The sequence below is a fragment of the Mirounga angustirostris genome, unplaced genomic scaffold (assembly GCF_029215605.1).
Source record: "Mirounga angustirostris isolate CCGP_5_RB_7025 unplaced genomic scaffold, mMirAng1.0.hap1 SCAF_1, whole genome shotgun sequence".
NCBI lineage: Eukaryota > Metazoa > Chordata > Mammalia > Carnivora > Phocidae > Mirounga > Mirounga angustirostris.
In genome coordinates, this window is record NW_026991709.1 from 56,155,424 (window position 1) to 56,299,602 (window position 144,179).

A 144,179-nucleotide genomic window follows, 5' to 3' on the forward strand; every position below is an offset into this window, starting at 1 on the left:
GTCTTGAGTTTATGAAATCTTTCTATTTCCCCTTGGTCCACAGTGCAGTGACATTGCCTGTTTACAACCTTCTAGAATATTTTCCATCCTCTGAAGAACGCTTCCAATTCCAAGCCAAGCCAGTAGCCTTAAATTTATGTAAAGGGCCCAAAGGCTCTCGAATTTTTTGGGGGGGTGAGGGGGACTTCAGTTTCCTTTCACTAATACTACTTCATATATTTTTTTATTCTGTATAAAATCCAATTTGGAATTCATATTTAATCAATCAAAATCATGAACGTCATTGTTATAATTTATACTCTTACAAAATGAATCCTTGATTTAAAATTTTTTAAAGTGAAGTAATTTTTCCAGAATTAATAAATATGAAGTCTTTGCATATTAGTATCTTGAAAAACAAAAGAAATTTGGCAAGGAAATCTATCAATTAATTCCTGATAAATATTGACCAGAAATAATTAAATGATAATAGTAATCAGAATCACTAAAGTAACCAAGTCTGGTTTCTCTTCTCACATTTAAATGCTCTCAACTGTAAAATTCATTATGGACTGTGAAATTACAGTCGTTTCCTAGCAGAAGTGATCATTTGTGCTTGTGACCAATTTCTAATTTAAATACGATTTTAAAGATCTGCCTCTGATTCATGGTATATGGAGAAAAACAGACACACAAAACTGGGATTTTATAATATGCTTTTTTCTGTCTCGCAAACACTAGGTTTTTCTCAAACAAGTTATTTAACATGTCAACATTGTCTAGTAAGTATCAACCATTTTATTGCCCAGAGGTCATAAAGGGGCTTGTTTGACATTAGCTCCATTTGCCCTCATGATTCCAAAGACTTTTTCAAAGGAGATAATCAGCATAGAGATGTTAGAAAGGAGCATGCAATGCAGAGGTGAATATGAGGTCACACTAATGACTTTCTGAAAAAAATAGTAAAAGCAAAAGGAAAAAAAAGATGACAAAAATTTTTTAAATGTTCTTTTAATACAGACTAAAAAAAAAAAAAAAATTCCCTTCCAAAGCCATGCTGCTTAACACTGCCTCACTGGGAAGATCAAATACCTAAATCCCGGTCCATAAATCATAGTACATACATCCTTATCATTTAAATATATAGTCCAGTGAGTTCTGAAACACAAATATGTAAAATTCCCTCAGAACAGGCCTAAAGAGTAAATTCTTTTGCTGACCGTGAAAAGAGCCCTGAGGGGTTTCTGTGAGCTGCAGAACTATACATCTTACTTTTATTTCCACACCAGGCAAGCCAGTAGAGTCCATAACAAAGAAAACATTCTCAAAGCAACCAAACAAATATGGGTTTAATAGGATCACAATGCTATCATTTGTTCAGTCCTTTGAGGGATTTTGCATAAAATTATAACCAGTTGGGGTTATGGGTTACTATAATTTCCTATTTTAAACTTTTCTCTATTCTCCTAACTTCTCACAATTTTGATGTATTATGTTTGCAAATGTAAAAACAACAACAATATTTTGCTGTGAGTGTTGAGGATGGGATAACACAGCTAGGCTGGGGTATAAAACGTCTGGATTAAGTTACAAAATATTGTTCAAAAATTGAGTCACAAGGAGATTGGAGAAAGAGAAATGTCATTGGTCAGGAAAAAAAGTGGCTTTTTTTTTTCTAAATGTGGGTTTTATTTTTTTATTTTATTTTAAAGATTTTATTTATTTATTTGACAATGAGAGACACAGTGAGAGAAGGGAACACAAGCAGGGGAGTGGGAGAGGGGGAAGCAGGCTTCCCGCGGAGCAGGGAGCTCGACGCTGGGCTCAATCCCAGGACCCTGGGATCAGGACCTGAGCTGAAGGCAGACGCTTAACAACCGAGCCGCCCAGGCGCCCCTAAACGTGGCTTCTGAAAAGCAAATTACTGGTTGGGATAATTGACTACTTCTAAGTGTGGCAAAGGTAAAGTGTCGGCTTCTTCATGAATAATTCTGGGATCATTTTTATCTAACATCTTAAAAATGATCTGAAACAGAAGTGCAGAGTAAAATCTCACAGTATGGAGCACACAGGTCTTTTTTTTAAGGAACCTCTACACCCAACAGGGGGCTCAAACCCATGACCCCAACTTCAAGAGTCACATGCTCTACCTACTGAGCCAGCCAGGTGCCCCAAGGAGCACACAAGTCTTACAGAGCGTGAAGTGACTAGTGAATGAAGATAAGCAGTGGTAGGTTCTTCAGAATCTATGCAAGCGGATAGAGAGCCCCTTGAAGGTGAGATTGTAACTTCATGCATCTCTGTATCTACAGCCCCAGTCATAAGGTATGGGCCATATATTTTTTTGTAAAAAGAAGAAGAAAAGTTTGTAAGGTGGACAACTAAAAAGTTAAGAAGTCAAATAGAACAAATCTAACAGGCATGTAAACTATAAAATCAGCTGCTACTCACGACCCCGCAAAGGGATGTGGGAACGGGTGGAAGAAGTTGGCTCAATAAGCCCCTGGCAAGAGAATCAATTCAGCTCAATTCCGCAAACATTATGGAACACATAAAAAGAGCCAGGCACACGTAGACTGAAGTAAAAGGAGGCAAAGAGGCCTGGATTAAATCATTCTACTCCTGATTTGAGCATAATTTAATTCATTACAACTTTAATTTTAGTTAGCCATTGGCTCTCGTGTATAATCTGATAACTCCCTGTACTTGTAGTAAAGCAACTTTACTCAAGACCATAACCTAGATATGCGTTGCTGCAGAGACATTAGAACAAGAGATAACGTTGAAAGAATACAATTTCCAAGAAGGAAGTCCTGGAGGATTTGGGTGGTGCCAACAGAAGGGACAGCAGGAACAGACAGCTACTGTGTCTCTGTCAGAAAGTGTTTGGCTGGTATTTATTAAGTCTCTATCTCATGCCCAGCACTGAAGATATGGAGGTAGAGGTAATAAAGGATTACCGAAAATTCATCTAGTTAAAAATGCATGCGAAGTTTACGTACAAACACATTTAATCCAATCCAAATGAGTCACCTGTGATGTGGGTGGAAAGGGTAAAGGGAAAGAGAGGTCCCAAGCAGGAGAGTAGAGGCTGGGACATATTCAGGGCTGCTTCTAATGCAGAGGGTTTTTTTTTTACAATTCCCTTTGGAAACTGCCTTCTGAGGTGGTAGGCATTGTATTGAGTATTTTCAATTATGGCACGCTCCCTTCATTTGAGGACATATATTTATTATTTAAACTTTTCATGGAAAATTTCAAACATACACAAAAGACAAGAGAATCACACAATAAATCACCATGTACCCATCTGTCAGCCACAGCAGTTATAAATCCATAGGTCATCTTGCTTGGTTTGCCCTTCACCTGTTTCTTCAACTTCAGATTACTTTGAACCCAATCCCATGCATCATATCATTTCACTTTTAATTTTTGCAGTTCTTTTGAATCACTAAAACATAAAGATTCTTTATAAAAATGTAACCACAATCCCATGTTAATGGCTTAAATACTATAATAATTTCTTAATTAACTATTAACTATTTAATTATTTAATCAGTGGTCAAATGCCTCTGTTGCCTCATTTTTTTTTTTAATATACTTGAATAAACTTGCTTATTCAAATCAGGAATCCAAAAGATCTATGCTTTGGAAATAGTTGATATGTTTCCTAAGATTTTAAAAAGTTCTTTGATTTATAGGCTATATCACCATCACCTTTTATTTTTCCTTGCAAATTATTTTTTGAGGAGTTCAGATTTGTGAGATTTTCAGGCTGGATTTTGGGGCTTGCATTCCCATGGCAACATTTAACACATTTCTCTATCCCCTTGATTTCCTGTAGGGTGAAAGAGGCTTCAGCAGATACTGGTTCAACTTTTAGAAAGGACAGTATTTGAAGATATATTTATTTTTAATAAACACTCAAATGTCTTTCAGAGTCTAGTGTGATGAGAAAGATGGGGTGCTGAATAATATAATTTTAGGAGTGTATCTTAGAAGAAATGTGACTCAAGAGTAAAAAAATTTGTTTACTCAGAAACAGACCCATAAATACAAAGAACAAACTGGTGATTGAAGAAGGGAGAAGATGGGGAGATGGACAAAATGGGTGAAGGGGAGTGACAGGTATAGGCTACCAGTTACGGACTGAATAAATCATGGGGGTGAAAGGCACAATATCAGGAATCTAGTCAATGACACTACAATAGTGTTGTATGGAGATTGATGGTAGCTATACTTGTGGCATAACCTATAGAGTTGTCAAATCACTATGTTGTACACCTGAAACTACTGTAACATTGTGTCAATTATACTTCAATTAAAAAAGATTTCTTTACTCGTTTTACTTAAAAATATTCTCTCCAAGCAATTCTGAGAATAGTTGCAAAGACTTTTTTTCTAAGCAATAGCCGTATCATTTGAAATAAATGTAAAATGGTCCCAAGATAATGTTATCTTTTTGTGAGGTATGAAGCTCCCTGTATGTTTGAAAAATAGTTCTTGTTGCTATTGCTTTAATATATTTTATTACCCTGACTCTCAAGAACTTAAAACCTAGTTCGCAACACATTGTAGATACAATAAAACAATCAAAGAACACAAACTAATGCATGAGAAATTATTATAAAATGTATTTGGAGGAGAGGATTTTCACTTCTCCCCCCAAAAAAGTATTTTCTATATTTGGGAAATATAAAATACTATAAAGAGCTTGATAATGAAGCCAAATTGGGAAACATATAGTCAGGGGCAGGAAGTGGTATTTAAAGATAGAGTCATTTGATGACTTTTGATAGAAACAGAATGATAGGGGAAAAAACTGTTGGAATAATTTGATTTCCCAAAATTCAAATGTTTAAACAAGTTACACCTGTGCTTGATTTTAGATTTCTATAGGACAGACTTCAGACAGGTGCAATCCTGTTCTGTTCTGTTGAATGTAGCAAAATTATTAGCAAATAAGATTGCATAGGCCGTGGATACACAAATTGGTTGTGATTTTAATAACTTAGGAAAATAGGTTAGGAAGTAATTGGTTAGGAAACATCATTGTATGTTCACAGAATAATAGAGTCATTTCCATTTATAGAATCAGAGTGTGTGAAAATGTGTTTATAGGAAGTTATCGGTGGATTAAGCTGATCAAAAAAAGTCAACAGAACTTCTCATCTAAAGACCTTTTCTATTGAGATTTCTATTTCGGAATTTTCACATAACACATTCTGAAAATAACAAAATATGCCTTAACAAGACATGTTGATCAATGGAATCCCAAATGTATCATATGGTAAAATATCAGGTGATTCTACAGTAAGACTCAGCTTGATGAGATGAGATGTATCAATGAATACAACTTAACTTGAAAATTGCCTAAAAGAGTTTTGTGTGGATAAAATACAAACCATGTTTGTGTTACCCCATTTCCCTCTCTCATCATGGATACCATGAAACGTCCCTGCATTTTGCCCACACGACATCACCTTATATTGTGGAGCAATAAGAGTTCTGAGTATCAACCCACGGTAATCATGACATAAGAAGAAAGCATATGCATCTGTTTATGTGTGTATATTTGTATAATTATTTGAGATGTAACTGTGACTATTAAATCTTATGCCCACTGAGAATTTACCTAAACTTTTCTTTCTGACATGTCATGTGGCAAAAAGAGAGCAGGTGTTTAATTTACCCTCCTGACATTTGCTCAAACATATTTTCCAATGATCATGGCAATGTATTTTAGCTAATGCATTTTGACCTACCAGCAGCTTTTAATACAGTTAATTTGACACTCTTATTTATTGAAATTCTTCTATCCTGACTCCCAGGATGCCACTTCTCACCTCCCTTTACATTCTCTTTTTCCTGACTTCTCCTCATCCCTCTGACTTCAAAATATCAAAGTGCCCCGGGGATTGAACAACCCTCAGATTTTTTCTTTATCTCCAGTCATGCCATTGGTTACCAATCTAGTAACTTTATTTTTTTTAATGATTTTTTTTTTTTTAATGTTGAGAGAGAGAGTGCATGAGAGCAGGGATAGGGAGGAAGGGCAGAGAGAATCTTAAGCAGACTCCAAGCCTAGCAAAAGCCTGAGCTGAGGCTTATCATGGGGGTTCTTCATCATGGGGGCTCATTGCAGGGGGCTCATCCAGGGACTCAAGAGGAAGGGACCTCGTCACAGAGGCTCCACCCAGGGCTCAATCTCAGGACCCTGAGATCATGACCTGAGCTGAAATCAAAAGTCAGAGGCTTAAGCACCTGAGCCACCCAAGTGCCCCATCAATCCAGCAACTTTCGATACCATTTGTATCCAAAGACTCTCAAGTTCAGACATCCAACCCAGATGCTCCTCATAGTGCCTCTTTGGCTCCTTTACTTGGTGCACCTGTATTCCTGGTTTCCAGCCCCCACCTGTCCCCCCTGCATTGTTCTCCATCTATTAAGTGTGGCACCATCTTTCCAATTGCTCAAAGGACCACTAGAGTCAGCCTTGGCTCTTCTTTTCCTCCCAAACCCTAAATCCAATCTCTCAGCAAATCCTTTTGGTTCTAGTTTCAAAGTATGTCTAGAACTATTTCTCTCCACTTCCTAGGCCCTAGTTTGGAACCATCCATGTCCAAACCATGGTCGTCTCTCACCTGGATTAATTCAGGAGCCTTCTAACTCGTATCCCTGGTTCACATTTTGGCTACCTGTCCTCTCACCCCATCCCAGTCTGTCCCCAGTTCAGGGGCCAGAGAGACCCTTTTAAGCCTATATCCTGGCATGAAACTTGTCTGCTCACTTTTTTTTTTTTTACTATGTTATGTTAATCACCATATATTACATCATTAGTTTTTGATTTAGTGTTCCATGATTCATTGTTTGTGTGTAACACCCAGTGCTCCATGCAGTATGTGCCCTCTTTAATATCCATCACCAGGCTAACCCATCCCCCACCCCCTCCCCTCTAGAACCCTCAGTTTGTTTCTCAGAGTCCGTAGTCTCTCATGGTTTGTCTCCCCCTCTGATTTCCCCCCCTTCATTCTTCCCTTCCTGCTATCTTCTTCTTCTTCTTCTTCTTCTTCTTCTTCTTCTTCTTCTTCTTCTTCTTCTTCTTCTTTTAACATATAATGTATTATTTGTTTCAGAGGTACAGGTCTGTGATTCAACAGTCTTACACAATTCACAGCGCTCACCATAGCACATACCCTCCCCAATGTCTATCACCCAGCCACCCCATCCCTCCCAGCCCCAACCACTCCAGCAACCCTCAGTTTGTTTCCTGAGATTAAGAATTCCTCATATCAGTGAGGTCATATGATACATGTCTTTCTCTGATTGACTTATTTCACTCAGCATAATACCCTCCAGTTCCATCCACATTGTTGCAAATGGCAAGATTTCAATCCTTTTGATGGCTGCATAATATTCCATTGCATATATATACCACATCTTCTTTATCCATTCATCTGTCGATGGACATCTTGGCTCTTTCCACAGTTTGGCTATTGTGGACATTGCTGCTGTAAACATCGGGGTGCATGTACCCCTTCAGATCCCTATATTTGTATCCTTGGGGTAAATACCCAGTAGTGCAATTGCTGGGTCGTATGGTAGCTCTATTTTCAACTTTTTGAGGAACCTCCATACTGTTTTCCAGAGTGGCTACACCAGCTTGCATTCCCACCAACAGTGTAGGAGGGTTCTCCTTTCTCTGCCTCCCCGCCAACATCTGTCGTTTCCTGACTTGTTAATTTTAGCCATTCTGACTGGTGTGAGGTGGTATCTCATTGAGGTTTTGATTTGGTTTTCCCAGATGCCGAGTGATATTGAGCACTTTTTCATGAGTTTGTTGGCCATTTGGATGTCTTCTTTGGATCTTACCCAGAGTAACATCATTCTGGAGGAGTGAGGAAAGAGATGAGCAGTGAGAAAATGGATTTGGGAGCAGATGATGGGGCTTCGAAGGCCTTGGTGAGAGCTTGGGATTTCACTGTGGGGGAGAGGGGGAGCTTCACGGTGTTTGAGTGGACGATACATTGTATTTCGGATAATGATAGCAGGTCTAAGAAAATCTAAAGTAAGGAAGTGGGGAGGAGGGAGTGCTGGAGAGAGACCAGTCATAACATGATGCTGGCTGTATCAAGAACGTCTGAAAACTCATGACGGAGCAAGCTGTGTGGGTGTCTGGGGGATTGTTCCAAGCAGAAAAAATAAGTATAAAGGCCCTGATTTATGAACATGGCTTACTTAGTCAAAGGAATTTTAAGGACAATGTTTCTTCAAACCAACCGGAAATCCAATCTTTTACCCCCGTAGAATGTAGGTTTCATTAGGTTACAGATTTTTTAAAAAAAATGTTCCCACTTCTGTATCCTTAGGTTCTAGAAAAATACCTCACATGATACACATGTAATAACAAATTGTTGAATAAATGAGCAGATGGCTCTAAAGTAAGGTGTAATTACATATACTAACCCAAACTTGAAAATTATATTCAGTGGTCTGATTCCATAATTAATGAAATCCCAGTCCATAGCCCAGAATGCCCGGGCTTTCCCATGGCACTAGCTAAAGAGAACAGAGAATTGTCTGAGGACACATAACAAAATGCTTTCCTGCCCACTCCTGTCCTCCCAGCCTGGATAAAGTACCCTTTCTGTGCCATTACTCTACTCTCTATTACACTTAATCTTAGCACTCATTATATTGAATGTACTTGTGCCTATTCCTGCTACTGAGATTTTAGGATTTAATAAATAAATTCTTCTTTGCCCAAGAAAGAAAGATAGACACAGGAATCAAACAGGTGAAGATTTTAAAATGTCAGTTTTATTACTGACTTTAAAAAACAAAACAAAACACTGGAATGAAGGATATGGCTAATGTATTGGAACAAATGGTCATGATATAATTCACCACTGAGTTAGATATATGGCACTCACTCTACTAGTTGTCACAGCTGGACAGTTATTGGCTCCTGCCTATGTGGAAAATGTCCCTTTTACCACATAACAGAGAGAAGATCTGTGTTCTTGCTTTTTCTAAGCAGAAAGATTATAATCTGGTGGTTCCAGAAGGGTAAATCCATGCATGCCCAGTACCCAATCCTAAGCCCTCCATCAGATAAACCATTTACCTCCTCTGGGGAAGATTGGTAAAAGGGTAGAATATATTCAAGGTTGATCATTTTTTTTCTACTTGAAAATATGAAAACTAGAAGAAAATTGGCCCATCTAACCTCTGATACCCACTGAACTATAAATCATAGATGCTTGTCTGTCCTGTTCTCCATTTAATCCTCGGTGCTTAAGACAGAGCCTGGTATATAGAAAGTGGAAAAAAATAATTAGATAAACTAAATTGTTGAAAGATCATGTTCAAGAATTTGATATTATAGCCCTCCAAAAAATAAAATAAAATAAATAAATCAACCAAAATCATCCAGAGGAGGCAGGGAGATAGGATATATACTTAAACTTCTTGCTTGGTTTCCGTTGGGCTCAGGAAAAATTGCCAGAACTTACTTTTATGTCTAGTTCAAAATTAATCACTAGTATAGAATTTCTTATCCATGCAGAATAACCACACACTGAAGACAATATCAGGACATATTCTCCTGCTTTGGACAAGTAGGAGCCAAAAACCGGCCAGAGGGTGTGGAATGGGCCATCAGGGTGATCCAATACAGCATAGACAAAAGAGATGTAGCATCCAACTGTGGGGCCATTCTAAAGAAACCAGGCAGAGGCACAAATCCAATTTTAAGACAACAATTTAAAAGCTAGGAACACTAGAACACAGCACAAGAGAGGAGGCAGGAAGAATAGGAGATGATGTCTGAAGAGAATCCCACTCAGATAATTCAGGAATGTATTGTTTGTGCCCTCATCCCTCCAGATCCTTAAATTGTAATTAGCAAAGATTTAAATCCATAGTCACTTGCTTCTCCACAAGGAGGAAAAGATCCAAGAAAAAGATTTTTCTTCAACAGGTCTTTCTCTTCTTTCTTCAAGAAAAAGATCCACAAAGAAGGACGTGTTGTTTCAATTGAATGATTACTGACACACTGGGAATCATTTTACATGTTTATGTGTGACCTCCTTTCTACCATATGGGGTCTTATTTATGACAGCATGGCAGGGGTTGAGCTCTTAGCTTTTTTTCAGTTTTATTTTTGGTCTCCAGCATTCTGCAACTAAGCATGTTAAGGAGTAATTAAGTAATAATCTCCTGGCATTCTTATCATTGCTATCCTCTGTGTAACGTAGATTCTGCTTTCCTCTCTCAGCGATTTTGAGTTTTTCTTTCCTTTTTTCATAATCTTGACTATGATGCATTTCGGTGTGGCTTTCCTTGTATTTATTCTGCTTGGGGTCTCCGAGCTTCGGGGGTAAGTGGGTCGATATTTTCTGTCAAAGATGGAAAAACTTTAGCTCAATATTCCTTTAAGCTATGTTTCACCCCATTGTATCACTCCTCTTCTGAAACTCAAATTACAGAACTGTTTCAACTCTTAAAACTGTCTCACAAATCACTGAGGTTCTGTTTACTTTTTTCAGTCTTTCCCCCCATCTGTGTTTTAGTTTTAATAAATGCTACTTCCTGTTTTCAAGTTTATTGATTCTTTCATCTGCTGTGTTCAATCTGCTTCTAATATCATTCAGTATACTTTAAGAGTTCCAATGGTACATTTTTAGATCTTTGATTTCAGTTGATTTTTTTTAACGTTTTAAAAATATCTCCTGGACTGTCCCCTCAATTCATTCATTCTACAAGTCTTAGTTTAACATACTTCTGACAGCTGTTTCAAATTCCTTGGTTGATCATTTCACCATCTGGGTTATCTCTCAGTCTGTTTCCATTGACATTTTTCTGATTTTTGCATTTTTTTTATTTGGTGCTTAGTAGTGTATCTAAAATAACAAAAAGGTCTGGGCTATGACACACAGACTTCTAAGGTGGTCCCCAATTATGTCTAATTTCTGGCATCCTTGCCCTTGTATAATGATCTCCTGTTGAGTGTGGGCTTGACTTTGTGACTTGCTTCTAACCAGCAGAATTTCTGAAGGTAATGGGGTAGCACTTCCAGGAGAGGAGTGTGACTTCCATCTAGATAACTGAATTTATCTATTGACTTCTTGTCTTGCACACTTTAATGAAGCAAGCTGTCATTTAGAAAAGGCTGTTTGAAAAAGGTGCATGCAAGTGACAATGAACTGAAGATTATTTTGGTGTTTGGCAATATTCTAGACTCACATTCAATATTCAGCACACAGGTTCATCAACAGTTTGGGTGGTTTCTCCTTCTCTGAGCAGACAGTCCTTCTCCTATTTTCCCTGGTCGCCCTCCTCCAACATGAAAAACTGGATGCAAATATAAAACTATCCAATGTTGCTTACCTATTTAGGAAAGACTTGTCCCTATTGGAGTTTTGCTACTTTAGATTTATTTGTGCACGGAATTCTTTTTTTTGGCTTCTCTTTTGATTTTCATTGTGTCCGCAAGAATGAAGGTCTTTCATGTCCTTCTCCATTATATCCAAAAGCAAAACACTCTTGTATTCATTTCTGAAATTATAAATTTATTAAAGTAAGTTGATTCTCTTTTATCTATATTAGCTATCTACCTATACAATCACTAATTGAAGTAGATATTCAGAACGCTACGTTAAAATCTTAAAATTAACATATTTTGTTTGCTGGAATAGATTTGCTACTTTAGATTTATTTGTGCACGGAATTCTTCAGTGAGATTTTTAAATGTAATTTTTTTTTGGCTTCTCCTTTGATTTTCATTGTGTCTGCAAGAATGAAGGTCTTTCATGTCCTTCTCCATTATATCCAAAAGCAAAACACTCTTGTATTCATTTCTGAAATTATAAATTTATTAAAGTAAGTTGATTCTCTTTTATCTATATTAGCTATCTACCTATACAATCACTAATTGAAGTAGATATTCAGAACGCTACGTTAAAATCTTAAAATTAACATATTTTGTTTGCTGGAATATGTGTTAGGTATAATGATCTATTCTAGCTCAGACTTTGTACTATTTTAGCCTAAATAAGGATTGAATGAAATTTATTTTTTCATTCTTTTAAAAAGCTCTAGAGAATCCAGCAGAGGCTTGTGACTGGGCTTTAAACATGGAAAATGGTCATAAAATATCTTTTGTCTGATTAATTAATCTCACCTTCTATTTGTGTAACAGGAATGAATCAAACATAAAATAAACTGAACTACTATAATTTAGTTTCAGAGTTTTTAAGTACATTACATTCTCAAATCAAATTGATAAAATCCATTTCTAAAATTTCTCTGTGGAATCATGAAATTATTGTGAAATCAACTTAAGATTATGTTTTAAAGGATTTTCTCAGTTTCAGATATATATATTTATAAACAAGGAATAAGTTTTACATTTATTTATTGAGAGGCAAAGAAGTTGATTACCATTTTAGATGAAATATATATTTTCTTTCTTTAGTATAATATCTTAATACCCTTTGATCTGATGTAATTATGGTGAACTTTCTTCTAGAAAGTAGTTTCATTGTAATTTTTTTTCTTCAAAGAACATGGTAAAAAGGTAGGGAAAGGTCATAATTATGTAACTTAAATTGGAAACTTTTATTTTTAAATTAAATAATTATATTCTAACAGTGGTCAGCGTTCACAATAAAAACATTTCTGATAAAATATCACAATATGACATTGCTTTTTTCCCTGTATTTGAAATCATAAAAAGTACAGAAAATGAATAGCTATTTTGAAGGTTCTAAACAAGAGAGGAATACCCTCCTACAAATTATCAGATAATTTTACTTATTTTTCAATTGCAAATTAGAACTGAAGTCCTTATTAAGAAGCAGCAAAACAAACCAAAAAAAGATACTCAGATTTGTCAATTTATAATTTTAAAAAATAGTGATAGAGTTTATAATACATGTTTGCAAAACTTACATCAAAAAATCTATTCAAAAGATCAGTTAAATGGTATCATAAAACATGGAAGAAATTTGAGAAAGAGCAAAGAACTCTTGGAGAACAGATATTTTGGTTTCTTATGAATTCTGGAAGATTTACCAATAAAATTATTGGGGTCCATTTTATTATGATGTACATTTGAACTAAGCTAACAATAACAGGGAAACATTCACAACATTTCAAAGGTCTTTGGCTGTTAAGTGATTGATTTATTTCTTTTTCATTATAATTTTTCACCAAGTGAAATAATTTATTAGGATTTTGTATGTATCAGAAAGCTCATAAGTAGAGAATACAAATATTGTTATCTTCTTATATGCATCATTCCCATAATGAAACTCAAAATGAATGCACCACACTTTTCACTTAGTTATGTAAGTATTACGGAAAGGGAAAATCGCTATGCTGGTCTAAAGTTGATACTCTGAGTTGAGCTCAGTTCAGAGTTGGCCCATTTGGCAACTTCATAAAATGGTCTGTAAGGCTTTAAACTAGGCAAGAATGGTTCATTATTTCTGGACCTCAGGTTGATAGCAAACTTTCCAGTCTTAGCCTTTTAACTTTCTCCACATTTTAAAGGATATAATCACACTTCAATTTTTCTATACTCAAAAAGCACTCTAAATTCACATACCAAGATTCAATACCTGGATAATTTTAGCCTTCCAGCTGCTATTATTTGTGGGTCAAAGAGCCTTTTACTCTCATTGTCTTCTTTTTTTTAATTCTAAAACTTCCCCTTCCACTTCCAAATAAAGACTATCCCCAGATTGACTTTGCAAAGGCTTCCGGCTTTTTTTTTTTTTTTTTTAAAGATTTTATTTATTTGACAGAGAGAGACACAGCGAGAGAAAGAACACAAGCAGGGGGAGTGGGAGAGGGAGAAGCAGGCTTCCCGCCGAGCAGGGAGCCCAATGCGGGGCTGGAGCCCAATGCGGGGCTCGATCCCAGGACCCCGGGATCATGACCTGAGCCACAGGCAGACACTTAACAACTGAGCCACCCAGGTGCCCTGGCTTCCAACTTTTTAAAAGATGAATAAACATTACCTTTGATCACAAAACATCTGGATCACAAAACATCTGGGCAGTTTTAGATCAATGATTTAACTTCTAATACATCCAAAACGTCTGCCTTCCTTAAAAAGTTAACCAGTGAAAAGAAAATGAGAAGCCAGAATACACATTTGCATGTCACAATAATAAAAGCAATAAAATGTTTTCAAATGTCTCAGCATGCATCCCTCCTGTATTTAAAATGAAGGCCTATAACAGAGCAGAAAACCTAAATTTTGGGGCCCCTGAGTGGCTCAGTTGGTTAAGCGGCTGCTTTCGGCTCAGGTCATGATCCCAGAGTCCTGGAATCGAGCCCCGCGTGCTGGGATAGAGCCCTGTGTCGGGCTCCCTGCTCAGCGGGAGAGTCTGCTTCTCCCACTCCCTCTGCCTGCCCTGCCTACTTGTGCTCTCTCTCTCTGTCAAATAAATAAATAAAATCTTAAAAAAAAAAAAAAAGAAAGAAAACCTAATTTTGCCACCGCGTATTAATAACGAGGTAGAAAGCTACAATTCTTCTTAATGGCCCCAAATTCTGATTTCATGTGTCCCACACATCAACAATAACATAATATGCATTGATGAACTCAGAGGGCAATTTTCCTTCTAAATCAGTGGTGCCCTTGGATGAATTGTCTCTCTGTTTTTGGTTCACATGGGCTACCTTTATCTTGTCCCATCGGCTTCCAATTGTAAAGACTCTCAAACTCCTAAAAAAATTATATGCTTCATTTTCTATCAATATCGTTTTAAAAAGATGAAATCATATTCAATAAAAAGGACAGCCACTAAGGGATCCAAAATTTACAAATCGGTCATCTAAGAGGATTTTGTACTGATAAGACTTATGCATAAGTTTAATGCCTCAATTAGCAAGTTTGAAGTTTCTCCTGTTTGTCTTTTCTCTAGCTGGTAGATCTTTTCTCTATTACATACATTTAAGTCAGTGTGGTTTAATTTCAGCTAAAGCCAACAGAAATATATTGAACATGCAATGCATGCCACAGCTGCAGGTAAGCCTGGTACTGTTGTTGTTTCAAAATTGCTTAGTATTTAGCAAGACACAAAATATGTATAAGGGAGATGTCAAGACTGACTTAAAAACTGTGGCAATTCATCAGCAAGAGAGAGCCTCTTCTCTGTACAGGTTGACAAGCTAAGACCCTAATGGATTAATTCCCTGCCAAAAACCACCATAAAACTTGGACATGATGCAAAAAGCAGCTCAGTACCTCTGAAGGTACTAGAGAGCAAACAAACAGATTCCCTCAGAAGTGCATAATAACTTGAGGAAGAAAGAAACTGTACTGGCAAGTATGTCTACAAGGCTTTTCACCTTGAACTAAATTCAGTCCACACTGCTTACACAGTGGCAACCAACACATATACATTAAGACCCACGGTCTTCCTAACCTGAGGAACCAAAATACTGAAGCCAGAAAACCGTAAATGCTGAAGGGGGTTGATGGAGGATCCCAAAAGGGGAGATGATGTGAATTTTTAGTATTCTAAAACTCCTTTCTTGGATATCTATCTATCACTTGACTTCTCAACATTCCATTTTTATGAACACCTTATGGATGAAAGTAGGGGAGGAACTGTATTTAAAGCTGGTTTGCTATATCACACTTTACAACTGGGGGCTGACGTCTCATATTCCAAGCAGTAATTTTCTTAAACATCAGGCTTCTGATATCAAAATTTAAGACTACCCTAGGAAAGATACAATTTTGTGAAGCATTGGGATATAAAGTTTAAGATAAACATGTTGGACGGGATGACTAAGAGTTTTACAATGCTACATAAACAGTCACTGACCAGTTCTGATCCCGTTTTCCTAATTTCTCCAGAATCTTGACAAAATACAATCGGAGACAAAAAGGAATCATTTCTCAGCTGGTTCCCTGGTGATGTCTTGTCTGTCATGAATTGCTTTATTAAAATTACACCATTCATTGTTATGAGGATTAAGATGACTTGAAATTAAAATTAACCTCCAAGAATCTGCTATTACTTATATTTTTAGGCACTGGAAGTCCTAGGAGCTGGTAAACCCACACAATAATGCAGGATTTAAACCAACAAACATATCTCTGAAGTTACGACTCAGATTTAAAGCTCCGTGGCTGACAGAAAATGTAATAGAATTGGTTTTTTGTAATCCATTACAGGCGAGGAGCATGGGCCCAGAGCCTACTCTCTGCCCAAACACACCTGGTTCTGTAGCTCACAAGAGCTATACATCCTCATTTGTACAGGAGGCGAAATGTACAAGACATGCCAGAACTAGAAGGTAATTTTCCAAACCATGATGGGAGTTTTGTGAGTCAAATATCTGTGTTTTAAGATTAAAGTTTGGCATCTAGGAACTTCCTAGGATGTGAATGATCTCCCTCAGGTGAGAGAACATACAGGTATAGATGGGAGCAGACGCTATTGCAAAAGGGCTAAGTGGACACATAACAGGTATTCAGTAACTTTTTTATTATTGATCTACTCGTTGCACAAAAAGCATTCAAAGGAAAATGGGAAAGATACAATTGCACATCTTGAAACAAACTCACCTTACCTTTATATTTGCAAATAACTATAAGTGGTGTATATAATATGGGAACCTTAGCTGCAGATTAGAATCTTTATAAAATAATCCTTTTATTAATTCTTTGTATAACTCTTCTGTGGCTTTTTTAAAATTTGCATTTATATTTGCACATGAGGACATTCCCTGTCACTACAGATTGTAGAACATTTTAGATAGAGACAGGTAAGGGGTTTAGTTTTAGAAGGAAAAAAAAAACCCACATTACTTCAAATACCAATCAATTATATTTTGAAATAATTTGTTTTAAAGGTAAGTTAGTTTCCCCTTGTGCCCTCTGTAAATGTTAGCAAAATAAATTAATTTTTTAAAATGAGAAACCCACTCCTCCACTTCTTGACATCATTGCTACCCCAACCATACTGAAGAATATAATTTTCAGCGTATTTTGAAGTGCCTATTTATGTGAATTGATGCACTTAATCCTTCCATGCATAGTATTGAGCGCCTGCTCTGTGCCCGGTACCATATTAGGGTGTAAGAAATATGACATTAATTATAAACCATTTTTAACTATGAATTAGAAGATATGCCCAAGTGATTTTTAGGTAGCACTTCGTTAACCAATTATGAGAAAGCAATGTGCTGATAATAAGTTGCAATTTATTTTGTACTAGTTTAAAATTCTTACAGGCCTGGCACCTACCAGGCTGAAATGCTAAATGTATCTGACACTTCCCGTCCTTCTCAGAGTCAGGTCTTCTCGGCCCACCTTCAAGTCCAGTTTTCCAGGGCATCGCCTTTGACAAAGTGTAACCTGATAACCTCTTCTCAGCTCTACCTGAATTTCTCACACCCGTTCTTGGGCTTCTCTGACTCAGCAGCAAGCACTCACACAAATGCAAGGGACTTCATACCCCAAGGAGCAGGTTGTGAAGCAGTGTGCACCTCTTGTGTCCCTTGGGTGAGCATTTGGTGAGACGGCTCCTCAGAAGCTCCAAGCCTGACCCGTCCCTGCTGCCTTCATGGGGCCTGCTTGTCCCATACCCTGCACTGGCTGGTCCTTCTTTCCTATTTCCCCTCATCCCACTTCCCCCTCCTGGTTCCTAGGGTGACTTCTCCACATAAACTACTTCCCTGCAAACCATTGTCTCAGTCTCTGCTTTCCTAGGGGAACGAGGCTAGGACAGTGTGGTTTCACTAAAGTCACAACATCCAGTGAGGGTCGGAGCTGCAAATCCATACACTGCTGCAAAACTTCACCTCTCCTCCCAAAGTTTTCATCAATGTAGTCTTCTATTCACAACTTACCCAATAAAAGCCTAAACTTCCTGCCTCATGTTAAAGGTACCTGATAATCTGCACCTTCACCCCAGCCCCCTCCACTCCCAATATCCAAGCTTATTTCTACCTTTTTGTTCAGCTAGAACTTTCTTCTAAATATATTCCCACCACTAGTCAAGCATATCCTGCCTTGACCTAGTCTCTAAACTCCCATGGCTTTCATAGCCTATATACCAAGTTTAAAACAATGGCATTGGCTCAAAATCTTATTATTTGGGGACTTTTTTTTTTTACTCTCTCCAATTACATTTTAGCAACTTGAGGGTAGACACTAGTTATATTCTGCTTTTACATTTCACAGCACTGAGCAAAATGTCCTTAATAAATGTATACTGTTGATTGATTCACCTTCCAGCATACTTGACAGGATACTAAAAGCTATTCCAATATCAAGTGGCCAAGAAAGATAGCCTAGGTTTTCCCCAAGGTAAGACTCATCACTCTGCTTTTGGGAAAGATCAAGGATATGACCAAGTCTGATAGAAATTAGCATGCACACACTCATGCACACAGGCAAAAATAACTACGAAGCTTCTGCTTCAGGTTAAAACGTCCTTATTTTTTCACAAGAAGTTTTTAATCTGTGTCAATAACTCAAATTGTTAGGGGGATATAACTTTTTAACTTTCTTGGGGAGTTCAGAGTACAAAGAAAACTGTATCTGTAAGGAATCACCACCCGTGGGTCACGCCCAGCCTCTAGTTAGAGTGCCATTGCTGAACCCCCCTTGGGCAGGAGCTAGAACTTAGTAGTATATCATGTAGTTTGGGGAATGACAGTTTCTAAAGTGCTGGAAGTTTCTGACAGGCTCAGACAACAAGGTCAGGATGGGTTTGCTTGCCGTAGCCTTATAGTCATTGCCTTAGGCCAAGCCCTTACTACTCATTTCCTGGATTAGTATGTAAAACCACTTGGGGACTGTCCCTTGGATAAAATCTAGTCTCCTTATTATGACCTCCAAGGTCCTTCCGTGTTTGTTCTCTGTATACTTCTCCAATCCGATCCTTCACATGCCTCCACCCCTCCAGAACCTAAATTCCAATCATTCAGAATTCATTGCAGTTTTCTCTTCTTTGCCTGTATACATTCTATTTCCCCATTCTGAAATGCACCACCTTTCTTCACTTGATTAACTCATTTTTGGTGTTCAATGCTCAACTAAGTCACTATTTCCTCTAGGGAGAGATCGCTGATGATTCTATCTTAGTTTAACAATTTATCAATATGTGTCCATTATAATTTTGCATATCACACTGAATTGGATTTGGCTGTTTTTAAACGGATTTTTTTTTAAGATTTTATTTATTTGAGAGAGAATGAGAGACAGCGAGCACGAGAGGGAGGAGGGTCAGAGGGAGAAGCAGACCCCCCGCCAAGCAGGGAGCCCGATGCGGGACCCGATCCCGGGACTCCAGGATCATGACCTGAGCCGAAGGCAGTCGCTTAACCAACTGAGCCACCCAGGCGCCCCAAGGATTTGGCTGTTTTTATGTAGCTAAGTTTCCTGAAAGTTTGGACTAGTTCATATTTATATTGGTTTCCTCAACATATAAAAAGCCCTCAATAACTTTTTAAAGAATAAATAAATTGACATTAAAAGATACTGAAATAAGAGCTAGTATGTCATTACTGTTAAAAAGAAAATTATAAAGCAAAGTTCTTAATTATAAAGAGAAATTTGGAAGAAAAAAAAAACGGGACTAAATGAAGTGAAAAAAAAATACAGAGCAACAATGTGGGACTGAGGTGGCCACATGAATCCATGACTGGTGATCCCCCAATTGGGCTGACCAGGATGTCCCATGGAGGGACAAAAGAGATTAAGATAAAAAGCTCCATACCTGTGGCTTGCTGTATGATTTACCCAACTGAAATTCCTTACACTGAGAAGCACCTCGTACATATTAATTGACTCAGTGATGACTGAACTTGGGTATTTGAATGACATTGACAGGTACACATTATGGATCCGGCATTTACTTGCTGTATATGCTTAACTTTTCTGAATCTGTTTCCTCACCTTTAATGTAGGGTGACCTGCATATGTGGGTTGTAGTGAGGGTTAAGAATGATGTATACAGGGCGCCTGGGTGGCTCAGTTGGTTAAGCGACTGCCTTCGGCTCAGGTCATGATCCTGGAGTCCCGGGATCGAGTCCCGCATCGGGCTCCCGGCTCGGCGGGGGGTCTGCTTCTCCCTCTGACCCTCCTCCCTCTCGTGCTCTTTGTCTCTCATTCTCTCTCTCAAATAAATAAATAAAAAATAAAATCTTTAAAAAAAAAAAAGAATGATGTATACAAAGAATGTAATGCAGATCCTAACAGAGTATTTATTGAACAAATGGCAGCTGTGTGTTCTCCAGAGAAGCAGAACCAATAGGATATATACAAACACACATACACTATACATAAGCGTATATATACATATATGTACATACATACATATACAAATACACTAAACACACACACACACTACCAGCTGGAGACTCTGAGAAACCAGTGGTGTAGTCTGAAGGCCTGAGAACCAGGAGCACCAAGGCCAGGAGAAGATCAATTTCCCAGCTCAAGCAGTGGGTCAGAGAGACAAGTCAATGTTTCTTTCCCTTTTTGTTCTCTTCAGGCCCTCAGTGGTTTGCATCATGCCCACCCACACTGAGGAGGCCCGCTCCACAACTTCAATTCTAATGTCTTCTAGAAACACCATCTTGGACACACCCCAAAATAACCTTTAAGCAGCTCTCTGGGCATCCCCTAGCCCTGTCAAGTTGATACATAAAATTAACCAGAACTATTAGCAGCAGTCATAGTGGTGGTTATTGTTTTCACTTTAGTAGTAATAATAATAATCTTATCTAAAGAGAAAGTCCTTGATTCGTTGGGTGTCTGTAGCGGAACCAGCTGGAGGTAAAGGGGAGCAAGAACTCTTCTACTGAGGAGTCTACTGCATTTTCATCATTGGATCTGGGTCATTTTCTCCTTTCCCAAACGGTCTGGGCTAGCTGAAGGATACCAAACTGTTGTATTACAGATGAAGGCAGAGAGAGTCTGGCTACCCTGAGTTCTCCATTACCATATGACTAAGGAGATGCTTGAGTAATCCTCCTTCATGATGAGCATTCCAGTAATTGAGCATCTTCTCACCCCTCTATTTTGAGACCACTCTAAGACCACCAGAAAAAGAAAGAGAAAGAGAAGTTACAGTAGACTGGAGTTAGAACTACTTGTTCATTTTTCTTCTACCATGTTTTACCTTCTCTCTCAGCCAGCCTTCTTGCTGGCAGCCCCGGACACCTCTAAATCCCTGAGGCTGAGCAAGTGTATTTTCTAAATTGCCTGAAGAGCAAATTATTTTTAACAGCACTTCCCATCTTTTCTTCCAAGCAGAGCATATGACTTAGAAACCACCCTCCCTCCTGCTGACTGCCATCCCTCCCTCATCTCAGGATAAATTGGCCACTTTAGTGTTGATCACCACTCCATTTATGTTGGGACTGCCAAATTAAAGGAACACACTTGATGTTTGTGGGGGTCCAATTAGCTATTACTAACAAACACGAGATTCTTTTTGAGTTTGATGTGCTCTAAGAGTTTATACAAAGCTTTGACAGGATCCTTCTTGTAACTCTCCTTTAATCCAAGTTTGAAGCAAAATATAATAATGAGACATGAGGCTACTGAACAACATTCACTGTCTGATGGCAAAACTCATGAAAAGCCACAGAACTCTTATGATGAACGAGTACTTTCTTTGACACCAAGGCAATATGGGCATGACCTTCTCAAAGAACCAGTTGGAAATATACCTTATCAAAAAGCAGGATCAGATTATGCATCTGCCCACAGAGTATACACAAAATTCATTAGCATTGTGGGAGAGCCAAGAAACACCAAACCAACTGCCTACGCTAGCATCCATTTAACTATTAAAAACACTGCATTTCGGTGGTAATCCATCCTTATAGCTTTTCCAGCTACCTAATCCTAAACTAACAGCTATCAAATTCCAAAAATATAAAAGAAATAAATTTCATCTTTAAATTTATGTAGGAGATCTTTTCCATTTTACTATGTTACCTTAGTAAACAGTAGAGATATTTAAAAATAAATATAAAAAGGATATCTTCCCAATGATGCATTTGAATGTAGTATGCCTATTCACATAGAGAGGGTACTTTATGCAATTACACTCACTGCTGTACAAATTAAAGCCCAAAATAGGACAACATATTATCAAAGACCTATACTTATTACTCTATGTAATTCATAATATAGCAGCTTTCAGGAAAATTACATGTTTCTATAAAAAGCCTACCCACAGTCTTTGCCTGAGATTATTCCTTTGCCGCTGCATGTTCTTAAACTGAGGAATTTGGACCTTTAGAATTCTATACCTGTAAACTCTGTTTTTAATTAAATTAATTTATTTAAATTTATTTATTTATTTATTTATTTAAATTTATTCAATTAAATACTGTTCTTGACGCTACTGCCCGGCCAGGATCTTGAATAATCTTCTGATCCCCAATTCCATTTATAGCAATAATGTATATTGCAGCACATTTTTCCCCTCATTAAGTATAATCATGATTATAATAACACTGACAAAAATATATACTTTTTTCTCACAAGGACATTGAGACATTTACAGATGCATGTATTATCCCATGGTCTTGGTAAAATAGGTTGAAGCAAATTATTTATACTTTTCCCCTAGAGAAATGGAGGTAAAAGGATTATCCTAAGGTTGGCCTTAGTATGACTACATCACGGGTTTTTATTTATCCACAGGTTAAATACTTATCATTTAGCTATCTGTTCCTCTCTCTATAGTGTTAACATCCAATCAGAAATAGTTTTTCATACGCATAATAACTCTACTTGTAATTTCTGTGGTTCTTACCCATGGTTCCAAAACACCCTCAAATTACAATGAGCTTTTCTGACTTAATATCTACTAGGTTTTTCCCAACCACTTTATAGCGCCCACTACTTTCATTTATCACGTTTTTTTTCAAGCCATAGCCGTGAAGTTTGAGAGGCTCTCTGAGAGGGCTCTGCTATGAAGAGCAACTAAAAAGGGATGCTTAGAAAACCAGGGGAGTCTCCTTCCAGATACTAAGTATGGAAATACACACAGTCACACGTTGGTGAAGGTAGCACACTGCTGCTATCACAGCAAGGGATAGTCTTTGGATTACATTGTGAGGAAAGCATTTTTAATTATACGACTAGCTAGGGGCGCCTGGGTGGCTCAGTTGGTTAGGCGACTGCCTTCGGCTCAGGTCATGATCCTAGAGTCCCAGGATCGAGTCCTGCATCGGGCTCCCTGCTCGGCAGGGAGTCTGCTTCTCCCTCTGACCCTCCCCCATCTCGTGCTCTCTCTCTCTGTCTCATTCTCTCTCTCAAATAAATAAATAAAATCTTTAAAAAAAAAAATTATACGACTAGCTAACACATGGCAGCTGGAAGCACTCGCTGTGGTTTACAGATAAAAAGTTTACTGTGCCTTTACCTAATTTTTTCTCCCCATCCTCTGACAACCTTTTTAATGGAATGTTGAGAATAGCAGGCTTCAGAAGTGAGTGAGCACATAGCAGGCTTAACTTTTCCTAATGACCTTTCAGTGCAAAGCAAAAGGTCGACAGTTAGTGTTACTCACAGCAAGGCTGACAAAACCTAAATGACAAAGCCTTACTGTTGGAGGTCACTCCTTAATTGACTTTCCTGGAGTTAATGTTTGTGATAACCAGGCAACTAGTTTTAAAGTTGCAGTTCTCTCTTCAAAGCCCTTCTTATTATAGGTATTTGTCAAAGACACAGGTCACTGCTTACTCAGTTACATGGATAGTCTATAGAAATAAACCTCCGAATGTTGCTCATTCTTTCATATTTTGGTACACTTAAACTAAATGGGAGTTTCAAGCTACATCACTAGAACTTTAGGTCCTTGACCTCCCTCAATGTATCAGTTCTGTTAATGCCCTGGGTGTGCTCGCAGGGCCTTCTTGGTTCCTGGGCTTTTTCAGGAGGGGTGCCATGATGCTGTGGAATATGGACTGGGCACTCAGCTGACCAGTGCCCCCCCAACACTCACCATCTTAAAAACTGGCTTTCTTTGAGAAGCTGCTTTTAAACTCCAGGGCTGCCTAAAACTCTATATGGGAGTCCAATAGACAAGGGTCCTGTCACTCACACTGTTGGGGTCTCAAGTCATCTAATTTATACATTTGGGATTTGTCTCAATGATCTGTAATTGCAGCTGCACTGGGATTGGAGTTCCAACATGTTGGTCCTCTGTCACCTTCAGATGAATTATAACAACTCGAACATTCAGTAGCCACTGGATGTTCATATTAGATTGAACACTTTGCTCTCCACCACTCTTTCCAATTTGGCACACATTTTTAAAGTACTTTGGACAATCCAGGGCATGCTCATCAGGCTTTCCCAATCAGGGCATCTTTCTTTCTTATGCCCCACAGAAGAAAGAACTATCCCATAAGTTCAAGTTCAAAGAATCATACAACCTTAGGCTAGGTAACACAGTCACATACTTCAACTGTTACTCACTGACGCTTCAGATCAACTGTGCCCCTGCCAAGGGGTCTGCTAGACCTGGACTGCCCAATAAGGAGTCACTAGCCACATGTAGATGTTTACATTTAAATTAATGAAAATAAATAAAATAAAATAAAATAAAATAAAATAAAATAAAATAAAATAAAATAAAATACCTGTCCAGTTCTTCGGTTGTATTAGCCATATTTCAAGTGCTCACAAGCTGCTCCACATGGCTGGTGGCTCCCATACTGGACAGTAAAAAAGAGTATAGTGCATTTCTGTCATTATGGAAAATTCTATTAAACAGTGCCAATGTAAACTAAGCTTTATCTTTATAGTAAACTCACTACCTCTTAAGAGTATCTATGATATTTTTAGAATACTATTTCATTAAGAATTTTTTCCATATGTATAATCCAACCTCTTCCCATTTCTCTGAGCTTCATTCCCTAACATGAGTCTGCAAATCATGTGCCCTTCTACATGGTGTTCTTGCAAATATTTCAAGAAAGTTGTCATGGGTCTCCTCTTCCATTGTGTGTCCTCCCACATGGCTATCTCCTGTATTTTAGGTACATGATAAAATTTGATGACTTGGCCCTAAAATTTGATGATCTGAGTCAAGTTTGCAAACCTAGGCAACAAATACATAAAGGCATAAATATTTTACATGAAAAGATACAATTATGTGCCCTCCAAATCCTCCCTCCCCCATCCTCTTTGCCAGGCATAAAATGGGTAATCAATACATATTGGTTAAATTAATAAATGAATAAACTTAACCAGGGCATGTTGTTCAAGGCCTGCTTTTCATGTGAAATCTTCTTCATGGAGTAAATTCGAAAATCTGGTTATAAAATAATAATATGCATTATAGATATTATAACCTTGAATATATCCAAGGAAAAACAACCAAGATGCTACCATTTAGAAATAACTATTCATCTTTCTGTTGCTTAGGTTTTGTAAACAAAGGTGGAGTGTATTTTCATATTTGATATATTTCCATATATTGTGGGCATTGTTCCATGTCATCGAGGAAACTTCTAATGTCTTCTATTTCTTTATTAGCTGTATTGTATTAGATTATTTTATATTACTTCATTTTGGATGATTTAATATTTACTTTCTGGACTGAATTGTGTCCCTTCCAAATTCAGATGTTGAATGCCTAACCCCCAGTACCTCAGAATGGGACTGTATTTGGAGATAGGGCCTTTAAAAGGGTAATTAAGTTAAAATGGGATCCTTGGGGTGGACCCTAAACAATATGACTTGTGTTCTTATAAGAAGTGGAGATTGGGATACAGACCATGCAGTGGAGGGCTAATCCTTGAGGACACAGTGAGGAGGCAGCATCTGCAAATCTGCAAGTCAATGAGATGGACCTCAGAAAAACTAAACCTACTAATACCTTGATTTTGAACTAGCTTCTAGAATTTTGAGAAAATTTCTATTTTTTAAGCCACCCAATCTGATAATTTCTTATGGCAACCCTAGTAAACTAATATACTTTATTTCCAATTTTTCATTCTATAAATAAATTTCAAAAAAGTTGTGCACATGTCTGATTAATTTCTCACACAAACTTTTTACAAAAAATTGTTTTGAAAATCCATGAAAAAATCTTTAATATATATTTTTCAATTGTCTTATTAAAAGCTATACTTTGCAAACATGCAGAATTTGTCCCAATGCAGTAAGTGAAGAAAAAATGTATATTTCTTTATGTATTTAATTTTGCATTTAAAAAAATTCAAGTGAAGTAGAACTTTTTTTCCAAGTAGTTATTGGCCATCGTCCTCTGTGGCAGTGTGATGTGCAAACTTTATAGTCTTTTTGGGTGGGGGGAGGGGCAGCGAGAGAGGGAGATAGAGAATCTTAATCTCACAACCCTGAGATCATGACGTGAACTGAAATCAAGAGTCAGATGCATAACTGACTGAGCACCCAGGCGCCCCTCAAACTTTATGGTCCTTAATGCACGTGTAAATACATACTGATTAGTTCTGTGTGTATTTGAACATATATATTTATATATGATATATGTTCTCTGTCCTTGCTTTTATCACAACACTATTTTGTTATTGATTTGTATGGTACATTTAGTTCATTTTCACTATTTTATACTATTATTTTGTATGACTATATCTCAATTATTCATCCATTCTCTTATCAATGGATTTTTAGGTTATTTGTTTTTAATTTTTTTTATTATCAATGTAATTGTTATAAGCATACTCATCTCTTTACACCATGGGCAAAATTTCACCATGGGATATGTCAATAAGTGAAATTACTGGATTTACTAGTTGGAAGGGTCAACATAATATAACGGTTAAGAGGCTGAACTCTGAAGCCAGACTGCCTGAATTCAGTGCTGGTTGTACCAGTTAGGTGTTTTTTGATCTTGGCCAAGGTACCCAACCTCTTTGTGTCAGTTCCTTCATATATAAAATGATTAAAATTACAGTACAAACTTGACAATTTTAAACATAAAATTAGTATTTGCACAGTTAGGAAAATAACGGGGACATAGTAAGCACTCCACAGTGTTTATTATATTTCCAAAAATATGAGATAATAATAAACTATTTTCTAAAGTGGTCATATGAATTGATACTTCCACAGTGGTACATACGAGTTCATGCATGATACTGTTGGATGTATGTCCGAGATAAATGCAGATGGTAAGAGTTTTCACTATTGCTGTTGCGTAGTACTCAATTGTATCCATTTGTCTCGGTTTCATCATTCTCCTTTCAAAGGCCTTTTAGACTGATCTCAATCTAATGTTGCTATCATAAATACATCACTGCTGTGAACATTCCTGTGTGTCATTCCTGGTGTTCATTGGCAAAAGTTTCCCCCCAGTGTATGCAAAATACAAATATCTCAAAGACAAGAATGTACCTGAAATTTCAGAGCAAATCATTTACCAAAACCTAGATGATGTAGCTATATGTAAGGTTTAGACTCTAATACCAATTCCTAAAGATTTCTAGAATTTCACCACCCTCCACCAAAAAATCAGGCTTGATACATACAATATTCCCAAGACATAAAAACCGATTAGTTTTCTCTCCTTAGAAGGGATTCAGTTGTGGCTGAATTCTGGAAAGGGATAAAGGGTTTGAGAAGAACTTCAGAAATGGAGTAATAAGTGCCACAGCATGCCCATAATAGATAAATGAGAGATAGATGATAGATAGATAGATAGATAGATAGATAGATAGATAGATAGATAGATAGATGATAGATAGATAGGCACCTGGATGGCTCAGTCGGTTAAGCCTTAGGTTCAGGTTATGATCCCAGGATCCTGGGATCGAGCCCCACATTGGGCTCCCTGCTCTACGGGGAGCCTGCTTCTCCCTCTTCCTCTGCCTGCTTCTCCCTCTGTTTGTGCTCTCTCCCTCTCTCTCTCTGTCAAATAAATAAATAAAATCTTTTTAAAAAGATAGATGATAGATAGATAGATAGATAGATAGATAGATAGATCGATCCTGTATAGATAAATATGTTCAGTAACCTCAGGATTGCAGAGCTGCATTTGCCCTCCACCAGCCATAGCTTCTGATCATTGGACAGCAGCACAAAAGCACTACGGAATAAAGCAAATATTCTAAGCTTATTCCAGAAGGTGTGGGTAAGGTACGTGCAGCATCTGAGACTGATAATAAAAAAGATATTGTTGTCTGCCTTCCCTCCCTGCTGGGATGACACCAATCATCCTCAATATCTTGCCCTTTTATTTAGTCACTTCTTTAGTATTCATCTCTAATAATATGTAACCACAACCTGTCATTACAATCAAAGGACAAAATCAAACAAAAATGTGAATAGAGGTTACATAAAAAAAGAATTCATTTGCTCATCACAGAACCCCTGGCAGCTGCCTTAGTTCACATTTGGCTCCATCATCCCATTGGCTCTTCCTCAGCCTGAGGCTCTCATCCTTTCTTCTGCAATGACCAGCAGCACTGGTTTCTTCCACCTTGTCACCTGCAAGGTGGGAAAAGAATATTCATAGGTACCAATGACCTTTTGAGTAATCACTAACTCGAAAAAAACCAAGATGATAATAATCTCCACTGGATTAGAGACTAAAATATGTCTTGCAAATTAATTCAGACCTAGGCAGAAACAAAGCCAGATTAAAAATGTCAATGTTCCGTTCTTACAAATATGATGAAACTGTAACACAAAGTTAGTCCTCCTTTACAAAGTGCTTAAACTCACTGCTTTCAAATTTCCCATAGTTATAATGCTAGAAGTTTTTTTATCATTATTATGTTCAGTTAGCCACTGTATAGTACATCATTAGAAGTTGTTTTAAGAGATAAGCCACTCGGTTCATGTTAACATGGCTTAAAGCAGTATGGAAAAGTGGAACGAGCAGTAGAATGGAAATCAGGAGGCATGACTCATCTTTTCTAGGCTGTGTTACTTTGTCACTAAATTCTCTGATTTTATATTCTCACTTTGGTAATAATAAGCATGCAACCCAATAATTATTTTCACTCCATAACCTGAACACTTGCCTCCTTGATCCCTGTAGGAGGGCAAACGGACAGTAGGCGGGAATGCTCCTCTCCACATTAACGAGAGCTAGTTTGATCTGTTCCATCTATTGGATTAGATGATCTCTAAGGTGTTTTGCATGGTCTCTAAATCACCTCAGAAAACATAGCTATTGTTCTCCACCCTGGCAGCAAATTGGAATCTTCTTGGGAGCTAAAGCAATCCCAGTGCCCAGAACACATCCTCAGAGATTGTGACTTAATTGGCCATGGTGGGGCCATGCCAGCAATATTTAAAATCTCCCCAGGGGATTCTTTGCAACTAGGGTCAAGAAACACTGCTCCCAGGGTTTATGAACACATGACTGGATTGGGACTGCTCCTGCTTTGTCCCTTTACATTAGTCCTCATGCCAAACACCCAAAATTATTCAGTCGGCAAGAAATGAGGCAGCAGACTTGAAAGAAATTGAATAAATATTTCCTCTATTTTTTAATCTCTCTGGCTAGACATTTCATGGACATAGATTGTTATAAAGTGAGTCTGAGCAACAGCAGATGCTGGTGTATTCCACGCCACTGAGATGGTGAACAAGGGACTGACTGTCTGGGAAAAGCTAGACTAGGATGAATAGATTCAATGAACTTCAGTGCACTTGCTGGAAATTTGGTGAGCCCTTCAGAAAACCGCAGACTTCTTAAATCAATACCCCAGAGCAGGTTTCAGCAATAACCATGCCAATTCTTCCCACTATGTGTGGGTGAAGCATCAAGAATCCATGTATTTGTGGCAGTTCCATTCTCATGCAATATACACCTAGTCTGCCCCTGGTTCAACAGGTATGGCCACTCAGCTGACTCCTGTTGGCTATTTTCACCTCCAAACTTTGTGACCTTGAAAATCTGTCTTCGGTAGGTACACAGCAGCCTGTTCATTAGCTCTTCTACCACTCTTCCCAAAGTATGGGATCCAAGGCATGAATATATATTCATATTTTACAAAGATGCTCTTTGCAAAATTTGCATCAGAGAGCTGAGTTAATTCTATTTCTGTTGCCAAAAATGCAAAAAATTTATTAATCTGTTTTAGACAAAAGTGAGAAAAAACATGAAAATTTCTTTGTAATATGAATGTACCTATTATTAAAACAAACTTGATTAAATGAAAAGTTGGGTTTTTATTACAGTATGACAGCATACTGTTAAGTGATGAATGGGAATAATAATTTATTATTATTAATATATATGACAATATATTAATTATGCATAACCTTATGTATCTAATCTGAAAAATAACTTAATAAAAGTAGATCGATGATAGCTAAAGATCGATAGATATTCATAAATGGGGTGAAATGGCAGATAATATTAAAATTGAATAGTTTGGCAATGGCAAAAACCAGAATTATATCAGACATCAATGCAAACATCATTACTTTAAATCAGGAGTTACTTTGGGGCGGTGATTTGGCCTGGTTCAAAGCTGCTAAATACAATGTCAATTTTTTTACTTAACATCTACGTGCTCAAATTTCAGGGTAAATTGTTGAGGGTGGAGGAAAAGGTGGTTTGTCCTGTTTATTTGAGAATATAAGTAGGAGAAAAAAAGCATTAAAATGTAACAACTAAATACAACAATAATAATGGTTATTATCTCAAACCACTATGTGTCAGGCATTAATAGATGCTTCATATACTTGATCTCATTGAATCATGGAAGATGTATATTATTATCCTTGTGTTACAGGTGAAGAAACTGCCTGAAGAAACTAGTTCAAGAGCATAGGATTCCTAAATGACAGAGATAAATTCAATGACATAATTATTAGAATGCATTGCAACTGATATACAAAGCCAGGAACTGTTCTCCACAAATGACACCAATGTCCACCCAGCTAGATACCTGGAAGCCATCCTGGCCTCACACCCATAGCTAATTAGGCCATCAAGTCCAACCATTTCCCTTCTAAATAGTTCTCATATCTATCTCTTAATTTCTATCTCACTTACATGCGTAAGTTCAAGCCCTTATCAATTCTCACCTAGATTATTCTCACCATTCTTTTATCCATTCTTTTCATTGCTATGAGAAAGATCTATCTAAAAGGCTAGTTTGATCAGTTACATTCCTGTGATTCTACAGGATATATACTATATACTATAATCCAGCAACTCCATTCCTGTGGATATACCCAACAGAAAAGCATACATGTGTTCACCAAATGACATATACTAGAATGCGTGTAACAACTCTATACAAAATAGCTAAAAATTAGAGACTATCTAAATGTCTACCTTTAGGATGGATGAAAACATTGTGGCATATTCACACAAAGCAATATTATATACCAATGTAAAAAAACAAACTGAACTATCTAGCAATAAAATGTTTATATGTATAAACATCTGAATGAAATTCAAAACATGTAAAACCACTAATGATATGTTGGCTAATTGGATTTAAATTAATAAGAAACATGTAAAACTAAGCTACACTTTTGGAAGTCAACTGTGATTACTCATGGGAATTGGGGGTGGTGTGAGGGAGAGAGTGATGGTAATGTCCCATTTTTCTATCTAGGTCTTGATTACATGTATGTGTTCATGTGAATTCCTACAAAGAGAATTAACACTTATAAATGTTTACTTTTCTTTATGTGTGTTATATGTCAGTAAAAAATAAAAAGATTTAAAGAACAAATTAATAAGCATTAATCATGCTCCATTGCCTTTCATCTTTTGCTTCTCTCCTATATATATCTATATTAGTCAAATAATCTGTTTCTCCAGAGAAATAGAACCAATAGGGATGTATAGAGAAAAAGAGATTTATTTCAAAGAATTGACTCATGCAATTATGGAGCCTTGGCAAATCCCAAATCTGCAGAGTAGGCTGGCAGGCAGGAGACCAGGAAAGAGTTGCCATTCAAGTCCAAAGATGGTTTGTGGTAGAATTCCCTCTTCTTCAAGGGAGGTCAGTCTTTCTTTCTTTCTTTTTTTTTTAATTAAGGCCTTCAACTGATTGGACAAGGCCCACCCACATTGTGGAGAGTAATCTGCTTTGCTCAGTCTGCTGGTTTAAATGTTAATCATATCTCAAAAGTACCTCCAAAGAAACATCTAGAATAATGTCTTGCCAAAAATCTGGGTACTGTGGCTTAGTCAAGTTGACACATCAAATTAACTATCTCAGTACCTACTCTCCTCTAAGCCATATGGAATTCCTTGGAATTCCTCAAATGTATCCATCTCTGCAATATCTTTTCATTAGCACATTTTTCCTCCCTAGGACTTTCTCCTAAAGCCTTTGCTTTATCGCTTTCTTATTGCCTTTCTCCATTTCATTTATTTCCACTCATTCTTCAAGTCATTGTTCAGGCATTACTGACAGCCTTCCTTACCAACCACCTTTTGTTTAGTCTTACCTCTGCCATAAAACACAGAGCAATAGTCCATTGGTTGGTTCAGTTCTCTCTTTCTCCCTCTAGAACACTGAGTTTTGTAGATACCAAGATAACGCATCCATCCTTAAGTAAAATTAGAGTCACCTAGGGAGAGTTACCTTGGGCTCCAGCATGCTATGCAGACATGGAAGATGACTAGATCTGATTAAATGAAGGTGAAGGGATATATAAAATAGAATTTGTACCTTGTAATACAGAATCTAGGCACTATTACTGCTGTACAGAGTTTGGACTCGCCACCACCTAGGACTTGCCTTTGCCATTTCTAGTTCACAATACAGCCAATATCTGAGGCTATCCTCATACAATACCAAAACCATCGCTGGATTCAGTCATCAGTAAAATCAAACACGAATATCCCGATCACTTGTTTGGAAGATGATCATATGAATTGTTACTCAAAATAATTGATTACACCATTGAAGTTTCAAATTAAATTTCCTGTTACTCCAGCACATGTCACCCAGTTAAGCTGGGAAGTAATTGGCATAAATTCGTATTACTGGAATTTTTATATCCAAGATGAAATTATGTCACAGGTTAAGAATAGATGGAACAACCACTCTCTCGAGGATATTTTTTTCCCCAAACGGTGGTAACTACTCGTTTGTACCCCATTCATTCCTCACAATTTCTAAGCAAATTAAGGTGTCTTAGGTCTTCCTGTCCCTCTCCTAGAACCTTGTTAATGATATCTTTGTTTTTATATTTAATATAAAATGTAGTCCATAAGCATTAATGAGGAATTTGTTCAAAAAGTCAAAAGGTCATATTTAATAGCAATATTGCTTTTGTAAATTACTGCTTCATGCAAATTATGCTCTGCTCTGAAAATGCCTAAACTGAAGAAAATATTCATTTGCTTGCTGAATAAAATCTAATATTTCACTGCTTAAAAATTCAGCTTGTTAACAGTTTTTAAATCCATTTACTTATATAAATTAATTTAAACTTTTCAAAGTCCAAGAAGGTGTTTACCAAAAAAGAATTCTGTACTCAAACACCCTTAATGAATGCTACCTGCCACCACATATCAACTCGATGAAATACACAGCACATATTTCTTCTTAAAATCTTTGATAAGTCCTGGTGTAACGAAATCTGTTTAACCTGCTATTTTCTAAACTTATCCTCACCACAGAATACCCCAATTTTTAGTCCAAATAAACCATTATATTCATTTATTCACTTTTAAAATTCTATCACTGTTAAGTAGCACTAATTTCCACTAATTTTTATTAACTGCTATAATGGACTTCCTCTATGCAGAGCATTCACCTAAGCTGGACAATATGGAGAGGGATAAAGCATGAATCCTAAACACAGGTGCAATAAATAGTACGAGGGAGAGAGAAGATGCATGATAATACGGCAAACTGCAGAGTCAAACAGACTTGAGTTTATACTTCAACTCTGCCACTTAAGAATTTTGCAACCTTGGGCACAATTCTTAAACTATTTTTATCATCTGTAAAATGAGGATAATAATGTGTACTTCACATCATTGTAGTAGGGATTAGGTATCGGGTATCACATATTTAATACAGTACATGGTACATAGTAAGTGCTCAATAAATGACACTGATAATGATAGTAATGATAATGGTAGTAAAATGGAGGAGGAGGACAGGAGAAAGAGGGCAATTGGATGGAGGCAAAGGATAACATAAGAGATTTTGTTAAAGATCAAATTAATTATGTAATTATTCTGATCAACTGTGGAAAAGATCAACTAAGATGAATGAAATAAACTAACCAAAAGAGCAAAGTTAGAAGTTATGCAGAGATTTGTGGTTCTATTCACATTCTGCCATATATATCTTTTCCTATTTGAATGCAGTGTTAATGCTAATAATTTTCAATTACTACAATTTTTACTTTTATTACCATTATATAATTTGTGACATGATGTGAGCCTTGAAATAAACAGGTAGTGCAATTTTATTTCTGTTTTATAGATGAAGAAGCTCCAGAGAAGAAAATAGCCAGTCAAAAACACAGAATCTCCTAGTCCCTGACAAGTGCTCATCTATTAGACTTCACTAATTCCAGGATCTAGTTCTAGCCCTAGAACACAGCTATGTTATTATACCTGATTCTCCTATCTATGGACGAAATGGCATGACTTTCAAATCATTTGATGACAAAATTTGCTTTAAAGCATTATAGCTAATTAGCTTTGTAAATAGTAAGAATATCCACAGGGGTCAGCAAATGTTTTCTAAAAAGAGCTAGATAGTAAATATTTTAAGCTTTGCAGGCCATATGGTTTCTGTCACAAATACTGAACTCTGCCATTTTAGCAAAAGAGCAGACACACACACGCACACTCGCACACACACACACACACACACACACCCCACAGGCTGTTGTTGTTATCATCTTAAGCTTTTAAAAAAATGATTTAACTGCACAATGCCTTTATTTCTTTCGAGGAATATGTTGCTGTATATTGTTGCTTTTTTAAAATTTAGTGAGTATTCACTATCCCTATCACTACATGAATGATTTTCCCTTGTTTTAGTTTCAGTTGTTTTATTATAATACATCTGGAGGTGCTTTTTATATTAGTCCTTCCTGGGATTTGCCAAACTTCTTATATTGTGGGTTGATGTCTTTTGTTAGTTTTGGAAAATTCTTGAGCATTCTTTCTTCAAAAATAACTTCTCACAATTTTCTTTTTATCTCTTCTCCATCTAGTATTCTACTTTCTCATATGTTGGACCTTTTCACGTATTCTATAGTATCTTATCTTCTCTTGTTTTTTTTTTTCCTACCTTTTAATCCCTCTTTAAGTTTGATACTTTCTCTGTCCTGTATTTCTGTTTTCCCATATTCTCTTATATCAAATGTGCAGTTACATCAGTTTTTTAAAATCAGTGCCTAATAATAACAATAAACTGATAATCTGTGGATCTGTTTATATTGTCTGTTTTTCTCTCTTGGTTTTCAGTCTATTTTGTCTTCCTTCCTGGAATGCGTGGCTACTTTGAATAAATGATAAAAGGAGAAGAGAGAAAATGGAATGAGGAACAGTAGGGACTTTGGGTTTTTTTATTTTCTTTCAAAGGGAATTTAATTTTGTTCTGGAAGGCACATTGAGTATGATCTGAAACTATGGAAAATATAGATTAAGACTCAGAGATACCAAACAAAAAACAAAGTTAATTATTCACTAACTCCCTAGCCATCACTAGATGAGGTTGTTTTGGGAGAGTTGAATATTCAGAGCTCACAGTTTTCCCACACATGAGACAAATGCATTCCCTTAGGAAGACAAAAACTCTCAGGCAGGAAGCCCCCTATATTTTCAACATGTAAAAGTGAGTGTCACACCAAAGTTGTATGTTATGACTTCTCTCCAAGATCTTGGGTCCTCGAGTTCTTTCTGTTTGGAATCTATTTCCTTCCTGGATCTTCAAAAGCTTATTGTTTTCTTATGCCTTATAATATCTATTTCATGTATTTATTCCAACTTTAATAATTTTCTTGGTAGGAAAGAAAAATTGCAGCCAGAATAACCAGAAATAGAAGCCAGCTACTCCTTTTGTTTTTAATTTAAAACATAAACAGTGAATCAGAAGCTTCAGAACACCAAATATTTTGAAATCAGATAGCACACTTCTAGGTAACACATGGATTAGAGAAGGAATCAAAAGGAAAATTAGAAAGTGTTTTGAGTCGAATGAGAATGAAAATGAATTGAAATTTGTAGAATGCAGTTAAAGCATTGCTTAGAGGGAAAATTATAGCACCAAATGATGATATGACAGAAGAAGAAACATTTCAAATCAATCCTTAAAATTAGAAAATTAAAGCTTAAGAAAAAAGCAAAAGAAACATCAGAAGATAAATTAATGAAATAGCAGAAAAACAATAGAGAATACAATAAAACAAAGAAATAAACAAAAAACTGGTTCTTTGAGAAGATCAGTAAAACTGATAAATATCCAGGCTGAGCAAATAGAAAAAATAAAAAATACATATTACAAATATCAGGAATGAGAGAGGTGAGACATCACTACAGATTCTACATATATTGAAAAGAAAATCAGGAGATTTCACATAAAGCACAACTTTATGCTCATAAATTTAACAACTTACAAGAAATGGAAAAATTCTTTTAAATACAAAATCAAAAAATAAACCAAATAGCCTCCTATCTACTAAACAGATTTATTTTACAGCAAAAAAAAAAACAAAAAACAAAAAACTTGTCCACAAAGAAAACTCTGGGCTCAGACGACCTTATTAATGAATTCTATTAAATAGTTAAGAAGGAAACAATAGAAATTCTACAATGAGAACAGCAACCTCTGATACCCAAAGCAGACAGAGACAGTAAGAAGAAGGAAAACTGTAAGACCAGTATTTTTAATGTGTATAAGTATTTAAATTATTTTTTTAAGTTTAGTAAATCAAATCCTGCAATATATAAATCATGTCCAAGTGGGGGTTATTCTGAGAATGAAAACTTGGTTTAACATTTAAAAATTAGTCAATAATTAACTCATCATATTTACAAACCAACAACAAAAAAAAACCCATTTGATCTCTCATGAAATACAGAAAAAGCATTTGACAAAGTCCAACATCCATTCCTGATAAAAACTCTCAGCAAAAGGGAATACAAGGAACCCTCCCCAACTTAGTAAGGATATCCTCAAAAAACATGCAGCTAGGGGCAACCAGTTGGTTAAGCATCCGCCTTTGGCTAAGGCTCTGATCTCAGGGTCCTGGGGTGGAGCCTGGTCAGGGCTCCTTGCTCAGCGGGGAGCCTGCTTCTCCCTCTCCCTCTGCCCCTCTCCCCCACTCGTACTCGCTCTCTCTCTCTCAGATAAATAAAATATTTAAAACCAAAAACCATGCAACTAATACCATACTTAATCCTGAAACATTGAATACTTTCCCCCTAGGATGAGGAAAAATAAAAGAATATTTTTTCTTACCATTCTATTCAGCACGGTCCTAGCCAGTGCAATAAGGCAGAGACAGAAAGACAAACAGACAGATGAACAGACATAGATAAATGGCATCCAGGTTGGAAAGAAAAAATAAAATTGTCTTTATTCACAGACAAGATGATTGTCTATGTAGAAAATTCTATGGAATGTACAAAAATACTACTAGAACTAATAAGTGAGTTTATCAAGTTTGCAGAATAAAATGTTATTGTAAGAAATCAATTATTTTTCTACATATTAGTAAAAAATTGGAAATTTCAATTTTAAATATCATTTACAACAGCATCAAAAATCTATGAAATACTTAAGGATAAATCAAACAAGATATGTTTAAGACCTGTACACTGTAAACTATAATATATGGCTGAGAGAAATTAAAGAAATAAAGAGATCTATACCATGTTCATGTGTCAGAAAATTCAATATTTTTATAACCAATTTTTTACAAATTGATCTATAGATGCAACACAATTCCTTCCCAAACCACAGCATTTTCTATGAAATTGGCAAGCTAGTTTTAAAATTCATGTGGCAATGCAAAAGGCAGAGAATAATTAAAACAACTTTAAAAGGATTTTCTGGTGTAAGACTTCTTCAAGTTATATAATCAAGACAGTGTAGAATTGGCATAAAAATAGACAAATTGATCAGTGTAACAAAATAGAGTCCAGAAATAGTCACAGATCCTATATAGAAAACTGATTCTTGACAAAGGCAAGTTCAATTCAGTGGAGAATGAATAACCTTTCAACAAACAGTGCTTGAACTACTGGATATGCTTATGCCAAAATGAAAACAAACAAGCAAAACAAGATTAAAACCAAACAACAGAAAAAACTTTAATCTATACCTATACATAAAAAATAAACTCAAAAATAAACCTAAATGTAAAACTTAAAACTATAAAACTTCTGAAAGAAGACACAGATGAAAATTTCTATGAATTTGGATTAGGCTCAGATTTTTTCCGAATGACATCAAAAGTATCATTGACAGAAGACAATAATACCTAAATTAGATTTCTTCAAAATGAAAACTTCTGTTTTCTGAAAGGCACAGTTAACAGAATAAAAATGGAAGCCACAGACTGGGAGAAAGTATTTGCAAATCATATATTTGCTAAAGGACTTGTGTCCAGAATATATTTATGAAATCTCCAAACTTAATAATAAGAAAACAGATGTCTCAATAAAAAATGAATCAAAGATTTGAACAGACACTTCACCAAAGAAGATATGTGGATCGCAAAAAGCACATGAAAAGATGTTCATTTCTCATTAAGGAAATGCAAATTAAAGCCAAAGTAATATACCACTGCACACCTATTAGAATGGCTAAAATTAAAACACTGATCATACCAAGTATTGGCAAGAATGTGGAGGAACTGGAGCTACTATATATTACTGGTAGGGCTATAAAATGGTTTTATCACTTTGGGAAACAGTTTGACAGTTCCTTAAAAAGTTAGGCATACATTTAGCATATGATCTTGGCATTCCAACTCTAGATCTTTATCCAAGAGAAATAAAGGAATATCCATACAGCCTTAAAAATGAATGCTCATAGCATTCACGTATCTGTAATTGTAGTTGTAATACTTATGTATGTATAATTTATAAAAACTAGAAATAACTCAAATATCTGTCACAGGTGAATAGATGAACAAAGTGTTGTATATTGGTACTATGAAATACTAATCAGTGATGAACAGAATGAACTGTTTATATATGCAATAACATAGATGAGTCTCAAAATAATTACACTGAATGACAGAAAAAATTCTAAAATATGCAAATGTTCGATCAGTTGTTGCCAGAAGACAGAGAGATAAGAAGATCAGAAGGGGAGATGACAAAAGGGCATGAGGGAACGTTTGCAGGTGACGGATAGGTTGACTATCTTGATTGTACTGGTGGTTTCATGGGTGTCTAAACTTATAAAATTGAATGTTTTAAATGTGTGAAGTTCATTTTGTATCTATTATTCCTCAATAAAACTGCTTTATGAATGGATTAACAAAATGTGGCGTATATATATATTATACATACAAACACACATGCACACACAATAGAGTATTATTCAGCCTTGAAAAGGAAGGACATTTTGACACACGCTACACCATGGATGAATCTTGAGGACATTATGCTAAGAAATATAGGCCAGTCACAAAAAGATAAATACTGTATCATTTTCCTTATATGCAGTATTTAGAGTCGTCAAATTCATAGAAAGAGAAAGTAGAATGGTGGTTGCCAGGGCTGAGGAGAGGGGGGAAATGGAGAGTTATTGTTTTATGGGTACAGAGTTTCAGTTTTGTAAGATGAGGAAGTTCTGGAGACTGGTTGTACAACAATGTGAATATACTTAACATTACTGAACTACACACTTAGAAATGGCTAAGGTAATAAATTTTATGTTATGTGGTATTTTGTACCAAAATTTTAAAAAACTGCCTTAAGAACAGTTGAGGGAGCTCAGGGCATCCATTCACTCATCCTTGGGGACAGATGTGAGGCTCTGCCTGCCACACTCACCATGGGTCTGTAGTGACCACCCGTGGAGGCATGATGGGAAGTAACCTCATTTGAGGCAGTTGCCGTGGGATAGACTTTTTCTAGTCTTTAATATAAGCATTTACAAATAAAGGAAGAACCATTTCTGTGCAAAGAAAACCTTTGCACAAATGTTGCTAGGATGACTTATATTTTGTACAAAGCCCCGTGCCATCCACCTCATTGTCACATTTATTCGTTCTGTCTTTCCCAAGAAAGAGAAAAAGTAAGTGCATAGTGAAAGTCAAGAGAGGGATATTTAGACTCAAAATGAGGGCTTTTACCCAAGATCAGATCAAGAGCCAAGGTGTATTATGATCTGGACCATAAATGCCAAAATTTGAGAAGGGAGAGGATATTGTAGGTGTAGGAAACAGAATGGTCAAATCAGTTTTAAAATAAGAATAACAAAAAATACAATATTTTTTTTCAAATATTTACATTATTAGTTTTCCAGGTTTTCAGATCTCTGCTGAAATGTCATCTCATCAGGCAGGACTCCTGATGCCACACTGCATGATGTTACCCCTCAACCCTCTTGTCCTATCGCCTTACCCAACTTTATTTTTTTCCTTGGAGCATTGTCAGTACCTGACATTACATTATACAATAATGGAGTGTTTATTTATTTACTCTGTTGCCCATAGTAAAATAATATCCATGAGCACAGAGACATCGTCCAAATGTCTTATTCATACCATGTCCTCAGAGCCTGAAACAATGCCTGGCATATAGAACAGACTGGGAAAAAAAGTATATATTTGTTGAATGACTGAAGTAGCAACAAGCCATTGGATTTGTGTATCTCTCTTGCTACCACTGTGCTGTGATGAGGGGCTTAGGAGCCAATCAGTGAACTAAATTCTATCCTGCCATTTCTCACCCCAAACCCAGAGCATCTCTTGGGTCACAAACACTATCTAACATGATCATTCGGAGTCAAGACCATACCTCATTTTTGTTCTTTTTTATGTGCTCTATATCCCAGGCAGGTGAAAAAGTCCCTTAAAACTCACATCTTAGGAAGATTCCCCATGATAGGCTCTCTGGATATTCTTGTAAAGAAGAAAGGAAATCAGTGGAAAATAATTAAATTTGCATCTCTGGACCAGCAGACTTGCTTTATTTTCTATCATAAATGTAGCTCCTGGAAAAAAAAAAATACCAAGAAACTTCACACTGAGTAAAATTCTTAGATAAAATAAAAAAAGTCTTCATTAGTATAGCCAGGGAGCTGACAACGCTCTACAGAACTTGGGTATAGATAGACATACGGTATCTGCTGGGTGGATTTGATGAATCTCTGCACAAACAAGCACCAGGCACCCTCTCCTTGGCTTTCCTGTGTCCCATCCCTGGGGTCTCTCCTCTACTCTGGACCAGCAGGGGTGATTGTCCCAGCCCCAAGACTTCCAGGTAGATCTGGAGGTGAAAAACTTATGTGGGTCCTGTTATCATGAGTCCAATAGTGATATCTTGGTCCCATATAATTTTAATATTATCTGTGGTCACCTCTATAAACTGCAGAGGAGGAAAGTTCTGGAACAAATGTTCCTAACTCAGCTGAGTAGAAAGCAATTAGAACGAACACACCTCAAAATGCAGCTAACCTGTAACTAACCACAACTCACCATGCTCAGTCATCCCCTAATAATACCGGTGCCAGAGATTTAAAATGCCTTAAGAGACAACAACTAAAAGGAGGAATGATAAAAATCAATTTATGCTGCAAAATGCATCCCCTTGTGCAGGTATCATAGAATGCAGGAGCCGGAAGGAATCTAATTAATGAGATGCTTAGATCCTGATCCAACTGACAAGAAGAAAGGGAGGTTCTGGAGGCTAAATGGTTCCCCCCTTTCTGGAAGGAGACAGAGCTACAATAAACCTGTGTCTCCAAACCCCCATTTCAGTACTTTTTCTACAAGTACCAAGAGCATTCTGGATTTGTGGTGTTTAAACATTTTTATCTTTTGCAGCAGAACCCCTTCCTCAAGCAAATTCCAACACGAGGCCTGACATTGGCAACAGAGGGTAGAGTAGATGACCCAGTGAGTGAATTGGGGAGCTATACCTCCAGGGCCCCAGTTTTGCTTTTCCTATCCACAGTTGAAGATTGGGAGGAATGTCTAAGAAAGAATTGTGAAGTTGTTGAAATCTGTCTTGAGTGCCCACAACATCACTGTTGTACTTCCCTTTCCTCTCTCTAGGAGTCTGGCCTGTCCCAGTTCTAATGACCTGAGTCCCTCAGCACACTCATACTCTCTTTCCTTTGCAGCTGAAAGTAGTCACTGAAACATTTGACTTAAAACTTTTCACACCAATATTTATCCAGTCACAGTTCAATTGGCTTCATTTTCTCTTTAATTGTGAGATATAAGCCCCCCTCCCATTGAACCTTTGCAACAATTAGGAACAGGTTGGGGTAATCATTTAGGCAACAGAGGTCTGGGCTGCTGGGTGAAGCAGAGCTGTCTAACTAGCTTCAGTTATTGTAGACATCCTGGGTAACATTCAAGAGATACTCTATAGTATTTTTTCAGCTCTCCATGCCTGGGTTGTAAAGCTCACTCTACTAGTTACTTACCATGCAGCTTAAGTAAATTGCTTAACTTTTCTTAGTATCAATATTGTAATCTGCCAAGTAGGTTTAAGAATTCTACTTCAGGGGCCCCTGACTGGCTCAGTCGGTAGAGCATGTGACTCTTGATCTCCGCGTCGTGAGTTCAAGCCCTGCGTTGGGTATAGAGTTTACTACAAATAAAATAAGATAAAATTACATACAAAAAAAAAAAAGAGAGAGAGAGAGAGAGAGAGATTCTACCTCAGGATCCTGTTAAGAAACATTAAAAGTGATAAAGATTATGGTATATCTTGCAATTCTTAGGGCAGCAAACATTGATTCCATTCTCAACTCTGTTCTCCCCTTTAGAGGAGGTTGATCAAGGTGTAATAAGGCTGTGACTTCTGATGATCTAGTCCCAGCAGCTGGTGGGAGGGAAGGTGCCATCGGCTTTCGGCACTGGAACCTATTCTTCCCAAACAGAAGTTCATCCACCCTTCCTGGCCCTTCCCAGACCTTCCCAGACTTTGTTCCTGCTCCTGCTTTGCCATCTAGCGCAGAGTGGTTCATTCATTCAACAAATGCATGGTTCTAGTCGTGGTTACACCCCCCCCAACACACACACACACGTATACAAATAAAACACAGGTTCATCCCCCAAGAAATCTACAGTTCAGTTATGATTCTGAACAGGAAAAAGCTCTACACTTTTCCCTTAACCACATCTATGTAAGGGTTTCATAAATACAGAGGGGGCCAGGGGGTCGTTGATTAGTAGGAGGTCACAGTATTAGAGTAGAATTATATCAATAATCACAGAGTTGTCTATAAAAGAGGTGGGTGCATATCACGCTCGTCTTAGTTTAATGAACAGCAGCATACAGATCATTCTGTAAAGAGGACATTCATTCTTATCTTTTTGTGGTCTAAAATAACTTTGCAGAAACTGAAAAGAAAAAACTACAGTAGATGGAAGCCCTTGACAAAGGCAGTAGGATTTCGGCGTCCAGAGCAGATAAATAAAGCTATGAGTTTTCCTGTCTCAGTCATACATCACCTGAAAAAAGGGGTGCCTATCAGTCTCCTACCTGGTACCTTCTCCCCTTCCCCGGCTCTGCTTTGTTCCATGGGAAACATTTCCAAGGTGCTTCTGCCCCCAAGCTTCTGGGTAAACGTAGCCAGTTGGAAGGCAGTGGCCAAGGACTGAAGGACAGGAGAAGAGGGTAAGCTGAGGTATTTCTCCCCCTTCTCCACGTCTCGCGGTGTCTTTGGCAGTGGCTATGGCTCCTCCTTGACAGCATCATTCCTGTTGTACCGGCCAACTGTGTTCCAGTTGCTGTGGGACCACAGTCCGCCTCCTCCTCCTCCTCTCGCTAGCAGGTGCTAGGAGCTTCCTGCAGCTGCTAAGCCCCTCGGTTATCTTGCCGTCTGCTCTTTGGCTTCCTCGAGATTCCATCATCTGTATCACCAGTTCCTGATATTAAATTTCTTCAGTTTTAAATGTTTACAGTGATAGCTGTGTTCCTGTTTTGACTTTGCCTTATTCGTAGGGCTCGTCCTAATGCAAATATACCATCCATTCAGATGCGCATTGTGTGTGTCTAGATCTGTAGAAACAAAAACTAACTTATACATGACATCCAACATTAACTGGCATGCAGTAGCTGTTAATGTGCATTGCTTGTAAATTAACTGGTCATGGTATTAGGGGAAATAACATAAAAGGTACTTCAAATATGGAAAATTCATAGTAATTATACACATTTTATGACTTAAAAACCATTTATATCCTTCACTGTTTTTGACAGTAAGACACATTATACATGCATTGGAATGTTCAAAGTTCAAAGTTTCATTTGACAAAGTATATGAACTAAACATAGATACTCCCCCTCACTCTTTATGAGTTATACTGTGTAATTGCCCGCTTGTCCCTCTCCCTGCTCCTCCCACTGCTCGCACTCTCTCTCTCTCTAAAATAAATTAAAACAAATCCTTAAAGTTTCTCTTTCCCTCTCTCTCTGCTCCTCCCCATGCTCGCTCACTCTCTCTGAAATAAACAAATAAATCTTAAAAAAAAAGAACACAAATAATGCTAACATATACCAATGTTTTAAAAGAAAAGAAGGCTACCACAATGACTTCAAGGTTTCCATCCAGTCAGGATGCCTAGAGAAATAGTCATACCACTTACAGAAATAGTTAAGGCACATAGAGTCTGAGATAACAGCAAATGACTCCAATGAAATACCCAGGAAGATGGGAAATTTCAAGCCTATAAAACCTCCAGACTGGATTGAGGATTTGCCAAAGGTACATTAAACTTAATTACAGGTGTATCACATTCTCATCCAGCAAATTAGTTTGTCAAATACCTTAGATGGAAGAAAAAAAATTCACATAAAAATGTCCATTAAAAATGGTTTCTAGGGACGCCTGGATGGCTCAGTCAGTTAAGCGTCTGCCTTCAGCTCAGGTCATGATCCCAGGGTCCTGGGATCGAGTCCCGCATCGGGCTCCCTGCTCCGTGGGGAGCCTGCTTCTCCCTCTGCCTCTGCCTCTCTCTCTCTCTCTCTCATGAATAAATAAATAAAAAAAAAAATGGTTTCTAATGCACCAGTGAGGGGAAAGCTCAATATTTTTATTTGTTCATCTAATTGACAGTAATGAATACTGATTTTGCTCAGATAAGGTGAAGAAATTTAGGATTTCCAGAGCAGTAGCCAAGTAAGATTTGTTGGCTTCATCCATAATCTTCTACACGAGAGTCTCTTTTGGAGGAAATTTACACTTTTTCCTCTTCATGCCTTTATAAAAGACTGGAGTGCATTTCACTACTTCCCCTTTGGCAGATTTAATTTTATTTTGTAATTAACAATAACTAGTTTGGGAATTATACTGTGGTGTCTTTTAGTTTTGAATTTTCATTGAGTCTTTTTATGAAAAATGACAAACTCCTCAGAGGGACCACTGTGGTTTGTTGCCATGGATAATTGTCTCTAAATAAACTCAGGGTAGTTAAGTGGATATGAACAGATGGAAATAAGTTGGTGGAAGTTGACTATTGTGCCTCTTGGCTCCTGTTTATTTGTCACCAGCAGCACATCTTTTTGTCTTATCATGCCTGGCATTTTACACCCTTGAACTTTAACAATGTCATCTGGATTCCTCCTCAGAACCTGCATAAAAGTGAGCTCCAGGGTAGAGCCCTCTACCCACCTGACCAGAGCCACAGTAGGGACCAGTGGCCTAATCACAGTTCTCGAAGCCCTGTATTGGTACAGCTGCCTAACCCTGTCCATGTTCAACTAACCTCAGTTGGAAATGCAAGCCAGCTCTGTTTAGCACCACCGTTCCTCTGCCTTGATTTTACACATGGGGAAAATAAAGCCAGGGCAAGGAGATGACTCAGCTTAGCGTCCAGGCGCTCACTGAACTAATTCCACAATTAGTTACTGAGTGCCAGCCACAGGCTAGCCACTGTTCTGGACCCTGGGAAGACCATAGTGACAAGGCACAGGCTCTGCACTGGTGGAGCTCACAACTCAGTAGGGGAGAGAGACAAGTCATCAGGAAATTAAAATGCAGCATGATAAGCATAAGGTCAGAGTAACACAGGAGCTCGTAGGAGGGGCACTTAATGCAGTCTTGACGAGTGGCAATATAGTTTCCTAGAGAAGGAACACTTTCATTTTAACTTGAAAGATGAGTAAGTGGTTGGTCAGGAAAATAACTCTCTGCCAAACTTAATGGCTATCCAATTAAGCTTGGTCCTTGGGTATTTCAGTTTAAACCAATCAATGTTTCTAACACTGTGATAGAACTTTCAGGAGGATACCAGAGAAATAAAAATACCAAGATGCCTGCCCTGAAAAGATTGCAGTTTTGTTGGAGAAAATGGAATCAAACCAATCAAAACCAAAGAGGGGATAATACAGAAGAATATTTTAATGCAAAGACACCTGGTACAAATAATATTGTTGTGGGAGAAATCCTCAGAGCTGTTCAACAGCCTTCAGTAAGAAGGTGGAACTAAGCTGAGGCTTGAAAGATGGGTGGGCAAGACAGCTGAGAATCTGCATCTTCTTCTGATATCACAAATCTCATCTCAAGTTCTGGATAGGTTCGACTATAACGTTAATTCTGAATAATTTCTTTTTTTTGCATTGGTTCTTTGGAAAGCTATTTTTTTCCTCAAATCAATGTTTATGCATTGAATTGTGTTTCTTAAAAAGATAAGTTGAAGCCCAACCCTTGGTACTTGTGAACATGACCTTATTTATAACAGGGTCTGTGCTGATGTAATTAGGTTAAGATAAGATCGTACTGAATTCGAGTACGTCCTAATTCAATGTGACTGGTGTCCTTGTAAGAAGAGACACAGAGACATGCACAGAGGAAGAGGATATGAAGACACACAGGGAGAACGTCGTGTGACAGCAGAGGCAGATGTTAGAATGGTGTGTCTACAAGCCAAGGAACACCAAGGATTGCCTGCAGGACCAGAAGCTAAGAAAAAAGCATGGAACAGACTCTCCCTTAGAGCCATCAGAAAGAGCATGGTCCTACTGACGTTTTGATTTCAGACTTCTAGCTTCCAGAATTGTGAGAGAATAAATTTCTGTTGTTTTAAGCCACCCAGTTTGTGGTACTTGTTTATGGCAGCATGGAGAAACTCATACAGAAACTAAACATGGCCCCTGAATGGAATTTGGCATTTGTGAACACTATCCATGAAAAGTATCTTTAGGATTGTTTGAAATATCAAATGACGTGGGAAGACAAAGAATTCAGCAGTAGGATTCGGTTGAAGATCACCTAGAGCGGCCGCTGCAGACGGTGAGCTTCGGCAGGCAGGGTCAGGCCCCCCATGGAACCGGGCTCACACATGAGGACGGAACCAAAGACCACCAGCCACTGCCATTGCTGCTTGCTTCTCGGGGGTTCTGCCCCTCCTCTCCTGGGAATATCATTTTAGAATAAAAAACCATAATATTTAAGATGTTAATATTTTGCTCAATGCCTACCAAAACTGAAATAGTATTTTGTGCAGTTTTGGTTAGTTGACCCATTTTACAACATCACATGGTTATTTTGCAGCATATTTTGAAAATGAGAAACGAAGAGCTGGCGTGGACAGGTATTATATAATGCATGATGTGTGTAAGTACTGTCAGTAAAGTATGGTTCATTATTTTCATGAAGATCTCCTGGGCCTGGGAGAGTGGCAGCAGCCGGGCCGCCCAAGAGGAAGGTCTGCTCCGCCGTGGAGGCCGTGAAGGAGGAGGCCAGCAGGGGACCCACGAGGTTGCCTTCGCCTGCTTCTGCAAAAGTGGAAATGAAGCCAAAAAAGGCAGCAGGCAAGGATGAATCTTCAGACAAAAAAGTGCAAACAGCAGGGAAAAGGGGAGCAGAGGGAAAACAGGCAGAGTGGCTAACCAAAAAACTAAAAAAGACTTATCTGCAGAAGATGGAGAAGCTAAGGAGAGTCCAGTCTCTGATGAAGCGGGAAGGAAGAAGCCAAATCTGATTAATGTCATACACCATGACTTACCAGTGGTCCCTGGCTCAGGAATATTTTTATCAACTGTTTTGTAAATGCAAGCTTTTAGTAGCTCTAGAAACATTTTTAAGAAGTAGAGAATCCTGTCTCATCCCATATTTTAGTGTAAATGCTTTTTTTTTTTTTTCTTTTTTTAAGAGGTGAGATCATTGGCTGGTTGTTTATTTTGCAATACAACCAGAAAGTTGTAAGATATGGAATACCAGAAGTTTTTATTGTCTTGGGTGTCAGCTCAACATTCCAGAGGAGGGGGTAGTTTTTTATCCTGTCCTATAAAGCATACTAAACGGCAATTCAGAGACAGTCATGCATGTAATATGTCTTGAATATTTTAAATTACTTTTATTCCTGTGTTGTTTTTGGTAGATTATTTTCTAAAGAAAACCACTCCTTGATCTTGGCTCTCCCTGTGAGAATTTTGTGCACTCTGTAACATCTTTGGGCGGTGGCCTGCTTTTCCTAGTAACTTTGTTAATGTGCTGGAAAAGGTTGAAAATTTGAATATGTAGTGTACATGATATTAAACTGTGAATTAGTGGGACTTACAACAGCGTATCAACACTTGAAGGTATTCATACTTGATATCCTGGTAAGGAAGATTTGCCTCCAGATTTTAAGTTAAAAAGTCACCGGAATAACTGGAAAAGAATCACAGCTACATGGTTTTTCAGATGTTCAGCACATATGTTAAAAATTGTGCACAAATTGAAATATCTGTGTACCTATCCTCAGAATGACCAGTAACATCTCAATTATGAAAGAAAACAAAACAAAAAAAAGATCTGAAATTTATTTCAATGCCTGTGAAATTAGCTACATGAGCCAAGTAAGATGGAAGAGACCATTAATACAAGAGGTAATATTAATAAATATGTGGGAGAATATTCAGATTTGTTATTTCATGAAAGTAAAAGTAAACTTTGGAATAATTTTAAAGTATTAGCAATTTTTTTGAAAAAATATATAACACTACATGTTTAGGAAGTGTACATTTGTATTGATGAAGGCATTGTAAACACCTTTCCAGCTCTACTTTAAACATACATGTGGAATCTGACCACTTTCCATAAACATCTCAGCTACCACCATGGTCCAAGGCACTGCCATCTCTTACCTGCATTATTGTAACACTTCCTAACTGGTCTCCCTGCCTGTATTCTTACCCCATCAGAGTCAACACAGTAGCAAGACTAAATCGGCTAACAAGTCAATCCATTATCATTTCTCCATTTAAAACTCTCCAGTAGGGGTGCCTAACCTCAGTTGGTTAAGCAGTTGCCTTCAGCTTAGGTCATGATCCCAGCGTCCTGGGATTGAACCCCACATCGGGCTTCCTGCTCAGCGGGGCTCTGCTTCTCCCTCTCCCTCTGCCCCTCCCCTGCCCATGCTCTGTCTCTCTCTCAAATAAATAAAATCTCTTAAAAAAATAAAAAATAAAACTCTCCAATATCTCCCTATTTCATCTAGAGTGAAAGAAACTCAGAGGCCTTACCCAATTTGTCAAAGCCATATAAGATCCCAGACTCTGTTACCTGTCTGATCTCCTCTCGCACTGTTCCATTCATATGGACTGCTCGCTCTTCCTAAGACCACAACTGTGCTGGGCATGTTTCTGCCCCAAGGCCAGATATTCCAGACTTTTCCCTCACCTTTTCAAGTCTTTGTTCAAATGTCACCTTCTTATAGGGCTCTTAGACCATCCTGTTGTGACATCTGCCAACCTCTACATTCTCCAGGCTCTTCCCTGCTTAATTTTTCTCCAATGCACTCATCACTTTCAAGCATACAACATAATTTGCTCATTTAATTTATTTCCTGTATTCTTTCTTGTGGATATAAGGTCCATGAGGGCAGGACTTTCCATCTATTGATGCCTATATTTTATTGCCTAGAATACTGCCTGGGATATAGTAGGCACTCAATAAATATTTATTCAGTGATGGGACAAGCTATTTATCTTAGCATTACTTGAAAGAGCAAAATATTAAACAACCTACTGTTTCAACAAAAGAATAGCTAAATGAATAATGATATTTTTCAATAGAATATCAAATATCCATTACAATAATTATATTAACTGCATCCTTTGTATAAATGTTTACAATAAGGGGGAGGGTAGCACCTGGGTGGCTCAGTTGGTTAAGCCTCTGACTCTTGATTTAGACTCAGGTCATGATCTCAGGGTCTGCACTGTGCATGAAGCCTGCTTAAGATTCTCTCTCTCTCTCCCTCTGCCCCACCCCCCCCCGCATGTGTGCATATGCATACTCTCAAAAAAAAAAAGAGAGAGATAAATGTTTATAATAATTTTAAAAGTAGAAAACAAAACAATCAGGGCAACTACATCAAACTGCCTGTGAATATGTTAGTATGATGGGTACGTTTTGCGTTTTTAAGTAATAATGGTACATTTTGGGTTTTTAAATAATAATGTTTAATGTCTTGGTGACCATAAAATGTTTTAAAGTGAAATTGAGCTGTATTGGAATACTGAAAACAGAGCTAGAGTTGTATTTTTAGCTAGTTGGATTCATTGTCACTTTTTGGAATTTAAAATAATAAAAAAATTCCAACTTTATTCTGATGATTAAAACTAACAGCTTCATTTTTGAAAGCAGAAAATTAATTGATTTATTCAAAATACATTGATGAAATAAAACTTCTTTGTCCTGGGATACGGAGTTAAACTACTATAAAGTTTAATTTTACTCTGTAAATGATGAACATAGAGTTTTCCTATTGATACAAAAGTAGGAAGGTGTCATTACATTGATAGTCTATTTACATTCTTTGAATTTAAATTAGCTTAGGGAAATTTAGGACTTTAAAATATCTTGATGTAGAACCATATATCATAAAGCCTGAACAGTAACAAGGGAGCTCAGGGCTTTACAAGAAACACTGCTCATGAGGACGAAGTTTCCCATGATGGAGAGAGGCTGATCCATTTGGTAAATTATAAATTGATGTAAATTGATGTCTCATACGCAGGTGGATGTATTTTTAGGCTTTGCTACAATTACTGCCAGATCCTCAATCTTCTCCAAAAGCCAGCCACACCACCAGTCTTGTAGTAATGGCGTTGCAGAACCAGGGGCATCCTTGGAGCAACATAGGGCAGAGAACGGAAAACAATCATGGGAGGCACACTGGACCTATTGCTGTGCATACTACTGCACATCTGAGGAAGGTGACCCTGGGACAGGGAAGAACTGGGGACCCTGGAACTCCCTCCCTTGTGGGAAGAGATGATGGGACACTTCAATCGTACACAGCTCCTTTCTGATCTTTAAGGTTATATCTTATTATGGCTAACACAAATTCATGGGACAGCACACGGCAGTTAGTTTTTTATACACATACAAAATGAGTAAAAAGAAGTGAGTAATTGGGGTGCCTGGGTGACTCAGTGGTTGAGTGTCAGACTTGATTTCGGCTCAGGTCACGATCTCAGGATTGTGAGATCGAGCCCTACGTCAGAGTTTGTGCTGGGTGTGGAACCTGCTTGGGATTCTCCCTCTCCCTCTGCCCCTCCCCCACCTCTCCTTCTCTAAAAAAAATTTTAAAAAATAAGTGAGTAATTAATATAATTAAATGAGTGAAAGAATAAATGAGAAAATGAGAAAGAAAAGAGGGAACAAAAAGCAAAGAACATGAAAATCAATAAAAAGAAAAGAATAAGAAATGACTGTAGAATATTGGAATGAAATAGTGTTAGATAAAAAAGAATTAGGAAGAGGGAAGAAAATTGAACTAAGCTGGTTATCTGGGAATGGAAGCCAAAGGGGACAAAAGAAAAGCCCAGGGGTGCCCGGCTGGCTCGGTAGATAAAGAATACGACTCTTGATCTCAGGGTTATGAGTTCAAGTCCCACATTGGGCATAGAGCTTACTTAAAAAAAAAAAAAAAGTCCAGTTGTTGGAAGATACCTAGTTCCCCAAATAGCACATCCAGGTTTCCTCAAAGTTCTGGAGGAGTCACACATGCAGAGGGAAGGATGTCTTCAGCCTGGAGGAGATTGGAGACGCCAATGAGAAGATAAACAAAAACATTGCTTTTAAAGGTATCCAGTGATATTTGTTCTCTTGACACTTTGTATATTTGGAATCAATCTTGCTGAAAAGACATTTCACTAATATTATGTTATGCACTGTGCAATAAAACACTACTTCATATTTCAAAAATCACATTTCATCCTGTGGCAAATATCAAAGAATTCATCAACTCTTTTATGAAGGGCATTATTATTTTTGCATTTAAAGGCTAACTAATACTTAAACTGGCTCATTTTAGGGGCACCTGGGTGGCTCAGGCAGTTGAGCGCTCAGGTCATGATCTGAGGGTCCTAAGATTGAGCCCTATGTTGGGCTCTGTGCTCAGCGGGGGATCTGCTAGAGATTCTCTCCCTCCCTCTCCCTCTGCCCCTCCCCCTAAAATAAATAAATAAATCTTTAAAAATAAGTAAATAAATAAACTGACTTGTTTTAAAGAGTTTACATCCTTTGATGGAGGTTAAAAGTCTTGTCCTAAAAAAAATTCTTGGGGCCCCTGGGTGGCTCAGTCGGTTAGGCATCTGCCTCAGTTCATGATCCCAGGATCCTGGGATTGAGCCCCACCTTGGGCTCTCTGCTCAGTGGGAAGCCTGCTTCTCCTTCTCCCTCTGCAGCTCCCCCTGCTTGTGCTCTCTCTCTCTGTCAAATAAATAAATAAAATCTTCAAAAAAAAATTCTTGAGATTGGTTGCATAACATTGTGATCGCACTTAATCCCAATGAACTGTATAGTTTATTATGTAAATTTTTTTTAAAGATTTTATTTATTTATTTAACAGAGAGAGAGCACAAGCAGGGGAGGGGCAGAGGGAGAGGGAGAAGCAGACTCCCCGCTGAGCAGGGAGCCCAATGCTGGACTCCATCCCAGGACCCTGGAATCATGGCCTGAACCAAAGGCAGACGCTTAACAGACTGAGCCACTCAGGTGCCCTGAACTGTACATTTTAAAATGTCTGAGATGGTGCATTCTGTTATGTATATTTTATTAAAAATTTTTCAAGTTAAAAAAAATAAAGTATCTTAGATCATAGGCCAAGATGGTAATGGTTCAGGGAGCAAGCACTCGCTTATATTATAATAAACTTGATATAAATTTAAATTGCAAAATCTAAACACCTATCCTAAAGCAATGCTTTTACATTTGTAAATACCTTAAAATTAGGCAATGTGGGGAATTGTGAATGTAATAAGATAGTTGCCTAGGAGATTAAATTCTGTAAACTAACACAGAGCCCGCATCTAGAAGTCACTAACTTCTGGCAGCTTGATAAATAAGTGTCCATGAGACTCCAAACCTTAAAAATTCTTGATTTTTGCTGTTCATCTCTGATATCCAAATGCTGCAAATCATTGCATGCATATTTTATTTTATTTTTTATTTTTTTTATTTTTTTAAGATTTTATTTATTTATTTGAGAGACAGAATGAGAGAGAGAGCACATGAGAGGGGGGAGGGTCAGAGGGAGAAGCAGACTCCCTGCTGAGCAGGGAGCACGATGTGGGACTCAATCCCGGGACTCCAGGATCATGACCTGAGCTGAAGGCAGTCACTCAACCAACTGAGCCACCCAGGCGCCCTGCATGCATATTTTATATTCTGCTATCTATCCCCAGCTCCTTTTATTCCCTTTTTGCTAACCTATAACATCCATGCATCTCCTACTTCTCTTCTCAAGGGCACAGGCAAGTACCTGTGGTTCTTTGCTTCTCTCTGCCTTCATCAATAGTTGGGTCTCAGTCTCACTTCTCTGTTGTTTAAAAAAATGTCAGCAGTCAAATACTTAATTGGCAAAATGCAGCAGAAGCTCAATTGTGGAGAAAAAAAATGATATGCTGAACTTCAGAGCAAATCAGTACATTATGTGGACTGAGAACATAGGGAAATTCTCCTTTATAGAGTCCCCCCAGGACAACTGAGGTTTTTTTAAAGATTTTATTTATTTATTTGACAGAGAGAGACACAGCGAGAGAGGGAACACAGGTAGGGGCAGAGGGAGAGGGAGAAGCAGGCTCCCCATGGAGCAGGGAGCCTGCGGGGCTCAATCCCAGGACCCTGGGATCATGACCTGAGCCGAAGGCAGACAACCAAGGGAGCCACCCAGGCGCCCCAGGACAATTGAGATCTTGATGCTACGTATCCATAAGGGCACGAAGGGAGAATTTCACATCATGAGACAGCGTGTTGGGACAGATTTATATAGAAAAGGGGCACTTGTCAGCCCTGCCTCTCTCCCTTTCAGGGAACCCTGCCCTAACTAGCCCAGGGAGCAGTAATAGATGCACCCATCTGAGAAAGGTCAGAGGCCTGAGCACCTCCGGCCTCCGCTATCACATAAAGGGCAGACACTTGCACTTTTTGCTGGTTTTTATGTGATGGGAACATTGAAATTTTAAGTACTTACGTTTGCCCTCTCTCAGCCTTTTAAGAAATGTAGGCCCACGAGGGTCTCATTTATATTTAGCCGAGTGAGGTGGTTGCAAGTACAAGCTAAGTCCAGCCTGGTCCTCTTCACTGCAAAAGCTGCCAATCCCAGTGTCGACGAAGGGGCTAAATGGGGACCACTAACTGTTGGAAAGCACGGAGCGAGAAGTGCCATATGGGAAGAAAGTCTAGGGTCACCAGATTTTCTGGTTTGCCAAGGGAAACAGGGATATCTGGATTTTAACATGACATATTCTGACTTTCACAGGCTGGCAACTAATTCGGATTTTTCAGCACTCTGTGAAGGCCAAACTCCACATACCCACGGGCTATATTCAGCCTGCAGGTCCTCCAGGGGTGACCTCACTTTACATACCAAAGACTGAGCAACCAGAGGAGGGGCCGGGAGGGAAAGATAAGAAAGGGCTTTAGGTATCTGTTCTAGGGAATGGAAATTTGGAAAGAGAGAGAGGCTTAAGGAGAAATTTTAGGAATGTTTTCAGGGCCATGAGTGGCATAACTGCATTTGTAAACCGAAACACCTCCAGTGCTTTTAAAATTGGACTTGTATTTTTTTTGTTTTCCTTCTGGATGTGGTAACACGCAAATGTTGGCTATAACGTAAAAGGAAACCAGCCTGGCTCTATAGGCTTACATTTATAAATGATTAATGTTGTATAGCCAAGTTTTTGTGAAAAGATCATATTGGATTCGTGTCAGAATTTATGATAAAACCACAGCTCTCTGGGATTTAGTAAGGCCTTCAAAGCCATTCAAATACAGCATAAAGGTGTAATGCATCGCCAGGTGATTACCATTTCCAGCCAGCGGATCAACCCAATACAGCGGTAAGTGCAAAAAGATGGACTAAAATGATTGCAAGACACCTGCCTCTTTCTGATCTCCACCAGACACGCGTGTGTGTGCACACACATGTATGTACACGTGTATCCCTGAAAAGGTGTTTGCAAAAGATTCTTCCACGGAGACTTCAATCTACCTCCGTACAGGGGCAGAAACCTTTATGGTCTAATCGACCGACTGGAATAGATTTTAAAAGCAGTCCTTAAATAGAGTGTCGTCATAGAAGACCACAACCGACGCTGTCAGCTATTTTATTCATTTAAATGCGGTTTTTAAATTTAGTTCTAGCAGGCTCCATAACACTATAAATGTTACTTGTAAAACTCTGCAATCTACATTATGTTAAATGAGAGAGTGTAGTTTAAAGAGGACAGGCTTTGAAGTCGGCAAGACGGGGGTTCTATGGTGCCCCTACCGCTTACCAAGTGTGGGGCATCAGTACCTTATTTAACCTGAGAAAGGAGTTCCAGCTCTCTGAATTGGGGCTACTACTCCCTACCTAACAAAGTTGTTAAAATATGTTAACATTACATATCAAACATTAAACAACAGATTCAAATGAGATTCATAAAGCATCTGAGCGGAAACAATGAAATGTATTCTACCATTTCCTCTTAAGAATCAAGCGATTGCTTAAATCAAACTACGCTGATTTCTAGAATCATCCTTGGGTAGCTGTGAGTGGCCCAGTTTTCCCTAGGGGCAACTGCTAATTCAGGAAGAGAGAGCTAAAGGCTAATAAGCTGATCAGAACTAACAGGACCAAGAGGACAAAAATAAAAATAACGATTGGACTCCGGGGCCTGCACAAGTGAAGATCTCAAGATCTGAAGCTGCAAGCTTCAGGTTGGAACAATGAAGGACTGCCCGTTAAGTAGGAACGAACCAGAAGTAGATCAGCCCTTGCTGTAACTAAAGCCCATCACTGAATTAACTCTGAAAGGGAATTTTAGCTTTCTCTTGTCCCAAACAGACTGCCAAAAAAAAAAAAATATATATATATATATATATATATATATATATATATATATATATATATCCTCTATGGATTTGGATATCATTATTCTAGTTTGCAAATTATTTCTACAATTTTTCACATATACCATCCAGCACTCAATCAAAAATAATCAAGAATCAGAATCCTATGAAAGAAAATAAAGCAGACAGTAGCAATGATCTACAAGGGCTTGAGAGATAAAGGAAAGATACTTGGGAACAGTTTGATCCTTTCTGGTCTTGCTTTTAAGCAGGGCTGCTTCACGGGCATGTGACCTGATCAAGCACGCAGGGCCCAGGGCCTACAGAGGTCTAGGCTTAGGTTAGCACTCTACGCTCACCAATTTGAAAGTCTTAATGATTTTGAGCATGGGACCTGGCATTTCCATTTTTCACTGCGTTCCGCAAATTATGTAATTGCTTTTAAGGTGTGTTAGGTGGGACCAAAGCAACGTACTCCACCCCAGTACCCTGGGAATCATCAAATTTTCCAGTCAAATTTTCCAATCAGGCAGGATGCCCTCCCGTGTGAGTACTAGGTATTGCTCCCTCTAATATACTCAGATGGTTATTTCTCTCGCTGCAGGTAGTTTCCTTACATGCATGTGCTGATCAGTATTTTTCTGTGTCCTCAAAGGGAACCTTCAAGATTCCCAGAGCTCTTTCTCTATGCAACTCTCTCCCGTGCTCACCCTTACAAACTCAGGGAATCTACCTGGGCTCCCCACCACACCCCATCATGGCCTGTAAACTCCCAAGGTAGTGATCTGGGGTCATCGTAGGGCCACCTTGTGTATTTCCCATCTTACAGGAATCACGATCACGGTCATTCATTGCCTATGTCCAGAGTCTTGAAAACAGTTACATATCTCGTCCAGTTTTGTTGTTATTTCAGGTGGAACGATTTATCCCATCCTGTTAGTCCAGCTTGGTTCCAAGCAGGAGTCCATAGTATTTTTTATAATAGCCCCCCAAATTGAAACATCCCCGATGTTCATCAGCAATAAATGCATAAATAAACTGTGGTATGTTCCTGAAATGAAATACTATTATTGAAATAAAAATAAATGAAATATAATCACATTCAGCAATAAGGATGGCTCTCACAGTGTTGAACAAAAGAAATCAGACATAAAATAATGTATGGTGTATGACTCCAAAAACAAACAAAACTAAACAATTCTATCAGAAGTCGGGATAGTGGTTATCTGCGAAAAGAAGGGAGGATGGGTCGTGATCTGGAGGGCACTCAAAGGGGCTCTGTGCCCCAGCAGTGTTATTTTTCTTGACTTGGGTGATGGTTAGGAAGTGATTTCTTTGTGTTAATTACTACTGTACAATGTGTGGTGCACTTTTCTGTATTCATGATCAAGTACAGCACAGATAATATGAAAGTAACAGTAAAAGGAAACACGTGACAAGCAACAATAATATGTATTATTTTCACAAAATTCAGAATCCCAATGAGCACATTTGGAGTTTGCCAGGAATATTCTTTAATTCCTGAGATGAAAGCTGTAAAATGACTTATTGAAGCAGGGTGGTTTTTGACATTGATATACATTGTTACAAAGTAGGTTATATGTCAAGAAATCCGTCTGCTGAAACAAGTCCCATTTCACCAAATTGTTTCCTTGTTTATGGAGATTTTCAAGTGTATTTATTTGTAATCATTTCCATTAAAATATTTAGTAAATGACTAACCTTATTTCTGGATTATTAGGTGGTTTGACATTCCCTTTGAAGTTCACAGGTACTGCTAAGATTGTAATTTTGTAGCCAATTCAGCTCCGGATGCCCAGATCCATCCACATCTGCAGCTATGCGGCCGAGCTGGCGGCTAATAGAGAACATCGGCTCTGGCTTTATCCTGCTATCAAATCGTATGTGATAATGTCATGACCAGTAAGTTTTGTTTTCAGATATGTGTTTGTACTGACTTGACAGTGAACCTAAAAAGTGAAATAGATAGGAAGAATAAGAGAAATTCTAAATTCTCACCCTTCAGGAGTTTTGATATTATCAATTTGCCTTTGTCGCCTATAAAGAAAATCATACAAAAATAAGTCTCTTTTTCTATTCCCATTATCCTTCTCTTAGAGAAGAGGAAAACAGATCCTACATGAGCAAATTAGTGACAATACTAACTCAAGTTATTTTGAACTTGATAAGATGAGATATTTGGGTTTATATTATTTTGGGGTTTTCAAAGAGATACGGTGTCATCCCCCCTGTCTTTCCACCACAGAGAGTGAAGCCGTTCAAGGTGACAGTAAAGGGAGAGTATTTGAAGCTAGAAACTCAGAATTGGACTATTCAGCACACCTCTTCTGGCTGTGTTACCTTAATTAAATAGCCAAATTTGTTTAATTTGGTTTTCATTGTTTCCATCTATGAAATGATGAAAATATTGACAACTGTCTCACTGGGCCATATGGTTATAAGCTGAGATGAGATGTTCTGTGCCTGAAAATGTGTGAACAGCACCTATTCAACAAGCCCCTTATTTTACAAAGGTGTAAACTGAGACTCAGAGAAGTTAAGCGACCTGCCCAAGGTCATGACTGATCAAATCCCTGGCATTTGTATTCCCTTTTCCTGAGTAAATTGAATCCCTCCTTCACATTCCATCGCTGTGCCGTGCTGCCCATGCCCTGTGGTCCTCAGCTCCTGAGATCAGAGAGTACGGGGTCCTGAGTGGTGTGGGTGGAGGGGGCCTTCTGAGGAGAAGGCAAGGGTCACTGCAACACAGTTTGAATTTTCATTAAATAACGGGGCTGGATCAATGCCGGCAAACATTATATTCATTCTGAGTCTTCACAGCCTTTAATCATAACTGACTCATCATGAGCAAAATCTCTTCAACCACATTCTGTCACACAATTTACTCATATTTGCCTGATGTGAGTCTCAACAATAACAGTTAAACAGCCTATTTTTTTAAATAGACAGTAGGATTTTATTTATTTATTTATTTATTTATTTATTTATTTATTTATTTATTTATATTTGAGTATAGTTGACATACAATGTTACATTAGTTTCAGGTGAATGACATAGTAATTCAACAACTCTGTACCTTATGCTGTGTTCACAAGTATACCGATGGTAGAATTTGAATTACAGCTTCCTAATGCCCATTGGGGTTTAGATCTACTGGAAGCTCCATCCCAGCTTTCTATCCCAAGAGTCCTTTTTTTTCTTTTTTTTCAGATTTTATATATTTATTTGACACAGAGAGACACAGTGAGAAAGGGAACACAAGCAGGGGGCGTGGGAGAGGGAGAAGCAGGCCTCCCGCAGAGCAGGGAGCCCGATGCAGGGCTCCATCCCAGCAATCTGGGATCATGACCTGAGTCAGAGGCAGACGCTTAATGATTGAGCCACCCAGGTGCCTCCCAAGAGTCTTTTCTTATTCACAATAAACTCACCTCACAAAGGCTGCCCCCCACCCCCGCACACCTCCCTTCCCCTCACATGTGGAAATACCTTAGGGTAATGAATTAAGGCCACTAGGTAGAATGAAAAGAAGATCGACGTTGATTAAAAATATATATGAAAGCTCTTTACAAGTTATGAAGTGTTGCATAAATTTAAGCATCTATTGAAATGGGGAAAGAAATCTATTGATTTGGATTATAAGACATTGGGTTGAGCATCTACTTCTATACTGTAGGCAATGGGAGGTAAAAAAGAATTAAAATATCATAAGGGAGAGGCTCTAACTTCATAGAACTCTTAATCTCATTACGGAGAAATGTGTATATCCATAAAATATCAGCAATACTAGGCATTTTATGATTAAAGATGGAATTACTTAGAATAGGAGCTTAAGGAGTTATGGGCTGGAGGAAATGAAACTTGAACTGAAATGACGCTGGTGGCTCTGTTCTCTGACTCATGGAGAAAGTTTGACTTGCAATAAGAGAATATGAGACCCACAGCCCAAGAAAAGCAGAGAGGAGAGATGGCAACAAAGAGGGAAGTCTGAGAGATCAAGTCTCCAGTTCTAATCCCCAGAGCTGCCTCTGTCCCCACCCTTTTTTTTTTTCCCTCACTGCTTGTGCTCCCATAAGATTTTTTTGGTTGGGTTTTAGTAACCAGAGTGCTGAGTTGGGTTTTGGTAGCCAGGAGTGTTGTTCTTCATATACTTTCTCACCCCAAAGTTTCTAACATGATGTCCACCATTTTTTCTCCTTCTATAGAAACCTAACCTCAAAAAGGTAAACTCTTTGCTGTTTTTTCTGTGCCCAAAGCTATAACATGTCCTTTTGACTTATCAAGTAAAAGGAGAGTAGAAACAATAGTCAATTCTTAAACAAAATGAAAGAGAATGGAGACACAAATATGTGTTCATCGAGGCTTTCTTTTTTATTACCCACAGTCAGAGTCTGGTCAGGAAAACCATCGCTCTTTTTGAGTAAGAATTTCAAATTTCTCAAATTGATGATGTCATGACCTCCCAAATGAAAATACCATTCCCTCCAGGCTGCCTGCCGGGAACAGAAGTCATACAGACAAAGGGTGACTAAATATAGACAACTTCCAATGAAAAAAAACTATAAAATCATTTCAGAAATATGTGCTGAGTCCTTATTACAACCTGCACTTGAGGAAACACTGTGGAGTTTGAGACTTCTGTAGTTAGCTAACTCGTTGGCAGGACATACTTATCTATAACCATAGCCCTAAATCCTCCTTCGTAATAATAGGGCCATGATCTTCAGGTTGTGAGAGTCTCAACTGAGTCCTTCAAGTCCCAAGCCCATTAAAACAGAAGTGTTCTCTCTGCAAGAGCTAAGGCAAATAGAGCTAAGAGCCCCTACCTTTTATTAATTCCCATCTCAGTGATGGAGTTACTAGACTTTAAAAACACGTTTTTCCATCTATGCCCCCTTCCCACCACTAAAATTGGAAAATGAAATTCATGTTTTTCTCATGCAGCTTTATTAAGAAATATGAATGCCTTTCCCTATTAAGAGTAAAGAAAGGGAGTGAACAGTGATTACTTCTTCTAATTCTTCTTGTGTGGGGTCCATCTGAGAGTGTATCATCCTGAATTCAGTTGCTGATCCCCAGGGAAACGATCAGCAATGGCATCCAGTAAAGATTTGCTCTATTTAAGTGGCAAAAATGCTGATTAGAGGAAAATTTTTATGACTAAATACAGTAATTTGACTTAATAATTATTTTTTGAAGGAAATTTATGAACTGAGTGATGTGAGGAAATGAAAAAGTCTGAAACATGGTCTCTACCCTCAAACATAATATAACTGGGAGAAAGGAAAAAGCCGAACACACAAAACTTCTAAGGAATAATAAAAGATAGTGTATAATTAGCTTCATGGAAAAGCTTAATACGTAATCATGAATAAATACTGGCAATACACATTTTATAATTTTTAACTTCTCTGGGTTTCAGTGAATTCATTGATAAGATGCCAACAATAACTTGCCCAAAGTCAGGATTAAATGGGATAAGGTATAAAGTGCTGATGACGTTTTGATGTACAGCAGATCCTCAATATGTGTGCTATTATTACTCTCGACTTTTTTAATAGACTGTCCTGTTATGCCTTTCCTACAGGCTAAGCAACTGAATGTGAAAAATCTAAAACTGTTAAGGTAAGATTATTGTTCAATAGAGTAAAGATTATTGCACTGGGCAATCTATGTTAATAGAAATAAGATACAGACTTAGAAACTTAAATATAGCCAAAGTAACTTCTGGCTGTAGGGAAGAGAACAGTGTTTAAACTGATCTATATTTCAAGGCTTAAATAACCTGCAATAAGCCAATTAACTAATCAGAAACAGATTAACTATAATATGCTTAAAACAAGTCTGGTGTTCAATAAATATTTGTTGCGGGAACAAAACAAAGAACAAGGATGGGAAAAGAGACCTCTATGAATGTGGAACCCATGATTTGAGGGGCTACTTGAATTTCAGTCCAGGCAAATAGCAAATGTAACCCTTCACAATTTATTCCTTGGGGGAACCCAAGGAAACACAGGAACTAAGAAAAGAAAATGTGCTAATTTAGCAAACATGGCTTCAGGAGAAATAACCCAGTTCACCTTCGAAACAGGTTGACAAACCTAAGACACCTGTATAAAAATTCTAGCCCCATCACTGTATGCATGTGGGGTTGCAGAGCCCAGGCAGAAGGTACAAGGCTTGCTTCAGTCACTGCACAGGGAGAGGAGGCCTTAGATTTGTATGTATAAAGATACATATGAGAGGAGCTACTGGAAATGGAATGAAAGGTGACAGTTCAAATGTAACCATTATTTTAAGCTCAGTGAAGCAGAATTGAATAACAAACTGGTATTTGTCATTTTAGAGGTTTGTCTTTGCAAGATTTTGTTGGATTTGCAACATTGTTTGCAACAACATAAGTGATTCTTACCAGTTGAGTACTAATCTGAACTACAGATCAAAGGTACAGACTTAACCATGGATTTTCCTCTCATTATCTTTGTTAAATGAAATTAGAAACCTTGATTGAAACTGCTTGGAACAATGCATGAAGCAGTATTTTTAGATATTATGTTTGGATGAAACAAGATTTTAAAAATATACATCTGGTATTGTTATATAATCATTTAATTCAGGAGAGTTCAGCCTTACTTGTTTACTTACTTTTTATTTTGCCTCAAGTAAGTAAGTAACAAAAAATAAAATAAAATAGATAAGGAAGTGAGAAAAAAATTTAAATAGTACGGATAATTCTGTTCACCATTACACCCATGCAATCTGCACTATTTAAATAAAGTAAAAACAAAAACTATGAAATAGTATGTGTGTGTGTGGCTTGCTTATCTCAGTGATCCAATATATAGTCCAAGATCTCCAGGTTAGTCGGATAGTAAGGGCCCAGAGATGGAAGGACAAGCAATGGGATCAAGCTAAAATCAAGTCAAGTAGGGTGGTGCTGTGGATAGTAGCTCTGCAAACTGGAGGTAGACCTTTAACACCTGCCCTACCGTTTGAAGGAGATACGGTCACAGACATCTCGTTGATTCTCTGAGCTAAAGTTTCAGGTATTCTAAGCAAACTCCAACCTACCAAGTGGCAGCAATTTATCCTTATATAGAAGAGGTACAGGGCGCCTGGGTGGCTCAGTTGGTTAAGCATCTGCCTTCAGCTCAGGTCATGATCCCAGGGTCCTGGGATTGAGCCCCTCATCGGGCTCCCTGCTCCACGGGGAACCTGCTTCTCCCTCTGCCTCTCTTCCTGCTTGTGCTCTCTCTCTCTCAAATAAATAAATAAAATCTTTAAAAAGATGATTAAAAAAAAAGATGAGGTACAAAGTCTTGTAAAATTAGTACCTTTTTTCTTTTTCTTTTTTTAGTACCTTTTTTTCTTAAAACAATATTTTTAATTCAATAATGGACAAATGCCAAAGAAGTTACTAAATTCCTTTTATCTAGTTAAAATATTTAGAACATCAATTAACCTACTACATAGAAGTCTCAAGTTTCAGAATCAAACAAATACAGATTTTAATCCCTGCCTTTCCACTTAGTACATAAGAGACTTTTGCAATTTGTATCAAGTCAGTGAGCTTTGGTTTCTTCACCTCTTCATCAGGGATAAAAAAATAGCTAGCTTGAAGATTTGCTGAGAGTATGAAATGAGATAATACGTGTACCTACTTAGGATTCTGCCTGCCAAAAAGTAAGTACTCAATAGAGGTAACTATAATTATTATTCATAACTCTCTTAAAATCCATATTTTTAAACTTTGTTTCTAGATCTCATCTGAAGCTACTACAGGGTATGGCAGACACACAAACTTTCACATCCTCAACTTCGATTACCAAGGAACTAATTACGTATTTCTAGACCTACATGGCACATCACTTTTACTTACTACCACCTTAAATTTTAAAGGTATTACATTAACATGAGCAAAACAACATTGATTTCTAACAAGTTTACTGTAATCACACACTTGAGCCCTATGTAAATACAGGTAAATATGTAAATGATGTGTTGTTATCCTAAAGGGAAAAATAAGAAGTGATAGATTGAATTTTCAAGTACTTGTTTATTTTCAAATAACAAAAAATTTAAGCCACAATATTTAAATAACTAAAAAAAAAAAAGGCCAAATCATTCAATCATTAAATATCATGTTGGATACTATTAGACAAAACCCAAGGACCTATTTTCAAGTCATAAATATTAATAAGCCAGGTTTGACTTCAGATTTTAACGTGATTGAATCAGCCAGATGTTCTTCCATTTATTTCTGTTATTTTGATCTGCACAGGTATTCATTCTACCATAAAAATGCCTTCAAAGATTGTGAAAATATCACTAGAAATTGAAAGATAGAAATAAATGGAATTCAGAATGATTCCTGATCCTTTTATTGGCTCACACCTACTTTGGCTGTATTAATAATCCCATCCCGATGTCAACATTTAATTTTGAGAAGGTATGTGAAACGGTAGGTCAGATAAAGGACCCCCTGAAGGATCAAATGATACTCAGTCTCCATCACTGTACTGTCCTTGTCTCTCTCCAGCAAGCATAGAAGATCAAAAACCCCTGGCTAAATATTGTACCTCCCACCCCAACATCCATACACAGTATGAAGGGAAAGGTTGTCATTATGGTACTTGTTAAAATGCAACATGACTTTCAAAACTTTGTGTTAAAAGATGCAGTAATTACCTGTGAAGCATGTCTCCTATGTCTGGTTTTTCTTGTTCCTTTATGTCAGGAATTCTACCTCTCTGTGCAGGCCCTTGAGTGTGTTTATCTTCTCTAATACCTCTCTCTCTATCTAGACAAGTTAACAAGGGAAAAACAAACAGAAGACAGTAACATGTATATCTCCCATATACATGGGAGACCCTCAGGGAAATGAATGACTCTCAAGGCAGTGGCTTAGAATTCAGGCTCAACGACCATCTTCAGCTAAATCAAAGAAAGAAGGAGGCCAGTTATGAAAAGGCGATCAGGAAAATATATGGCAAACAAGAGTAAGGCTGTTCATGCAAATTTAAGTGGTGCCTTCTCCGACTCTAAGGTTGTCTTGTGATTTACAATCATCCTTCTTTTCTTGGTATCCTCACAAATGGGAGATGGCCTTACAACAGAGTAACTTCTACTCTGTTTGCAGAGTTCTCCTGCATCTGCTCTTTCTCAAAATATTCCTTATGCCAAAAAGGTATGTTTTGGGGTGGCATACTCTAGTTCCCTCCAGTCATAGTTGCGTTGGCCTACTCTGGTCTCCTACATTTTCATGAGATAAGAATCAAGACATGACAGAAGGAAAAAGGCAGTAACCATAAGAAAAAGTATTGATTACAAGTGGGATAAGGACCAAAAACAAATGGTTACAAACAGAAACAAATACACATTATAGGGACTCAATATATAGTTATGGAATGGATATTTAATTTTAATCTCACTAGTAACCCAGTAGAATATGTATTTTTCTTCCTCATAAATAAATAAAAAATTGATGTTGGAATAGATTGTATAAATTGTCCCACAGCAGGAAAGTAGCAAACTGGAATGAAAACGGACATTGATTTGGAAACAAAGCACACATTTCTTGCCATGATGTCACACCTGCCTTCCCACTGGTCTCTTTCTGTATATGGATAGCTCTCTGTCTCTCTCCATGTTGAAATAGTTTCTTTCTATCTCCTTTGTCTCGGACTCCCTTAAAAAAAATACCACTATGCACATTTTTAAAAATTTGCTGTGATTATTGAGTAACATTTTTTGTTCTTTGGTTCTTAATTTTAAAAGGGATTGAAAGGCATAGAGGAAAATGTTGAATTTCTTTTATGAAATAGAGTAAGAAACAGAGTAAGGCCAAGACCCTGTAATTTTTTTTTTTCTCCCCTGTGGATCAGGTCAATGAGAAAAAAAAAAAAAAATTCTATCCCTCCCTCTAACCTAAAAAATGTCTCATATTTTACTGCTACTAGCCCCTCAAATCAAAGTCCCTCATATGTTTGAATGTTTATACTGAAGTCACTAACAATATAAAAGGAAATATGACAGATGTAGGAACAGACAAGATAAAGCCATTTTTAGCTAATTACATTTTTAAGTGGATATTTATTCTTAAGCCCATTCTGCTGCATCTATCCCAGTCATCCCAAAGGCAAAGGAAACAGGAAGAAAAAGGGGAGTGGGAGAGATCAGAGGAGAGATAGCAGAGAAAAGCTGTTAAGAGGGGCCGAGAACAGACTTGGGAAAATAATACTTAAAGGAGGATTCAGACATATACTTTTTTTTTTCCCTCAAAAAGATGTAAGGGGAGAACACAGAGCCCCAAAGTATCATAAGTCTTCTGCCTCCACAGGAAATCCATTTCTGTTGGTGGAGCATCCTCTTTACCGTTTACCCTTGGTGACTGAGATCTGCACATCTGAGCCTGACTTCAGGTGTCCTTTTCTGCTTCCTCTACTTCCCACATATGAGGGATACATGAAAGGATGAAAACCATAGAGACAGTTCAGCTCCCCTTTACATTCTAGTTTGTAAGGCTTCCCTTCACTTCTTCCTTCGAAACTGAATTGGGAACTCACCTCTTTCCAGAAGTTTTCCTTGATGAGGCACACTCCATTCTAATCTGCCTTGCATTCATATAGTCCATTTGTGCTAGATAATTTAAAATGCTTTAAAATGTTTTAATATAGTATCATAACACCAGCAGGGCATTTAGAGTAGAATTTAAGTTCCTTTCTGGTAATCTTTCTTGTTTTAATCAAATAAGGACTGGAGAGGTTAGGCAGCCTGGAATAGTCACACAGCCAATTAAAGGAAAATTTACGGCACCCAATCCTCATGTGAGGACTCATTCTACTATATCACATTGTTTGACTCATTTATTCTTCTGAAATAATTAAAGGCTGTGCTATATTTTGGAGATTTGAAAAGAATCCTTCAGTCATTATTAAGCTTCTTGCATTTAAATAGCCCCACACTCCACTAGGTATAAAATGTCATACTTACTGTAAAATTCCATGTTTCAAGTATAATAATATTTTCAAATTTTTGAGAATACTAGCATTCACAAAGTCCAAAATTCCAATAACACTATTTCCTCTGAAATCATGTTAGAGGAAAATATTCAAGACATATATTTGTCTTAGATAAAATACACACACACACACACACAGAATTAAAGGAACTTATACCCTCCGCAATCTGGCAAAATCCTAAGCCGAAATATTCTTCACCTTGACTGCGCAAAAAGACTCTGTTCTCAGCCCTTTGATAACAACGATAGCTCTAACTATCAAAATTTATAGAGCACTTCCGTGTGCTGCTAGGCACTGTGCTAGTCTTTGGAGGGAAGAAAAAGAGAGATGGGGGTGAGAGGGAGAAAAGAAGAAGGAGGAGAAAGATAGATGTAGATTTGCTGGTTAGTGGAACAGAGGGGCATATAATCAGATTTTTCATATAATATGAAAAGCAACGGGGTTGAGTCATGCTAGGGTACCCTCAGTGACAGAGCTATATCAATAGAGCGCTCTATCCCATCTGAGTAGTGAGGGAGAGGGGCATTCTGGAGGTTTGCCGAGAAGAAGTCTTAAAGGATAAGTAAGAGAAAGAAAAGTAGGAAGGGCATTCTAGGCCAAGCAAAGAACTAGAATAATGTGTCATATGCAGGGAGCCATAAGCGATTTGAAGTTACTGGAATGTAGCATGTAACATGAAGAGCAGTGGGAAAGGAGTTTGAGAAAGAGATATGGGCGAGTTCTAGAAGGCCCTTCCTTAGTGTGGAATTGATGGGAAGTAATATCTGCATTCATCTCTTAGTTACCATATAATTATTATAAAATAAAGCTGTTTATATTTTCGCAGCCTTCCATTACCACTGCCACTTTTCATAAAAAAATTAAGTGACATATAAGAAACGTAAGCTAATCTTCAGATTCTTTCAAAGAGAGCTGTCATTAAGACGCATGCATTAAATGTTTTTAAATGGAAGACTTAACTCAGAAAGATATGAAAATACAAGTGAGTATTCCTAAGAGCAGAAGTGACTATTTATATGTCTCCCACATGGAGAAACCAATTTCAACCTAAAACATAATGGTAAATACTTCTTTTTTTTTTTTAAAGATTTTATTTATTTATTTGAGAGAGAGAGACGGAGATAGCGAGAGAGAGAGAGAGAACGAAACGGGGGGGAGGAGAAGCAGGCTCCCCACTGAGCAAGGAGCCAGACTGGGGGCTTGATCCCAGGACCTTGGGATCGTGACCTGAGCCAAAGGCAGACGCTTAACCGACTGAGCCACCCAGGCACCCAGTAAATGCTTCTTTGGGTCACAAGTGGAACATGGCCACGTCATGCTTTTTTAGTTGCTTTTTTAAATAAACAAAGAGCAGCTAAAGCTTTTGAGTATAGAGGTCCCCCCCAAATTATGAAGCAGCCTTGCAGCACTGGAGTCCTCTGTTCGTGATCCCGTTCCAAGCCTAATGACTGTTTTCAGTCTTTGTAAAATGTGAAATCAACAAAACCCAAATCAAGCTGCTCCACAGCAAGTGACTGATCTCGAGGGGTCTACAATTTCTTTTCACTCAACTAAGATGGCTCCTTTCAAATCCTCTATTCCATTCAACGCATGCAATCTCAAGCTACCTAATGTGTTTACTTCTTTGGCTTTCCTGAGGAACATGCCCAGCTCTGGGCATGCTGGGATAACTAGATACATTTTCTTTCAAAAAGCCACCTTTCTCTAAGCTCCAAGATTTATCCCAATCAGCATCCATCCACTTTTGAGTATTTGTGTATGTTTAGGGCTGCCCTGGGATGGTGAGACATGCCAACGAAAGAAGGAATCCCAGCCCGGCTCACACCGAGTTCATGATCAGGTTCGGGGAGACAAGACTAACATACATGCAACCACTGGAAACAATTGGAGATAGTGTATAATTAAGTGCTGAATATAATACTGACTAAGTGCACAATTCACTAATTACCAATTGCTTTAAGGAATTAATACTTAACTTCGGGGATTTCAATCACAATTTCTCTATAAGCATTAATTCTTGTAACCAGCAATTCGATTCATTTCAAAGAGTTACAAACATACCGTATTTTTAGCGAATTATCAGCATTGTTCTTAGAATTTTGTTTTTTTCCATTAAGCAATTAATTTAAATCCTGATTGTTCTGACCTCCAGGGCCTTTGCCGGGGGCAGGGGAGTGCTGCTTACTCCTCAGACATAATTTAATTTTTCAAATGTTTTTTTTGGGGGGTGGGGATGGGTGCTGGTGCAGGATTCTGAGCCCTGAGGGGAAGAAATCTGCTTTCTCTCCAGAAGCAGGGAAACAGGATACTCTTGGTCCCTCATAGGCTCACTCTCCCCACCAGTGCTGGGCTTCTTGGCTTTACCTTGTTTTCCTTAATTTTCTTTTATTTCTTGTCCTTTCCCTCTTCCTGCTTCCCCTGCTTTGGTTCTCTTCCCCACCCCCTTCTCCTACCTTGTGTTGGTCTGACAGGACCACGTGCAGAGAAAGTTTCCTCAGCTGGCACCCCTTAGGATGATGGGGAATGTTAACCCTGTCTCTCCCGCCAACATGTTGGAGATGGGCCTAGGAGGGATTACAGCCTCTGAGAACAAACTCAGTTCATCTTTTGAGTCAGCCAGCAGGTGTGCCAGAAGGATTATAAACATATTTTTCAAATGTGCTTCCAGACAGAGACCTCACTGGCTCCTCACACCTTCCCTGAGCTTTCCTGGGCATCTTCATGGACCTGCTTCCCTGGGAGAGCATGCAGGGCTCTGGCAAACAACCACAGACAGGCATAACCACATCCAAACCTGCTTTTGGCTCCTCTAACCAGGAAAGAACTGGCCACTAATGTGTGTGACGTGACACTTACCTCCGTATCTGCGCGTGGTAGACGGTAGAAGGCGAGTGCAAGTTACTTCATGTCCCTGAGTTCCAATTCCTCCTAAGGAAGAGACATCTACACAATGGCTTGCTGTGGGAATTAACCAGCACGGTGTGAAGAGCTGGATTTTCTGGCTTCAAGTCCCAGTTTTTCCTCTTCCTAGCTGGGGGGATCGAAGCAAGTTGTGTAACTTTTCTGTGTTTCAAGTTCCTCTTCTGTGAGACAGGAAGAAGAAGAGTAGTTACATCACAGACTTTGTATCTCAGGATTAAATGAGTTGAATCATGTAATACATATACAGAACACTTAGTGGATATTAGCGTTTATTAAAGTAACTCACACATAGTAGACAGTCGGGAAATGTAACTTCTTCTTTCTGTTCATTTGTACCAAATTAGTGGAGAGTAAACTACCACGGTGTCAACTAGGAAATGTGACTTCTTGTAGCCGGAGCTAGACAAACCTCAGCCCTTCTCTACCATTCAAAGGCATTGTATTTACCATCAGTAGAAGACTATGTTCTGTGATCTGATCAATGTCACAATGTGCACTGCAGGATTCCTGAGTAGAGCACTGAAAACATTAAAGGGTGGTCAAAATAGGACGAAAACAGGTGCTGCCATCAAGCGTATTTCTGTAGTGGACAGCACTCCATGAGCTTTTACCCAGACTGGACAATTAGGACATTTGGATTGGGTGAAAATAAAAATACCCAAGAATGCCCTAACAAATTTAGAAGGTGGACGTGGGGCCAAATGGATGGAGAAAGGCTCTGCCATTGTGTTTCCTTCTGCAAGTCAATAGAAAATTAAATTGGGGAAATGGATGAATGAAGATAGCTCTTCTACCTAGAAGGAGGGTTCAAGAGTGGTTTTGACTATGAGCACATTATTAGATGGATCACACCGATGGTAGGGAGCTAAAAATACAACTCCCACCAAGTCTCCCACCCTTGAATTACTAAAGTTTAGAGGAGCAGTTTCTTTCCAGAGTTAAACTCCTCAGGACCTAAATGACTCAGATGACGATGACGGGGGTAATGAGGCTGATAGGATGGCTGGTGTGTATCAAGTGCTTGCTATACGTCGGGCGCTGTCCAAAACAGATCACATACATTATCTCACCAAATCCACTCATATGACCTCATTTAATCCTATCACAACCTCATGGGCAGAACCTATACTTATTTCCATTTTACTAAAGAAGAAACTGTTCAATGAGTTAAGGATCAAGCAGCCAGAAGGGTAATCCCTGCTAGTAAGAAGGCAGACAAGGCAAATCCCAAAGCACTTTGCAATGAACTTTGAAAGCAATGGAGTTAGGTCGGATTTTGTCAGTAGCAGGAGTTACCCATAATATAAAAATCTGAACACTCATTAATTTTTATGGTAGTGATACTGATCTTAAATACCAACTACCTCCTATTTGCAAAGTCATATAGTTCTGCTCCTAGGAGCCAAAGACTAAGAGAACCCACGTGCCACCACAAACATCCAGTTTCATTGGTGCAGCACTAGATCCTTCCAGTCCAATTTTAAACCAGGAACCCTTTTGCAATAGACAAGATCAGAATACAATGTAATCATTCCTTTCCTTTCATAAAAGAACAAGTGACCAGGCTACTGGCCAGTTTACACAACAGGTACCATGGCCTTCAAATTCCTCACTGCCTTCTGGTTATCAAGGAAGTTAATTATTATCACACTCCTAGCACTCAAAAGGAGGACAGAAGTCACCTTTCTCCAAAGCCCTTGCTGGGTAAAATAATGTAGGAGAAAAATGACAGTCTTATTCTGACCAAAACTCTCGATGCTCTAGAATAACAGATAAATTTAGGAAACCAGATAAAACTTATAAGAAAAGTTGCTACATGGGGCTTGGAGTGGGGAGAAAGGACATGGTAGAAAGTAAATTACTTAAGAACCACAAAGAAAGATAATTCAGAGTAGATGATCAGCTATTTCTAAGGCCAAATGATAGAGCTTGATTAGTGTATGTTAGAACATTGCTTAATGAAGAGCTAATCTAATAAGATCGATTGCTTTCTTTCTGTGCCTAGAATCTTAAAAGCTACCCAGGCAGTGACTGAAGGAGAAATGCCCATAAAAGATCTGGATGCTTCGGAATTAATGTCTTACAGAATCCCTTCCATGCCCAGAACTAGTGGAGAGCATAGACTAGGGCATGATGCATCTGTCCACATATGCAAGGATATGATGGGGGAGGGAAAGAGGAGAGGGAAAGAGAGTGGATGATAAAATAATGCATTTCAAAGAAAAGCCAAGAGTCAGAATATTTTTTACTTTATAGAATCATTTGAAGAGTTTAAACTCTTGTTTGCATGGGATTTTGGAAAAATTGGTTTGTTTGTTTTTTTTCCTAAAGCCAAATGATAGTGAATTGTGATTTCACAAAGATTAAAGTAAAAGTAACCATGGTGGCCTATATCATTCTCACAGATGGCTCCCTTGGTTCTGAACATATGGACTGATGTGGATTTAATAGATTGCAAGGGAATTCTAATTTATAAGCCCAATTGGTTCAGATAAATTAGGGAAAAAACAAAAAACAAAAAAACGACTTAGGCAGAAATATCTCTCAATGTATTTGAGCCACAAAAGGAAAGAACTTTGTGGTGAAGCTGATAACATATATAAAGATTTTACTATAAAGTACTGATTCCATAAGCCACACTCAAAGAAAAAAGAAAGGAAAAGAAAAAACCATTCTAATTCACGAAGAGAAGCATATCATAGCATACGGGAACAGCACAATAGTGCCACATATAACTTACAATTCTAAAGCGTGATAAATCATTGTTTTCTGGCAAAAAGAGCCCCAGACTGTGGACTGGGTTTGCAACAAGCCCAGTTGCCTGAATGACATGGAAAGTGTATGCATCCCATACCAGACTTCTCGAGCAAAAGGAAATGCCTCTTTTAAAATCGGCGACTTCATGTTATCTCCTTTTGCAACGGTGATTACATTCGGGTTTATACATTATGAGTGCGAGGAAGCTGGAATTTACTGCCTGAACAATAGATCAAAGCAAATCAGTAAATAATTAGTTGATACAGCAAAGGGCTGTTTATCTGAATGACTTGGTTTATGGAACATCAAGGAACAAGAAACCTTGACTTAAGCTTTTTGAAAGAAAAGAAGAGGAAAACTATACCAAGTACAGTTTATCGTTAGAAGGGAAATCGACTACATCTAATCTTTTCTCTTGCAAAATAGTTCCCTTTCTACCTTGGTACTAAACTTCCTAATCTGAGAATCCATTTCCCCTCTCTGCATGTTTCTCTGGAGGCTGCATATTCATTTTCTGGATATTAGATACCCTATTTACCACAGCCTGGAGCCTGGAGACATTTTCTGTGCAGGGTTGTTCTCCTCCCCTTTCGGTGAAGAATTTTATAGTGAAAATTACTGATAAAGGAAGTGAGTGACAGACCCCTGTTGGGCAGCCAGTGATCGCTACACATTTAGATTTTGTATTATTATTATTTAGCATATTAAGTGCCCGGTCTATCATCATCGTGGGTGACTTCTCAGGGGGTAGCAGAGCATTCAGCTTTAGGAGGACAGAGTTTAATATTAGGTTGAAAATGGTTAACAACAGGCTGAAGATCTAACGAAAACACATTTAGAAAGTCAACCAAAGAGATTTTTATTTTAATGAAAAAGAATAATGAAAAGCCCTCTGCAGGGAGAGCCAATTTGACAAGGTTATTTAAACATATATGTGGGCTTTAATGTTTCAGAAGAGGTTTTTAAAAATAATGGGATTTAATCTAATTTGTGAGTTTGGACCTGAGTCTCTGGGTGGCTAGAAGATAGCCTTGGAAAGCAAGACTCCTTTGTCAAGTGAGAGTTTAAGATAGATGCTAGGATGATTGAGTTGGATGGGGACTTAGAGATTATCTAACCTGACTGTTTCAGTCGCAGGACAAGACATGGAAACCCAGAAATCTGAAATGAGTTCCCCAAGGCCATGCAGTTAAGTGACAGAACTAGACTGAGAGTAACCATATTATGAGCACTTACACACACTAAGTCTGTTAGTAACTTTACATTCTGTACCTGTAATCCTCACAATGGACCATGAGCAAGGATTGTCAGTTTATAGATAAAAAAATGAAAATTCGGAGGAAATACATAATTTACCACAAAGGTCGCACAGCCAGAACAAGGTGAAGCACAGAATGAACTTGAATGGTCCTCGGGGGTGTATTAACTGCTCACCCGCAGCAGAAGGTGGAGCCCTCTGAGGCTCTCCACAAGGCCTTCAGCCTCCAGTACACTGAGCTTCAGCAGATCTAGCCAGATTCTGTCTACCAAACCAGTCCTGTTTCGAGTTACTGCCAAGCTCTTGACTTCATATCTTCAACCTACTCTGGTTTCCAATTCAGCCCTAACTCTCTGGATATTAGAACCTCTTCCCTTCAGCTCCTGCCCAGGATGACTCCCATCACTTTCCTCCTCCAGGTCCAGATCCTGAGACCCCAGCTCAGGTCAGTGTCCCTGGCTCAGAATCAACTAGGGGCAGGTCAGAGGGAAATAAAATCTACCCAATCCAAATGGGGGATGTAATTGGAAAACGAAGTAGAGGCCTAAGCCACTATCAGGGGCTGGTCAGGTCTTCAGCCATGACACACCTGATAAGTAAGTTAAGAACTAAAGAAAAAGGGCCAAGGCTAGTTTTTCAAAGTGAATTACTAAGGAAAAGAGAAAGAGGGAGATATAAGTACCCAAGGAAGGGAATCAGGGAGAAGGGAGGGATCTGAGACAGATCTGGCAACCCAGGAACTCAGTTTTCAATTCTATCACCAGACCCTAGGCTTAGTAATTAAACATAATCCTAAACCCTGTCACAGAGTGGGGCAGAAGCTCCCACTCTGAGGAGGGCAGCTTCAGAGAAATGGCAGCAGGGAGCCTCTATGTCCCCAGCGGTGAGGGGCTGGGGCAGGTAGAGTCAGGGGATCTGGGGCATGGTTTGGCATGTTGCCCCCCACCCCTCCCGTGGTGGCATGGAGGGACAGGAGCTGGGGAGTACCTTACCTTTATAGGTCACATTTGTTTCTGTGATTGACTTAGTCTACTGACTTAGCGACTTAGTCTTTTATTCTGGTTATAGCTCATCTCTTGCTTCCAGGCAGGTTCTTATTTCCTGCAGACATCGAACAAGTCGTGGCAGAGTTACCATGGCCCCTGAGCCCCTTTCCTGGTCAATGCGGTAACTGTATGCTAGATATGGCCTCCCACTCCTCCTTCCTTTGTATTAATGGGGGATACCCTGAGGAAGCTGTGGGCATGCTTAATAATTGCACTTAGCTGCAGAAAAGCATAGTGTTCCCTTGCTTCTGTGGATAATGCTCTCTGGAGGCCCTGCTTTGATTCTTCTTTCATATTGCAACGTTGGTTTGAGTATCATCTCTCTCATCACCTGAAAAGGCACGGGGACAGCAGGCAGCATGTCAGGTGTGGATTACCTGATCTGGTTCAGATTCAAGCAGATCTGGCCCATGATGCCTCGCTCACTGTGCCATCCCAGTCCTGGCAGAGCCCATGTGATTGCCTCTCTGTCTTCAGGTGAGACCGGTTGCAGATGGTCAGCGCTGAGAGGACCAACTCCCCTACTTTCTCTCCTTATCAGTGCCATCTGTGTGGGGAGAATCATGGTTTTTTAATTTTCCTCTGTTATATCCTGCGCCCATCCTTTAGTATGGCTATTATATTTCAAGAGCCTTTTAAATCTCCTTCAGCCTGTTTTGTTATCTCTAAAACTGTGTATGTGTCAAGACGTTGTTGTGAAGAATGAATGAAGCTTTGTTTGTAGCTGTGTTTCCAGCTCTGAGATTCCCTAGTGTGTTAGTGTCACTAATAAGTCAGGGTTCTCCAGGAAAACAGAGCCAATAGGATATATATACACATCATATTTCTTAATTTATTATAAGGAACTGGTTCACATGATTATGGAGGCCAGTGAGCCCCAAGATGTGCAAAGTGAGTCAGCAAGCAGGAGATTCAGGAGAGCTGACATGTGGTTCCAGTCTGCGTCCAAAGGCCTGGAACCCAGAGAGACCATGGCAGGGTTCCAGTCCCAAGGCTGGCAGTCTCGAGGTCCAGGAAGAGATGGGGTTCCAATTCAAGTCCGAAAGCAGGAAAAAGCCGATGCCCCAGTTCAAAGGCAGTCAGGCAGAAAAGATTTTCTGTTGCTCAGAGGAAGGTCAGTGTTTTTATTCTATATAGGGTTTGAACTGATTAGTTGAAGCTCATCCACGTTGGGGAGGGCTAACTGCTTTACTCAGTCTACCTACTTCAGCATTAATCTCACTCAGAAATACTCAGAACTGAGAAACACTCAGAATAATGTTAGATCAAATATGTGGGCCCTCTGTGGCCGAGTTAAGCTAACACATAAAATTAACCATCACACCTTGTAAACTTATACATACTAAATCTGAGCCAACTTAGGCCAGCAAGTACATGGGAATAAATTCACACCTGTATTTCTAGTCTTTATGATGAATTTGTACATCAGGTAGATCATACAATATGATCTACCAGGACTGGGATGGCACAGTGAGCGAGGCATCATGGGCCAGATCTGCTTGAATCTGAACCAGATCAGGTAATCCACACCTGACATGCTGCCTGCTGTCCCCGTGCCTTTTCAGGTGATGAGAGAGATGATACTCAAACCAACGTTGCAATATGAAAGAAGAATCAAAGCAGGGCCTCCAGAGAGCATTATCCACAGAAGCAAGGGAACACTATGCTTTTCTGCAGCTAAGTGCAATTATTAAGCATGCCCACAGCTTCCTCAGGGTATCCCCCATTAATACAAAGGAAGGAGGAGTGGGAGGCCATATACATACATACATACATCAGATCACAATCGATGTGCCTGAAAACCACCATTAGAACGGCATATATCATAAAAATATGAGAACTTCCAAAGGACTTTAAGAAACCATACCTTAACAAAACTAATTTTTATTCTTGGGTAAGTAGATCAAGAATTAAATTAAGGGCAAACCAATATGCCTATAGTACGAAGTTTACAGAATCAAAGAAACAACCCCCCCCAAAAAAAGTTTGTCTCTCATCTATTAATTCCCCCCATTTTAAACAAGATCTACTGATAGCATACTATATAAGTGACCCAGTAGGTATAATCTGCTCAGTTTTTCAAAAAGCTTCTGGAGAAGTTTCCTTATAACAGATTAATAAAGGAAAGAAGTCACCAGAGGGTAAATGGCAAGATACTGTCAAAAGTTGCCATGAAAAGTCATCACAGCTGTCTTCATGAACAGTCGTGGCCGAGAATGAAGTTAATAATTAGACACCAGGGGTCTACCATTGGTTCTGGCATTGTTCAATACAACATATTTAACACGAAGGAGGAGAAACTAGGAGGTGAGTTGGTAGGGATATAGAGTCTGACTGCCAAATCTGCCAATGACTTTGCTTTTGGTAAATGATGGTACTCAGTCAAAAACCATGAATGTTATCACATGGATTTAGCATTTCGGGGTTTCAGCAAAAATGAAAGCACTCTTAAGCCAACTTATACCAATAGTCATACCAGCATAAATTAAATTGAACTCTGAAATCTCTTTTGAGACATGAACTGAAAGAATATCTAATATCTACATGAACGGACAAGAGAGAAGATAAAAATGTAGTTGTAACATAAACCAGTTGTCCAGATAAGAAATTTAATAGGTTACCCATGAATTTCTATGAAATTATGGTAAGAAAGACAATCACTTGTTGATTTTAAAAGGATTCAATAGTTTCTGGTTTTAATTTGAAGAAGTCACTTTAAAGATGGATTCAGAGAAAAGAGAAATAATTCCATGATATTGAGAAACAAAATCTCTGGTGTAAAACCATACTGCAGGAAAGTTACTCAGTGATTGTTGGATATTCTCATTAGCCTGCACTGCTCTAGGCCTTACCAGCCTGTGGTCCAAAAGAATTCACGTTAGCACATACATACATGAATACATGATACATGAATTTCCATGGCTAATAATCCTCACTTTCATAACTGCCTCAAAATCGTCAAGGTTTCTTGGGGAGCTGGATATAAGACTAGCATCATTCCTTTCCTGTTTTCTTATGTGGCTCCCCTGTGATATCTTCTGCCTAAGAGCCAGGAGAAGAGCACACTTCACCACAGGACCGGTGTCTGGATGCTTCAGGAGAAACCTACGTGCCTAAGGTCTCCTCAGCACTTCGAAAACTGTTTAACCCTAGCGAGCTCCTGCAACCCCATGAGTCTTGAAGAAAGACTGCGTTTTCCAAAACTGGTCACAGCATAACTTCTGGTCCCACGTGCTCTTCCATGATTTTGCCACTCCCCCATCAAGAAGTAGATTCTCTTTTCCCTCTCCTTGAACCTGGGTGGCTTATGGATGTTTCGAACAATAGAGTAAGGCAGAAGTGATGGCATGTGACTTCAAAGACTAGATCATGGAAAGGACATAACTTTCTCCTGGCTCTTGACTCTTCAGGATCTGGGCACTTGGAAGCCAGCCACCATGTTGTGAGGAAGTACAAGCCACATGGAGAAGCCATGTGTTTCCACCAGCAGTGCTAGCCAAGCTGCCAGCCTACAACCTGCACAATTGCTAGATGTGTGAAAAGAGAGACCTTTAGGCCATTCCAACTCCCAGCTTTGGAGACGCTCCACCTGACAGGTAGTTGAGCATCAACGAGTATTCCTGCCAAACTCTGCCCAAATTGCCAAAAAAAGTGAGCAAGAGAAGTGCCGTCATTGCTTTAAGCCACTATTTTGGGGTGGTTTGTTATGTAGCGCTACATGGCTAAAACAATCACACATATTTCAGCACAGAACTGAGAGGAATACCAACGTCCTCAACTCTGTGTGGACCTTTGGACCACCATATGATAATATGGTCTCGACTTCTGCTGTAGACACTTCTAAACAAGAAGCAGCTGACCTTCCTTGGCCAGGCACCACATTGCCTTCCTCACCTCACTATTTCTCCCCAAGGAACACTAACCCTACATTTCCTCTTAGCAGATTCCTCTCCTGCATGCATTTTGACTCATGTAAATAGATGCCCAGATTGGGAGTAGGAGTAAGGAACTGGTCCATAACTTCAGACGAAACAACCAGATTGACTCAAAACCCCACTTCAGGCCCAAACCTACTTCTACTATTTTTTGTAAACCACCTCTGAAAAAGAAACCTTCTAAGAGGCTGTGATTTCATTCTGTTGTGGTGATGTCATTTTACAAGGGGTAAAGTGACCAGGAAATACAAATATGAATAAAAGAGATCTTGGAGAGAGAAACTTTCTGGTCAGAAATGTACTTTGTGAAAGTTATAGGGCCACAATAGAAGAAAATTCACGAATTTTATTAGCACTTAGAAAGTTCCCATGCTACCAAGCTAACATTTAGTGAGTTGAGGTGGGAGGATTATAGAAAAAAACTCTTTACGCTTTAAGAAAAAGCACCAGCAAGAGGATCCTGCAGGAGACAATTAAAGAAGAGCTGAAAGAGTATTTCAAATAAGAGAACAGGAAGTGAACAAATCTCTTGCTAAGAAATGAATGGCATCTAAAATCAAATGAAAAGCTGTGTGTACTCTCACCCCACCCTGTGCATGCCCTTTATAGCAGAGGACTCTCCAATACAAAAATTGCATTTCAAGGTAGTTAATTGAGATATTCAGAATTTGAAGTAGGTACAATAATTATATATTTTCCTTTTTGTTACCCTAATTCTACTAAGTAATACAAATTGAAACATTATACATTTATACTCAAAATGAATACAAATTTGAAAAACATACATAAATATAATGCTCTCTAATACCTCATAAGTCAATTTTAATAGTTTCATTTGGGGCTATGTTTGGCCTTTTTATTTCTAAAAAAATTATTTTTAAATTTTAATATCTAATTACAGTTAATAATAACTGTAGCTTCCAGCTCTTTAGAGCTCAATGGAGCAAGTTGCTCTACAAATTGCTAACAGTATCTCACTTCAACCTCAAGTAACCCTTTGAGGTAAATATTATTTTTATTTATTATCTCTAGACCAAAAAAACATAAATAACTTGCCCCATACCCACAGCTGGTAGAACCTGTCCTACAAGGCAGGTCTGCCTGGTCCAAATACCTATGTTCTGGAGTCCTAAAACAACATCCTCCTGCATGCAATCACCCGAACCGCAGCATCAAAACTTCCGTGTTTAAAATGTCCTTCCCACCTCAGTTTAGAGTTAAGAAGACACAACGGCCAAATCCGATTCTGACTTTTCCAGTTCTACCCCTCTCTCCCTCTTTTCCCAGAAAAGAAGCCAGTTCTCTTCCCTCTCCCTTCTAACAACCACACAGCCTCTGCCTCAGTGATCTTGGTCTTCATGGACTATAGGAGTGGTGATCCAGGACTCAGGATTTAAGGAGTATCAGGAAAAGGAATTTATTACTGTGATTGGGGGCGGGGGGGAGACTATTACGTCCATGCCAACTCTAACCACAACCACATGCCTCAAAACTCCACCCACCTCCAAACTTCTCTTTTGCTTTTTTTATTTTCTTGAGAAAATATTCAAAATATGTGCAAAAGCCAATGCAATGACACTGCATTTTACTTTCCTCTTATTTAGAAGGTCAGAGAATTTGGCTTTTAGAAAAGGAAGTAATGGTAGGCACATTCCAAATGTAGAAACATCTAACTGGTTTGGGCAGAAAAGACATTCTAGTCTGTTGAACACTCAGCCACAGACTCACCGAGAGCCAGCCTTACAAGATCAGCAGTGCCAGAGACTCGAAATAAATGCAGATGTGCATTTTACGCATTATCATGGTGACCACTGGGTCTTCATCTTGTCTACTAGCCAGAACAATTCATCCTTAATTTGCCTTATATTTTTATGATGGAAAATTATATTATTTAATGTACTCTCAGGCAACATTTGTAGGATGGCTGCTTTAATCATTAAGATATAACTAAGAATGAGGGGCGCCTGGGTGGCTCAGTCGTTAAGCGTCTGCCTTCGGCTCAGGTCATGATCCCAGTGTCCTGGGATCGAGCCCCGCGTCGGGATCCCTGCTTGGCGGGAAGCCTGCTTCTCCCTCTCCCACTCCCCCTGCTTGTGTTCCCTCTCTTGCTGTCTCTCTCTCTCTCTGTCAAATAAATAAAATAAAATCTTAAAAAAAAAAAAAGATACAACTAAGAATGGAAATTCACACATAAAATAATATTTTCCAGGGGATGTGACTGAGGTTGACTGCGTACAGAGAGTGACCGTAATCTTTTCTCTGAACCTTTGCTGTACAACCTTGTACCTCCTCCCATCAAGACGAGGCTCCTCTTTCCTCTTCCCTTGTAGCTATACTGGATTTATGGCTTTTCGACCACTAATATGTGGCAGAAGTCATGCCCTGCTGATTCCAAGCCTATGCCAGAAACAGCCTGGAAGCTTCCACCTAAAGTCCTGAGACCAAACACAGCAGTATGAAAATCAGCTCAGGCTGGACTACAAAATAATGAAAGATTCTGCAACAGAATGGCCCCAGACTTCAGCATCTCAGACACAGATGAAGATATAGTAGGCCCTCCAACTCTAGCCCCGCTGACCCCTCGAATGAACGAAAAGCATGAGAGATGCCAGACAACAGTAGCAGGCCACAGACTTGTGAGGCATAATAAAACATTGTTCTAAGCCACTACATTCTGAGAAAATTTATTATCTAGCAATGGATCATCGATACAGTGGATTAAATCAATGCAAAAATAAGTTTTGCTCTCGTTGCCCTAGCACCCAAATACCATTATTATCCGGAATAGCCTCCCGAATTTAATAGACACGTTTATGTTGACTGGTCAGTCAGCGTTCTTGTTCAATGTCAGATATAGACCAGATATTAGACCTTACTCTTATCAATAATTAATAAAGAAATAACATTGTTACTTTAGTTCTATATTGATTGCCTTGCCTAAAAGAATTAGTCTATGGCTTAACACCGTGTTTTGGCTTTGGCGAAAATTGTATTTTTCCCTGAAACACAAATGTCAGATTTCCCCACATCCTTCCAGTGGATGAAAGGGAGACCCTTTATCCTTCTAAATCCCATCCTAAGCCTAAAAGCTTTGACTCAAACTCCGGGGGGGGATTTCAAAATTCAAAACCTTTAAAATAAAGCCATGTTTCATGAGAAGGACAGTAAGTACTTGGGGGGAAAAAAGAAAAACTTGTATTGAATCTACTTTATAATCCACTCACACATGAACGCCAGTGTCACTTAGTTAAGAACCAAACACGACCTTGAGGGGTCACTGGTTCAGTGTTTTTTAAATACTGTTTCTAATCTGCTGATTCTTTTCCCCCTTCCCTTATGCCTTATTTTTCCCAATATCAAAAAAGCCAAAGAATGCCCCAGCTTAATAATGACTTGGTTAAGAAGTATTTTTATTCAAATATACAAAATTTTGAGTGGGAGGAGATTTTATTTTTCTTTCATGTAATCTTTTGCAGTTGGTGTGCTGGAAAATGTTTAACGAGCAGCTCTCAGGAAGTAGAAATGTGTGCACATACATGCACGCATAATTTTACTCTGCGTTTTAATGATATAAAAGATGTGTAGTGCACAATTTACAAAAAATAAGAACATATGAAATACTATTATTACAAATGCCATGTAGCCAATTGGTTCTCACAGAATGCTTTCATCGATCTTCACCAATTTTTATCCATAGCCAACTTATAGTGCAATTCAACCATGATTGGACAAATGGAATTGTATCCCGATCCGGGAATTGTTTTCTCAATAACCTTATTGTCATTAGACGTGATATGTGATGTGTGATTAAGCCAATTCTCACTTTTGTACAAATGCCTACCATTAAATTGAAACCTCTTTCAGCCTCAGCACCAGACATGACATACTTTTAACTTTAGTCTTCATTATTAACATTTTCTTCCTCCCTTTCTCAAGTCTAGACAATTAACAGAACAATAAATCAAACCTTTACAATTAACAGAACAATAAATCAAACCTTTATCATAGCGTTTGCTGATTTCTATGGGATAAACACTCTCACTGCACCTGGCCTCCAGGTACCAACGTGACATCATTAATTCAGGGTCGGAAGGATGAATGCAGTAGCACATGGTCAGATAGCATCTCCACACTCAAAGGTGTAGATGACCTTAGATGTCAGTAAAATAATTAGAAAGTAATGTGGCCTGAGAATTTATTACCTCTGTTTTTGGTATAATTTATTTAATTTTAACTCTATGTAATTTCTTTTTAAGTAATGAAATTATGATTAACAGCTGGTTTGTAAAATCTGGTGAACCTCTATTAGCTGGGGTCAGCATACGTTGTTTAAATGCAGTTGGAGGGAGATTGGTCTTTTTGTTTTAGTTTCTAAAGAAACCAGTAACTATCATTAAGGCCACCTCTATACCAAAGTCAGACCAATGCAGAAAGGAACTGCTGGAAGACTAAATTTAGTGAACAAAAGTCACAGCCTTGTATGTGGTTATGAAATTTTTTTTTGCCTTAATCTCTTATATTCCTATTTCCTTATTCTGTTCTTTGTGGATATGAAAAATAAATGAGTTTTGACATATATAACAAATCTGTTCTGTCCTAAGCTTAATATCTATTTGCCTATGATAGGTATAGTTCTTCAAATATGGTTTTATTTGTCATTCTCCAATGTGAGAAATCCTAAAGTAAGAAGATAAAGATAAGCAATTTGAATTTAGGAAGATGAATGATATTTGAAAGGGAGTCAGGGAAAGTGTTTAATGTATTTAACAATAAGCCATCTTCATTTCCATCTACTCACAGCGTAGATGCAGGCAGTGCTCGTTCCTTACAAACAAGCAGCCTCCAGGCTGACAGACCCACAGTTCCAGAAACCCTTGTACTCTTCTCCCACCACCTGATCAAATACAAGCCCTCCAGATTCCTGGCACTCTGCTCCAGGAGAGAGGCAGTTGAGATGGCTGCCTTTTAAACTCTGGTACTGCAGATATGCACTTCTGAAGAACTCATTAACACGTCAGGTTAATATCCATTGGCTGCTAAAGCATGCAGAGAATGCTCTTCTGTATTTACTGTGCAGACTCTCAGAACCCCCATTAAGAAAGTACGTATTCAAGATTGAATTTTCACACTTCACTCTGGCCAAGTTTCTGAGTGATAAGCTAAGCACTAATTTTAGGTAAATGCCTTTATTTCTTTGGCTTTATTGGACTGCAGGTACATGGTTTCTCTGGGACCTTCTTTGAATGTAAAATGTGGTCTCTCCTGGCAAGCCATTTATAGTCTTTACCTCAATTTCCAGTGTTTTGGTCTTTGTGTATCTTTCCAATCCCTCTTCCTAGACTGTAATCTCTTTGAGAGGAGGGATGGTGCCTTATTCTTCCTCACACGATCTTCCTCTAAAGGTCTTAGTGAAGTGTATTGTGCAAATCATGATCAATGTTCTGTCAGGTATCTTATAGGACCTATATAAGGCAAAGCCTGAGGTCTTTGTCTTCTATTTTAGAAGTGCATAAGACTGAAGAATACTAGACTCATTGATTCCTTTTATGTCAAGGTAAAATAAGTATATCAGTCAAGCAAATAAATCTTGTGTTTACTTAAAGACTTTTCCCCATAACGAATGGATTTTTTTCTTTTAATTTGACAAGAAGGTGGAGCACAGTATCAGGAACCAGAAATTTCCAGCAGGTTGGTTGCAGGTGTCAAAAACAAAGCTATAGGAAAGCATAAATCACCTTTAGTGAGACTGAATTTAAGAGAGTGAATTTTCTTTCTTACACAGTAAATACTGCCACTGATTAATTCTGGAGGTATTTTAGAGACTTTTACCTCTTTCCTTTCAGCTTCTATTCTAAAGAAAAGGGGTGCTTTCTATGCATGCTTGTCTCTTAAATGGAGTGTTGAGGACACAGAGATTAGGAAGATATTGGCCCTACCTTTAATGAACCACAGTCAGTTGGGAAAAAGAACTTTGTCCCTGACTGGCGAGAAACCATCAACATTTCTGGGTCAAGCCAGTAGAAAAGCAACCACAATGTACTGAACATTTACTCTGTGCTTGACACTGGCTGGGTACTGCGGACATAGTTTCTCATTTGCTACTGTGTTTATTAGGTGCTACACCATTACTGTGTTAGCTTATGTGGCTGTGGGTCTTACCTTCCCAGGGAGCTTATAAACTTCTGTCTTTAAATTCTTTATGCTTCCATGGTACCTTAGCAAAGTAAGTAAATCTGGATGGACCATTTTCCAAACTGAATTTTATTTTTTAGTCTTCAAAGAATTGCTTCTTTTACCTCCTTTAAATTTTATTTGTCTTTTGTCTTTTTTTATTTGTCTCTATAGTCCCCTTATCAATTCTATGCCAAATTCTCCTTTTAAAGCCCCAATAATCCACCCACTTCCTCCATGCTCCTAATACCTGTGCATTCATATGTACTTTCATGTATTGTCCACCAGCATTCCTATAATACTAGATACACATTTATTGATTATATCTACTTAGACCTTCCCTATATATTTTTATATTTTAAATTCAAACAATACTAAATGAAATATTTAAGGGAAGATCTAATGCTTTTGTGAGCCTACTACATCAGAAGTATTACATAACAAATTAGCTTTTGCTACTACAATAACCTTGCATATCAAACTACCCCAAACTCAGTGACTTAACGAGTATTTACTTTTCTTACCAATGCATGTGCAAGTTGGCTGGGCCATCCCTGATTCAAGATAATTTGGATTTTTTAAGACTTCCCCATATATATTCATTCTGGATCATCCTAGGCTGAGGGACAATACCTTCCCAAGGCATGTTCTTTTTATGACAGGTCACAGGAGTGAAAAAGTAAACTCTAAGATCTCTTAAAGCCTTAGCCTGACACTGGCACACTGCCACATCTGCCCTTATTCCATCCACCAAAATGATCCACATGATGAAGCCCAGATCAAGGGATAGGAAGTATATGTCACTTACCCCTATACATTGCAAGACCACATGGTAGAAGAGAATAAAGACTGGGGAACAATCCAATCCACAGCACGAGGTTTATCTTATTTATTCCCCATATAGGGAGATTTTAGTACCACAATTATATTCACGAGTAGACTGGCATTTTGATAAATTAAATAAAGAGCCCCAAATCACACAGCAAATGAAAGCACAAGGAAGAATTTGAGTAAGGTGTAGTTTTTACTTTATAGACCCCATACTATTTTCATGACAGCAGCAATATCATTTATAACACTCATATTCCTAGTTTAAAAAAAAGAGAAAAGTTGAGATTTTGCAGGTGGTAGAGTCTTTTTGCTATAATATGGAAAAAGATACAAAAACAAATGAAGGTACTCACAGTTGATAGCCTCAGTTACTCCTCTGTTCTTAGCAGAGGAGTATTGAAATGAAATTGGCCTCAAAGTGACTCTCCTTTTCATTCTTATATAAATTATCTATTGTGGCTGCAGTCACTGGACTCCATACAACATATGCTGTTAATTAGCCATGTGTGGAGGCTTAAAATAAAGTCTTTCATGAGGCTTGTAAAGTTAATTTAACTTTCTTTTTCTAGCTAAAGAGGGACTATAAAGAGTGACTGTAGTAACAATGATAGTCATTTTAATGCAATTCTTCTGAAAACAATGAGAACCAATAGAAGGTGTATTTTGGAACAGATTTGGTTTTCATTAATGTTCTATGAATTTGGGGATAAATCTATTATGACCAGTAGTTTATGCTGGGAGACCAGTGAAGTGAGAGGGTCACATTGGGCCAAGGCATCCACTCAAAGTAATTTCCCTTCATAGACAGAACTTATGCCCATGACTTTGGCTCTTAAGTAACATTCCCTAATGCATTGTCTTCCAAATTTGTCAGATCTGAAAAATCATCTTTAATATCAGATTTTTTTTAAATAAAAAATTGCAGATTACCAAGTAACTTCCCTGGAGAATCTGACTCAGTAGATAGAGTACATTTTGGAAAACTAAATTTTTAACACATGCTTCTGATGATTTTCATGATCAAATAAGTATGGGGGGGTTAATACATTTTTAAAAACTGTGTACCTTTAAGAAAGAAATTACACCAACTTTCTACAATCTTTTTCAGAGGATGGAAGCCTAACTCTTTCTATGATGCTAGCCTTGCCCTAATACCAACACCAGACAAAGATAGTCTATATCAAGTTGAGGAAGTTCTCCTCTAGTCATAGTTTACTATGAAATAGTAAATGAGAATAGAAAAAAACTACCAACCAATATCTTTCATGAATATACATGGAAAAAATCCTCAACAAAATATTAGCAAATCAAATCTAATAATACATCACAGCCAAGTAGGATTTATCTCAGGTATGCAAGGCTGATTAAACTTTTGAAAAAAAACAATGTAACCCATTACATCAATAGACCAAAAGAAAGAAAGAAAGAAAGAAAGAAAGGTCACACGATGATATAAATAAATACAGAAAAACTACTTGACGAAATCTAGTAAGCATTCATGATAAAAACTCTCAGTAAACTATGAATAGAGAACTTTCTCAACATGATATAGACTATCTACAAAAACCTTGCAGCTAACATGATATGTAATGGTAAGAAACTCAAAGCTTTCTCACCAAGATCAGGAACAAGGCAAGGATGTCTCCTCTTACCACTCCTTTGCAACATTGTGCTGGAAATTCTTGCTAATACATTAAGGCAAGAAAAAAAAAGTATACAGATTGGGATGGAACATAAAACTATCTTTGTTCATATATGACAAGATTGTCTATGTAGAAAGTTCAAAAGAATTGACCAAAAAACTCCTGGAACTAATAAGTGATTATAGCAAGGTTTTAGGATACAAAGTTAGTGTACAAATCAGTGGTTTTCCTATATCCCAACAATGAACAAGTGGAATTAAAATTAAAAACACAATACCATTTATGTTAGCACCCCCCAAAATGAAATACTTAGGTATAAATATAACAAAATAAATACAAGATCTGTATGAGGAAAACCATGAAACTCTGATGAAAGAAATCAAAGAACAAATAAATAGAGAAACATTCCATGTTCATGGACATTGAAGACTCAATATTGTCAAGATGTCAGTTCTTTCCAATTTGATCTATAGACTCAATATAGACTGACTCAAAATCCCAGCAGGTTATTTTATGGATATAAACAAACTGCTTCTGAAGTTTATAAGGAGAAGCAAAAGATCCAGAATAGCCAAAACAATATGGAAGGAGAACAAAGTTGGGGGACTGACACTACTCAACTTCAAGGCTTACAATAAAGCCCCAATAATCAAGATAGTGAGGTATTAGAAAACATAATAGATGAGTTGATCAGTGGAACAGAATAGTGAATCCAGAAATAGACACACATAAATACAGTCAACTGATCTTTGACAAAGGAGAAAAGGCAATACAATGGAGCAAAGAGAGTCTCTTCAGCAGGAGGATAACTGAGCAAATAGATGAATGTAAACATAGACCTTATACCCTTTACAAAAAAATTAACTTAAAATGTATCACAGACCTAGATTTAAAATGCAAAATTATTAAACTCCTAGAAGATAATATAAGAGAAAATATAGCTGACCTTTTGTGTGGTGATGACTTTTTAGGTATAACACTAAACACATGATCTACGAAAGAAATGATAAATTGGACTTCATTAAATTAAAAACCTCTGCCCTGTAAAAGGCAATATCAAGAGAATGAGAAGACAAGCCACAGACTGGGAGAAAATATTTGCAAAAGACACATTTAATAAAGGACTGTTACCCAAAATACACAAAGAACTCTTAAAACTCAACAATAAGAAAACAAACAACCCGATTAAAAAATAGGCCAAAGATCTTAACAGACACATCACCAAGAACATATAAGGATGACAAAAAATATATATAAGAAGATGCTCCCATGAAAATATGTAATCAGGGAAATACAAATTAAAATAACAATAAGATACCACTATATACTTACTAGAATGGCCAAAATCCAGAACACTGACAACACCAAATGCTGTCAAGGATGTGGAGCAATAGAAATAGAAACTCTTATTCATTGCTGGTAGGAACAAAATAATACAGCCACTCTGGAAGACAGTTTAGTGGTTTTTTTATACAACTAAACATAATTTTACCATATGATCCATCAATCGTGCTCCTCGGTATTTACCCAAAGGAGTTGAAAACTTATGTTCACAAAAAAACCTGCACATAGATATTTATAGAACTTTATTCTTAGCTACCAAAACTTGGAAGCAACCAAGATGCCCTTCAGTGGGTGAATGGATAAACAGTGGTATATTCAAACAATGCATTACTATTCAGCTCTAAAAAGAAATGAACTATCAAGCCATGAAAAGATGTGGAGGACCCTTAAATGCACCAAGTGAAAGAAGCCAATCTTAAAAGGCTACATACTGCATGCTTCCAACCATACGACATTCTGGAAAAAGCAAAACTATGGGAACAGTAAAAAGATCAGTGGCTGCCAAGGATAGAAGTGGGAGGAGAGATAAATAGGCAAGGCAGAGAATTTCTCAGGCAGTGAAAATATTCCGAGACTATAATGATGGATTATATGTCATTACACATTTGTCCAAATCCATAGAATCTACACACTAAGAGTGAACCTTAAGGTTAGCAACAGACTTTAGGTGATTATGATGTGTCAGGGTAGGTTCATCCTTGGTAAAAATGTACCATTCTGGTGGGGGATGATGATAATGGAAGAGGTGATACATGTTTGAGGGAAGATAGGAGGTGGGAAATATCTGCACCTGCCTCTCAATTTTATTGTAAACTTAAAACAGCTCTTAAAAGAATAAAACTAAACAAAACTGAAAAACTGAAAAAGAAAACTAAAACTAAATAAAAAATTGAGTAGTCATAATTTGTGTTGAGAGGTTGTTCCTCACAACATATGAAATTTTGAGGAAAGCGGATAGTTTAAAAATTTGTCTCATTATTCTTAAGCACTACCTATTTTCTAACTATAAAATGATAATATAAATGCATTTTAAATTGTAATTAAATTCTTATAATTCTATTTGGGGGAAGTGATGGAATATTCAAATTTTCAAAAAAATTTTCTTTATATCCAATTGTTTAAACTCTCTCAAACTTCATTCTCTCCATTCTTCCTTTTTTTTTTCTTTTCTATTGCTTGATCCTTTATTTTATTTTATTTTATTTAAGTAAGCTCTACACCCAACATGGGACTTGAACTCACAACTCTGAGATCAAGAGTAGCATTCTTTACTGACTGAGCCAGCCAGGCACCCCTCCGTTGCTTGATCCTTTATATCTTGACCCAGATTCTCCTACAGCATCCCCCTGATTCCTCTCCAAGCCACAGGGATGCAAGTACCCATACCCATGGTTGGTCTCTGTCCTGTGCAGCGCATCCCTCCCTCAGATAGCAGCAGCTGCTTTTCACTGAATTTTCTCTCAATAAATTGGGGCCATGAGCTTCTTATACTGGTTATTAACTCAAAACTAATGGAGAGAAAGGAAAACCTGATGGGATGACAGATAGTTCTATACCTGCAAAAGTTCTGTATCTGCAAAAGGAGTATCAGAAAAATATTATAATTATGTCAGGATTATAAAGAGATTAAATCAACGGTAGGGCTTGGACTTGATTTATTTTTAAACCAAATCTTGTGGCTATTTGTGGACTGTGTGTCCACTGAATGCCAGTTTGAAATGAGATTACATATCTTCCATTAGTAGCGATTGTAGACAGTACTTGAATTTGCCTTGTTTTATAAAATGCTGGTCAAAATTATCACTTTAGATATGCATCCAGCTAGAACTTGGCCACACCTTAGTACGTGTCTGGTGAATGGCAAATTACCCCGAATGACAGGAAGCTGAAAATCTATTTCCCGTCTTGGTTACAGACTGGCTATCACTGTGGTCAAGTCCTTCAAATTTTTCTGCCTCAATTTTCTGCCTGCAACAGAAATGAGCTGATGCAAAACACGTTCTCTATAAAACAGCTGTCTTCAAAATTCTAAGCATAATCATTTGTGATTGTTATCCAGGCAGTTTAGAAGCAACTGAAAAAGTCAGTCTTATCCTTTCATTTTTAGCAGAAGCGACACAAATTAGTAATGATATGTCCAAGAAGGAATCTTGATGGTATATCTTTTTTTCCTTTCTTTTTATACTCCAAAAGATTTTTCTTCCTTCTCATTATACCAAGAATTTCTAGAGAATAGGACATTCTTTAAAACTTCGCATCAGCATAAAAGAGATTGCTAAATCTTTGAATAATCCCAAAGGGTATAATCCCAGTACCTGTCTCATTGTGGTAATGGGTATATTGTGTGGCAACTAACAGCATCTGCCACACAACTACTACGTTCTGTTGTGTTTTTCTTTCCCCTAATACTGAGAGAAAATCTGCTATGCTGCAGGTTTCATTCACTGGCTATTTATGTGTTTGTTTATTTCATGATCTCTCATTACTTAAGAAAATGTACACAATTAAATAGGAGAAAATAATGAAAGATGAAAAATTAAACAAGTGAAAAAAATTAGAGAAAATGAAAGAGAAAATAAGGTAAAACCAGAAAGTAAATTATTGCATACAAAGCTGTCCTTGATCTTGTACATTTGCTAAAAATGGGACAACAGTTTGCCTCTGAGATTTCTAACAGCTACCCATTGGTCTGACTTTTGCTCCCTAAAGCTACATATAATAAATCAAGTCCCTTTTCCACAAGGAAGTGCTTCAAATATGCAAAAAAAAAAAAAAAAAAAAAAAGAATTTCTGAATCCTCTAGGCTAAATCAGAATGAATAATATTACCTATTGCCCAGAAAACATTGTTAATTTATTTCACCTTCATATGAAAATTCTAGTCTGTCCTATTGCTTCTATGCTAACAGACTCTAGGGCATTTGACTGCCTAACTTCATTCCATTTAACTTTTTTTTTTTTTTTTTAAGTAGGACACATTTTTACATGGAATTGAGCCATGTGTGGGTGGACAGTGGAATTGACAATAACAAGGTCATGGCCATTGCAAAGTCCAACTTGAAAACTTTCTATCCTGATCTAGGTGAGATCAGGACCCATGTTTACATTTCCTTCTAGTAATCCGCATAATCTGCATAGATTGAGAGTCATTTTACTTCCAGGGACTTGAGTAGTTATTGATCTTCTCTCTTAGCTTGATAGAATTCCATTGAAACTGTTTAATATCCTATACTTAAAAGTCTGGCAAAGGGGATTATGTGCAGGGATTGGATGTTAACATGATCTGGCTCTGATATCAGTCATGCTTACAATGTTAGCCTTGTAGTTCAGTGCATTTGACTGTTAGGTGTGCTTTGCCTTTCTCTCACACTACTCCATGTATGTTCCCTCCAAAGCCTCCCATCCGGTGGAAAAGACACTGTCAGACAAGAACTCTCCCTCAGAAAGTGCATAGGAGTGTCTGAACTCACCTGTTCACACCTCCATTGAAAAAACTGGGAGTATTTGAGCAAAAAAAACCCTATGAAATCTTTTAATCTGTGGTCATTTGAATAAGATCCTGACTCAGGTGTAAAGTTTTAGAATATACTGAAGCCCATTCACAACCCACCCACCTACTACCACTACATATCAGTCTGAACCACATACCACCTGGCAACTTTAATAGGTTTAAATGTCCCTTGCATTCAGGTGGCAATTATGCCTCAGCCAGCTGTGATCTTCATCTAATCCATCACCACATTCTTCTCAGAGATCATTTGATTAGGCATTCTAGAAAGATTCAAGATGAACCAAAGAACTCAGAGATCAGAGATAAATATGTGCCCTTGTGGCCAAGGTACTTAGAGTTCAGAATTCCTAAGAGACAAAAATACCATTATGCCTATATTATGAACTAACAACAAGGCTTCTAAGCATCTTGTTATTGTCCTCATAGCTTTAGCACCAAAGTTTTCACAATGACATCTCCTGGGATTTATTTTCACCTCTGACCTCTCAGAAGTAAGTGGCTCAGAGTTGGTGATGCCATAGCAAGTAAGGCAGTATTCAGTTGTCTTGGCAACAAGATGCAAAGGGAGCCCAAGATTCAAGTACTGCTCTTGTTTCCTATTTTTGGTCCTGGCCCCCTGGCCTTACTCAGCCATCTAGTTAACAGAGCATTAAGATGCCAGTTCATCATACTGCCATAGAAACATAATGATGTGAAAGATAGTCACCATGCCTCTGACCAAGAGAATAGCAGTCTTTTAATATTCATCCCAAATACTTTGAAAAATCCTACAAGTGCAAAGACTGAAAAGGACTAAAATAAAGCAATCAGAACTCCAGGAAAAGAAATATAACTCTACAAGAAAGGCATGGTCCGAATAAAAAGAAAACTGTAACACAGCAGCATGAGTGGGTGATTGGTGAAATATATACCCTCCCCCCAAAAAAACTTGAAATTGATACCAAGACCAGTATATTTTGTGAGTCACAGAGGTTGTGACACTGGAACTGTAGAAAAAGATATGCAATCCTTGTAAATGACTTGGGTATATAGTGAACAATTTTTACTTTGCATTTTGATATAAGCACCCTTTTCCTTTTTAAAGGTTTAAGGTCAATCAGAGACAAATTGCAGGAGTCATCAAGCTTGACTGTGAGTAGGTCATTGTAAGTTTCTAGGTAAAAGTGTTGAGAATAGGCAAAGGAACTATGCCCTCACGTTCCAGGGTGAAGATCAAAGTATTCTGTATGATTGATGTAATCAGAAATAAATATTTAAATGATGTGGATAGAAGTTGAAGTGAAGGAATGGAGAATCGTAAAATATACATTTAGCAATAAGTTGGAGCCAGAGATGGGTAAATGAGAACATTTACATTTCACATAATAGAAAGGACATCTAAAAATAATTTCTAACGTTAGTATATTGAGCAGTAGTTTTGGCAGCATGGTTAATAGAGTTACAGAGGCAACCACCAGATGAACTAAGTAGAGAAATGGTAGGAGGTAATTGCTTCAGGGGCGTGGAACTGAGACCAGAGGACAGAGTAGGGGACTATAATTTTACAGTATAAAATTTTCCATATTGTTTGTATTTACGTGATGACATAACTAGATGTTTTCAGTAAACCCTTGGCTATTTACTCTGTACATTCAACAGAAATTCACCTAAACCATTACCATTGAAGTAGAAACTGAGCACCCAAGACCACTTCCTGAGAGTTCTAGGTAATGTCTATAACATTTACATTAAGTGCATGCTTGGGTTGTTTCATTAGAAAAAACTTCATAGATTTCTGGTTTTTAATAAAGACAGAGCTAATTTTAGTTTGAAGTTAGATGTGCCACTGCATTTAGTATAAAACTTTCAAGATCTACAGATCAATTTGTGCTTCCAACTACCCCCACAAAGCCTCTCTGCAATGAAACATGATTCCACTATGCTAAAACACTGACAAAGAAATGTGTTTAAAAACATAAAGATAGTGCTATCACTATTTCTTTATATAGCACAGGGATTCTTAAAGATTCAGATTTCTTTTGGTTTGCTATTAATTTATCTTAATTTTAAGTGGAAGAGGTTGGAAGAGTATAGTTATTTCTCTAAAACTTAAGTGACTTCTGATAAGGTCATATGCTCAATGGAGAATGCAGGCCTCAAACACAAGCGATTTGATTCAAATTCAGTGTTCAATTTGCTAGACCCAGACCCACAATAATAATATCTACCCTTTATTGAACACTATGTAGTAAGCTGTATATACAGCTCATTTACTCCTTATCTTATACCATTAATAAAACTGAGGAACAGAGAAATTCATTTACCCTCGCAGATTTGGCTAGCAAGTGATATATCTACTCTTTGACCCCAGAGATCACCTGCATAACATAGTGTTAGATGGGTAGGGACCTATGAAATCATTTAACCTAACTGCTTCATTTTATAATGGGATAGAGCCTGGATCACGGAAGAAAATTAACTTGTCCAAAATTACACAGCTGGTTAGTAACAGAGCCAAGACTAGAACCCACGTATTTTGGCTTCCAGTCCAATTCTCTTTCAACCACAGAAGGTCAGAAAATGTTAAACTTTTTGAGACTCTGTAGCCCATCTGGGGTTTTGAAGTGCCAGAATTCTAAGTCTCAATACTAAGTTAACTTAGGATCTAAAGATATTTAATGCCACCACACTTTCATATTTGGCAGAGCCATGAGATTTCATGGAAAATTACTGCACCAACTGGTACCACAGCCTTCCATATAAAATAGCACCACAAATACACAAAAAAATTCCATCTTCCCAGCTTGGTAGGAAAAAAAAATCAGATTATTTGTTGTTCGGATGTCTTCAGTTTTGAAGAAACACTTGGAATTTACTAATGGTTGGAACCAAAAGTGAAACTTGGAGGGGGAAATTCATATATAGGAAAATTAAAACACAAGGTCAAAAATTCAATCCAGACATTTTGCATTGACTCCTAGTTCATGATGCTCTTAAACTGGTGGTTTAATTCAACAACACAGTTCACGCTTGTAGCTTTACTTACTAAAGTATGATGTTACCACATCAATAAAAATATTGTGGTGAAGTCTTCCATATTTATACATAAGAACTTGAAACATCAGAAACAACAAATAAACACAAGGGAAACACAATGATTACTCTTTCAAAAACATCCTTAAGTGGCTCTTTATTGGCAATATTAACCACTGCAATGCCCATGCAAACTTCCACTGCAACTGATTTAGCAGTGACATTAAAATAAGATCTTGGAAAAACTACTCTTTGATAAAAAGAAAAAAAGAAAGGGAGAATGCAGTGGAATTAAAAGAGATTTCACGCCATTGTCTCTCTGTTCTGGGGACAAATGGATTGCGGTTTGGGGGCATAGTGGGGAAATGCATGAAGAATCCCTGAGCAAAGTATTTACAGTAAAACAGTTTTCCCTTTGAAAATCTCCGCTAGGCTTTGGATTATGCTACTAAACATTTATAGCTCAGATGTCCATGTATGTGCTGTAGACTGCTTGAAGGAAAAAAAGAAAAAGAGACTGACAAGGTTGGATATGCCTCCAAGAAAGCAAAGCAAAGGTATTTCCACACCTGATTCAAATGCAGCCTCATGGAACATGAAATATCAGACAGTGTCAAGTAGCCTTCTTAAAAAGTCTAGGTACACCTAATACTTCCAAACTCACTGGTTCTTAAAAGAATATTATCTCTTCTTTATTACAGCGTCTTACTCTCTTATCTTGTGGTCTGATTAAAACCATGTTTGAGATATCTGGCTTTGTGGAAGGATCTTAATAAAAGTGCCTTAAGTTGGCTTAAGCAGTAAACCAACAAAAGAAGCCATTTACTGCTTCCTAATCCAGCCTCCAATTTTTTGAATACTGACTTTTAAATAGTAGGATACCCGGTGAAGTTTCCTTCAGCTCAGGATAAAGAAAAAAAAAATCTGTTGCTATTCTAACTGTATCCATCCAAGTGAAGTAATACTTATTGAAAACAGGCAGTGGGAACTGGTTGGTTCACCAGTCAAATTTCGTCTTTGGAGAAATATTTTATTGGGTCTATAGTCTCCAGTTCACCACTGGCCTCACCAAATCCAATCCATACTTTCACGCCCTGTGCCTGCTGCCTATGGACGTTTTCACTGGTGATTCCTGCTACAGCAATGTGCAGACCTCCTCCTCTGAGTTCTAGATTTAAACACTCTTAGATAAATGTGGGTACTAAAGATATTTTTAAACCTGAGGGAAAATGGTTAAGGAGATGAACGGTTAAGCTTCTATGCTTATATACCTTTTAGGTATGTTTTCCTTTCTGTCTCAAAATGCCCAGATCCCAGGGTCCTTGATTTTGGCCTTTCCTGATTCTGAAACTCCAAATAAAACTTATTGGATCATTGTCCTAATCCTGAAGCAAACTAAACCCCTGGTTTCCAAAATCAACTCAAATTGATAAATTAATATACAAGATGTGAATACATTGATATTTTCCTCATTCAGATAACTTCACTGAAGTAGAACAGGGAACCTTTCAAAACACACATCATTACCCCAAGGACTTTCAGAATTTTGGAAATTGTGGCAGCCAGAAAAGGAAATACTTTGTCGTAAGAAACAGGCCTACCCATTGGCCAGCCCTGCTTAAATGAGATGCAAGAACGTTTCACAATAATTACTTTCTGCTAATGATGAGAGACCAGATCAAACACTTTGTTCATAAGGATCAAAACAGAAACTTTCTCAGGATATTTTCATTAAAAAAATAAAAGAAAAAATCTACTACAACAGCTACCAGATGACTTACTTCTAGCCCAGATTTGGTGACAAGGTCTTCTTGTGTATCTGCAACAAGCAGAAGCTCCCTGCAAGGGTATCAATGTATTTGGTGGGGTAGAGAGGGCAACATGCAGACAAGTTCCTAAACTTGAGAGACACTGTTCATTCACACCAATAAAGAAAAAATGATAAGGGGCACCTGGGAGCCTCAGTCGGTTAAGCGTCTGCCTTCGACTCAGGTCATGCTCCTGGAGTCCTGGGATTTAGCCCCGAATCGGGCTCCCTGCTCGGCGGGGAGTCTGCTTCTCCTTCTCCTTCTGCCCCTCCCCTGCTTGTGTCCATTATCTTTCTCTCAAATAAATAAATAAAATCTTTTAAAAAAAGAAAAAATAATAATATTCCAGATAGATCTATTATAAAGGCTGCACATTTCCTTTGAATAAATTATTGGCCAATGAATGAAGGACGTGTTCATTCACTAACTAAGCACCTGCTTACAGGATAATCTTGTTTCCAAATATAATCTTGTTTCCTTAAGGAGACTGTAGATTTCCCTGGGAAGAAGACCTTCCCTCAGTATCTAGCACAGTATAGTCACATACCCAGTAGAGATTCAGATGATCTTGTCAGTTATGGAATATTTGAAAATACTAAACAAATTGCAACATGATATAAAGACTTGGTTTTCCTACTGTGAATGAACACGTCCTTCATTCATTGGCTGAGGTTCAAAGACGATATGAATTAATGTGCCCTGGAACATTCCTTCGCCTACACCAAAAGTTGAGGCCTGACAGGTCAATACATGTATAAGAGAGTGCTCAGCAACTATGAGAAGCCTTGAACCCAGAGTTCACGACTCGCTTTTACCCAGATCCCTACACTTGTCCCAGTGACTTCCATCCCAACCAGAGGATCCAGTTCTATTTCTTCTGGTCTCCCTTCCCTAAGTAGCATTTTCATCCTTGGCACAGGCTCCACACGTAGATGTCCACTGTTTTTTGCAAAGCTTTAGTAAAATAATAGGAAGTAACTTTTATATCTAGTCACTGTATTTGTATTGCAATATAATCACCCTGTGCTATATCCAATTTACAGTTATTGAAACTTAAAACAAATAAAGGATTGGCTTAAGGTAATAGAGGCAGAAAGGGACAGACTTGAGATTTGAACCCACATCTCTTTTGATTAGAAAAGACACATTTTTTTCTGCTGTATCATGACACCCTCCTGTCAATATGAAAGACACATTATTTCATTGTTCTTCCAAATTCCTACCCCAAAGTCCCACCCCAAAGTCCCCTTAATGTAAAAGAGAGAGTAGGCAACAATCCAGAGAGGACTAGAGATGTAGTCAGAAGTGATAGCAAGTTTTATCTTAAAAATGTGCACAAATTTTGTTTCCTATTCAATAATATAAGTAATACAAGTAAATTTATGTCTTTATGTAAATGGATGTCCTGGAGCATATATGATGTGTTCATACTGTGGCTTTTCATAACTTCTAGAGACCCCCTTTGAGACAGAGACCCCAATTTCAGAATTATGATCATTGGTAGTATGTGGAAGTAGGAAAAATTGTAATTCAAGGTGAAAAGAAAGTACTCTTTCAGTATGCCTTTTCATAAACTAGAAACAACCTTACACAAAATCTTCCAGAGTTTGAAAAAGTGGAAACACTTCCTAACTCTTTTTATTAGTCAAGCATAACCTAGGTTCTAAAATCTGCTAAAGATGTTAAAGAAAAATCTAAACCAGCGCACTGAATAAGCAAACTCCAGGAGCCCAAAGATGCTCCCCTGAAGAGAATCAGTCTCAGGTACGACCATTAGAAGCAACTGTGCCCAAAAGCTGGGGGAGAAATGCATAGACCAGGACCAAGGGCTTCTGGACAGAGCACCCCAACAGTGTCCATAGAGGCACTCCACCAAAGAAAGTACCCACATGGCCACTAGGTGTATGAAAGTTTTTCAGCTTCATCTGGAAAATACCAGTTATAACCCAGTGAGATCCCACTGCACACCAACAAGAATGACCAAAATTAAATAGACTCATAATACCAAGGGTCAGCCAGAATGTGGTAGACTGTGGTGAACATACATCCTGCTGCTGGGAGTGTAAATTAGGAAAACTGCTTGGTAATAACTATGAATGCTGAACCTAGACATGCTCTTTGACCTTGGCATTGCACTCCTGGGTATCCATCCCATGGCAATTCGCATAACTTCTAGAGACCCCCTCTGCTATATCCAATTTACAGTTTACATAACTTCTAGAGACCCCCTGTGCTATATCCAATTTACCAAAGGCATGTCCGTTAATGCTCCTGTTACTGCTATTCATAGTAACACTAAACTGTGCAATGTTACAAACGTCCATCAAAAGTAGAATAATACAAAACGGTAGCATATCTACTTAAGGAATTCTATACAATAATGAAAATAAATGAAATGCTGCTGTGCACAACCACTCGGATGAATCTCACACACAGAGTTCGATTAAAATAAGACAGTTAAGGGGCGCCTGGGTGGCTCAGTCGGTTGAGCGTCTGCCTTCGGCTCAGGTCATGATCCTGGGGTCCTGGGATTGAGCCCCACGTCAGGCTCCCTGCTCGGCAGAGAGCCTGCTTCTCCTTTTGCTTCTCACTTGCACGCTCTCTCACTCTCTCTCAAATAAATAAATAAAATCTTTAAAAAAGTAAAATAAAATAAGACAGTAAAAAAAGTACATATTGTATGAGTCTATTTATAGAAAGTTCAAAAACATGCTAGCCTATCTGTGAGAAGAATTAGGGAGAACTTTTGAGGAGTTTCTTTTGGAAAGTAGGGAGGACAGAAAGGAATTTCTGCTAGGATAGCAATGCTATTTCCTGAGGAGAGTAGCATTGAATTGATATGCTCTTTTTGTGTATATTAAGATGTATACTTATGATCTGTACACTTTTTGTATATATGTTGTACTTCAATCAAATTTACCTAAAATGGGGAACTTTGCAGAAAAATGTAACAGGAAACGAAGCATTGTATGTTCTAACATTCTTGTAATTGACTCATGAAAACTTTAAATTATTAAGTTACCAATGAAATTATTGACTAAAAATATAGAGCATAAGTGGGAAGCGAGGTTTTTGGATAAAAATAATATGAAATTTGATATTACTGAACATTAAATTTGGCTCTGAGTGTCATGACTGCCAAGAGAGAAATGGAAACATGATGGTTTATATATTTGCATTTTTTGAAAAATGTTCACAGAGCATACCAATTCATCAGAAAAGACGATGGCATTAGTTCCAGAACAAATTTATCATATTATTAACATATCTCGAACATGAAATGTTCCAAAGCCTCAAGAGCAAGATCCACTGCTTTCTCATGATTAAAAATTTCCAACATACTGATGTCATAGGAGATAAAGGATTGGGGAATATTTTTATCAAAATTATCTTGAACTTGGTAATTATCAATATTCAGAAAGCAATCCATATTTCTTGAGGATCACTATTTTCTGACCACACTGTCAAAAATCATGGCGAATACAGATAAACTTAAGTTGTCGCCTTTGTCTTCTTTGAGTGTTTAATTTAATTGGACACAAAACTAAAATAAAAACAGATCCTACCTATATCATGACCATATTAATGCTGTATAACAATCACTAAGTCTCAGCAGCATTCAGTGTAAGCATTTATCTAACTCACAAGTCTGCGGGCCAAGTGGCTATTGTATGATCTTAGATGACTTGCTGGAGATGTCTGGTAATTAGCATTCAAAGATGACCCTCTCATCAATTCCAACTCTTGATTTTCTCACCCTTCTAAAAACCCTTCCCTTGCGTCTGGACTGGGCTTAAAATTCATTTTTTTTTTTTTTGCTTTAAAAAAATATTTCTAGATTCATAAGTGTTTGAAAAGAAATGTACAGAGCAATGCTATACACCCCTCTCCAGCCTACCCCAATATTAATACCTTATACAACTATAGCTCAATACCTAACCCAAAAAAATTGACATTGATATAATCTATAGAGCTTATTCATTTTCACCAGTGGCACGTGCATTTTATGTGTATTGTGTGTATATAACTCTATACAATTTTATCAAACATGTTGCCTTACAAAACCACCATCTAAATCAAGATATTCAAATGTAGCATCACAAGACCCCTCATGTTACTCCCTCACAGACCTGCCCATCCCTTCTTCCCCCAATTCTCAACCACTATGCAGCATAAGTCTGTTCTTCATTTCTGTCATTATGCTACTTCACAAATAATACATAAATGGAATCATGAAGTATTTATTCTTTTGAAAGTAGCCTTTTTCATTCAGCAGAATTTTCTTGAGGACCATCTAAGTTATTGTGTGTATGAATAATGTGTTCCTTTTTATTATTGAATCGTATCCCATGATATGGACATACTAGTTTTTTTAACCACTGACCCGTTGAAGGACATTTGGGTACTTTCAAGTGTGGAATATTATGAGAAAAGAAGCTAGGGATATTTGTATACAAGTTTCTGTGTGAAAATCTTCATTTCTCTAGGATAAATGTCCACGATATAATTGCTAGGTCTTGTGGCAGGCCCATTTTTAGTTTGGAAGGAAACTGCCAAACTATTTTCTAGAAAGACTATAGTATTTAACTCTTGTACCAACAATGTATGAGCGATTGAGTTTCTCTACATCCTTCCCAGCATTCAATGTTACTATTTTTTTTGTTTTAGCCATTCTGGTAAGTATGTAGTACTATCTCACTGTGACTTTAATTTGCATTTCTCTAATGGCTAATGATGTTGAACACCTTTTCATGTGCTTCCTTGTATTTATATATCCTCTTTAGCAAAGTGTCTGTGCATGGTTTTTTTTTCCCATTTTCAATTGATTTTTTTATAGGTCCCACCCCCCAAATCTTCCCCAGAAGTAACCCTCATCCTGAATTTCTTTAATAACCACTCCAGGTGATTCTGATGCACACCAACATTCAAAAATTAGAGCCCCAGGGATAGAAAGAAGAGAGGGAGAGCTTGGGTAGACAGTCAAATGACCTGCTCTGATCATTCAAAGGACATCAAAGGACTAAGGGATTGGGGAAGGAGGGATAAGAAGATGGAAAATGGTCTGAGGAGGGAAGTGAAAAGCTCCAAAGATAAATGTGATTCCCTTTGTATTGTTATTCAGCCAACTGAATATGTGCTGCTACTGAAAATCCACCCTTCAGAGGCTGCTCCTCAAGATAGTGCTCCTGGGGACCTGGCAGAGAGGGACCATGACTTTGCTGAAGGCATGAACCTGAGCCAAGTAGTCTTTCAAGGTCTTTTCCATCTTTGTGGCTATGACAGCTATGGAAAATCAGGGTAGAGGATGTACTGAGCCAGAGCTGTTAGTGAGAACTGATAGCTGCCAAAACTGGCACATTAACCTTAGAGTCACCTCACACTCTGTTGCATCTTACTTTGCTCCTACAACAAGAGAAACTTACACCTTCAGCTGAAAACTTCACTGATGTTCCCAGCTGTGAAGGAATCGAAGAGAAAGGAAGGGAAAAACTCAGACATTTCCTTCAAATGTCACAGGAAACAGAGTGGAACTTTGGACTGCAGGAAGTTGAGTGAGTGAGCCAACCGCTACTCTGGTCTTGGATAATTAGTAACAGAGAGAGCCCCCTGTGCACCGGACATGCCCCGCTGTCCCCTGCCCACGGCCGGCTTTGCTTGTATGAAGCAGTAATAAACTGGGAAGTTTCCTAAAGCACTCTAGCAAAGTTTCCTAGAGCCAGTCTGGAGAGTCTCCTGGTGGTATTTTAAATAGGTGATGTGGACTTCATCTAAGGATGCTAACCAGCCGAGCTTAGATCTGCTATTTCTTTTGTCAGCTCTGTTTCTGGTTCTTTTGGAGTCGGACAGAGTTTGATGTCCCACAGCAGATGGGACTCACGTGGGCAGGCTTGGGAGGGTCTCAGCAATTCACAGGCAGTTACATGTTTTGTTGTGTTTTTCTTACACATTTCAGTCAGTAAGAAAAAAGTGATGTTTTAGGAGCCAACTCTCCTAAAGACAGTATAGACCAGATGCCCCTCTTGAACAATAATCCCCAGTTGAGTCAAACATACTTCAGAAGTTGTTTCAGCAGAGATTAAGAATAGAGCAAATCCCCAAGCCTGAGAGAATAGCATATCAAAGTTTAATGAGAGTATAGGAAGTTAAGGTATCTTTATTATTAAATTTATGCTTGAAAATATTTTGATGAGTTCAGTTTTTTGGGTTGTTTTTTTTTATAGCCTCCTGGCTTCATCCCACCAGTTGCCACATTGACCAAGTTCAGCATAATTGCCACAGGAGAAGAAATGCCTCTAGCTATCAACACCATTAATTAGCTCTGACTATAAAATTTCAAGCAAGAGTTATCATCATCATGTAGGGCAAACTTTGTTTCTCTTTAAGGACAAATCAGGCAGTGGCTGAGGGAAATGTAAATCTAATCCATTGATGTGAACATTGCTTAGTGTCAGAAAGTACTGAAAGGGAAAGAAAAAGAAAGAGTACAGACAGAAGATGAGGGGAAAAGGAAAAGCAAAGACAAGAGAAGAGAATCAATTTAAACACTGAAGGTTTATGCTAAATAAATCATCAGTTTCCAGGAGCCTTGCAAATCTCCATGTATTTAATAGGCCTATGTTATGTATCAATAGAAAACATATACCCCTCTGATGCCAAGATTTCATTAGAATATCAATTATCTGTCAACTGTCTCATTATAGAGAAAAAATGGAACTGCTTACTACAAATGCATTAAATGCATGGGTATTACTGGGGAGGAAGCGGGAGTGTTCTTTGAGCAGACATGTTAGTCATTGATCAGAATGTAAGAAGCAATTCTTCCTCCAAGTCAGAACAGACAGCCGGAAGGATGAGAGACAAGAAAGGTGAGAATCGATGCCCTCTCAACACAGGGCCATTAAGGAGAGTGGTTGTCTCATATGATCCCCCGTTCAACAGGAAGAGCTACTCACCATCATGGCTTCCCGAAGACAAATGTCAAGAGATCTGGCTCAAAGAAGCAGGATCTGGGTTGGAAGCATTGAGAGAGCAGGGGCGATGGACATCTGCCTTCACTATTAAATTCCTGGCACATAGAACAGGGCCTGACATGCCATAAATACACAGTGGGGAGGAGACTAGTTTGACCCAGACAAAGCTGAGAAATTATTCCTCTAAGAGCCAGCCCATAGTGCCTGGATTGCTCAGTTGGTTAAGTGTCCGACTCTTGATTTCGGCTCAGGTCACAATATCAGGGTGGTGAGATTGAGCCCTGCACTGGGCTCTGTGCTGGATGTGGAGCCTGCTTTAGATCCTCTCTCTCTCTCTTTCTCCCTCTATGCCACCCTCCCCACCCCCTGCTTGCACTCTCTCTCTCAAAAAAAAAAAAATTAAAAGTCAGCCCATACTCATGAGTCCTGGGGAACTTGAGGGAGGGATGGAAGAGGTAAGATAAAGAACTCCATGCCATTCAGGAAAAGAAATTAAGAGTTACTGATTATGAAGGGATGATTTGAATAGATTTTACAGACTGAAGACCCCTAGGTACAATTAATGTCTTCTGCATTTGGTATATTTCAAATAATATACATATATAATATACGCCACTTATAGATTATAGTACATATTATATATAATACTAGAGTATTTGTTTATTCTCCCAATATAATAAAGAGTATTACATTAGAGTATTTTCATTAATTAAACTTCTTAATATTATTTTATGGAAAGACTACTTGCTCTTGTTTGAAATGTTATCTAGTTTGGGGAAAGTTGATTCATTCACCCTGAAATACCTCATGGCCCCAACTGCCTGGAGAAATTGATAGAAAGTTACTTGGATTACGATGCTAAAAAAAGAAATGTAAACACTGGAGCCAAGGGAAAATAGAGTTGAAAGTGAAGATAGGGTAACTAAACAGAATACCTAGATCATGACTAGCAAACGCACAGGTACACCACCTCCCTTCCATTCTTACTACTGGGAGAGTAAGCAGTGAGTCCCAGTTCTCCTCCCTGTAAGCTTGCATGCTGCTACCTAGCTCCCCAGCCAGTGCTCCAGAGATCCAGAAAGAACTGATGAAGGCTGCTATGCTTCACAATCCCAGACTTCCACCACGAGATGTAAACAGCTACTCAAAAAAAAAAAAAAAACCCAAAAAACAAATAACAACAACAAAACACCCACAGATTTGGCCCTAAGCTTCTTACTAGCCTAAGCAAAAATAAATAAATAAATAAATAAATGGAGAAGTTATACAGTTTTTATTGGTGAAATGAAAGCCGTCCCTAGGGAAGCAGCACATTTTTCTAGTACTTTTTTCCTAGAAAAGAGATTTCTCATGTAGGCTTTTGAGAGGTACAACCCTCTCAAAATACTGCTTTAGGAAATGTAACAGGTCTCATGTTTCCTTGGAGCCTTACTCAGTGAACCCAAAAGAGAACACTGCTGCCCGATTTGGTGAAAGCAATGGTCCAACAGGACAGCATTTTGTCCCCTGGATCTGGAGGCTGTCCGGATCCAAGGAAAGAGCAGAGAAAATTTAGAGAAACGACTGGCCTATGTGTCCTTCGCTACTTCTCTCGCCATACCTTTGATAACAATTTGAAGTTGCCCTATCTGGAAAGGGCAGCTTGCTGTGTTTTTATTCTTACTAGAGATCAGGTTATTATTCTTGTACAGAAAATAAAGAGCACAATCAAATTCCTCAAGGAATTTTGCCCTTGGAGGAAGGTGGGTGATGAAAAATTTTATTGATTTTTAAAGCATTATTGAATACCTAAGTCAGACGGAGAAAAACAAAAAAAAAAACTGCATGATCTCATTTATATGCAACATCTAAAAAAAGCCGAACTCCTTGAAACGGAGCAGGGTGGCGGTTGCCAGGGGCTGAGGGTGGGGGAATAGGGAGGTGCTGGTCAAAGGGTACAGACTTCCAGTAATAAGATGAATAAGTTCTGGGAATCTGATTACAGCATGGGGAGTAGAGTTCACAATGCTGCATTGTATTCTTGAAAGTTGCTAAGGGAGTAAATCTTAAATATTCTCGCCACAAAGAAGAAATGGTAATTATGTGAGGTAATGGAGGTATTAACCAATGCTCCTAGAGCTATCATTTCACAATTCACAACATGTAAGTGTATCAAGTCAACAAACTATACACATTAATTTTTACAATGCTACATGTCAATTACATCTCAACAAATCTGAGAATACAAATGAAGATAATGAGAGCTAGCATTCTGGAGTATATGTTTCTTCTCATCATATGCATGTTTATATACATACATATGTATGTTTATATATATATACACAAATACACACACACTTGGAAATAACATGTACAAACTTAAAAGTAACTTTTTCATTCAACAGTGTAATGATCATTTTTTCTCCTATCTTCTACAACATGATTTTTAACAGCTATATTAATTTCCCAGTGTGGATGCACTATAATTTATTTACTCAATGCTCTATTGTTGAAAATTACATTTTTGTTTTTATCTATTGTTGTAATAACATGTATATGCCTGGTTATTTCCTTAAGAAATTATCCTAAGTATATAAGAAGTAAAATTGCTGATTAACAGGATACAAATAATTTTAAGTTTTTAAATTCACATCCTTTCCCATTCTTCAAGACCCACATATGTGTGCATCATGGCCTCTGTCACCTTCTTACTGACCACTTTCCATTCCCCAATCCGCAGGCAGGAAAAGAATCATTTTCTGTTCTCTTCCACTATATACCTTATAGCTGCATCTACATACTATACATACAATACAGTAATGGATCATTATTTCTTTTTTTCCAAAGATTTATTTATTTATTTGAGAGAGAGAGAGAGAGAGAGATCAGGAGCAGGGGTAAAAGGCAGAGGGAGAAGCAGATTCCCCGCTGATCAAGGAGCCCGATGAGGGATTTGATCCCAGGACCCTGTGATCATGGCCTGAACCGAAGGCAGATGCTTAACCGACTGAGCCAACCAGGTGCCCCATGTATCATTATTTCTTAATAAGGCTGTCTTCTCTCCTACCAGAATGTGAGTTCATTTAGTTAGTAACACCTATGACTCATTTTTCTCTATATTTCTAGCACAATATCTGACACAAAAAGTGTCAGTGTCATTTAATAAGTACATTTTGGAAATGGAATGATGAATGAGTGGACAAACATGATAAATGAAAATTTGAGTCAAGAACACTATTTGGCCTTTTTGACCACTAAATTTAGGTTTTCCATTATCCCCATGTGGAAAGTTCTTATCCCTCATTTTGTGAAGGGAAAGACAATAATTTTTCTCACCTTTCCTCAAATTGTCCCGATTCACCTGCCCTCCCAGTGGGCTGAGTGACAGAGCATTTCATCTCAAAGCTCGGAACACTTTTTAGTGCACAGGAATAGACTCAGGCAAAAATCATTGTCAATGCAGGATCTGGGCAGAGTAGCCAAGTAAATAGAAATGGTGTCCTCTTGCATTACGATATAATAGGATTTTCTCTGACCATCACAGTCATGGTCGTCTTTGGGAAAAGTAGTGGTTATAATCTTTTATTCCCTTTCCTCAATTGTAAAGGCCCACCCTGTAAATATGATATGAAATTTAATTACTCATTAAGGAGGAATATATACCATTTCAATAAATATATTAAGTGCCCATTTTTCACATACATTATTTTATGTGATAATTTAACAAACCAAGAAGAAATTACTGTTCCCAATTGGAAGGCAAGAAATAAAAGGACATCAACTATACAGGGCCCATCCCATGCCCCAACACACAGATAGATTCTTCTCCTTATCATGCCAGAAGCTGTGGAAAAACAGAAACATGGGTTTTGTTCTCTGAGATCAAAAGACAAATATATCCATCTCTGAGATCTCCTCTGCCTGACAGAGGCATCCCCGCCTCATCTTGAGATAAGGAAAAGGATGATATAGTTGGCCTCTTAATCTCTCTCCATTTTTCTGCATCACTAGCAGATTTCCTAGCATACTCCTGTCTCTTTCTATATGTACAGAGCATGCATTTGCATCAGAATCACACAAGGAAACTTGCTATGGTCAGCAGAAGCCCAAAATCAGCCCCTATGCTAAGTGGTTGTCATGGATTTCCATGTCTGGGTTGTCAGATCTCCAAATACCTGCAGATTTGGACAGCCTGTTTGCTGACCCTGGAGAGACAGAGGGGCCAAATGGCGAAAGCAGAGGAGGCAAATGGGACAAGCGAATGTATTTCAGGGCTCATGAAGGATAACTCAGGAAGGATTAGCTCCTCTACCCCACACCTCTATCCCCAGAGAGGAAATTTCAAACATTTGGAGGGGCTGACAGACTCCATTTTCAAGGGTGACTAGAGCAAATTTACTTAAAGAAACGCCTGGCCTTTTTTAAACATCTCATTCTTCATATGAAGAAAATACTAACAATCGTTGTATTTGAATGTGGGTTTATAAATAGCAAAAAGTGGATGTCGGTTCAAACCTTAATATTCCAGGATACAGCGACTGCAAACAGATATTTTTGATGGGATAAGTAGGAAGAGATCAGAGGCACAGAATTAAGCATTCTCTGGAAATCTTTGTGCTTTGCGTCAGTGAAGGAAATGCTTGGCAAAGCATGTTACACCATATCGAACCTGCCAGAAATCATCTTCAGTTGTTTTGCAGGGCCCATGTACAACCTGCTTATTCTTCTGTTCAGAACTACCTGTAAAAAGCAGTTTGCCAGTCTCCATTTCAATTAATAAGTTAGAACTTCTGAAATGTATACATAATTTAACCCTGTGGCACCAGCAAGGGCTCACTGTCAATGGGCTCATCCTGTTTCTTTCCCCAAAGTCAATATGAACAGTATTAATCCTGGCCATCATCTAAATTCTAAAATGATGCTTAAAGAAACGACATCTGGCTTCATCTGAAGTTAGAACATACTGTAGAGCCGTTTCTCAAAAGTATATAAAACTTGGCTTCCAAAGAAAGAAGACAGAATATTCACTCTCTTTTTTCAAAACAAAGTACTCTTTGAACCCTACTAGTCCTCCTTCCTAAAGTAATGCTCAAAGACATTTGCCTATTTGTTCAATTTCCCTCCATAGCAGGGGTACTGTATATATCATTTGCCCCACTTGCCATATACCAGAATGGTTTAGAATCTTCAAAAACTTTGCTACTCAAAGTGCAATCCACACATCAGCAGTGTCTTGTAGATAGGGGAGGAGGGCTTGTTAGAGATGTAGGCCTCACCCGCATGATCTGCTGAATCAGAATCTGCATTTTAACAAGACCCAAGGTGATCATATGCATATTCAAATTTGAGAAACATGCTTTAGAATCAAAATAGGTATTTTAATCATTTGGGGCTGCTATAACAGAATACCAGAAACATGGGTGGCTTGAAGAACAAACATTTATTTCTCAAGGTTCTAGAAGCTGGAAGGCCCAAGATGAAGATACCAGCAGATCCAGTGTCTGGTGAGGGCTGGCTTCCTGGTTTGCAGATGGCCGTCTTTGGTTCCATCCTCAAAGGCCCCAAGTCCCAATGCCATCACACTGGGGATTAGGACTTCAACATATGAATTTGGGGGTGGGTGGGGACACAAACATTCAGTCCACAAAAAGAGGCAAATAAATCCCACTCTTTTCGGCTAGGCTTCAGTGAGAGAAAAGCAAATATGTGAAAGTCTGTAAGGACAAATGAGAACTGGTTTCACAGGAAAATGAAGTGAAAGCGAACTACGCGGTGTGATTTAATGCTCTCCAACAACAATTAAGCAATAGTTTTTGCATTGGACCAAACCTAAGTCAGGAGCCATTTTGCAAACCTACTATGCCATTACAGCAGAAAACAACCAAACACACTGTTCTAAAACCTACTATGCCCTCTTGGCCAAAATCTTTCCGGGTGCCTGGATCTGGGTTAGAGATTTTATGTGAATTAGCTTGTCCAGTCTCATTCAAATAATCCTTCTGTGCTACTCCAGTACCTGTACAATGAAAAAGTATCTAAAAAGTATATATAGCTCAGAACCAATCCGAATGGAGGTGGGTGAGTAGGAAACCAAGAAAAATGTAGGCCTCAGGCTCCATATTGGCAGTTACTGTCAGCAGAGACTTTGCACATTTCTGGTCGGCGACTCAGAGGGGCCCATGGTTGTAAAAAGAGCAAATACCAATAGATCAAGAGTGAAAGGCCTCCAACACCAATGGAGTGCGATCAAGATAATGTCAATCACAGGGTCAGAAAAGGCAAGAACAAAGGAATAAACTAGAACACGGATGTGAATTTTGTGGTAATACCATCAGGGGCCTCCTGGAATCAGGGAGAAAGCTGGATTGGAAGTTTCCAGAGCACAACATTGAGGCAAAGCTGGGCAGTCCTTGCTTTGGCCACAGCTCGCTGTTTGTAATGGTTTCCATCCTGCCTTCAGCCATAACCTGATAAAAGGCACCATCTGATACAAAGTGGACTCTGGTAAAATGCCATTTGCACGATTGCTCATCCTATCTAACTTAGTTTTAACCCACACCAAGCTTAGTTGCATGGATCCTCAGAAGTTGGAGTTTTGAACTACAGTTTGTGTCAAACAACATCAAAGGGCTCAAATACATGCAGGCATACACACACTTTAAAATATATAGTTCATTGTATTTATGTGATTATAATTCTCCTCACTGCCAGGTGCTCTAAGGAGAGTTATGCTCAGATGATATGATAAGTGTTAATGACAGCTGGGCTGGCTGACTTGCCACTTCTATAAATATTGCCTTCTGGTAATGCTGATTCTCTGGGCACAATTTTTTTTTTTTTAAAGAACTGAGGGCTGGGATTGTGGGGAAAAAAAGTTTGTATTTTCACATGTCTTTATGGTTTTAGGTATGCATAGTTAGTAAGAACGAGCTTTTTAAATTCTAGCAGCTACCTTTTAAAGAGAAAATATTGAAGTCTCTTTTTTCTTATTTTAACTGGGTTTGGTCTGTATCTGCTGTTCATGAAAAGTCAAGAAGACTTTTTTTTACTATTAATGTCCTACGAACCGTGTAAGTAAATACAGGAGAAAATTAGTATGTCCCACCTACAAACCAGCATCATTTAATATTGAATTCATTGGGAAAAAAATCTGTCTGGGATTAGATCCACAGGGTACTATGCAGATGCCAGGAAGAATCCTAGAAAATCCTCAGAATTGCAGCTTCAGCTCTATGTACATTTTGGCTTATCAGTTCTCATATTAATTAGCCATATATCTTGCAATCATAATGAAAACTCTGGCAGATAATTTTTATGGAATATTTACATGACTTTTGCTAGTTGGTTTGTATACATTGTCTCATTTCGTGCTTACAGCAAGCCTAGGAGGAGAAACAAATGTTCTTATTTGGTGGTCCAATGCACTGAAGCCCAGAGAGCTTACTTCCCAGGATGACACAGGTAAGAAATGATGGAGCCTGAATTCAAGTACAAAGAGGCTGGCTCTGAGCTCAAGAGCCCTCAGCCATCATGCTCTGTTGAGCTGAAAGGAGGAAAGGGTTTTCCCAAACTCCATTCTAGGACTTCAACGAAACGGATAGCAGAGAGTAAGCTTCCAGCAGGTCCACTAGAGGAAGGCAGAGGGTGGGGAGTACTCTCCAACACCAGATCCCTCTATACGCTCAACCCTTTGAAAGGGAAACCCAAAACCCAGAGGCTCCCTTTTTCTTAAGAGGATTAATTTGTTTTGGGTTCAGTGCAGAACAAGGGAAACAATAATGAATGTTTCTAAACATGGGCACAGCTGTGCTAAGAATGGCCTACTTGGCAACTCTCTGTTTTCCAGAAAGCTCAAACACCAGGAAAGTGATTTTTTGAAAAGCAAGACCTAAAAGTTTCTGTTAGTAAGTTCTGGGAATAATTGACATCTTTATGCTACACTTGTTTTATTTTACAACCTATTCACCTGCTATCACCTAGCTATTTATCAGCTCCTCAAGGGCGGGGAAACAGTTATACACATTTTGGCATATCCAATGCCAACACTCTAAAGGAAAAGCACGGGAGGCGGTCCCTCCTCTCGCCATCTTCCTCCCCCAACCTTACTCTGCTCAGTCATTGCTTGAGCATATTCCAACAGAAATAAGATTCATTAAAACAGCATGTATAAATGAGAGCAACTTATATGGCCTTTATCATTCGAGGTATCAAATCTGATTCCACCAGTCAGAGACATTTCTCCAGTTTCAGTTTCTATATGGAACAAGTTTAGAAGGTATCTTTTTTTTTTAACTATCTTGAAGATAATTCTTTTTTTTTTTTATTTAATTTATTCATTTGAGAGAGAGACAGAGAGACAGAACACAAGCAGGGTGAGAGGCAGAAGGAGCAGGGAGCCAGACATGGGGCTCGATCCCAGGACCTGGAGATCACGACCTGAGCCGAAGGCAGACGCTTAACCATCTGAGCCACCCAGGCATCCCCAGAAGGTATCTTTAATTCAAGTCTCTCATGAGATGGCTGCAGATGATATCGAGTGGGATTACACATTCTGACACGTGTTCCAAATTCTCTGCATAGATGAATCCCTATAAAAAATGCCCAGAGGATTCCTATTCACTAAGAAACTTGAGGAAATGGCTGTGGTTCACCCGCCACTTTTTTCCTTTGGAGCGCCTGGGCTACTGGACTGTGTGTCACTCTGGCTTGTCTCATGCTCTCCATGCTAGGGTGCCCCTGGGGAATGCTTTACATGTCAGGCGTCAGGAGATTTAGAGCATCAGCCCCGCTAACCCCCAGCACTAGCAAGAGAAAGGCACCACCTCAACCAACCACTTCTTCCCATGAACATTTGGGACACCCATTCCTTCCGGAATAAATGCTGCCCCTGAAACTGGGGTGTCTCTGGTCCCACGGCCTTGGCAAGACATACTGAAGTTATTCAACACTTGTTCCTTTTCAGAAATCCAGGTCATTCCCTAACTTTGCCATGATCTCTGTATCACACCTGCTGTGGACTCTTATTACCAAGCTCAACCTTAACTTTAGTACTTTCCAGAAGGGCAGTCATTAAGTACCTTCTGTGAAATGCGCCCCTTCCCTCCCGTAAGTTTGGAAAATATTGGTTGATGACTTATTCTCCTACTTAGCTCACTTAAATACTAAAGTGAGTAAGAACACAGTCTCAGACCTGCATGCTGTGACTCTTGCTTCCATGGGACGGTGGAGATGTTATAACTCCTCTTAGCCTGTGCCTTTATCTAAAACATTTGTATGAAAGCGGTTACCTCAGAGGGTCAATGGGAAGATAAGATGACACACATCGGGTGCCTAACCCAGTGTCTTACACACGGTGAACAGTAAATGTTAGGCTTTATTATTATCTTTCCTTCTGACCCCTTAATACTCGACCTGCATATATCATATCCCTCTCTGCCGGCATTGTGAACCTTCCTGGGTACCATCTCAAAATGTGACCCTCGAGTCAGTTGCCCATACCAACGTATTGGAGAGAATCGTTGGAGGCACCACGATATCCCACTAAGTGTCCCTAACGTACAGTTTCTCTTCACAGAACTTTCTTCACCTCTCTTCATTCTGAAGTGGACCCCACCTATCTCAATCCATGGGCTTTTTTTTTTTTTCTCTGTGCTCAGTGCGGCTTGAAGGCAATCCCATCAACAGGTTTTAGTCTTCCTCTATCAGGTATGATTTATTGTATATCTTTAGGGCCCGGGTTAAAATAATCTAAATGTGATTAGCTATAAACAAAAGCAATACACGATAAAGAATGATACAGCCACTGTCTTGTCCTTCAGGGCATTAAGGGTGATCACATTTTCCTATTTCACTGGGGAAAAGCTCATTGTGCTGAAGGTATTAGGGCAATGTGATTAAATGTTACTGTGTATAATTTGATATTAGGTATTACCTGCATAATACCTATGTCTTCCTGCCTCTGAAGCTAAACCATTTGCAAACATTAATGTTGCACTGTTGAATGCAAACCATTTTCCATTGTGTCTTCTTGGCTATAGTGGAGTTAAAATGATAATAATAATCATAAAATGTGTTTTCTTTGCAACATAAATGATTAGCAATAAAGATGAATAATAACTCTTATTAAAAATTAGAGTAAATAACAGATGGCTGTACCCTTGGATACCCCAATAGAAAGAGTCTGTGGTGTTCTAGCTTGAGCACTTTGGGAAATGTGTATGGTACTCACTTTCTGGTAACAGCATGCAGCATTGTTAAGCTTGATTAAACAAATTTAATTAGTGTTAGTCAATGCATTTTCATAAGTGGATAAAATATATTCCAGCTTAGGCATAACTGTTAATATTTAATTTATGAGATAAAAGTTAAAATGTAACCATAAAAAATTAAAATTGCAATAAACCACATTTAAGGGAACTGATTTTTGGGTAAGTTTCCTCAATTATTTTTTAACCCTACAATTTAAAGGAAATTGCCTTAGCATTTTTCTGTTTCTTTGGTTTTGCTACTCTATAACAGCTGGTAGAAGTAAAAATGAGCCATGCATTCCCAGTTGAAGATACCCAATTTCTAAATGACCTGGACCACATTACTCTATAACCAGACTTTATAATAGTCTTCAAAACTGGGTTTTTTATTGTATAGGATTTACTTATTTAGGATTCTTGAGACTAAAGACAGGAGAAAAATCTAAAATCAAGATCTTACCTTAGAAAATAAAATGACTTTAGGGGGGCACCTGGGTGGCTCAGTTGGTTAAGCATCCAACTCTTGGTTTCAGCTCAGGTATTGATCTCAGGGTTGTGAGATCAAGCCGCGCGTCGGGCTCTGTGCTCAGTGTGACGTCTACTTGAGATTTCTCTCCCTCTGCCTCCCTCTCCCTTTAACCCTCTGCTCCTCTCCCCACTTGCATGCTCTCTCTCTCTGTCTCAAATAAATACACAAAATCTTAAAAAAAAAAAAAAAGAAAAGAAAATGACTTTACAAATGAAATTTTAATGATAAATTAATTAATTAATTTAAAAATTCAGGAACTATTCAAACAAGATATTCTCAATGTTGGAGGAAATCGTATCCCAAACTAACTTGAGACTTTTCAAATCAAATTAATACTTTTAATGCTAGTCACTGATAATTAACTAGACCCTGGCAGAGTACAAGGCCTTCTGCTCCGCACAATTAGCATTCCTGAAAAATACTGCAGCCTGATAAGTACCGGCCAAGATTTGAAGGAGTTTTGTAGAACTTGTATGTCGCAGTCAACCATGCTAGGAGAAAGGTTTGGGAAAACATTGTTTTATAACTTCATTTAAAATGATTCTCTCTCTGACTCCTGTTTTCCCAGATTCTCTTTTTCTGTCTTTCTCTCTTCCAGATCAGCTACTCTGAAGTTTAAAGAAAGCTGGTTTAATAAAGTGTGTGTGTGTGTGTGTGTGTGTGTAGTTGGGGGCAGGCAGGAGGAGCATTTGAGCTTAGCTGCTTTATAGGAAAATAGGAGTATCAACCATTATCAACCTTATCCCCAAAAGTAAGTTTGTCAGGTAATTCTTATCTTGCCATTGGCCTCTGTTAGTCATCTTTCCCCGTGAAAGTTGAGATGTTTTTTGTGGTCTTTGCATGCAGAATGATTTTTTTTTTATTGTATTTTGGATGTTTTGAATATTCCCTTATGAAAATCTAAATCTTGTTTAAACCCTGTGGGAAATACTGGTATTTTTGTTTTAGCAGACACTTGACTTGGTTAGTTTCATTCCACAAGTTCCTCATGGCCTATAGTTCCAAAGTCAGTTCAATTATCAATGTCTGTGCAGTTAGGGCTGCCAGATGAAGTACAGACTGCCAAATATTGCTTGAGATATACATATACTAAAAAAATATATATTTTTTGTTTATCTGAAATTCAAATTCAACTGTATTTGTATTTGCTAAATCTAGCAACCCCATTTGTAGTACTATTGGCATTTGCCCTACATGTTAGCTACCCAGTGGTGCTCTGTATCTTATTTCTCAAATAAGACCACTATATTTGAGAAATAACTGTATGTCTATACCTTTGTTCTCAAAGCCATTGGTGTGCTTATAATGATCAGGTTCCTACAAATGCAGGTCAAGGAGAAGCCCAGGGGTACCTCTTCTCATGCTTCTCCTTTTCTGCTCATTCTCCAGTGGTTTCTGATTTCCTCTGGCTCCTCTTTTCCATCCCCTGACCAGAGACTTCCCACATCTATAATTGTACTACATCCTGTCCCACGTGGAGGGAGGCCACAGAAACAGGAAGGTAAAAAACCAACAGGCTTCAGCCATGTCCTCATGGAGCCACAGTTCTACCAAAAGGAGGGGAAGGTTGCTTCTCCTAGCATTCCCCTGCCCTCACTGCCCAAGAGCCTGGTCCCGGGGATTTGAGAACGGAGTAAAGGGAGAGGGGAAAAAATGGGCACTATGACCTGAATGTTTGTATCACCTCAAAATTCATATGTTGAAATCCTAACTTTAAAGACGAGGTATTAGAAGATTTCGAGAATGGTATAGGAACCTTGGAGAAGTGAGTAGGTCATGAGGGCAGAGCCTCATGAATGGGATCAGTGCCCTTATAAAAGAGATACCAGAGAGCTCCCTTACCTCTTCCTCCACTGAGGACACAGAGAAAAGTCAGCGGTCTGCAACCTGGAAGAGGGTCTTCACCAGACACCAAATCTGCTGGTGCTTTGATCTTGGACTTCCCAGCCTCCAGTACTGTGAGAAATAAATTTCTTCTGTTTATAAGCTTCCCAGTCTTTGGTATTTTTGTTATAGAAGCCCAAATGGACAAGACCTGGCAATTTCCCCCATCTCTTTCTGGAGCTTTAACATTTCCATTTTCTATTCCTCAAGCCAGAACTGGAGAATTTCTCCAAGATCCTTCTCTTTATGTCCCACAATGCTCATGTCAGGGTTTCAGACTCCTGCTGAGTTCAGGCTGGGAGATACTGGAGGGAAAAATGGCAGACTCTGCCAGCTCAGTAGTACTTCAGAATCTGGTATTCTTTCCCGATTGACATGCTAATATTTACTTTTCAGAGTTCTGTTCAAGGAAAGCTACTCATCTTTTCCCTCAGGTTTTCATAGCTGCTTTCAGTGGAAGAAGAATTTTAACATATTTATTCCATCTTACCCAGAAACAGAACCTTCAGTGTTAAATCTTGGAAGATTATAATGAGTTAAAAATACAGATTATAATCCCTACAGAAACCAGTAACAGATAATGAAAATATACATAAGAACAAACCTGGAGAGGAATTAAAATAGTATACTAAAATAATTTTTTAACATAAAAGAATGCAAGAAAGGAGAAACAGAAGAAGCAAAAAAGAAATGTCAAAACATAAATAGCAAGATAGCAGACCTCAACACAATCGTATCAATAGCTACATTAAGAAAATAGGCTTCTACCTAAGTCACTTGACAGGACTAGAGATTAGCAAAGAACATCCTGCTGGCAGCTCCTTAAAATTTAATTTAGGATGTTGCTGAGAGAATGGAGGTCAAGAACAGCCTTAAGTATTCAAGATGGTTGTCTGTGGTAGAGAGAAGATGAGGCAGGGGACTGCCTGGAAGAGACCATGCCTAGGCTGGACATGGAAGTCATTCTTGGAAAAAATGGAACACTGATGACTTTAGCTACTTCTGGATCTCTTAATCTTACTTCTCAAACAACATTTGGGCAATAGATCCTCCCTTAGATCAGACTCCTCTTAGATACTAAAAAATCACTGATATTAGCCAAAGCCTTTGGTAACTTGTTCCTAGTTTGAGTAAAGTATTTACACACAATCAGGTGCCATGTTTTGATAGATGAAAGAGATAGATGATGGATGATAGATGATAGATAGATAGATAGATAGATAACTGTTTTTATACTCATCAAAAATCTGCATAGTAGCCATTAAACAGTCCATTTTATAGTTGAAGGAACACATGGTTTAACAGGGTAAATGATTGCCCAAAGTAATATAGCCACGAAGAAGTAGAGTTTGGATTTTGAATCCAGAATTTTCTTTAAATCAAATCCATGTTCTTTTAGTTAACCAATGCTTTCTTCTTGTTAGCAGACCTTGGCGGCTACAACAGATAAAGTGAAGACACTTTATTATTAGGAGTCTGTGCAGGACTAAAGCAAGACAAATTTAGACTCCAACAACCCAAAGATGGATGAAAAAGAATGAAGGCCTTTTTAACTTACTACTCAATGTTCATATCATATTTCCAGCTTCCAAAGAAAGGAAGAAATGCCTGGTTTATGATTGAAGGAGTAAACAAGTGAAGCAAATATCAACATTTCATGAACAACCAATCACTGAATACATGTCAACAACCACAAAGCCATTTATCTGGCAATTATGCAATTAAAATGGATCATTCTAAAAAAAAGGCATTATAACTGCAGCAAGTGTAATACTTGACATTTCTAACAAGTGCTAATAGTTAAAAGGTAAGGACCAATGTAAGTAAAACGATATTAAAATCAAAATCAAATTAAAATTCTAGAGATGCAGAGCATCTGGAGATGAGCTTTTTGCAGGACTTTAAGTTAACAAATAGAATTCTAAATGTACTCAAATGTTTTTAAATCTCTTAATAAGAATTCTGTATTCCATTTTTTTAAGATATAGCTAATTAATTTTTAATTCAATCAAATAGAGAGTCATTTTCTTTTCTGTGCTGAACGTGCAACAAAGACTTTCACCATTCAGTTTATTTGGAGGGAAGAGAGCCTGATAATACACATGCATTTAAATAGAAATGCATGAATGAGGGGCGCCTGGGTGGCTCAGTCGGCTAAGCGGCTGCCTTCGGCTCAGGTCATGATCCCAGGATCCTGGGATCGAGCCCGCATCGGGCTCCCCGCTCAGCGGGAAGCCTGCTTCTCCCTCTCCCTCTGCCTGCCACTCTGCCTACTTGTGCTGTCTCTCTCTCTCTGTCAAATAAATAAATAAAATCTTTAAAAAATAAAAAAAATAAAAAAAATAAAGAAATGCATGAATGATCTGACCTATGCTCCTACATCATACATAAGTGCCGGGGACTCCCCACTTTAGGGTTAGTATTCATGTATCTTTGGTATTCCTGTACCTATGAGCTGCAGTGAGTCAGGGTGGGGGTAAGCCAGATCATATTTACAGCAATAAAACTCTCTTTTTATTGAAGACCTAGTCATCCTTTATTTCCGTGGCAGTTAGTCAGTACCACCCCATGTGTTTGAGAATGGGATATTGTTACAAAATTACTCAGCAACAGTAGGCAGTGAAACTCACTCTCAAGAATTGTTGGCACACAGTGGACATGGCCTCTAATGAAGGAATCTTGATGCCCAGCTTCTGAGGACATATGAAATAATCCATCTGCCCACTTTTTAAGATTCTAAGAAAAGAAAAACACTAACATTTTATGAAGCACCTAACATGCACCATCGTCCATGAAAGTATCTCATTTAAACCTTACGACTAAGCCCTTTTTGTACAGATGAGGAAACTGAGACTCCATGCTGTTCAGATACTAGAACAAGAGATTTCCACCCCCTCTTTAAATGAGAAAACCGAAGGTCCCCTGGTTGTGGTGTACTGTGTTTCTGTCTGCCTGTGAAACTAAATGTTGGCAGGTGTTAACACTCCAACACATGAACTATTCCACCCACAAGTAAAGCGCATCGTACTAAGGTCCTGCATAGACCAAAAGGGTGGAGAGAGGCCGGGGGTGGGGCAGGAGATACAGGGTGAGAGAGAGAAAGAAGGAGAAAAAGAGAGAGAGAGAGCAAAAGACAGAGAAAGAGAGACAGAGAGACACACACACAGAGAGACAGAGAGAATAGGAAATTGACTCACATGATTATGGATGCGGACAAGTTCCAAGGTCTGTAGTCACAAGTTGGAGAGCTAATGTAGTTGCAGTCTGAAGTCCAGCAGCCTCTAGACCCAGAAAGAGACTATGTTTCAGTTCAAGTTTGAAGGTAGGAAAAAGCTAATGTCTCAGCTCAAAGGCAGGCAGGCAGGCAAGCCCACAGGAGGAATTCCCTTTCACTCAGCCTTTTTGTTCTATTTAGGCCTTCAACTGATCGCATGAGGTCCACCCACATTAGGGAGAAAATTCTGCTTTATTCAGTCTACTGATTCAAACGTTAATTGCATCCAGAAACACCCTCACAAACATACCTAGAAAAAACGTTTGCCCAAATATCTGGGTTCTCTGTAATCTAGTCAAGTTGACACATAAAATTAAAAAATTAGAATCACACACATGCTAGAGGTGTGGGACCATTAACCCTACACTGGATCCTTTCAGGCACTGTTCCAAACTGTGGATTTTACTAATAATATGAACAACCGTATACAAGTATTATGGGTTTTATTGCAACCTGTCTCAACACTAACATAGAGATTGTCTTAAATGTGACGGTTACCATAACTTTCAGTGGTGTCTCCTGGCAGTGGCCAGTTTGGTATTTAAGGAGCTTAAAATCTATCCTGCTGGAATGCACAAGGATGTTTACAATATATATGGGGATTCCAGCTTTATTTGTAATAATGAAAATTAAAATAAAGTAATGAATTAAATAAATCAGTGCAGCTATATCATGGGGATACTATTTGGTCAATAAATTAATTCAATCTGTGTTTATTGGCATGTAAAATGTTCCTAACGAATTGTATGATTTTATTTTTATACATATTTTTAGACATGCATATGCACAAGTAAAAATCTAGAAGTTTGCAAACTCGATGGTTTTCCCTGGGGAGTAGGAAGAAGTGTGCTGTCATTGTGAGAAGAGACAGTTCCTGCCATGTGGCTAAGAACTGAGGGTGACCTCTGGAAGACGAGAGTGGCCCATTGAGGACAATCAGCAAGAAAATGGGAACATCATTCTTACAACCACAAGGAATTGTATTCAGCTAATAACCTGAAAAGATTTGAGAGGACTCTGAGCTCCAGATGAGAATGCAGTCAGGCTGACACCTTGACTTCTGCCTGGCACAGAAGGACCTTGAGCAGAGCCCCCAGCTGTCCTGTACCTGGACTTCTAACCTACATATCTGTGAAGTATTAAATGTTTTTAGCTGCTAAGTTTGTAATAACTTGTTACACAGCAATAGAAGACAAATACAATCACTTAGCATAACACAGAAACCGTTGTGCATTCTCAATGAAAAAAAAAACCCTATAATATAATAAATAGTGGGAAAGATGGATTTTCAAAATAATCACTTGATTTACTATGTGGAATCATGTTATTAAAATACATTCCTGAGCAGAGCTTTAATTCACATATCAACCAAAAGGAAGGAAGGAAGGAAAGAAGAGAAGAGAAGAGAAGAAGAGAAAAAAAGAAAAGAAAAAAAAAGAGAAAAGCCTTAAAGCTGCACAGGTTTCAAAGTATTTTCAGTTTTAAAAATATGTATGAATATCTTCATTAAGTGACATGCAGAACCAAATAATAGGTTTGACTAAGCATTGGTAAATCATGATAAAATAAACTAAAAACTTTCAATGTTTCTAAAACATTGACTTTTATTTCAAAACATCTCAAATTACCAAAATAAACCATGGAATAGAGCCTGACAATTCTCCACAACTGGATTCTGATTTTCTTCCCAACCTGTGACCTGACCTCACCCATTGACCTCATCTTACTGACTGTCTACTTACTGTTTTCTTCCCTTTTTATGTCTTTGTTCAAGACACTCCCTCAGCCTGCCTCTCAGGTGGAAGTCTTACCAGCGAAGCAAGACACGGCTCAATTCCATTGTGAAGTCTGCCTTCTTACTTACTCCTTGCCAATGGAACTGTTCTTGCCCTCCCCACATTCAAATGACTTGTTGATTCTATTATGATAGAACGTACTGTCACCTGCTTTGTTTTAGATTTGTATATGCACTGATGTCACCATCACCACTAGGCTCTGGGTTCCAAATTGTCAAGGACTGTCCTCTTCCTGATCCACAGTGCCTGGGAAAGGGCTATATACACTTAGTTTATGGTCAAAAGTGATTACTGAGTTTTTTACGACTTCCGTCATACCGGTATATAAGAACAAGACACACACCATAATGTACATAATTTTAATTTAGGAAAGGCTGAGTCAAAATAAAAGTCTGAAGAGAAACAGAGGGAGAAATCTAGGTTCTTAAAAATGAGGTGAATGATTTTGCTCAGAGATTGAACAGATCATAACAATTGCCAAGTGAAGTTGGGAGCACAATAAAAAAGATTCAGGACAGGAGGAAGGTCATATCTAAGACCTAGAAATAAAGCACAATATATATAATATTCATTATAACTCTACAGTTTCTGCTGTAACATTTTACATTATTCAAGTCCTTTTATCGCTGCGTATGACAATATTTGCCTCCCTTATGAGTTCATTTTCAATACAGTCTTGTACTGTGGTTGAATTGGAAAGATATTCTAATTTGAAATTATCAGAATTGGAGGGAGGACTATATTGACTGAATAACAGGAAGTTTTATGCATATGAAATTCCAAATGCCTCAAACATAACTAAAATCACTGCAAGCCCAAGAGAAATATAAAATATTATGTACTAGTAACAGTTTACGATCTCTAGTTCACATGCAATTATTTTACACTTTCTGAAAATAATATTGATGTACTTGTGTAAAATACAAATAATATAAAATGCTGGTTAAGACATTCCATTCATTCAGTTAAATATCTATTGAGTACACAGCATATACAAGATTTAGTACTATATTCTAAAAAGGATACAAATATAAGGATATAAATACAGGGAGGAAAGATAGGGGAAAAGAAACAGAGAATTAACTAAATTTGTTTAGTGCTCTATCTACGCTAGGCCCTGCCTTGGAATAGTAACAGTAATAACTAATATCTACGGAGTGCTTATTATGTCTAGATGTAATTGTGAGTGTTCATATGGATTGCATCATTTAATCTTTAGAACAAATCTATGAGGGGGCGCCTGGGTGGCTCAGTTGGTTAAGCGTCTGCCTTCGGCTCAGGTCATGATCCCAGGGTCCTGGGATTGAGCCCCGCATCGGGCTCCCTGTTTGGCGGGAAGCCTGCTTCTCCTTCTCCCTCTCCCCCTGCTTGTGTTCCCTCTCTCGCTGTGTCTCTCTCTGTCAAATAAATCAATAAAATCTTAAAAAAAACAAAAAACAAAAAACAAATCTATGAGTTTAGTATTATTATTTTTCCCATTTTTCAGATGAGGAAACTGATGCATAGCAACTAAGTAACTTGCTAACTGTTGCAAAGCTAGGAATTTCAAAGGTGAAACTTGAATTTAACAGCCAAATACTTTGTACTTAGTGTCTACATTATGTACTTCTTGGTGGGTCCCATCATGCGCATTCTACAGAGCAGGAATTGGAGGTTCTATATCACCTTCTATATCTCTTCTATATCACCTCCCAAACTACATGAGATAAAATATTAATGAAATCTATTCAAACTAGATTCCATTATTTCTATTATTTAAATCTAACTGCATTTCTTCCTGACTGTGTGACATTAGGTGAGTCAGTTAATTCCTGTCTGCTTTAGTTCCCTCATCTATAAAATGAGTATAACAATACTTCATGCCAACAATAATTGGGGGAGGAGGAGTTGAATATGACAGCTAATGCAATTGAATAGTACCTAACACAAACCTAGTATCATTGTTTGTGTTATTATTATCATTATTACTACTACTAATATTATTTGTAAATCATTATACTTAAGGAGATAAGGACCATATATGACTACTACTACTATAGATTGAGTGCTGAGCTAAGTAAGCATTGTTTCAGCATTATCTCACCCTAACAACCTCATTTTACAAAGGATAAAATGGACGTTTCGGAAAGTTAAGGAAGTCACCTGAGATCACACAGCCAGTGAGTGGTAGACCAGATACCAAACCTGGGTTTATTGACTCCCAAGACCACAGGGTAGCATGTGATCAGTGTCAAAACAAAGGTGTAACCAAGCACTGAAAATGTTCAGAGAATGCAGAACACTTCTTGCTTAGATGACCAAGAAGGATTTCCCTGGGTGGGTTGACTTTGGAGCTAAGCTGTGAAGGTAGCCAGAACTTCAACAGGTGAGAAGTGCACCTTTTGAAGGATGAAACAAGTTTACCTGGAACAGTAGGAACAAAAGTCGGGAGATAGGGTATAATCCATTTGACATGTAGGGAAGAAGCAGAAGAAAGAGCTGGAAAGGTGAGTTGATGTGAACCCCATGAACATAGGGCCTGTGTTTCTAAAACTGTGCTGTTTAATACAGCAGCTATGAGACACGGGTGGCTCCTGAAATGTGGCTAGAAAGACGAAGCAACTGAATTTTAAATCTTATTTCATTTCAATTAATGAAAATTTAAATCTAAAGACTGATGCTCAATTCAGTTATGGAAGAATTTTAAGTATATTTAGAGAAACTTAGATGTGTGGGTCTACTTTTCCAACTGTGTATCTTATGAAATCTAAATACCAGTTTAGGATTTTCAATGAAAATTTGCTATCTGAATGAAGATGTGATGTAAGTATAAAATACATACTGGATTCCTGAAATGTATTTAAAAAGAAGGTAAAATATCTTATTAACAATTTTAATATTAATTACATTTTGACATTTTATATATGTCGGATTAAAGCAATGTATTATTTAAATTAAGTCTACCTATTTATTTTTACTTTTTTTAATGCTGCTGGTAAAGAATTTTAAATTATGTATTGACTCATTACATTTCTGTTGGAAATGTTCTAGCCTGTTCCTAGCACACAGCAGGCACTTAATAAAATACTTGCTAACCAACTGTAATAGGAACCAGACTGTAACCTCAAAGTCATGCTGAAAATTTTGTATTTTATTCAACAGATAAGAGAACCACTGAAACTTCTCAGTTGGGGAAGTGATATACTCAGAGTACTATTTTTGGAGGCTCCATCTGGAAGAGTAATTAAAACAGAGAAGAAACTAAAGTTAGGTTAGAAGTGTATTGCCATAATAAAGTAGAACCCGAAGCCCCTCAAATCCTTCCAAAGCAGCTCAGCTCAGTGGCATGACATTGTGTAAATGTTCAGTGTTTCTCATGAGAAAGCTCAACGCTTGCAAGTAAAAGGCAATTCCTTCTTGAGTCAAATCTTACCCCTCGATGCACACAAGTTCATCACTGTTACTTTTAAAGAGGACCAAACTCAGAATCAGTGTAGTTATCTCTGTAGAGAGTCATGTGGGAAGGAACTCTATTATAGTAACAGTCCACCAAATACAGCTTCATAACATAATTTTGAAATAAGCACAGATGGAACTATAGATATGAAAAAGCCTGAATATCACTGTATTCTCCATCCAGTGACCAGAGTTGTCTTTTGGTCACATGTCTATGTCATTCCATATTGGAAAACTTTAACAATATAGCATTACTTAAAGGATGAAACCCAAACTCAATTAGCCATCCCTAACTAATCCCATTTAGCCTTAAGTGCCCTCCAATAAACACTGATTCACTCAGGCCTCTGTCAGCGAGTGACAGGCTCCAAACCAAACTAGTCAGGGAATTTGTTGGTCCAACAATAGGTAAATATCAATAGAAAGATAGACTCATTAATATATGGGTGAACAGCTATCTCCATTCTGTTGCTCCCTGGTGCTGGCCTCATTCATTCCTGCTGCAGACAGACTTGCTTTATGAGGCAGAATGAAGGTCCACCATCAACACTACCTCACTTTCTTTTAACCACTTGACCAAAAATACGAAGCACCTGCCCTCCCCCCGCCCTAAATAAACAAATGAATGCTACCACATGGAGAGTGTGTACCATGTTCCAGCCACCGTGCTACATGTTTTATATATATTCAGTGAGTGGATCCTCACAAAAACCCTATCTCTTTAGCAGCATTTCTTCAGTCCCCACAGGCAGAATAAATCACTATCTCCTCTGTGTTCCTTTGGTGTCCCAGGCAGCCCAGCATCAGCAGGGCCGACAGAAGTTCTCTGTGGAAACCTTGTCACTCCTGCTCCTTTCAAAGGAGTCTGTGGTAGCAAGACTCAGGCAAGTAAGATTAAAATGGATCTCCCACACATTTTTTTCATTTATTCATACTTGTTTTTTTGATCATTTTAGGATCTTGAGATGATTGCTGTTCGCCTCCACTTGTGGGTTTTTCTTTGATATTCAGCATTGGTGATGGCTTTCCTCTCAACCCTCCTCTTGGCCTACCAGTGTTTTCTATACTTAACTCATTTCTTTAGTGAGGACCCCTGGCATAGTTTTAACGAACTTGTCTCTGACATACCAGGCTCTGGGCCTATCCCCATTATGGTGCTCATTTCATTGATTTCCAGGTCTGTGTTTTGACATCTGTCACTCCCATGAGACTTGGAGCTCCTTAGAGTGGGAATTATGACCTAAATCTCCATGTTATCCCTGATGTTGAAAGGAGTTCCTGCCACAGTGGGGACTGAGTGGGTCTATTTCCTGAGATGAAGAAACAGAGAGAAAGAGGAAAGGAGAAAGAAAGGGAAAGAGGGATGAAAGAAGGAGGGAGAAAAAGAGAAAAAAGAACATTGAGATTATTCTGATGTCTGCATTTTTTTTCCTTGGGAAAAGGTCAATAGGAAATAAGTCTGCTCAACTCAGACTTCAGTCAAATAACCTCCTCTTAAATTTATAATGGTAAAAATCAAATAAATTAATGAAACGAGAGGAAATTGGCCAGGAAAGAAAATCCTCCAAAACGAACTTTTCCCTTAAGACATTGGGCACATTTGCCTTTAACTAATATGACAATTTGAAGCTAGTGTGGTAATGCAAGGCAATTGGGTTGATTGAAGTAAATCTCCTTATCAGGCCAGGAAAGTAGTCTAGAATAGAGGACTGCTCATCTGATCATTTTGTCCTAATCTAAATCTAGCTTTCAAAGAGAAGAGGGCTGACATTACACAGTGTTCAAAATCGGCATTGACCTTGGCAAGTCACTGATTCTGTTGCCCAGTTTCTTCTTTTGCTCTGCCCTAGACAGAGTGGTGTGGTTAAAAGTAGCTGATGGCTGTACCTCTGACCAAGAAAGCTCACTGACTCACATGTGTATATTCCTTGACACGTGTTTCAAGAGAGACTGATTCTGACTCTACAGGACAAGTACTGTGAGAGGTAATTTCCTAGGAGTAATATCTGTATCTTTTTCTAAAATGAAGTTAATGCAAGTAGTTAACACATAAGAGATGATTTGGGCTCAAATCCTGGATTCTCCATTTCACTGACTATTTGACCTTGGGCAAGCTATTCTAATCAATCTATGCCTCAGTTTCCCCAATTATACACAGAGATAATAGCACTTACCTCATATGGCTGTGAGGATTAAATGAGCTGTTTGTTTTTATTTTAAGTACTGTGCCTAACACACAGAAGGCTCTATGTGTTTGTTAAAGAAATAAAATAAATTCAGCAGATAAATACAAGGTATATAAATACCTTTGAAATATTACCTAAAGTTACTGAGTAAAGACAAATCCAAACAACAACAACAACAAATACATCTTACAATCTATCAGGTATATATGAAGTAACAGGGAATAAATTTCAGGTTTCTTGAAAAATTCAAGTAATGTGGACACAAGAATTTTATGGTTTTTTGTTTTGTTTTGTTTTTAGTCAATAGACTAGTGCATTATAAAGTATTCCATTGGCTAAAGTTCAAAAACCCTCATGATTCTTGGTATAGCCAGAGTTTCTTCCTTGAAGTTAAGTTTAATGTTTCCAACAACCCATGAAATATTGCTTAAAACCTTTTAAGTAAACCATTAATTGTATTCAAAGCATTCTAGGAGGGCAGTTCCATATACTATCAGAGAGAAGAAAAATTAGAAGTTCTATAAATTCTACAAAAGTGTGAACGTGCCCAGAGATCAGTAAGTGCTATGTCCCCTAAACTCTATCATTTTCTTCTCAGGCCATATCTTCATCAGATCTCATCTCTATCTAAGAACAAAAGATTATAGCCCTCGGTTTTTATTTTTTATTATTTATATATTTACTTTTATTTTATTATGTTATGTTAATCACCATACATTACATCATTAGTTTTTGATGTAGTGTTCCATGATTCATTGTTTCCAGATAACACCCAGTGCTCCATTCAATATGTGCCCTCTTTAATACCCATCACCAGGCTAACCCATCCCCTCACTCCCCTCCCCTCTAGAACCCTCAGTTTGTTTCTCAGAGTCTATAGTCTCTCATGGTTCATCTCCCCCTCCAATTGCCCCCCCTTCATTTTTCCCTTCCTACTATCTTCTTCTTTTTTTTTAACATATAATGTATTATTTGTTTCAGAGGTACAGGTTTGTATTTCAACAGTCTTATACAATTCACAGAGCTCACCATAGCACATACCCTCCCCAATGTCTATCATCCAGCCACCCGATCCCTCCCACCCCACCACTCCAGCAACCCTCAGTTTGTTTCCTGAAATTAAGAATTCCTCATATCAGTGAGGTCATATGTTACATGTCTCTCTCTGATTGACTTATTTCGCTCAGCATAATACCCTCCAGTTCCATCCATGTCGTTGCAAATGGCAAAATTTTATTCATTTTGATGGCTGCATAATATTCCATTGTATATATATTCCACATCTTCTTTATCCATTCATCTGTTGATGGAATGGACATCTTGGCTCTTTCCATAGTTTTAGCCCTTGGTTTTTAAAGAATAAATAAACCCAATAGAGAAATTTTGATGACTGTGCCTCTCAATGACCTTATTGGTTGGTTGTTTGCATGTTGCTTATTTTTAAAATAGTGAACGAGGCCCAAATTTCAAAGTAAATTATGAATCAAATCAATGCTAAAAGAAAAGAAAGGCCCAGCAACAGGACTCCATGTCTACCTGCTTTAAGCAAAGTATCATCGTCAACTCTCAGCTGTTTCTCATGTTGATTAGACCTTTGGAGGAGTCCTCCAAAGTTCAGAGATTTTTCCTCTTCTCTGTGTTTTTGGGAATATATTTGAAAAAATCAAATACTACTAAAAAATCATCACATGATTAGCAAGGCCAAAAACATTAGGTTGGAAAAGCAGGTCCATGTTATTGTAAAATGAATAAAAAATATTTTTCCAACTGTACTGTCACAACAGCATAGAGTGAAGAGAGTGAAATGTTTTTCATTGTTAAATGCTCAAATTATCACAAGGAGGTAATCTCTTAACCCTATTCTTCCACCAGTACTCTCCCTTCTCCCGGACAGGAATCAACAGCCAGTCTAATTCATGTTGTTGTCACATGGGCTATCCCTGGGCTTAACTGTTCAAGAGGAGAATTGTACAGCCAAGGGAAGATGAAGCAAACTTTATAAAAGAAAGGATGTTGAATGAAAATCCTAAGCATACCTAAAGCCTAAACTCACTGACTTGGTCACAAAATGAGCTTAAGGGAAAAGGGGAATTTATTGGAAACATACAGGGTTGTCTCCTGAAATCCAAGGTCAAAATATGCAGCTGGGCCTTTGAGAGAGTAGGACCAAGAAGAGGAAAGTCAGAAGGAGCCAACACAGCTGTTATTCCCAACATGTTTGTTTTCTTAGGGAAACAAGATCTAGCATCTCTCTTTCTCTCTACAGATTGGCTTCATTCTTCAATCTTGATGTGGACCTGCTTCCTAACTCTGCTTACAAATTAACCACCTGACTAATGTCATCATAAATTCCTGGGGAGAGAATCTGATTAGAGGAGACAAGCTTCCAGATTGGTTCTGGTGGTCCAGTGAGGGTTGGCCATTGGGTTATGATAGTAGTGCATGATGAGCGTCATGGCAATAGTTACATTAAGAGTTAGCAAAGTTTTTTTTCTGTGAAGGGCCATATAGTAAATATTTTACACTTTGGGAACCATGTGTTCCAATAAAACTTTATTTACAAAAATAAGTTTTGAGCCAGACGTCTTTCACAGGCTATAATTTGCTAACTCCTGGTCAGTCTGCAGCTATAGAGTAAGCAGGAGAGGTTTTTAAGAAGGGGCTGGGGCAGGTTGGAAAGGGTAATCATCCCTAATATACACACCAAGCACTGAGCATTGGAAGCAGAGTCCTATAATAGATGGGGGAACCTGAAGCCTGGCTGCAACTGTCAACCACTAAGTTATAAAGCATCAGCCTTATATTCAGAAAAGGGCTTTCATTCTAGCAATAAAGTCCCCACCCTGAGAACATGCCTGTATCCCCTCAGAATAGTTAGGGAAGAGATGATTCAGAAGGAAAGTGGCCATTTCAGCAGACTGGACCTGGAATAGAGAAAAACCATACTATTTTAGAAGGGGAAGCTTTTCAGAAATGTATGCCCAACAAACGCATATCTAGCTACAGTATATCTAGCTATGCTGGAGGTTATATATTGTAGGGAAAGTGGTAGATAAGTTCACAAGGTAAAGTTGGAAAACAATGCAGTAGGCAATTTTAAAGTCCTATTTTGAGCTAAGGAGGAAAACATGATATAAATAATACATGAAGTAGTATGCTGAAATGATATTCTGTCCATTTCCGCAAACCAGAAACTCAGTGTCTAATAGCACTGAAACCAGGTGTAATAAGTATGAAAGGGAGACAGGTACCCCCACTGGAGCAGCCACCCCGACTGCCCTGGAAAAGCTAAAGGCAAGAAATAAGAGACGTTTGTTCAATACTTTCCCTAAGCAACTAGTGTGACCCAAGGGGTTCCGCAGGAATGAGATCCTTTCTTTAGCACTTTGCGGCCCAGATATGGTCAGAAAGACCCAGCTCGGCAATCACTGGAAGAGGACAATCAGAGATGGATTTCAGTGACCTCTCTTGGCATCAGCTTTTCTTTGTGTCCCCAAAGGCTTCGATCAGTTCTCTGGTTTACAGTTAGTTCCTTGGTGGACTACTCTTCTCCTCTCCACCATATTGGTAGGCTGGAAAAGAGGGTGGTAGCAACTACTGAAGCAGGTGGGTATTACAAGTATTTTTAGAATATTAAGTACTTCATATCAAAAATCACAAATTAAAAACAAATGGCTTCCAAATATAGTTCCACAATCTGGAGACAAAAACAACATAATGGCTAAAAGCAAGCCCGGGTTTTGTGTCTGAGTGACTTACCCTCTCTCAGCCTCATTTTCCTCATCTGAGAAATGGGAATAAGAGTAATTACTACCTCATAGAAATGTTGTGCCTCTTAAATGAGATAAAATACATAAAGAGCTGAGCTGAGCAAATTTGTACTTAAGTGTTAGTTATTATTATTACATTATCATTCACAACTGGGTAGCTAGAGAGGAGTGAAAGAGATATAAAACTATCACTGAGATGTATGTGAGACAATCAGGACTCAGAAATGTTGAAGGGCATTTTATTACTTCTTGAGCTGGTGCTTACAATACTCCAGAGTCTTGACTACTTTGGCCAGAAGGAAAATGGTGATAACTAGTTTCATTTACCATTGTCTTAAATGTTCTCCTTTATGTGATAAGTTTCATTTTACCATGCCAGGGGATTCCTTTGGAGCTAAAGAACATTCGATCACTCCTTCATTATTCAGCAAATACACCCTCTATGGGGGCATTCTATGCCACACACTTGAAATGTATAACCATGGCAGAAATTCTGGCCTTGTCCTCCTCAGGGATTGCTGTCTAATGTACAGGTATGTCCTGTTTGCAGAGTACCTTGGAGCTCAGCTGTTTACTGGGAAAAGATGTTTACTTTTTCCCAGGAAAGATGAGAAGATGTTTACTTACTCAGTTGTTTACTGCAAAGATGTTGAGTGGGTATGTATATTTCAGACCATAAATTCAGGAGGGACCAAAAGGCGGTAACATTATTTTTCTACATATGAACTTAGCTTCTGTCTTGAGACCTCACTCTGTTAGGTAGTAAAAGGTAATCTTGGTTAGTTTGGAGTGAAGTCCCCATCATCTCGTGGTTTCCTCCTTTACTCTCTTCCATGGAGTTTCATCTCCTTCCCTGGACTTCATAGCATTAAGCTCTCTGGGCAGGAGAGTTGTCTGGTCCCTGGGAATCATCTCTCCACTCTGGAATTCTCTGGAAGATTTATCATCACATTGTCTCCTCTGCCATTGCTATGCCCTTACACCAGTAGCTGCAGGATCACCCACTTTTCCATCCGATAGACACCTGCACAGTCATCCTTCACTCGAAACCTCATCAAGTCGACCATTTTGCCCCCTCAGCTACTGTTTGCACCCTTCCCAGATTTACAAGAAATATTGCCTACCCATTCCTAGGCTGTCTCAGGACCTCTGGAGTCCTATGCTCAGGTTCAAGACATCTGAGGAAGACAAGCGGGGAGACAGAGCCAGCTCTAGAGTGCAGTTGAGTTGCTCTGGGTAGCCACCGTTTCAATGCCTATGAGAAGCTGAGGAGAGTGTGTCTGTAGTAGCAAGGGCAGGTCTAAAATTCAAAAAAAGGGAAATGGCCAAAATAAAAAATGCATAACGCATCGCAGAAAGAGAAAAGAGGTTTAGGAGGCAAATCCTCCAGACAGTCTTTGAAGCAGATGCCGGTAAGGAGGAGACTCCACCTGAGCCTGCCAGGTGAAGGCAGCTGTGGGGCACCTGAGCCCTTTCAGACAGCCTCATTGGCTGAGTTCCGCGTTCACGGATGGCTCCTTTGCTTCACTCAGATTCACAACCTGGACCTTTGGCTCATAGGATTACACAGTCCCAAGAAAATTTTCTCATGTTTCCTGAACCCCAAAGACTCATTTCTACAAGAATTTCAATTTCTTTATTAATTTTCTATGAGAGATATATTGCAAAACGATGCTTTCTCTTCCCACTGGGAAAAACTACTTGAGAAAGTGAAATAAATTTCCAAAGCTATTAGTGAATACAAAAGTAAAACACAGGAAATTACATGGCTTTAAGGAATTTTTCATCAGCCTATAACATTCTGATGAATTCTCTCTCTGCCAAGATATATCTGCCAAGAGAGCAGTAATAGTTGTGATAGACCCCGAAGGTCCCTTCCATGAAAGCCCTCCCCCGACTCCTACTTGCCAATATTGGATACAGAACCTATGTCTTTTTAAAGCACATCTCTTTCCCTCTGTTTCATATATACTTCAAGAAATAATACAGATATTTTTAATTGCACTTATTTTTAATGCATTATATTTGGAACATGTCAAACATATACACATCAATAATTAGAGTAGACCTCTCCACACTTAGTTTTGTTGTGCTTTATGACTCCATATGTGCTCTTTCGGATCCATTATATTCTTAGGACCAGTTCTACTTTTCCGAAATATAACCATCAAATGTGGGCAGAGGATGATTTCGGGGGCGGGGGTGGGATGGGATTTTCATCTAGCTACTCTAGCTTGATGGGTCACCTCTTCCATTCTGCAGATTATTCTGTTTAAAAACCAAAGCTGGTCACCAGGGATTTGAATGTATTCTCTCCAGGATGGTTCCAAATAGACCTTGGCTAATCCTTATTTTCAGCCCAGACTGAGGGAGTCATTTTTTTTCATAAGAATTAAGATAACATCTAAATGTTGGAAAACCAAGAGGCTCAGTCCTGGGTCCTTTTCTCACTTTTCTTCACTTTTTAAACTCTCTACATAGGTAGTCCCATCACAGTAAATACGACCTATATGCTGATGGATTACAATTATATTGCACTATGTCCAACCTCTCCAATAAAATCAGACTTCTGTATCCAACTCTCCCATTTTCATTTGATTGCTGCCCTGCAATTTAACTTCTCATTTCCAAATCAGAAAACTTGGTCCACAATACTCTGCTTACTAAAGCTGTACTTATTCTGATATTCTCCATGTCAATAAATGATACCTCCATCCATCCATTTTACCTAAAGCCCAGATAACATCCATAAACAATTCCTGTCAATTATATTTCCAAAATATAGTTTCCTCCATAGGTACTACCTTTCTCTATGACACCATCTATCACCTGGACTTCTATAATAGCCTCTTCTTACTTTATAGTCCATTTTCCACTCATTCACCAGAAAGATATTTTTTTAAAAAAGATTTTATTTATTTAATTGAGAGAGAGAGAGCTCAAGCAGGGAAAGGGGAGAAGTGGAGTGGCAGAGGGATAGGCAGACTCTCTGCTGGGTGGGGAGCCAGACACGGGGTTTGATCCCAGGACCCCTAGACCATGACCTGAGCCGAAGTCAGACACTTAACCGAATGAGCCACCCAGGCACCCCACTGATCTTCTTTAAATTTAAAACATATGTCATTACTAAAATCCTCCAATTGCTTCCCTTTGTCCCTAAAATAAAATCATAATCTCATACCACAACTTAAGCTTTACTTGACCTGGCCTCCGCCTATCTCTCTGACAGAACTTCCTTTAACACTTCTATTCTAGGCTACAATAAGCTTGTTCCTGCCTCAGGATATTGATACATTCATATTCCTTTACTGAGAATGTCCTCCCTATGTGGTTTGTATGTTTGGTTTTTCTGTTTTCTTTGGTTTTTAATGGCTGCTTTCATCTCATCATTTTGGTCTCAGTAAACTTGTCACCTTCCCAGAGATCCCTTTCTTTTTCACCTTTCTAAGGTAGGTTCAATGACAACCTTCGTCCTACCTTATCCCCACTGACTCTATAATAATATCCATCTAGGTGTTTTTTTTTTTTTTTTTCACATAATATGCTACTCTCTAACCTATTTAATTGTTTATTGTCTGTCACTCCCAATATCCACTGAGCTCCATAAAGCAAGAAACTTGTCTCTTGCTAAATCCCTCTTAAGGGTGACATGTTAGTGCCAGTTTGTCTGGAAGTTCCCCAGTTTTAGTACCAAAAGTCATATGTTTCAGGAACTGCCTCAGACGCCAGTAGACTGGAAATGTTGTTCATCCTATGATTGAGTATATGTACTTAATAAATGTTTCCAAAATAAATACACTTAGTGACAATCTCAGTAAAAATAATTTTTGAATACTGAGCACAATAATTTCCTATAATGGGGAAAAAAACTATATAACTTTAAGAAAGTTCCATGTTGCTCTAAATATTAAAGAAATTTAAAAATAGTTTGCAAAGATAAAATTTAAACTGGTTGTCTACAGTTTCACTGGGAAATGTGGAAATTACAGTAAGTATGGAACAAAATATTCAAAATTAAAGTATGATATTGGGATCAAGAAAAGCTAATGAAAAAAAAAAAGCATCAACATGTTTATATTGGAATCTTTAACTAAACTTGCATTTCCTAAAATGTAGTTTGATGAAATGGTCCTATTATATGCAAGAAGGGGGGAAAAGTTGGGAATGCAAAAGATACAGTATCTCCTTGGACGTTCACAACACATGTATTTGAGGGCTCAGAGAAGTCAGAGAGAAAAGACTCCTTCTCAACACTGATTAACCCAGAGTTTTACATATTTGACTATGGAATACTTTTTAAAATTTGTAACCTTTTAATATATTATAGCATTTAGGAATATGTGTTGGGAAATGTGGCCATAAACCATGGTACTCTAACCATTAACTGCGATCCACCATGAAATTTCAAAGCCTAATGTGCTAGATATCCAAGCTCAGTCCTAATCTGTCTTTTCATGGTCTGCAGAGATTTGCAGCAGGCTAAGGAGTGCTAATGATAGTACCGTTCCTTTAGAATGGCCTTGTCAGCGCTTCCAGCCCCATGATCTGAGGTCCGAAGGGAAATTAAGGCAGCTCTTCATGAAAAGTTGGCAAAATGGAACACTCACCATCTGGAATTGATGAAAAAGGAAATGAATGCCATGGAACCTATAAGCAATTAGGTTATGAAGAGGCAGATGTTTGGCTAAAGCTCTACCAAAAGGAGTTAAAAGTCAGTCTGTGAGGTAGAAAAGAAGAATGAGAATATAGAGTTTACTGCTCAGTAATTAGGTTCAAAACCATAGCAATGTGTTAGGTTATTTTATTATTTATTAATAAAATTATTGAGCCACATGTTATATTAACTGAGCATCATCAAAGATTTGTGGAGGGTCACCAAAAAAGGGTCATTTAGAAGAACTTAGTATTCAACAAAAAAAAAAAAAAAGAAGAAGAAGAAGGAGAAGCAAATCAAGATATAAGTAATCTAAAAAAAAATCTAAAAAACATTCAAAAAACATTTAAGTAATCTGAGGGCAACAGTTTTAGGTGGCATTTAGCAGATTAAGCTTTGATTAGTAGAATACACTTACTTCAGAAATGTCAGTTGAAACAAGGCACAGTTTAAAGAATTATACCTTGGGATGAAATAACATATAAAACATACAAGGAAAGCTTGTGCTGAGTGTAAACACCTCCTATTTCCAAAGGAAATACAAAAAACATTTTTTTTTGTCATAAAACTGGAGGATGAAGAATAAATAGTGGTGGGCGCCTGGGTGGCTCAGTTGGTTAAGCAACTGCCTTCGGCTCAGGTCATGATCCTGGAGTCCTGGGATCGAGTCCCGCATCGGGCTCCCTGCTCGGCAGGGGGTCTGCTTCTCCCTCTCCCGCTCCCCCCTCTTGTGCTCTCTCTCTCTCTCAAATAAATAAAATCTTAAAAAAAAAAAATTTAAGAATAAATAGTGGTAAACAAAGTGATTCAGGAAGTGGATTGATATTGCCAGGGAGAGCTAAGAGCTTTAAAATTCAGAACGAATAAGAGACTGTTATAAAGGGGCGCCTGGGTGGCTCAGTCGGTTGAGCGACTGCCTTCGGCTCAGGTCATGATCCCAGAGTCCTGGGATCGAGCCCCACATCGGGCTCCCGGCTCGGTGGGGAGCCTGTTTCTCCCTCTGACCTTCCCCCCTCTCATGCTGTTTCTCTCTCACTCGCTCTCTAATAAATAATAAATAAATAAATAAAATCTTTAAAAAAAAAGAGAGACTGTTATAAATATTTTAAGGGGAAAAGAAAAAAAAAAGAGTACATGTCCGCTTTTCAATAAATGAGGACTATTAAATCCATGATGGGTAAAATGTTGAGCCATTGAATTCATTTCATTGTCCGTTCGGTAAAAAAAGCAAAAGAGGCCTTCAGGAGAGGTAAGGTGCAAATGAGAATGATATAGTCCCTTTGGGAAGATGAGGAGAACATACTCAATTAGGAGAGAAAGGTGATGGCCAGGAAGGGGGCTTGTGGGGTGTGCTTAGCACAAATTTCATTTATTTTGCCCTCTGAAAACTCTTCTGATTGTTGAAACTGATTCACAGTTGTCCCATTCCCTACAAACTATGTGGAGGACAGGGGGTTTGCTAAGCAAATCACTAGTGTAAATGCAATTTAAAAAATATTGTTTAAACAAATCTGGCAGGTAGTTTGCTTGGCAACCCTTGGTTAGCCATTAATCGGTGTTACTAATTAACCTACTCCTTCTGCCATCTGCTCTTTCTTCTTCAGTCTCTCCCTAAGAGAGTGCATCTATTCTTGTGACTTTCACTATCACCTCTTTGCTGATGACACGCAAACTCACGTAGCCATCTCTCTATTTTTTCCAAGTGCTAGCCTCAGAATTTCAAAAAAACAAATCAAATTCTGTGTGCATGAAGCCAAATGCATTGTGTTTTTCCTGAAAAACTGCCACCTGCCCTAACTTTCCTTGTTTTGTCAATGGCACCATCTTCCTTCTAAGCAGTCAGCCGTAGTATCTTGAGGCAACTTAGAATTATATTCTTCCTTATAGCTCACATGTACTAAGTTCCCAATTTCTCCATGCCAATGACTCCGCCCTAGGCTATAGATCCATTAACGTATACTGGAATGCCACCTGGGGTGCCTGACTCCTACTCTTCCCCAGTACACACTTCTTTATAGCTTTGATTGTGTCAATCTCCTGATGGAAATCTGCCATACCTTATCAGACAGTTAACAGACGTGATAAGAGCATGGATTCTAGAGCCAGACCGCTTGCATTCAAACCCCAGTTCTGCAACATCTTAGCTTTAAGGCCTTTGGCAAATGATTCAAACCATCTGTTCTTCATTTTCTTCCTCTGTAAAACAGTGGTGATAATAATATTTATAGCATAGTGTTGTGACAAGGATTAAATGGGTTAATATATTAAAAGCATTTAGAACAATGCCTGGTGCACAGTGTGCAATATAGTAACTGTTCTTCACTAAATATTAGGTATTATTATTATGACAAAATTTTCCTGCTTAATTTCCAAGGTCCCTTAAGTGAACTTCACCTCAACCTAATATAGTTATTTCAGGAGGCTTTATGATATGAGCTTCCATGCATTAGCCTGGGCCACTTCACCATTAGATAAGAACATCTGATTTCCTGCCTCCATGTCTTTCCTCCCAGAAATATCTGTGTTTCTCATCCCTCAAAGCCCACTGGCTCTTATCCTACCCCCAGTACAGCACCTTCAGCCTGACTGGTCAATGTTTGCTGAGATTCCTCAAGTATTTACGGGTAACAGTTTGGATTTTAATTACATATTATTTTATGGTTGTTTCCTTCATATGGTTCTTGCTTTTCTTGCTATACAGCATGTGCATTAAAAAGAAAAGGCCTGGGCTTGAGTCAGACAAACTAATTCTAGGATCTCAGCCAGTGATTCAAGCCCTGGGTTTCTCATTGCTCCCATTCATCAAAGTACCTGGCACATGATAAGCACTTAATAAGTAATATGATGGATAAATGAATGAATGAAGAAAAACAAAAAGGAAGAATGGAAGGGTAGATTGTCAAAAAGGTGCGTTTCAACTAATAATTCAGATCTGTAGCCTGTTTTTTCTCTCTGTTGTATCTGAGAACAGTGCTGAGAAAAGCAAATGAGTAGTGGCCCAAAAGGGATTGATCAGTGACTTTGTGATGGGCAATTTACTTATATCTCATTTCATCCCCTGTGGAGCAGGTATTATTAACATCATTTTATAAAGAGAGAGTTTACATTCAGAAATACATACAAAACTAGAAAAGGTGGATGTCCTTGGAGAGTTCCAGAGCTTGCTCAGATTCAAATCTGGAACATTTGGAAGGAAAACCCATTTCTTTTCATTACCCCTCATTACCTCCCTCATGGTAGCCACTCATTAAACAGTTCTGATGGTTCAGTTTACTGCACACACATGAAAATGAGTCCAATTTATTTTAATATATGCATGTTTTAGCATGCCAGACTGTATGTTCTATAGTGTTTCAGGGATTTTTTTCAGAAAATTTAACAATTTATTCATAATTTCCCAGTATTATCCAAATTGGTAAATGTGCAGTGGGCTTAATAAGCTAAAAAATGTGTGTTGACTTACGCTCTTTTGTATCCTAGGCTAATTTTCTTAAACATCTGCATCTGATTTACTAGGTATCACTGATTAGGACAGCAGCCAACAGTTAAATAAGCTGATCTTTGAGTCGCAAACCTGAAACAACCCATGAGCAAATTACCAGTTTAGTGATTACTGTCTAAATACAGTTAAGTGCAAGTTTTGAAGAAATTGCCTGCTTCACTCTATAAGCCATAGGTATCTTGGAAAGTAGATGAGAAGAGAAACAAATGCCAGAAAGTTACAAAAGAGAAATGCAGATAAGCTACACAATATATTAAAAAGAAAAGCAATAGCAGGAGTTACCACTAGAAAGAACAATGAAAGCAGAGACAGTGTTGGACATGCCAGCCAGCTGAGCTGTTTCCAGACTCTATGACACTGGGCAATCACTTCACCTCCTTCTCTAAGTCTCCAGTCTGCCATCTATGAGATTTGTTACCCAAATTGCATGTGTGCGTATATGTGTCTACTGTTTACTCAACTTGCCTCCACATAAAATATATTAATAATATTCCATGCATCCTGTCTATTTGATTTGTCAAGTATAAAGGGATATTAAATATTAAACACTAATATTAAATGCTAATATAAATATTAATTGAAAGATTAGAGTTTCTGGAAGAGAATAATATAAAAGTTTTCTATATCAATGAGATGTTTTACAAAAACAATACAGTCAAATACAAAGAATTTTTCACAGACATTATTAGAAAGTAATGAAATTACTTGAGGGATTGTTGTATGTTTTAAGCAAGACTTCTGGAAACAATGCTACCAAATTTTTGCAGGGAAATATTCAGTTTGATATGACTGAACACTACATAGCTTGAAAGCCATTCAAGAGACATCTTTACATGGTGAGAAATAAAAGTAAAACCAGAAGAATTCCATAAAATACTGTGAACCATAGAACTGGATTCAAGCTCTTTTTGACCTTCAAATAATCTTAGAGGACATTGCCAGATTGTGTCCTCAAATACAAGGAATACTCATGTAGATAATAAGAGAAAAATAATAAAAGCCTTATGCATGCAATGTCACAGCCAGGAAAAGCACAGAGAAGTCCCCTAGACCCTGCATGCCTCCTTAAGTGATATGAACTTCAATTTAAATACTAGGGAAGTTAACTGCAATATTCCCCGTGATTCATCTTTGTATCATTTCTCAATATGAACCACCCTATTTAATCTCATAATTTCTTCAGCCTATTCTTTGGAATATTTCCTCCTTAAAAGTAGGGGAAAAGGAGGAACTTAGTATTCATGTCTAGATCCCTCATCTACTATCAACCCTTGAAATTACAGTAATCCTTGAGTTCCTTCATTGACTGAATAGCAGAGACTCAATGAGAATTAACAATTGTTGATGGCAAGTTCACAGTCATCCAGAGTTTATGACATTTCTACTTGCCCTGGAAATCCCATCTATGCATAAAAAGATACTTAAGACAAAGTCTGCTTAATAAAGCTCACGGATATTTTGGTGAGAAAAATAATGACAGGAAGATAATTTGCATTAATTAAAATGTAGTTTTGTAATGTATCCTTCTACATTTCAGATATTTGTTTCAAATTTTATCTAAAGGGGAAAAGGACTAGCAGCCACCTCAAGCACAGTTGAATGTTACCACTGTGCCCATATGGGTAGAGCTGAGTCAATGGAGTAGAACCAAATGGCCAGTCTATAAAAAATAGGGGAAAGAGAGGAACAAGGACATGAGGAGTAGTTAGTAAGAGCAGAGGAGAAAGTATTGACTGAATCTCTTCCCACACATCACAGTTGAGCAGCTGATGATGCCCTGTTTTCTTCCACAAGGAAAAGGTACATTTTGCTCATTACATCATCTACTGGTGGCCTGGTTGTTCCTTCAGAAAAAGAAAATTTGTTTTGTGTTGAAGTAAAAAGATGGATTCATGCAAGGCAAATAGTTAGCCTGAGACCTTCCAAAATGCACATGGAAAGCAACATTCTGGCAGAGGTATAACACAAGAGCCAATTCAATAATTCATGATTTAAAGACTTAAACACAGGGGCACCTGGGTGGCTCGGTGAGTTAAGTGTCTGACTTTTGATTTCAGCTCAGGTCATGATCTCAGGGTCATGGGATCGAGCCCCAAGTCAGGCTCTGCGCTGAGCATGGAGCCTGCTTAGGATTCTCTCTCTCCCTCTCCCTCTGCCCCCATAAATGAATCTTTAAAAACATAATGTTTTTATGTAGCACCATTTGCACAGATGATCATATCAGTTCTGTGACATCTTTGTTGAAAAACAGCAACACCTTTTTTAACTCTTATACTAGGTCTGCCTATTACAGCTTCCTGCCCATCTATAGTTTTCACTTAGCTTGAACTGTGACTTGAAATTATCTAGAACAGCATTCTCTTCATCTGATCATAAGAATCCCCAGAAAAGCTTCCTCAGCCCCATTACGAAGCTACTCAATCAGAAACCTTCCCAGAGAATTTTTAATTTCCAAGTAATTTTGTTGATCAGTAAATTTGAGCTAACTGCCACACATTTCTGTGACCTTCTTTTGACCTTGATGCGGTATCCTGCTGTACCTTCTCCTAATATGTACATACCAAGGTGAGGGAGCCAAAAGTGTATCACTTTAATTTAAATTGTTTATCTATGCTGTAGGAATAATTATATCATTATTTTCCTCTCATGTTGTAAGGTCAAAGAATCTTTAATATTAGAGTTATGAGGGCCCTTTTCTAATGGATATAATGTATAATATTATTAAATATCAAATAGTATGTTTTAACTCACATCCTTCAAACCATTCAAGATAAGAGGGAATGAGAAGCAACCCATGGGGAGAAGAGAAACAATTACAGATCATGTTTTTCTCTCTTCTTAGCATGAGCCAGAAGGTCATAAAAGCCCATTCCATGTTATAAAGTGAAATTATGCACGGTCAATTGAGCTTAATGTTTTGTACAAAAAGTCTGACCAACAATAATTTTGAGGAGAGAATACAGATTCCTGGGACACAAATAACCATAGACAGCTCAAGAAACTACCTGCTTCAGATGCCAGTCTGTACCCATGAAAGTCTCTAAACCAAAACAGTAATTGTCTCTCCTAAAGATTTCCGAGGCCAAGGACTCCCTGGGATTACTGTCCTACCACCTCTATATCATAAATTTTTCTTATGTATAATGGATATGTAATCTCTTACCAAAGTGCAAAATTAGTTAGGTTTGTTCACTTGGACACACTTTTCATTATGAATTTGACAATGAGGAATTTCAGGGGAAAACGAGCTACAACCAGCTATCAAATCTAACTGTGCATCTGAATTCTCCCTACAAGGTTTCTTCAAATCAATCATTTACCCCTGGCTTGGATGTTTTCAACAAGGCAGCCTGTGCATATTTTGCCACTTTCGCCTTTCTTGTTCAAAGTTGAACAAGTCTGTCTCCCTATAAATTTTACCTGTTGTTCCTAGTTCAACTCCCCGAAGTTATCCTCACAAAGCCTGATTCTTCTTCCATTTGCCATTTCCTACAAATACACCCATCAGCTCAATTTGAAGCTTCTAATCTCCTGGTTAAGTTTCTATAGTAGCTTTCCGTCTTTCCTTTATATGATGTTGCTTGCTGCTTATCACACCCTAGTTTGTTTTTGTCCTACAAATTGTGAAAACCCAATAATATCCCAAGAGAGCTGTTGAGGGGAGGTCATTTAGAGGACATGACCACTGGTCGATGCGCTAGCAGGACCCAGGCAATTGAGAGCTCTTCACCAGTTTCCCTGTCCTTTGAATGTACATTCTGCCCACCGTTCCCACAGATATACCGTTTTCAAGGACATAGTCTTGAGAAAGCAATGTGTTGTTGGCACCATCTGGACTGAATCTCATAAGACCTCTGTGTAAATGTTTAAGATTCTGGCAGGCACATATGGAGACCTACTAATCTTGTGGCTGCCCAAGACAATCTTTGTATGTAAGTTCCCTTGTTTATTAAACCTGCCACATACCAATCTGGAGTGGACAAGGCTTAAGAAAATTACTAGAAGTCCCACAGAAGGACGACTTGGAGCCATGGATCATTATCCTTTGTGGGTAATATAACCAGTTACAAATCTTCTAATTGTACATCATTCATCTCTATTTCTCCATCACATCCAAGAGGCTACCATGGAATTCCTTTTCCAGAAGAAACATAGCTACAGAAAATTTAGAAAACCAGAAAAACATTATGATTGGGTGGGAATTTCTAAATCACTCAATATCTTTACAGGCAGTCTTTTTAAAAACTCAAACTTCAATAATCCTATTCTGCAGATGCATATT